The 122290-nt window shown below is 40.0% G+C and overlaps 2 protein-coding genes across 16 annotated transcripts; one reads left to right on the top strand and one right to left on the bottom strand.

Moving 5' to 3' along the window:
* The first annotated feature begins 1149 nt into the window (after positions 1-1149).
* On the top strand, positions 1150-12166 carry PRSS35 (serine protease 35). Of its 3 annotated transcripts, none has more exons than XM_068678070.1 (3): positions 1150-1308; positions 1785-2034; positions 6192-12166. In XM_068678070.1, exon 3 carries the CDS (start codon positions 6207-6209, stop codon positions 7446-7448), a length of 1242 nt encoding a protein of 413 aa, XP_068534171.1. In that variant the 5' UTR covers positions 1150-1308; positions 1785-2034; positions 6192-6206; the 3' UTR covers positions 7449-12166. The 3 variants fall into 3 exon arrangements, with proteins under 3 accessions (XP_068534171.1, XP_068534173.1, XP_068534172.1); XM_068678072.1 differs by having other exon boundaries at positions 1151-1308; positions 1855-2034; XM_068678071.1 differs by having other exon boundaries at positions 1154-1308; positions 1806-2034.
* Positions 12167-22798: 10632 nt separating this feature from the next.
* On the bottom strand, positions 22799-93855 carry SNAP91 (synaptosome associated protein 91). Of its 13 annotated transcripts, none has more exons than XM_068678056.1 (29): positions 93525-93855; positions 92150-92303; positions 72517-72659; positions 71406-71481; positions 69872-69974; positions 67721-67814; positions 66356-66467; positions 64788-64894; positions 63453-63494; positions 60060-60130; positions 58619-58646; positions 56777-56886; positions 55225-55325; positions 49838-50008; positions 44126-44233; positions 43333-43590; positions 43059-43136; positions 42880-42951; positions 42365-42448; positions 41350-41433; positions 35727-35864; positions 34294-34443; positions 32926-32956; positions 31551-31662; positions 30651-30674; positions 28472-28555; positions 28293-28397; positions 25326-25426; positions 22799-24258 (listed from the first exon to the last, which is right to left on the bottom strand). In XM_068678056.1, the coding sequence occupies exons 2-28, from the start codon at positions 92277-92279 to the stop codon at positions 25334-25336; spliced, it is 2709 nt and encodes a 902-aa protein (XP_068534157.1). In that variant the 5' UTR covers positions 92280-92303; positions 93525-93855; the 3' UTR covers positions 22799-24258; positions 25326-25333. The 13 variants fall into 13 exon arrangements, 12 of the variants coding, with proteins under 12 accessions (XP_068534157.1, XP_068534158.1, XP_068534156.1 ...); XM_068678057.1 differs by lacking the exon at positions 93525-93855 and adding an exon at positions 92779-93071 and having other exon boundaries at positions 92150-92298; XM_068678055.1 differs by lacking the exon at positions 93525-93855 and adding an exon at positions 92779-93070.
* Positions 93856-122290: the final 28435 nt, after the last annotated feature.

Raw genomic sequence — 122290 nt, 5'->3', positions numbered from 1 at the left:
TCTAGAAAAGCCTTTGGCCTGACCCAGTGTGAAAGTGATTATGTTCAAGAAATTGCTTGTAAAACATAACTACCTGGTAACATTTATTTCTATCTTCCCTTGTCAGCTAAACTGGGAACCCTTCAGCTCATTTTCTCAGGTACATAAATAATTAGTATTACACTTTTAAGTTGTACGCACAAGCAGCAACAAAAGCAGACCTGCAAGAAAATTAACATTTTGAAGAAATCAACTCAAAGATTTGAAATGAAACATTAGGCTGCAGTTCCTGGCCAATGCCTTGTTTCCAACCTACTTATACAATTAGTTCCACTAAATTTCAAAAGTTAAGTCTTTGAAAGGAAAGATATTCTTATGATTACGAAAACAAAATAGCACTCTGGAGATCTCAACTTGATCTCTAGCAATGCCACAAATTTCCTGCCGGTTTTGGCAAATCAAGAGGGCCATCGTCTAGCACGAGCTGATTTCAGCAGAACTCACTGAATTGACTCTGGTTAAGAATCTGGTTGACTCTTGCAAAAGTCTTTAATGAGTGAATTTTTTCGTGTGGTGCACCTGCACAGCACAGGAAGAACTGTGTTGTAGGGCAGGGGGCTGTGGGACACCAGCTGGGACTCCTGGTTCCTCCAGGGGGGCTGCAATGGTACAGGACCCACGGACCCCCAGCCAAAGGTCTCTGCCTTGGCAAGGATGAAGAAAAGGCACCAAAGCTCAGCTCCAGTGCTGGGTTTTCTGCCTGTCTACAACCAGACGTGCTCCGGGAGCCTGGGCAGGGGAAGACAGAGGCATTAGACGGAGTGGGAGGAAGAGAGGGGAGAAGAGGAGGGAGGTGCTGGGGGGGCTGGGGCCCTGATGAGCGGGGCTGCGGCTCCTGAGGAGCGGACCCAGCATGGCCCGGGCGGGGAAGGCGCTGCGGGACCCCGAGGGAAGGGCGGGGAGACCCAGCCCGGCCCCAGCCGGGATCACCCCGTCTCTCCGCGGCGCTGCGCCTCCCCGCCCCGTGCCTTCATCCCACCCCATCCCACCCGAGGGGATCTCCTCTCAGCCCTCCCCTTCTCTCCCTGCCGCGTCCTCCCTTGCTTTTTTTTTTTTTTTTTTTTCCCTTTTTCCATCCCCTCCCCCGCCCGGGAAGACCCGGCAGCTCCCCCCCGCCCCGTCCTCAGTAGCCGCGGGTGCTCGGCGGCGGCGGGTGCCGGGGCCGGGGGCGGCGGGGCAGGACAGGGCAGGGCAGGACAGGACAGGGCAGGGGGTCTCTCACAGCCTGGAGGTGGCCGCTTCCCCTCCCCTGGGCTCCATCGGAGCCAGGTACAGCCCGGGGGGAGGCTGCCCGCACCTGGCCGGGGCGGTAGCCGCCGGGGAGAGGGGCAGGAGGAGGGCTGGGGGTGGCCGCGTCCTTGCCACCGGGCAAAATTTGGGGGAGCTGAGGGGTGTCGGTGCCTGGGGCTTGTGCAGGATTTGGTGTAAAGCCCCTGCCGCGTTAGCCTGAGGGATGCAGTTTTGATAGGACTGAAAAGCGACACGTTGCTCTGACCCTCTCCCCCCCCCCCCCCCCCCTTTTTTTTTTCTTTTCTTTTTTAAACACGGGCGACTAGCCGGACAGACGAGAGGGGCACACTTATTCCCCTTTCAGGAGGTTTTGCCTCTGTACAGCTTCGGCTGTAGGCACGGAGGGAGCCTCTTCGCATTTCAAAACAACCTCTCCTTTAATTCTGATTCACCCCCGCAGTATTTGTGCTACCATTCCTGCTCTCTTTTTTGGAATTGACACTAATTTTATCCAGATTCGTCACCGCTGGGAGCAGATTTATCTCGGAATCGCAAGAGAGCTGTGCCAAGGTATTTAACTTTCAGGCTCGGGAGAGAGGGAACTCCTTTGGATCAGCCACAGCAAGGCAGAGCCTCCCGCGGTCACGCCTGAAAGCAGGACCAGAGGATGGCTAAGGAGCTTTAGCGACTGGGAGCCTTCCCCTCCAGATCCTCGGCTTCTCCCAGGAAAACACCGGACTTCCAAGCGCTTGATGCACACAAACGGTGAGCAGAAGCGGAGCGGGCGATGAAAAAGCAAAGACCCAACGACCTCCTTTTTTTTTTTTTTTTTTTTTTTCCCCCTCAATCTCTGTTTCTCTGCTGATGTCCCCCAAGGGCATCAGGCTCGGGCAGAGCAGCCGGGGACGGGGACCCAGGGCAAGTTCAGACCCGGCAGCCGCTCAGCTTGTCCCGGACCGCAGCGGGACGGGGCTGTGTGGTTGGGGATTTTCCCTCTTCGGCCCCCTCCCCAAACCTGGCAGGGGAAGAGGGCGCAGCCCCGGGCAGAGAGGAGCGGGGGCTGCCTGGTGGCGAGCCCCGGGGCTGGGAGAGGCTCCCGGAGAGGGCTGAGCAGGGTTGCAAAGAAAGTTGCAAAGCGCTCTTGCTCTGCCGCTTGGCACCGAAAGGAGCCGTGCCGGTCTGAGCCGTGCCGAGTCGAGCTGTCCCGTGCTGGTCTGAGCCCAGCCCAGCCGAGCTGTGCCCGTCCGAGAAGTACCGAGGCGTGCCGGTTTGAGCCCAGCCGAGCCGTGCTGTGCTGAGCCGGTCCGAGTCGTGCTAAGCCGTGCTGAGCCGAGCCGTGCTAAGCCGAGCCGTGCTGAGCCGTGCCGCTGTCCGGGCGCGCCACCCAGCGGCTGCCGACACTTGGGTGTCCGGGGGTTCTCCCTGCCCCCGTGGGGAAACAGAAATCATTTTTCGTTTTCTTTATTTTTTTTTCCCCATTTATTTTCTCTTATTTTGTTTCTTTTTTATTATTATTATTTAAATTTCCTTTCCTTTTTTTTTTTTTTTTTTTTTTGGTGTAATTTCAGGAACCCACAAGAGTTTTCAAAAAGCCTTGTAAAATTTGTTCTTCTTATGCCTACTGAAGCAGCTTAAATTTTGTAAGAGCCAGGAGTCGCTGTGTTTTTTTATTTTTTTTCTCTCCATAAGCGGGAGTGCAGGATGAAATCTGTGCACTGACATCCAGAGGAGTGAAGGGAGCAGTGGTGGATAGGGTTAGGGTGATGGCTTCTTGCAGGGAGTATGAGATTTGCAAAAATGTCCTCCCTTTTGCTTTGTCAGTGCAGAGCTGTCAATTCCAGCTTTCAGACCATTTAAAGAACAAGGCCAAAAGCAGTTAAGGAGCTGGGTAGTATTTCAGCTTATCATATTTTGTGGTCTGAGAACTGCATCTGAATTTATGCAAGTCTAATGTGAATTGTGCTGACTTTCCTACAAGCCCAGGCTGCTCTGAACAAACCAAGATAAAACACCATGAGGCAGTAGGACAAAACTTTTCTTCTGTTTGAGCTACATGGACAAATAAATTCAGCCTGGGGTAGCCTGAAGAGAAGCATAGTACAGGACTGCTTGTCTACAAACCTTCTGATCATTTGAAGTGCATTCTTCTGGAGTTATATAGGTCATACTGACAAGATATTTGAATGATATCCTGAAAAGGTAGAACACAGGTATGTTTCATAAGTGCAGAAAGGGTTAATGATAGAAACAGGACGTGAGAAGAGCTGAAAATGCCTTTACATGTATGCATGGCAGCTGGAATGAGGACAGAGTCCTTGCACTTATCCACTGGGCTTGGAAATCAGGGGGAAAGTATCAAAATTTTCACAGCACCAAGACACTCTCTTTCACTTTCTGGTTTTTATCTTCTTCTGTCTTTGAAGCAATTCATCCTGTCATAAAGGCAGAGCTGACTGAAGGCTTCTAATTACTGTAAGCCAACCCAAAATTTATATGGGAAAGGAGCAAAGAAAAAGAGAGGGCAGAGCCTGGGGTTTGGAGGAAGAGCAAAGACCAGCGTGGCAGAAAGTGAGAGTAAGATTTTGGGGATCTTTTTGTCCTCCCAGCTTATAGCCTTATTCCCTCTCCCCTTCTCTCACCATGCAGTCATGTCTTTGCAGCCATCTACACAATTCCATCCTTGCTACCTGGCAAGAGAAATCCCTGCGTTCCCCCCTGTGCCAACAGCCTGTGCTGGCCATAGCAACTGTTGTCTTTTCCTGTGTTTGATGTTGTCCTTGCTTAAGCAATAGAGTTCTGGTTAGTAAACAGACCTTGAGTGCCTGGCTGTAAATGACAATGCTGCCTACTGGGACCACTCTGCCCTGTAATGAAAATTACCATTTTCATCAAGCTCCTTGGCTTGGACTTCTTCCAGTTCTACTGAAGCATAGTTGCCCATTTAGTTCATTACAAAAAACAAGTAGCTCATTATAAATGATGGAAACCATGGTGTCCAAGACTGTCTTTATAAGTACTGAGCACTTGAGTATAGTGTTTCAAACAGGAGGCTCCGATGCATCTATTCAGGGTTGTGTGTTTTGTTTTGTTTTATTCTTTTTAAAGAGTGGCTGAAAGGAGGCACAGTACTTACCCATTTGCTTGTAGGATCTCTCTGTGCAAAGCAAATTTCGTTATGAATCCAGCTGGGAAGGCTTCAGCCATCTCAGTGGAATGACATCAACCGAGGCACTTCTAAGACTTTCTATATGAACTAGCAGTTAGTGAATTAACTTTCCTTAGTGCTCACAAAATTCAGCTACAGAAAACTATCAAACACCCAGACCCTGAAGAAGAGCTGATAACGGGAGGAGCATTTTAGGAAGAGAACCTAGAAAAGGCATTCTCAAGCCCGATGGAAGCAGCGAGTTTCTTCATACCTTGTATCTCTTCAACAGCTATGTTAGGACAAAGCATATTAAAGTCAGAATTTCCAAATTAATATCACATGATTTACCATCAAGTCATGTTAGCCTCTGACAGGCTCAACGTGAAGAAAAGGAGATGCGTTCTAATGCAAGTAGTTAAGCAGTGGAAACCTTCGATGGAGAACAATGTGGATACAAGATGTGCATTTTTGCAATACTAATAAACTAGACTGGTATGGCCAAGTGGTGTCTCCCTGCAAAATCTTGCTACTGGGATGACTGCTCTGCTTTCAAAATCCTCAAATATCTTTCAGTATGATTACATGCACCCCAGAGCTTAGGCCTGTGAGTCACTGTAGTTTCCAGATGTCTTACAAAAGTTCACACATCTTCTCCAAAACCTGAGTTAGCTACTTTAAAGCCAGGGTAATTATATATATGGTATTGTAAAATGTGTTTCAAGTATATCCAAGTAAGTAAACTCCAGGTCAAAGTCAGTGTTCCATGCAGGCTAAGGTGAAAAGCATCAAAAGCTACACCAACACAAACTGTCCCCTGAATTTGGCTTTAGAATCAACAAGCTGCATTTGAGCCATAGTGCATAGTTAGCTAAAAAGTGATAGCTGTTACCTCTCACAGGCAAGAACTATGTCTACATGGTGTAGATGCCTCAAAATTATAGTTGTTGGTCCATTGTTTGGCTTTTAAAGTGATGTTACCACTTCTTTTTCCATGTTACACACATGCTCCTCTGTTTTTTTCATGCTGTATCTTTAGCTAGCCTGTAACCAGGTTATTTCACTGTGTGGGGCTACTCATTCTAAACAAAGCTCAAGAAAATGCAAGAGGTTGTCTTTGCCCTGATTTATACTCCCATCACAATGTAAACCAGAAAGCTTAACCACATACATACCCTTGAATTGCTTGGCTTTTAAAGTTTAATCATAGGCTCTTTCTTTCTACACAGCTGAGGTTTCCATGTAATTGGAATAAAGGATATGAGAATGGAGTGCAGCTTTCCCGATGGCAGCGGTTAGTAGCTGGTTAATGCCACTGATAGCAGTGCTGCCAAAGGAGAAAAATGGTATTTTCAGTAATGTTTTGAGCTCAAAATCAAGAGTTCTGAGTTCGGTTTCTGGCTCTGCCACAGACTTCTAACAATTTCACATTCTTTCTGCATGTTTCCCAGCTACAGATGAGAATAATATGTTTTGTTTTGTTTTTGTCTTTCTGATTTAAAGTGTTAACTCTTTGTGTGGTGTGTCACCCTATCTAGGTGGGCCTATGTGACCATAATCTAGGTGGTCACATGTGACCATAAGACACAGACAGTAGATTTTCTGCAGACTTTGCGGGATCCTGCAGGAAAAAGGCATGCCATGAGTCAGCAGACTTCTCCCTCCTACTTGGCTGGGCTTTCCTCTGTGTATATATTGCATGATTGTGTTTTTAAGATACTGAGATAATTGCATGTATTTCAACTGCATATTTTCAAATCTCTCTGTCTTGTTTTAGAAAAAAATAGACAAAATGGAGCACATGTTACTGCTCTTCATATTTTTCTTGCCTACATTGGGTCTTGCTAATGGAACAGAAACTGAACAAGATTTTACTTGGCACTTAAAGAAGATTCCCCAAATTGTGAGTGAAAGAACTTTCTCCCTTGACAGCCCTAAATTCGAAGCAAAACCCAACTTAGAGCTGAACAGCGTATGTGGAATTGAGTGTCAAAGAAAATTGCCAGTGCCCAGCTTGTCTGACTTGAAGGACCTCTTATCCTATGAGACTGTTTTTGAGAATGGCACGCGGACCCTGACTGAAGTGAATGTCCTTGGACTAACACCTGGTTCAGCTGGAAACACAACTACACATAAGTCATTGAGGAAGAAAAGGCAGATATATGGAACAGACAGTAGGTTCAGCATCTACGACAAACGCTTTATGACCAACTTCCCCTTCAACACAGCTGTGAAGGTCTCCACTGGCTGTAGTGGCATTCTCATTTCCCCCAAGCACGTGCTAACAGCTGCCCACTGCCTGCATAACGGCAAGGATTATGTTAAAGGCAGCAAAAGACTGAGGGTGGGCCTGATGAAAACAAAGTCCAGAGGTGATGGCAGGAGACGCAAAGGAGCTAAGAGAAGTAGGAGAGAAGCTTCTGAGGCCCAAGAGGATCCTAAAGTTGACACAGGACTGAGGCGGCGATCCAAAGGTGGTGGGAGAAAGCAGAGGAGATCTGGGAGGAAGCAGGAGACCTCGGATGGCATGCCCTCCTTCCAGTGGACCAGAGTGAAGAGTACCCACATCCCAAAAGGCTGGTTTAAGGGTGTCTCTGGGGATATTGCCCTGGATTACGATTATGCTGTTCTTGAGCTCAAGCGTCCCCACAAAAGGAAATACATGGAACTAGGAATCAGCCCAACCATCAAAATGATGCCTGGGAGCATGATCCACTTCTCAGGTTTTGACAACGACCGATCTGGGCAGCTGGTCTACAGATTTTGTAGCATTTCTGATGAGTCCAACGATCTCTTTTATCAGTATTGTGATGCTGAGCCTGGCTCCACTGGATCTGGTATCTATCTCCGTCTTAAGGAGCCAAACAAAAAGAAGTGGAAACGCAAGATCATTGCTGTTTATTCGGGCCATCAGTGGGTGGATGTCAATGGGGAACAGCAGGATTATAATGTAGCAGTAAGAATTACTCCTCTTAAATATGCCCAGATTTGTTTCTGGATACATGGGAATGACGAGAATTGCACACAAGGCTGAAGAGAGCTGAAACTAACTTGCCTAGCACCCAAATTATAATAGAGTGAAAATCTTCTGCCAGCAGTTACCGAAAGAACATCACTCTACGTCAGGATGCTTTTGAACTCAAAGCTTGCAAGTAATGTTACGGTGACTTGAGTAATGCTGAATGGTTGGGGAGCGGGTAGAGTTGGCAAGCAAAATATTTTTAATTGTAATCAACCCTAGATCTGCACTTAAAAGCCCAAACTATATTTATATCCACAATTGTGATAAATTCAAATCGTTCATGTCAGAAAAAAAAATGACTACGCTTGTATGTCGTTTTTTTTCCCCAAGGGAAGGATAGAAGCTTCTCAAACTGGTATCCAACAATATATGTTTTTTCAATGGATTTTCTTTTCTCAGGGTTCAGTTCCAATTCTTCAAATTCAAGTTTTGTGTACATCACTTTACTGTCTGTGCAGAATGATCCAGAGTACTGCATGAGACCAAAAAATTATTCTGGCATTTTCTGAAGACCACAGCTCCATGCTGAAAAACAGCAATCTAGTTTGTGCTTGTTATTTTGGAAAGTTTCCTAATCTGGTTGCTGGAGGAACACTCCCATGGAAACCCCAAATTTTTGTAGCTGATGACTAGACCTAGAGGGCAAGTTTTCACTTCATTGCTCAGTAGAAACAACAAAGAGAAATTAAAGAACATAGAAGTTTCCATGTTTGGGAGAAGAAAAAACATCTGAGCATAACTTAATGCTTTTTTATACCTTCTTTGAGAAGCAATACAAGTCTTAACTATATGCATTTGTTTTCTAATTAGTATTTGGAAAACTGTAGCTTTAGCTTCTTTTCAAACATTTATCTTTCCCATTAGGCAAGGTCACTGACTTCAGAAGTGGCTGTTTGACAATCATTTGGAGCTTCACTTCAAAGCCACAGATGAGAGTTTTGTTGGGTGCTAACCATTTTTGCAGGTTCTTAAAATTAGTTTATAAGAATTCAACTGCATAGATAGGATACTCTGGGTATTAGACTGGGAGTTGGAAAGCAATATTTTGGCATGTCTATATGGTTTTACAAAGTTTTAATCATGTCATATTCAGGCTCCACGTCAACATGAGTCACAGGGTTAAACTAAAAAATTCTCCCAACCACATTATACCACCTCCTGAATGGTGGAAGAACTACCCTGTAGATGATAACAGGTATCTTACTCAGTAGCAGCAGTAGGTATCAAAAACTTTGGTTCAATATGATTGATGAACCACACAGTTAATGAAACAAGAGAGCTTGACTTTGACGTGTGAATTGCCTTTTTAAAAAATTGGATGCTGTTGATTGCCACACAAGTCTTAATCTTGTATTTTGTATCAAGATTTTGAAGCGCACAGGATTGTTATGGTGCTATGTTAATCTAATATAAAATAATATTTCAAATCACATCCATTCTATTTCAGATCACATCCATTGGGTTTCGTTACTTTTATAATTATTCACCATTGCAATACTTAATTTTTTGATGATTAGGTTTATACTGACCAAAATTAATTTTCTTCCTATGCAGAAAAAAAAAAAAAAAAAAAAAAGAACAAGATTTTAAAATATGATTTGTTTCTTGGTATATTTGAAATTTGCTCGTAACATTTTTCAATGAAATATGATCATTGTTAGTAACCCACTTTTTTGTAGATGATTGAAAACATAAACCTGACACTTTGAATGTGCAGGCAACTTTCTTTCATATATTATTACCAAAGGATCAAAATTGAACAGTTGTTTCCATACCATAACTCTAGCAATATTTCATTGATTGGAAGAGATCTCACTTTAAAAGAAATTATTTCTTTCAATTTTAGCCTTTCCAGGCAACATTTAACTTTTTTTTTTTTTAAAACTTGTATGATTGTTTGCAGAAAACTAATATTTTTTAAAGTTTAGAAATTAATGTCTAAGGTTTTAAAGTTAATTATATGTTTTGTTGTTGTTAACATCGCTATGAAGACTTACAGCTTCACTGACTAATTTTAAATCACCTCAGTCGAATATTTAATGTTCTTGCTCTATGCAGCAGGCCTACAATATTCCTTAGGTGGCTCTATAATGTGTTTCTTACGTGCCTTTTTCCATAGTTACTGAAACAAATAAGGTACCATATGGTTAATCAATATAAGTCAACATAGCTCCTTGGATTTTGTTACAGTTTTATCCACAATATCAATTCGGGTCCAAAACAGATCAAGATAAAGTAGCTTAGTAAATCCATTGTTTGGGGAGTCTTCTTTAGGTGTGCTCATTAGGAAAGGAAATACCATGATTTCTTTATTAGTTTGGGAATCAGGGACAAGGTAGGAATGAAAAATGTTGATGTCAGCTTTCAAATGGTCTTGTTCTAATAATCATCTGCCTTAAATACCTCAGCCACAACCTGAAATTCTCATACTAGGATGGTAACAAATGTTTATCCTCAGAGGATGTCCAGTGCCTTATTTTATGGTACTAAGAGATTGAAGAGGCTGGGCAGCACAACATAAGAATTAATCACAACTATATATATACATATTCAAGCCTCTGTGTCGGAGTGCACATGCAGAGACACATACCTTGGAAAGCACCCACTCTTTTGTCTGGGCCAGCACCTTCAGGCAAGTGGAAGACATGAGTGGCCAAAATGTTCATGCCTGTCATATCCTAATGCCAGACAACATTTCAATCTGCTGCTTAGACTAATAAAGAAGGAAATGCTTTCTGTAGGTGTTGTTACTGCTTACTACAGGAACTTCCTAAACAGTTCATAAATCAGGTATTTAAGTACTGGTGCGTGCAGCCCCAGGGGCCTGCATTAGGCTATTGGTACCAGCCGCTGCAAGTGGGACAAGAACTTTTGAGCTGTCAAAATCTCAGATTGCCTTCAAAGAACTGCAGTTGGTATCTTGTTATCTATGAGAAAACACAGGAGGGGGTGTTCCTAGTAAGGAGTATAGTGCACAGGCATCAGGGTTGGGTTCCCAGCATACAAGTGGACACATCCCTTGCAATGTTTCTGCAAATAATTTTCCCCTTTTTCAAGTACTGGAGTAGGCATTGTTTGTTTTCCTCAGTACTAATGCTTTTCCATAGGAGTTGAGCTTTTCCTTTAACCGCTTTTCTGGCATAGGGGGGGGAAAAAAAAAAAAAAAAAAAAAAAAAAAGCTCAGACAAATCCCTTTTCTGCTAAGGAGCTACTGGCAATTTGTAAGCTTTCCCCAGGCCAAGAATACGCCTCACATACAAACCATTAACACACCCAGACCAGCTTCTGCAAGACACTTGTGCATGTGTTTAGTTTTGGGCTCTGAGAAGTATAATGGAAGCCAAGCAGGTTCTCTGGGATGTGAAAAATTAAGTCTATGTTATCTTACAAAAGAAAGACACAATGTTAGATAACAAAATTTATTTCTGTTATGTGAGATATGTGGTACCCAATGCTTTCAAAATTGCTTAAAGCTTCTCCTTGACTCACTTCATAACTTACCCATACAAATTCTACAGATTTATGAGTCTGTATAGAGTATGAATCAACCCAGAATATGGCCAAGTAGGAAAATAATTCATCTAAAAGTGGAGGAAAGAAGCAGCTGGGGTCTTCCTCCTACTCTGCTGATAAGGAATCAGCTTGCTGCAAGCAGCAATTACTACAGAAAGAGACAGCAAAAGAAGTTGATGTTACAGAAGACCAGGAAGAAGGAGGTGGTGTATGAAGGATAAAGAAAGTGAAAAGTAAATGGCCGTGAGGTAGCAGAAGGACCTACTGTAAGAAAGAGTTGGCAGGTGGGAAAGGCACAACAGTATACGTTAGGATGTAAAAGTCATAAGTTCATGAACATCTCCTCTCACTGTTAAGCATGGGGCTGTTCTTCCCAGCTAAGAGCACCAAGGAAAGGGCTGTGAGAGGGAGGGTTCAGGTTCTGGCAGGGACCATTGACAGGCAGCTGTTGTGGACCCTGACCTACAGTCCTTGCCCAAAGTCGCAGGGATTTTGCTTGTGCTCGGTACGTCAGGGTCCTTGGGAAGCAACAGAGACAAAAGGGTCAGCGGCGCAAACCTCCTGGCACACCGCGTCACTGAGAGGGTGGTAAGTGACGCCAATTTCTTCCATGTGAACATTTCCAAACCTGACAATTTGGTGGGATTTCTGCCAAGGCTGTTCCCTGTTGGAAAAAGGAAAAAAAAAATCCCAAACTTGAAGTGTTTAAGCATTGGTTTTACATTTTGCATGTATCTACAAAGCCTAGCCAATATTTTTTTAAATACCTTTAATATGTTTGGTAGCTTTGTAGAAATGTAGTCAATTCTTTCTAGTTTTAAAGCACAGCATATTGCAGATACTTCCATCTATAATCTACTGGACTAAGGAATAAAATGAAAAAAAATATATATATTATTAGATTGAAAGCTTAAAATTGCACAATAACCTCAAAGGATTTGGAAGCACATTTGAGTCCCTGGTTTTCATTTTTATTTGCACCAGCCTTTTGCTCCAAGTGTGAGGTAGTATTTAGGTTAAAAACCTTAAGAGGTAGCTTTTATGATTCTTTAATGTTCTTAGTTTTTTAAAGAGTGACAGCAAACTTCAAAAAAAATGTGTTTTTATATTTTAAGCTGCACAAAATTACAGCTCATTTGGGAAAATAAATGCAAACCTTCACTATATTAAGATGTTATACAATGCACATGCTATGTCAATAAATATTTTCTATTGTTTTTCTTTTCCTCTTTCATGATGTAGTTTGTTAGCTATGTTGTTATTGCACAAACTCAATTCTGCAAATGCCTTTAGCTGCTTGTCATTGAATCATATGGGACATGGTCTTACAAGATGCTGATGTCTCTTTAAATTTATTATCAGGAAAATTTCCCTGTCTAATCCTTTCTTCAGGATAGCTATTCTGTGAGCAAATTTGATGAGTAAGAAAATTGGTTCAAGAAGGAAATGACTCATAGACTGTGCCACAACTTATTAATTCTGAAATAAGTAATTAGCTGTGTTTCTGCTGTTAGCAACTGTTGTGCTTTCTACCTTGGAGAGCTGTTGAACCAGGCCACATCAGAAATGTGTAAAATATTACAGTGTTGTTTCTCAGCATTCTCTTATCTCTGTTCCCTTGAAATTGGTGGCGGTTTGACCACTGGCAGTAAAGTGAGAGATTTTTGGCAAGGATGAGAGCTGCTGGAAATATTAAATGGAAAGTTTAGAAATGATTACCGCAGTGATTACCAGCGTGTCCAATACAAGCAATGTTTAACAGGGGTCTGGTGAGGGCTCCCAAATGAGCTCCAGTGGTCCTTGCATGGGGACCATGTGGGAATAACCAGGACTGAGATGTTCCTCACCTGCACCAAAAGTCCTTCTGGGGCTGGGAGCGGTGTCTCAGTCCTTCTGTTTCTGCGTCTGCCAATGAAGAATGTCTTGGTGCCTGAGAAATATTCCTCTGTCCCTCCTCAGGGACAGACCCAGGGCTGAAATCCGTGAGCTCTGCAGGCCACTCCCAAGTCCCTGACCGGGGTTAGTTGCTCCTATGGGAGGCACATTTCAGGACACGCTGTGGGTCACACATTTCCACAATGCCACCGTGGCAGCCTATCCAGTATCAGCTCATTCTGAAAATGTTCCAGCATGGCTCAGTTCCTTGTGCTAGCATTTTTATGTCCTGCTTCCAGTACCCAGCATCTTTAACAAATACTCAAAAGGACTTGAGCAAATACTAGCAGCCACTGCAATCTCAAGCCCACCAGATAAATTTTGTCTTATATGGGTTATGAACAGTACTCCCGATGAGCCGCCCATCCCTCTCACTTGGAATAACACAACCTTGAGCCTTGACAATGGCTGTTGTTAAGAAAGAGGATCAGATATACTGGAAAACCTACACATGCATTTGATAAACATTGTGCCTCTTGGCAATTATATGCTCACCATATTTATTGGGGTTGCTATGGCTTTACGTTTCCACGTGAAAGAGCTGGAAAACATTGGATTAAACCAAGTCGGGCGGTTTTTCAGACAAATTACTCAGCTGCCCTTTGGCTACAATTGCAGCACTCTCCTGCTCCTCCCCTCCCATGTAATTTCCAGTTTTGTGGATTAAATTCTGGTTTCAGCTTTGCTTAATCAGAGATGAAAGCAGCTGCGAGGCAGCAGGGCAGCGAAGGACCTTTTCAGGATGCATGTTGAAGCCGGGTGGGCTCCAAACATAAAAGAGGACAAGAGCACGATCAACAGCAAAAACCCACAGTGCCTTGTGGAATGGAAAACAAAACAGGATTTCTATTTTTCTTACAGTAAAGGGAAAACCCCATTTTTTTTCCATTCCTTTGCCTTCTCTTCAATGATTAACTCATCAGCTAACCAGTGCTGATGCTCCTACAGGAGCAAAAAAAGCTGCTCTGGGGTGGAGGTGCAGGATGCCAGCAAGGGCTTCCCCACCCTAACAAAGGAAAAAAGAGGATGCAGGGTTATTGCAAAGGGGATTTCCAAGTAATATGAAGGAAAAAAATATATATATGAAAAGTCATCTCTAAGATACAAACCCTATTTTTGTTTAGGTAAAATATACCATACATACAGAGAAGTTTGACCTGCTGCATATTATATGTATTTACATTTTATAGAGCATTACATGCTAAGGATTTATGATCTGTGAACATGGTTATTCCTTAAAAAGAAAAAAAAAAAAAGAAGAAAAGAAAAAAAAGTGAAAAGAAGTGAATACTCAAAAGAAAAAGTAGTTTTGTTAGTGTCCAGTTTGGATATGGTACTTCATTGCTTGGAAATTTACCTGGTGCACCAGTGATATGTGATCAACTAATGTGGCTGGTATGACCGAAGGGCTTGTGTCCTTCACTTATTGCTTATTGACTTTTTCCTTAATGGCTGGGATTAAATAAAACCTGGCCTCAGTACATTAACCAATTTGAGCTTAGTGCTCAAAAAAAGCCATTTTAAACTCCTCCTCAGCTGGAAGGAACCTCAGAGACTGCGTTAGCCCAGAGCAGCTGCCATCCTGTGTGTGTGTGGACCTTTGCATCCTTCACATTTAACAACCCCAGCTTTGCCCCAGCCCATTCTCTACCCATGTGTCATTCAGCTAACAAAGCATCTTTTCTCTGCTTGTGTACATCTGAAAAAGTAGTATATCTTACACGTAGTCAGCTCCTGAATTTGTCAATGAGCTTTTTCATCTTGATCCTATGCCCTGGAATAGGTTTTCGTGCCTTTGACTCTTATCACCCTTAACTATGGCAATGATTTTTATAGCCAGGCCAAGTCCAGCTCCAGCAATGTACGGCTGTGGTGCTGCTGCTCCCCAGGTGGTTCGCTGTGAAACACGTGCCTCAGTCCTGCAGGTGGCAAACTCCAGTGATTCCCTGTTCACCGCTGGGCTCTGCTTCCCTTATTTCCCTACCAGCTTTACACTGGGTGTGCATAGAGCTGAGGGATGTTCTGGGGAAGGCAACTCCTGCTCTGCTGCAGAGACCTTGGAGGATGTGCAGCTTGGGCAGGCCTGGACCTCGTCCTTCCAGTGTCCCCATCATGGTTGTACGGGCTCAGATGTTTCAATTTGTGGGGTGCGGGCACCCCGAGCTGAAGCATCTCACGAAGCAAGGCAAGGGCCAGACTCTAGCAGCCATCATGGGGCTTAATCTCCTACACACATCCTCTTCCCTAGGGTCCCCAGGGAAGCTTTATCTAATTTCCCTGATTTAACAGACTGCAAAAATGATGATAATTGGATGCTATTAATCAGATTACCCTAACCAGACTGCAGACAGCTCGCATGGCCTCAGGACGTGAACGGGGCTAACAGTGGGGCCAGGCTGATCCTGGTGGGGTGCCCAGTGCTGGTGCTGGGCTCCACATCTGGCTAGCACCCACACATCTGCCCAGCACGATGCCAGATGGGCACAGACCTCTCTGGATATCCAGCAGTGGTGAGGTTTCTCTCAGCCCTTATTTAAGCCTGCTGCTGAAATAAACAAGCCAGCCAGACGTGTCCCCTTGCAGCTCTGCAGCCTGACAGGGCTAATCCAGGCACTAAGCCTGGAAAGCCAGGCTGTAGGTGGTGTAGATGGGCCTTATCTGCTGTGTTTCTCTAAGTATCATTTGCAAAACAGGCAATTGCAGCTCTATAGGTGGGATAAAGCTTTCCTGCTCCAGGAGGAAGTACAGTGAAGATTGCCAATCTTTTTTACCCCCTCCATACTCACACAAAGTAAATTTAAAACATTGTAAATACTGAAAAGGACTTAGGAAAGCCACCCAGAGTTCTCCCAGCTGATCCCAAATATTCTCCCCAGTCCCTTTTCATGCACTGCCCCCAGGTTTCCCAGCCAGTTCCTCAGCTCCACTCAGCTGATCCCTGGCAGCAGCACTGGATGCGGGCACCAAAAAAGCTGCCCAGAGGCAGCAGGGCCAAGCAGAGCACATCCAAGTCTACAGGGGGAAGCCGTAAAGTTTGTAAAACTGGAGGAGATATGGCTGGAAGGGAAAAACTTCCAGAGGCACAGCTCTCCCTCCTTGCTTCACTGTATCCTTAAAACAACACTTCTCCTCAAATCATCCCATATTTGTTAAAGTGCACGGGGGAAAACCAACACGTCTCCTCGAACCATCCCATATTTTATTGTGCACGGTGATGCTTGGGCTGCAAGCACAGATCCTTTGGCAAGCCCATGTGGCCCCGTGTGCTTCTCCTCAGCCACCTCAGGCACAGCCCGGGGCACAGAACCAAAATGACACACTTTGGGGTCAGAGGGGCTGCAAGCACACACCTCCCTTTTGTAGGCTGTATTGAAGCTTGCTTTATTTGGCAAATGCCAAACTTCAAGGTGAGTATTTTTATATACCTATAAAAGATACATTTCTAGATCTAGAAGCCTGCCCCCTAATTTTAAAGCAAACTGTAAATTTTTGGGCCTGTCCAGCAACACCACCATGGAACCAAGTATATCCAAGTAGAAACATGATAAAGCTACAGCTTAGAGACACCAGCCTGGTAGAAGCCAAGGTGATCTCTGAAGCACATAATTGCCAACATAAGGGCACAATATACAGCCATTCTGAAAAAGATGACCTGATTATTTTTTTTTCCTACTGTGTTTTAACTAAGCCCACAGAAATTCCAAGCAATTAGGGGTGTTGTCTTTATGTCAGTGGGATGCAAACATCATGATGCCCTCTCAGCAGAGGGCGTTTTGGGCAGCCCCCTAGTCACAGACTGAGGGACCAGCTGGCAGCGCTGCGTGCCCTGGGGGAAACCAAAATCAGCAGTGGTGGAGATGATGCGTAGTCTCTCTGCTCCTAGTGACAGGGTCTTTCCACAGATATCTAAACAACATCCAGCTGACGTGGCCATTAAACCCACAAGACTTTCCATGAGAGCAGGGTAGTTCAGACCCTTGTATACTATAATATATAGTACATCAGTGAACACATTATATTTAGGGATATGTACACTACGTACATTGTAGCGTGATTGCAGATGTGGTACTTGGTATCTGAAGAGGAGATGAGACTTCTTGGTGCCTGAGCACCAAGTAAATAGGAACCTGGCAGCTGGGACAAGCCTTCACTCAGCACTGTGTCCTGCTCAGGGTGCTGCACTTCACAGGAGGTGAGGATCAGTGGAAGAGAGTGCAGAGAATAAAAAGACTGATCAGCTCTCTAGAAATTTTGACTGACAAGGAAATATTTAAGGAAGAAAGCATAAAAGAGAAGAACGACCACGCTAACTGTCTTCAAAATACCATCATCTTTGCTGCTGAAAAGGCAAAGGAAAGGCAGCATCCCCACAGGTGAAGGAAATAATAGCTCAAACTGTAGCAATGAAGCACCAGGTAATGCAGGAGCAGCAGCATGCTCAGGGTGCTGGCAGTGATGCCCTTGAGTGGTGTTTGGAGAGGCTGTGGCATCATGATGGATGGAGGTTCTTTACAAAATCTGCTGGAAATTATACAGTTTGGGCTTTAGGGCAGGGGACTAGAGTAGGTGGCCCTTTATTTTCTGAGATTTCTCTCTTACAATCCTGCCCAACAGTCTTAAATGGAAACCTCACATTCTCTGAATGCATCGCCTTTGCAGAGGAGCTGCATTAGTCTTGTCAGTCTTGTTTATCTGTAGCAGAGAGCCAAGTTTTAAGTGAAACAGCATGCACAGCTATACACAGTGCTTATATTTGCAATAAAATGCTTTGACCAAGAGTAAACATTATTGTATTTCATGAAATGGTCTGTTGCAGGACAGCAGAGACTGAATCAGATTAGGTCTTCAGTTTGGCTATGGAAGAATGTTTTCATTTTAGTCACATTTCTCCTCCATCTCTGACACATCTATTGAAAAACTGGGCTTGTCAGCTCAAGTTTCCAGCCATGGCATCACTGCCAGGAGCCAAGAACTCTATAAGAAAGTTCTGCATGACCAGATCTTCAAGACAGCAACTTGTTATCCATTGATACCATTTTTGCAATGAGAGCACTGCATCTAGCTACAGAACAGCATTTCAGTCACACTGCTGCAAAGGGCTGCAGGAAGAAATATAAAGTGAACAGTGATGCTGGCAGCACAGGATCCAGGCAGCAAGGCCATGTCACCAGCTGCCAGCAAATTTTATGTATACACATATATTGATATATACATATGTTTAAAATATATGTTTAAAATCAGACCAGCTCATGTCCTGTGAAGTGCAGGGCTGAGCAGGACCAGGTCTGTTTGTTCATCTCTGAGCAGCAGGTTCAAAGGCAAACAGATGCTAGATATTTTAATGGTGGGGTGGAGGCAAGCTGGAAACCAGTGAGTTTAGTATGCCCATGAAAACCTGTTCTTCCAAGTACGGAAAGAAGGGTGTGCTTTATGTCCACAAGCCCAACGGTGAGACCACAGAAATAGAACAGGCACAGCTCTTAAAATGATATTCTCCTATAAAAATGTAAATAGGAAAACCTCAAAGCATCTGAAGCCATGTGAACAGCAGAAGCTGGTTTGTCAAGGTTCAAAAGACATCAGTTGGTTCGAAGATACTCAAATATCTGAATCAGTATTTGTGTAGGGTAACAATTCCATTTATACAGTATGGTCTCAATATTACAAATATCTCCCCATTTTTGACCAAGATGTAACAGCTTTGCTTATCTATTTGACTTGGTCTTTCCACCTGTCAAAAGTGATCGATTCTGCTCCTTGCTTTTTCAAAATAAAGCCAAACTTCAGGGTTTTCAAACTGTTAAGTCAGCTGGAAGCAGTGTGTTCCTGTAAGGAAAAATATCTAAAAACCCTCTAGGACAGATTGATTGGGTACAATTATAGATGTGTTATAGATACACGAAGAATTCATTTTTTCTGCTCTTGGATCTAAATGGCGTTTCACAAAACCCACTTTATTTATGTACAGACATACACAGTATGAATTACTGCTGCTTTTAAAGTCTGGTGCCTGTTTGCACCTGTGCCTTGTGCTTGTACACAAAAGTGTTTGATGAGATCCAGCCCCCAAGCTGCACACCTGCAGCAATTCTCCTTCCCCAGCTTATGAAGCTGACGGCAGCAAGATGGGGTCACTACGTCCTCTTACCACTCAATCACCTGCTCCCTCCCTCAAACAAAGACCTGAGAACATGCCAAGAACATGGGTAAAAGTACAGGCAAGGACGATGAGGAGCAATGTGAAGTTCTCAGGAAGGCAGAGAAGGCTTCCTCCTTCTTACCTGCCTCCATTTAGCCCTGAAAGACTGACAGTTTTCCATCCCATCAGAGATTGTGGTTCCTTGGATCTTTGCATCTAGAAAGGCAGTTTACAGTAGAGGGAGCCCTTCATGTAGCTTCCACGCACCTGCTGTTGCTTAGAGGTATGAAATTTCTGCTTCCATCAGAGTGAGCTAGTGCTCTGGCAAGACCTTTGAAATAGATGGCTACTTCAGGCATTTATGACGTTGAGGTAAATTGACAGTCTCTTACATCATACTAAACTAGGAGACAGCTGTATTTCAGAAATATGGAGCAAACTTCATCACGTTCAACCCTGAACACTTGGATGTACGTGCTTTACTCCACTCCAGCAGGGTAGATATTCATCATCCCCTTCTTAGGGTCCCCTACACACCTAGAGAAGAAGTGTGCTCTCCTTAGTCCTCAATGTGGATGTCCCCCCCTTCCCCTACACAGATATTTCTTCACTTTTTTCAGTTCCTTTTTACTACTACCTTTGGTAACTTCTTACATCTATAACTGCATTAACAGATACCTTGTGCAAAAGAGCAAACACCAGGCTTTTCCTTCCCATGTGGTTTGCAGAGTTTAATTAAGGGGAAGCAAAAAGCAGTTGAAGCTTTAGTAGCAGCGATGTAGAACAGAGAAAAATGCAGTGCTACCTGCTTTAAAATATGTATAGCCCACTCTCCTTCTGTAATCTCTTCTCTAAAATTCTTGTTTAGTTCTTTCATTACCACTCAGTGTCTGCCACTTCCCACATTGCTCACAGTACTAGCAATACACAACATGTAGGAAAAAGGGTTTTTCTTTTAATAAAGTTTCTGATATATTATATGTTCTGGAACAGATGGATCAGTAAATTGGTGCATCATCTTTGTGTCGCTGCCACTGTTTCTATCATAGGAAGTTTCAGTTGGCTTTTCTGAGCATTAAGAGTTTGTAGGTCTGCACTGCTGTTATTCTTCAGGGAAAAAAAGACTCTAACAAGTCAGGTCTCATTTTAGTCTGAGGGACTGGAAAGGAGGAGCAGGAACAAATAGCCATAGCAGAAAAAGAAAACAATGTCAGCTATGGCTAGTGGCCATTTCATGCCGCAAATGCTGTCATTCACCAATAATACTCCATATTACTAAAGCAATTTGTTTTTCCTTCCAGCTACCTTTTTATTGCTTTAGACCTCCCTGATATACCTTTTTAAGGCAAGTTGCTAACTTGCAGTTGTCTTACTAAGTTTGAGGAAGAGAAGTTTAGGCGGCAGCATGATTTTGCAACTAGCCTGAAATAAGAAGGTGCTCCCCAGGATATTATAAGACAAGAATTTAGTTATATACTTCCAAGTTTTCATCTGTGGTCATGGTGGAACACTAGATTCATTCCAGGAGAAGTCTTCAAATCAAGTTACAGTACACTGAAAGACACAGCTAAAAAAATATATAAATAAATCACAAATAAAGCTAATCAAAATGAATGATGAATGGGGAGACAGTGTGAGACACTGCTAACCCCAAGCATTCAAAAAATGAGTCAGCTCTGAAGAAATACAAAGTTTTTGTGTTGTTGTTCAGACCTCTACAGTAAGCCGAGTTCATGGTCTCCAGGTATTCACCAGCCCCTAAAGCACTCATGCTTAAAGAGGAACTGTACATTTCTCTAATGACTAGAGGTGCCAGCTTCAAAGGAAACCACCACACAGCAAGAGCTTGGGTAAAGGATACATCAGCTTTTTTGAAACCTCTTCTCCCCTCATGAAAAGCAGAGAGGAAGGGGATGGTTGCTGCCGCCTACAGATGGGAGCCATCCTGTGCTACTGTACATCCTGCATTGAGACGCAGCTAGTTGCAGTAGGACACAGACACATTCATGCTTGGGTGATGCAACTCAGGTGATAACAAGAACATTACGAGGAGTGACTGAGGGAGCTGGGCTTGTTCAGCCTGGAGAAAAGGAGGCTCAGGGTTGACCTTATCGCTCTCTACAGGTACCTTAAAGGAGGCTGTAGTGAGGTGAGGGTTGGTCTATTCACCCACGTGTCTGGTGACAGGACGAGGGGGAATGGGCTAAAGTTGCGCCAGGGGAGGTTTAGGTTGGATGTTAGGAAGAACTTCTTTACCGAAAGGGTTGTTAGGCACTGGAACAGGCTGCCCAGGGAAGTGGTGGAGTCACCAACCCTGGAGCTCTTTAAAAGATGTTTAGATGTTGATGTTTAGATGTATGGTTTAGTGGAGGACTTGTTAGGTCAGAGGTTGGACTTGATGATCTTGAGGTCTCTTCCAACCTAGACAATTCTGTGATTCTGTGATTCTATGTCCTTATCTTCAGACCACGAGACAACCACTTCTTTTCCTGTGCAATGCAGATGCGATAACTTCTTTTTTATGGGCAGCACAAGAGTCACTTTTGTCTAGCCTTATGCAACATACTGAGGAAATTTGCTGGTTTTACTTCCCACAGTACAAAAAAGCATCTTGATCTTCCAAGTTTGCTTTCTGTCCATCCAGGCCATCACACTGAGGTTTTGCTCCTTGAAACCTGCAGCTGTGTCCTGGAGAAATCACTGAACTTGGTTATAGCAAACATTTATTGGCATCAAAGTGCACACAACTAGTTTGGCATCACCTTAATTAGAACAACACACCAATGAACTGGTCTGAAGACATCGTGTATGCAGTGCTTGGTTATGACTGTCCTCTGAAGAAAGTATGCTTGCTTTGAGAAAGGATGCACAATATGGTGGTCAGAGGTTCAGTGCTCCCTGCATTCAGGCAACGCAGAGCACGTAAGAAGGCTGAGCAAAGAAAACCGACTGGCCAGAACCTGAGAGCACCGTGAGTCTTTCTGGACGTACATTCACAGAACTTGTTTAGGTCTTACTGCTCAAATACTGAGAAAAGCCAGGGACCTGCAGAGCCTTACAGGCTCATAATCCAGACCGGTCTGAATCCACAGGGTATGTGCATAAAAACAACTTTTCAATAGCAAAATCTGACAGACTCTTAATACCAATGTTAGCAGCAAATAAGAGGGGAAAAAAAAAAAAAAAAGAAAAAAAAAGAAAAAAAAAAACTCTTAAGCAATGGCACTCCCTTACTGGTTGCTCAGCTTGGAAATTTATTTAAAACCCATTTCAAAATTCAGACCTTACCAGAGATGATCAGGTTGTTTCAGTATTTTGTTCTTTATAAATTGCTTTAAAGCAGCCTTCAGTACTGCTTCATCACTTCATCGTGGTACTAAAGCAAGAAGTCGCTTGTTAGGTGAATAGTATCAGAAAGACCTTAATATAGCTAAATTGTATGAAACATTTTCTCCTCTTTTCATCCTGCTGTAAGATGAACCTTAGCGCAAGCAATTCCTATGCCATCGCAGCTGTGCTAGCTCTCAATAAGCCATATAATGATACCTCCTGGGAAAGAAATCAGGACCAGTATTATAAGCTCTCACAGCCACAACTATTCCACTAATATTCTAATTTAAGGAGATGAACATCTAGTGAAACCTTCCTAAGTGTTAAAGATCAAACTAGAGAATTCACCTCTCCCTCTCATAAGGACCTTCTCAATACTTTTTTCCCCCTCAAAGTATATTATTATGATCAACATCTGAATAATCAGAAAAACGGCAACAAGGTATTTACTTTGATCAAGGTGTTTATTGCATCTCAGAGGGCACACATGCACTGGGGTTTTCTTTTTTTTTTTTCTTTTTTTTTTCTTTCTTTTCCATTTTTTTATTTTTTTTAAACTGAAATACAAAGAAAGAAGAGCCATTTTGAAATTAGCCTTTTATAGAACTTTCCCATTACGGTGTATGTTATCCCCACAGTAAATTCAGATACAACCACTTTTAATGGTACCATACATTGATTAAATAGTTAATTTGAAAGACTTCAGGTGAAGATCTTTCCAACCCAGTATGCTTTTACAGAGAACTGCCAAGCCACTTGTAACACTGATCAACAGTGACCTCATTTAAGAGTCAAGATCTTAAGCCAAGCCATCAGCAGAAACAGTATGAGAACAAATAAAAATTAAAGAAACACATTATGTACAGTAAAGGGCATGGATCTCTGGATCAGAATTAAATCTAATCACCAATAGTACAAAAGCTACTCACAGCGCAATTGGGGAAATGGAGAAAACACTAGCCTATGGCATACACAGGTAAGCACTAAATTAAGAGATGTACATAAGAACTAAACAGAGGTGAGTAACATCAATTGCAATGTTTTGACTACAGATATACCAAAGAGTGCTCTCAGATTCGAAATCCCTTAATGCCAACACAACTATGGCTGCTTTTTTTTTTTTTCAACTACATTGAGAGAAACTGACCCTTTACTTATTTTCAGTGCATTTAGCAAGAACTGAAAGATAAATATGCCAATTTAAAATGCAAAAACTTAAATAATTAAAATATATTTTAAAACCAAAATGGCAATAAATATGATATTTCTTTCAGATATGATCTTTCATTCTTGGAAAATCATTGAAAAAGTATTTGTTATGGAAGTTTACCTTTATATTACTTTAAATTATCTTAACATATACAGTGCCACAAAAATAAAACATTTTTTCACGACAATTGAGATTCCTGTGACTGGAAAAAAAATGTATTCCACACAATTTCATAAGTGTTTTCCTTACTATCTGGTATTATCACACTATATTTTGTAACAGATAAAGGAGAAATTGAATCTTAGGGAAATTTTAGGTGTCCTCAAAAAGTTATATACATTGAAACCTTCAAAAAACACAGACATCGCTCCAAATGGCTCACCAAACAACAGCTGCATAATCTGCCCCTGTGGGATAGGTTCAGAAAAGCACTAGAAGGCATCAGAAACATACATCCATTGTTTAAATTGTAAAACACAAATAACCCAAGTACACAAATTTAGAGAGAGTAGGGATAACAGCTAAGGTAGTACACATTCCTAATGTTCACTTTCACAGCTGTGCTACACGTTTCAGGAGTAAGAGAAAGTCTGAGTAAGCGCTGGGTTTGGTACTGGTGGCTCACTTCGAAACTCTGAGCATCGATTTGCAGACTCCAAACTCACATTTTTGTCATCCAGTCAGAAAAACTGCAGCTGTGAAAGCAAAGTGTTAGATGAAAACTGAAATAATGAATCAAATAAAGCATGCTCTAGAAAAATTAAGGCGAAAACACCAGATACACGCTTCATTGCACCTCAGAGAGGTTACCAGCTTTCAGTAAAGCAGTCCCATAGACATTTATGAATCAATCTACTATAAATTCAAGCTGAAAGCAGTGAATCCCAGCAATAAAAATGCATCTCCACTTCTGGAAGTCTCCACAAAGCCCCAGGTACACCTTCAGTGTTGGGATTTGGTGACATGGACAAAGTGGAACCAGGTGGTATTTGCTAAGATTAGCATGATCCCTTCTGCTGCTGCTAATTCAAGCATAGAAGAAGCCTAGAACAAGCCTTAAAATTAAGTTATGGGTAGAAAGAAAAGGGACTTATAAAGAAGGCCTCAAAGATATGTAATTATTGTCTCCTCCTCACATGGCAAATTATTCTAGGCTTATTTACAAAATGCTTACCTCACTTCAGCCAATTGAAAAATAAAATGCAGAAGTGTTCAGTCTGATCTGATGTTTCTTTCTAGCCCTATTTTTTTAATTTTGATCTCTCCACACCTATGATACAAAATTTGTTTCCACACACGTGAGACCTGATATAAGATCTATCACAATTTACCAAGAGCTCTCAAAAGCAATCTACAGCTCCTGTAACACCATGGAACAAGCCTCTCTGGCACAGTTTTGCCCCCTGTATTTGTATGCTATTATGATTCTATTTCTTTCAACATTAGTTTCACGAAAAAAAGCAAACCCTCAGATTGAGTGGAAGCAGGTCAAAATGGAAATCATAGACTGAAGATAACTTTTCTGGTCAGCAACTTTCAGAAAAGAAAAAAAAAAGAAAGGTAGTCAAAAGTCAAGCTTTCAGGCTAAAATTAAAAATACAGACATAATTCAGTTTTCTGCTTAAGCCACCACACTACCAGTGCGTGTTCCTGCCCATCTCTGAAGCTACAATTCTATCAGCCATGTTTAACCTACCAGACTAACCAACATCTGTGTGCCAGATATGTACTACAGTGTAACATGCAGGCAGTCACAGAATACCTTATCGTTTACAAGAAATCCTTGATGTTAAGATCCGCTAATGGGTCCTTTGTTGGAGGTTTCTTGGGACTCTGAGTAGCAGGAGTTGGGCTTGGAGAAAGCTAACAGATGCCAGACGGGAAGGCAGAAAAAAAACAAAGCAGACAAGGATACACAGTCATTAGGTAAGTATAGCTGGGTCTCGACACAAACACACTGCAAGCACATGAAGCTCTATGTTATTGCTAAATTCAGCGTGTTGCCATTTTTCCCAAGCATTGTTTAATCTCTGTCCTTACTACAGAGCTAACAATGCTTGGCTGATGTAATGCACAAGGCCAAAGACATTGCATATACTAGTCAGCACAGCTGTAAATCACTCTCAGCCTGTAAGAAAGAATGCTGTTAGGATTATCAACCCAGACAGAGGTTAAGCAATTGTTAGATATTAAACACCAAGGCCCAGAATAAGCTGAGTGTGTGCTGCAGAGTACATCTGAAAATCCCAGCAACTGGCATTTAAATACAACTTGTTCTACATTGGTAAATAGTTCTCTCATCCTGACTTACTCCCCACCACTGCCACCTTACCCAGGACACTAGGCACCTTGATTACCACCCTACTCTGAGAAAAAAATGTGTCTTCTATAATACTATTCTTGATATCTACGTGAACAGACAGTTCAAGGTGGCAGGAAATGACCAAGTACATGAAAGGCATAGCTGTAATACCTACAACTTCTCAATTAGAGCAGTTTCAAGTTCTTCCCATGTCTACAAAGAAAACCTGGAGATACTTAAACAGGAATGTGTTTCCTTACTTAAGGAGTGTAGTTTGCTACAGGATGATTGTTTGATTTAAGGTTTGGAAAAAAAAAAAAAAAAAAAAAAAAAAGGTTGAGTAGTTTTAAGTGTTAAAAATCATATTTTAGAGCCAGAGCATGAACTTCTACCTCCTACCTTATTTCAAAGATAAGATGGACTTCTGACTTGCCCAGAAGCAAAGTACTGCAAATAATTTGGTCCCTGCCTCCACTCTGGAAAGGGCCTTTCCTTTTCAGAGTTACGACAAACTGAACTCTACTTTGGAGAAATAGCCTGGAACAGCTATCATGGCTTATGTTGCATCACCTAGTGGCCATCCATCAGCCTAAAGCTTTGCATCAGAGTGAATACTGAGTGCTACATTTCCAATCTCATTAGCTTCCAGTTAGAGGGAATCCTCGGTTCAACAGGATGGATGTCATGTCTCCATTCACTCAACCTACTTCATCATTAATTACTCCATTATTTTTTGTTATATTAATGAAGGACCCTGGCAGCTGATAAGTCTGTGTTTCCTTGTTACTAGCCTATTGCATTTTGATAAGGGCAATCACACAGTTACTACAATCCGCTCTTGAAGATTACCATAAATTTATTTTTTTTTTTGATCCCTTTTTAAGCCTGCTAAGATTGTACTCTTTGGTGGCAGCATGGTAAATAGGCAGCTGCATGACGTGGAACAGGCTGCAGGACAGATGGTTTTCTAAGTGACAAACGTAATGTGAGAGTACTACAGCAGTTCTCTACCTTGTTTTGGGAGCTAGAGACCACTCTGCAGTCATTCACTATTTTTTACCTCCTTATTAATAATCATCTTCTCAGATTATGTTGTTCTGCTTTAAAGTATCAGTACATACAAATCTGCAGGATAATATCCAGAGGTAACTTCTACATATATTGATCAAGTGTAAAACAGGATAGGGGACAGAAGAAGAGGCAATGGGAACAATCTGAAACACCGGAGGTTCCTCCTAAGCATGAGGAAGCACTTATTTACTGTGCAGGTGATGGAGCACTGGCACAGATTGACCAGAGAGCTTGTGGAGTCTTTGTCCTTAGACAAAAAGTGGTCTACACATGGTCCTGAGAAGCCTGATTGAGAAGAGGAATTGGACAAGAAGACTTCCACAGGGTCCTTCAAGCTTCAGCTATTCTGTGATTCATGCAGAATTGCTGCTAAGCAAAGACCTTCTCATTAAATGAATAAGGAACTCCCTGCACACAACAAATACCAGAGAATTCTTATGCACAGAAATTTATGGTAAAGATTCTCCATCTGTCAAGCAATTTAGAGACCCAACACATAGTTTAATTACTATGCTAGTTCTCTAAGAACAGGTTTGCTTTGCATGTGTTTGTCCAAGTTTATGTCCCCTGTAGATCTAAATATGTGATAGTCACAGTGTCAGACTAGATAAAGTACATACTTTAAGTACATGAAAAATGAAGCATTGCCATGTATCCCCCACTTAAAAAAAAAAAAAAAAGTAACTGAAGTTCAAGACCTTTCTTTCACATTCTTCCACATTAGTCTAGGTTAGAGGAAAAATTCTACCCCAAATTATTTAAACTTGCACACTGCAGTGAAAAACTTGCTCTGAACTCTCCAATTTTATGTACACTATGGTAATTCATATTTTAATGCAGTCATTTTGCAGTGAAATAAACCCAGCATGCTACTAGCCTAAAACAGTTCAACTTGCATTTGCTAAGGAACAGCTTTCAAAGAACTTGAGACCTCAGCTTGCTCATAAGCAGGTCAGTTTTCTGTAGAATCCTCTTGGTAGGCTCGGAGGGAAGATGCAGAGCACACACCTCTAGTAAACGTTGTCAAGCTCTGTACAGAATACAATTGTCAAACAGCTCCACTTTCAAGTTTACTCAGCCTCCCACTCCCCCTCCCCCCCAAAGACATCTTGGATGTAGTTAGGTGCAGGAGACTTTCTGAACCTGTTCCATTGGTCTCATAAAAAGCAATAGAACAAAAAAAAAGAAAAGAAAAATCAAGGTAGTTCATGTGATCAATTGCAAGTCAGGCAGCTGACACTGCAAGAAATCCCATTTACAAACCTACAGCTAGAATTTGAGCTGAGATAATGTACACACAACTCCCTTCTAGCGATACGGATAACAGTTAAACATTCATCTAACACTAACACTCACCTGTACACCAGGGCCAGCGGCAGCTCCAAATGGTGGCCTCATCATAGGCTGCCCATACATAACTGGCTGCTGGGGCATCATGGGTACGCCTGCTCCTGCTGGGGGCTGTAAATTAAAGCAGTGTGAGTAGGTTTCTGGATAAAGAAGGGAGAGCCAGGTAACGAAAGAAAGAGACTCACCATCCCAAATGCTGCTCCTGGCTGTGCGACAGGTGGAGCACCTCCTGTGGGAGGAACACCACTTGCTGGAGGCACGGCTCCTGTCTAAAAATAAAAATAAATTAAAAAAAAAAAAAAAAACCACAGTTAAAAAAAAGAAGGCAAGAATGTCTGTAACACATAATACCTAATCTCAAAACCATGATGCTTCTGAAGAATGAGAGAATTGAATCAGTCCTTACACTGATGTTCAGTTTTCTTTGTCATAAGAAAGCCAATGTGACAGTCTCAATTCTCTTAATGAATGGAGTTCATTTTCTGAATGCAACTCAAAATAGACCCAAGAAAATTCATACTTTTCTCCTTCTTCTACACAAGGTAAAAAGCATTCCGATTTTGTAATTGATAGCCAACACAGCATTGCACTTGCTATAGCACTGATTTTAATATCACTTTAAGCTAGCAATGCCTAGCTTAAGCAGAGTGTAAAGTTAAATGAAGTAATTGCTATAGTTATTAGTTTCCAGTAAAAAAGAATAGTATTTTTATGCCGTGAGATTCATTTAGTTAAAAATTAAATTCGCACACTTAAACCAGAATCACAACTGTTACAAACTTTACAAAGGAAAGTTGAACTTGTTATGCAATGGATTTTCAAATAAAACATAAGCACAGAAAAGCAATATTTTACCAGGATTCAGGAAGAGAGAAATGTTAGTTTAGTAGTGGACATACAGCACAATTAAAACAGTACCTTTGTACTTGGCCACCTCAGTTACCTAGCAGAACCTATACATCATCCCTTTTGGTTCCCTTGCCTGTAATTTCCCATGCACAGTCTCCCTATGGCCTGGAAAGCAGGCAAGTCTCTCCTTTTTTGCAGAAGTATATTCAATATAAACAGTGCTTAAACTCTTGCTAAGAACTTTAAAGAAAGGCAGGAAACATTCAAAGAAGAGATTTAAAGATGGTGGTAGGATTTTTAGGAACCTCATTACTGCTACCATGCAGCCTTAGTAAGTATACTGGCACAATTTCCCAAGCTATTACAGAAGTCGTAATGCCATGACTGAGCCTCTAAATCCTGAATGCCTACCTTGAGTCAGTTATGTCCCACCATGCTTGCAGAGCTGTCAGCATGCTTACAGTTGACAGCACAGAAACGTCTCTGGATATATGCAAGAATTATTCACTACACAATCCACTTCTATAAAGGCTGCATTTATTGCCCTTCCCTGATCCTTGCTTCAAGACTAAAATATACCAATTTCTTAGGAAACATTAGACTAGTCAGGATAACCCATTCCAGATTTATTGAACAATAGTAATTGGCAAGAAAGGGTTGAATGCTTATGAACCTTTTTCCAGTTTTACTGGGAGCACTTCAATTATTGCACTATCAGTTCAGCTGTCCTCAAGCTAAGAACAAGATCTGGACATTTGGATATGGAAAGCAAGGAATAGAAAGACATGGGCTAATGACATCAAGTGAGCACCCTAAAGCCATCTGAGTCCAGCCAAAGAACAACATTTTAGTTCAGAATTCAGTCCATCACATGCCAAGACACAAACTGAACCTCCTTTTGCATCAAAGTGCTCAGGTCATTCAAGGGAATGGGCTTTTGTGAAATTCTGCTGATTTTAATCCAGAAGCTGAAAGGTCATAAGGAAGGGAAGAAGTGATCAAAATTCAAGTGTCACAAATTCAAGGTTCAACTATGATGTGAAGGAATAATTCATTTTGGTCTTAATATTTACGTTTTTCTGTGGTTTTCAAAAACACCTAGGTGCACAGATGTAGAAGAAATGCACGTAGCACGCAAATTTCACAAAATACTATCAAAACCAGCATTCCAGAAAGGATAGTTACCTATCAGATGGTAAAACTACTACCAGATGAGACTGATATTACAGGAGTTAGAAAGTTCAGATAGTATAGGTCACCAGATCGTTCACATCTAAGTATAGCACAGATAGTTTGAAGCCATTGTTTTTGAGATTACTGAGCGTGAACAGTTAAGCACCCACTAGTACCATTCATTGCCTGAAGACTGTCTGCTGAATGGACAATCCAAAAAGAGCCGTGTTAGATAGCTTCTAGATAGTTTTAAGCCAGCTGTAATAACTGCAGTGCTGGTGAGCTGCTGTTAGTATCTGTTTAGCAAGTATAAAAAGCGATCAAAAATTTTTTTTCACTTACACTGTACAGTATGGTCCAGCCTCTCTATTAAGAAAAAAAGTTAACATTACAACTAATACATTCAATGAAGTATCAACCTCAGGGAATTCTTGCACCTTCCATTAGGTAAAGGAACAAACTGGAACATGCTTAGAGTTACATTAACCTTTGAATGTGTCAGCAGGAACTGAGCCGGTCATGCTCGCCCTGACAGTCCTCTCCTTTCACCTCCACCCCACTTTTTTCCAACAGAGGCTGTTTTATGCCCTGCATAGCTTTGATGATGTATGACCTTTCTTCAGATAACCACTGTAGATCACTCAAGATAAGTTGCTCTTGAGCCAAGTTAGTGTCTTCGGGTATATTCTACAGGGGAATCTTAACCTTTCCAAAAGACTGATCTCACTGGGCTAAAGAAGCTACACCCTTCAACTACTCTAACAAAAAACATCTGGTTAGTCTGAATACCATGTAGTCTTTTGTTCTACTTCATTCAGGAAAGCTTGAATCAAGGAGAAGCTTGAGAAAAAAATTTCTCTCCTTCCAGTACTTCAGCTTTGCATAAATATCATTGTGCCTTGGACAGTCTACCTGGACCTGGTGCTGGTCAAGACCTATAAGGGTAACCACACACTGTTCTTAGAAATGTCCACAGACATTAAAAGTATATGTGAAGTCATATTTTGTTTGTTTGTTTGTTTGTTTTGGAAAACACACAAAAAAAGCAGTCTTTATTTACAGCCAGTTATCACTGGGTTCAAGTCAATCTGGTCTTAAAAACGTTTCTTGACACAACCATATAATTTATAACAAAGCAAACTCTTTAGCTGAAACAAACAGGAGTAGTGTCTGCACACACATTTGCATAGTCTTAAAATAGTGAGGTTTCATACTGGTGGTATTGATGGATTAAGCACCTACCAATGGACCACTTGGGACGCCGCCAGTTGACCATGTTGCAGGTGCTACCTTTGGTTGCCAGTTGGCTCCTCCTGTTAGCTTTTTCTCTCCAGCATTCCACTGAAGATCTCCCCTAGTAGAGAGGGAGAGAGACAGAGCTATTCTTTGCATACCCTCACAGTGAAAATGAAAATCAATTGCAGTGTACGTTAACTTTAAGCCTGCAGCTACATTAGTTTATGGTATATGCAGTTTAAGTTATTAACAGAAAGATACACTTTTAGTACGCAGTTTCAAGGATTGTTAGTGGTAGACACCACTACATTCTACACTGAAGTCAGTTACATGGTTATGGCCTTTGTGGTGAGAATTAAAGAGTTGTTTTACTTAGTATTGATTGAATGTAACATATTATTGCATATACCCTTGTAGGAAGTAGGAAGAGGGACTGCTACTGCCTATTCTACTGGGGCCAGGCAGTAGAGCTGCCTGATAGAAGTCTTTGAAAGGTCATTTCATTGCTGGAAATCTTGCTCAGACAGAAGAAGGAAGAAAGCATTCAGTTCTGAAAAAAGTTGATAGATACAAGAAAAACAAATCATTAACAGAATAAAAGGTCTGTTTCAAAACCGGGTTTTGCTAGAGGCTGCTTTATCCGGAATAAGCTACACTCTTTGAAGGAAGTAGACTGAGGGAAGCTAAGTATGGGGAATAAACTTTATGATGTGTTTACTTATTTCCCTCCTATCATCTCTGCAGAGGTGCAAGACATCTTGAAGTACACACATCATAAAATAGTCTTGGATACAGAGGAAGACTCAGCACAGAAGTAAGCAATTGGTTAGCTTAAGACAATCAAAAACAGTGTAATGTTTTCAATATTTCTTCTTGCAAAAAGAAGCTTTTCACTGCATGGAATCAACTTCTTTTCTATTTTACAAATATTCCAATGCCTACACGATAAGCACATCCAGCGTCTGTAAAAAGATAACAAAACTATTACATATTAGCCTAAATAATGAGGAGAGCTATTCAATTTATTATCTGGACAATTCATTTGGAAATCAGCTACCCAATATGAAGACAGTGATTTATATATACATATATATTTTTAGAAACTCAGGTTAAAGCCAGCAAGTTTAAAAGCTATGTCAAGAACAATTAACATTAATTATTCATGGAATCTGTACAGAACAGAATACACTTCCCAGAATTTTTATGAAGTGCTCATTTTTGGTTAAGGGAGCTGGGAGGGGAGTACTGGCATGTGACCGATTCATTGATCCTAATAAAATGGAAATCAATGTAAGACTACAAAACAGACTTGAACATCTTTTTTTTTTTTTTTTTAATATATATAAATATATATATATATTTAATTAAATGTTGAACTTACTTTTTTGAAGTGGTACCAGAAATTCCAAGATCTGAAAATTATAAGAAAAAAAGAAAAAAGGAAAGTCACATGTCTAATAAATTAAAGTGCATTAAAGTAATAGCTCACGTTTCATTGCACATGGGCTTATACAGAATAATGGCGTTCTGGCTATCTCCATTTAGACAGCACTAGCACAGCATAAGACACAGCTACAGGACAATCTTTTGAGGAACCCTATGGGTGTCTTATACTTGAAGAAGCCATTTTTGCTCTATAAGCAAACCAAAGTGACAATATATTTAGGTCTACAAAATGTTATTTAAGAGCACTATTTACCATGAATGGTAGCATTAGTTTCTGTTCTTCATGTTATACGCTGAACTATTAAATTATTTTACTCATACAGATAAAACTCAGTGTTATTTGGAAGCTCTACAGTTTTATCAGTTTTATCATGCACGTGCACTCCAAGTGGTTTCCTTAATTACTCTCTGAAAGAAGTTTTAGGGTAAGTTTTTAAAAAACTCTCTTCTCACATGATCGGTATGAGTCCTGCAAAAAGTCAAATTGCTAAGTGCAATTATTTACTCCCCCAAACCAGGATATACCAAATGATGTGCAGATTTTTCAAGTGATTAAAATTCCTGCTGACTTCTGAACACAGTTATTTTTCTCCACACCAAGAAAAATAGTATGCATCTTCAGATCAGTTATATCTTTGCTGTGTTTACATATAGGAACAGAATATTCTTTTTACACAGTATTGCTACTACAACTTCAGTACTATTGTACCTTAGCCTAGGTGGGTCTGTTAGGTTTGTACAGGTGCTGGTGCTACTGATCTCTAGTTATAAAGGCTATCTCTATTATAGGAAAGAACCTGTTGTTGTTTAGCATTTCAAGAACATTTTTTGGGAAGTTCGCTGTCTGAGAGACCATCTGTTCTTGGCTATTCTCACTTCACCCCACTGCTACTCCTGTTCTCACTAAGCAACAAGTCAGCTATTGCCTTCATGAACTTTTCTGACTAAATTCCATAGTGCTACCAGATGCTTTGGACAGTTTTCACCACTCCAGCTGTTATTACTTGGGGGCCCACCCATCAAGAGTCTGATGTGCCCGTTAGTGTCCCAGGATGCTCACATGTTACCAATCATACTTAGTAAATAGATCCTACTATTTGGCTCAGATTCTGGAGACAATGAGGGACGAGCTATGACCCCAGCTACCCAAATCAGGCCCTACTTCTGCCTATAGTTGCCCTGATCTTCCTAGGGAAATAAAAGGGCACTGGTAGAAGAAAGATAAAATGGGCAGCTGTTTGGATCTACAAACAAAAACTATCATTGTATGCCACATCACTTAAAACAGAAATGTGTCACTTACTGCCTACTAAGTTTGCAAGAGATGAATCAAGATCACTTCCGAGTCCTTTGCTTGCTGCTGAAGGAGTGACTGTTGCTGTAGCTGCAGGAGCTATAGACTGACCAGAAGGAACCATAGTTGGCATAAGAAGATCACCTAAGCCATCAAACACTGGAAGGGAAAGGAGAGTTGTTAAAGAATAGCAGCTCTGGTAAGAAAAACACTACCAGCCACTTTGATGTTGGTCCAACAAATATAGTACAGACAACAATGTCACAAGTCTTACCAAAACATAGTTTGACATTAGAAGTAATGCCAACAAGGGCATGCATGTCATTTTACTATACACTGAATGTACAGTAACCCTGAAAGAGCTATACCAATGAAAACTAATATGACAGGACATGCCTGAAAGCACTTTAATTGGAGAGCTGAATCTACAAAGATACAGCACTGCTTCCACATAACACTATTTTTCTTACAGACATCCTTAGAGAGATGTCAGATGCACACACATTTGTCAGGAGATATTCATTTAAAGGCTTTTAAAATGAACATCTTGCCACAAACACCAGTCAGATTTATGGCAAAGGCAGTCTTATACCTTGACATTTTATGGCAACAGGATTAAAACAGTCTCAGGATATTACTATTCACTTGCAAGCAGCGGGGAGTTAGGAAAGCCTACTAACATCTCATAAGATCAGAAGGAATGAGAACCATCCACACTGACAGAGCTAGTCTCCTTAGTCCATCCATCTATCTCTGAAACTCATTTTTTAGATCTCTTGAAGTCAAACAGCCTGGTACATCTCATGCCAGCATTATCTTCTGATCTGTATTTGAGGTACATGCTAATGTTAAGTCAACAGAAAGGGGTAGCATGTGCACTGGCAAGCAACCAAATAACCAACCACGCAGCAGTACTACTTAGACCTTTTTCTTGTAAAGTTGCAGAACTCACCAATTTTAAGTTTGTAGCAAGGACCCAGCATGGAAAGTACAGAATGGAAGAGATACAAACAAAATGATAGCAGTGATGAAGGTTTAAGCTTATAGTCAGGCAAAGAACATGACCTTGGTCTCAGTTTTGTGTAACTTCAGGTGCCATGCAAGCTTAAGAACAGTTTCAGCAGCAACAGCAAGATGACTTGGCTATATAATTGATTTACAGAAAAGTATTGTCCTTGAGTAATTCCTGATTTGTGCCATGAAGCGCATGCAAGGATGATGTTCAGACTAGTTCGGTTTGTACTGTCATGGTAGAATAAAAGATGGGTACAGAGAGCTCTTGGGCACACACTTGTCTAAACACAACCTTGAGTTCTTCCAGCAGAGAAGGAAGAGGGAAATTGTTTTTATTGTTTGCATTCAGAACCTAAACATGGTGTCATCAACTCATCTAACACACAAAACACATTAGGAAATTAATAGGAAGAAAACCTTCAGCTCACCTGATGCATCAAATGAACTGCCAGTCGTTGGAGCTGTTGTTCCAAAAGCTGCATCAAAGTTAGGCTGTAGTAAGCTTGTTTGAGCTGGAGTGACCGGGGATGGTGATGGAGAAGGAGCAATAAAAGACCCTCCAAAGCCTTGAAAAAGTTACATAAGAGAGATGTGGACATTAGAATCAGTCTTGATGGGCTGTGTTTAACAAAAGCTCAACCTGTAGAAGGCAGAATTATAAAAGCAGTGCTTACTAGACCATTGCGAACAGCTCGACTACACAAGCATCCTTTGTATGCCAGATATGATCCAAGAAATTTATGCTTTTTTCAGGAGTTACCAGTAAAAATTTTAATGTCCATTGTTTAGGTATCTGCAGAGGCAGACAGAGTACACAGTTCTTCTAGTACTATACGCTACAGTTTTAGTTAAGTAAACTCTCAGGTAGAAAGCAACAAAAAAGAATTAGTTCAGAAAGGAAAGAGAAAGAGGAGTAGCCTGAGAAGAACATGATCACAGTTTAATGGACACAACTACTTTGGAATCCCAGTTCAGAAGGCAGTGTTTTAATCATCCAGTTTAGCCTCTCACTATCTTAAAACATACTGGTCTGCCTGAAGATGTCTTCACACTGCCATCTATCACTCCCTCCTCCTCCCAAAGCAGGATCAACAGTATCCACAAAATAAATAAATCCTAATCATGCAGATTCTCCAGCCTTTAGCAATTTATTCCCTTGCTTTACTATTCTTAAATTCCCTCCCTTGTCCACTATAAAATTTGATCTCCCTTGAAATTTAAGCTTATTTGTATTATCTACAGACTCTAGAAACTGTTTAAATATGCAAAGACTGTCAAAAAAAAAAAATCAAACAAAAACAAAACAAAAAAGCAAACAAAACAAAACAAACCAAACAAAAACAAAAAAAAAAAAACAGACATATGACACCTCCTCAATTCTCTTTACTCTACCAGCCAGTCCTCTTTCTTATTCAATCTTTTATTGACTGATTCCTGACACCTCCATACTCCTTCAGTCTCTCAGCCTTGCTTTTTCCCAGCTGCCCTGCTGCCCTCGCATTAGGTGGATCAGTTCTGAGCTCACCACTCCAACTGAAACTATGATAATACATGAAGAAGACCACTGCACATTCTACAGTCTGTAATTTTCCCTCTATATCAGAGTAGGAAGCATATTATTTTCCCACAGCTGAACATAAGATGGTGACATGCCAGTGCTCTACCACTGCCTGTAGCTTCTTTTCAGGGACATTCCTGCCTTTGCAGTCTACTGTCATTTCCTCAGTTAATCATCATCGCCCCAAACCAGAAGCTTGCATGTTTACCCATCTGAAAATCCTTCTTCAGATCATTTTCTCTAATATGCAGAGACCATTTTAAGTTCTCATCTGACAAATACAGCTTTTTTCATGTGTGAGGAATCTCATAAATTAAGGATGCTATTCCAACAATCCTATTGTTGAAATTAAATACCATAAAGACATCAGTTTAGAAGGGATTATCTAATTACATTTATCTTCCAATGCTGCTTTGACTTTTTACTTAAATAGTTAGTATCACTCACTTAAGCAGTCAGCTAATTCCTTTCTTCCTCATCTTTCTTCAACTTACATTTAGTGGTAACCAAACACCAGTTCAGTGGGGAAGAAAGCACTGAAGACTTTCTAACCCCTTGTTAGTTTTTATCCAAAACCTCTTTCCATGATCACAGGGTCTATTAACTACAGCATATTATGCAGACATCTCACAAGCTGTGACAATAGTACATTTCCCATCTATGAAATCAAGCACCTCACAGACATTTAGCTACAAGATAGGTTAGCACTCAATGTAGAGGATTTATGCTCAAATTGTGAATATCAATTATATCAAATGTCACTGTGATACCTTAAATCATCTCCCCCCAAATTGTGGTTTCTCAGAGATTGAAAACTAAACACCAAACATTTAACAAATGTAGAAAGGACAGGAAAAAAAAGTTTATATATGCACCTGATGAACCATCCCTACTTACAGGCAGATTCATATTTTAGAAGAGAAAGGAATTAATAGCTAATCCTGTTCAAAATAAAATCCTCAGCAGGGAAACGAGTGCTGTGCCATCACTTGGTCCTGGCCATATTCCGGCAGCTTGCTGTACCATCAGAAGAAAGGCTTTAATTGTAGAGCTATGCTAACAACTACACTGGCCCTGGACACACCTGGGAAAGTTCAGCAAACCCAACTGTGCACTGCTGGCCCAGGAGAGCACAACCTGATTAGAAAGACCTCAAAGAACATCATCCTTCAGCTAAAGTTTGCCAGATTGCAGGCAGTGACACTTTGGTCATAACTTAAACTAGATGACTAGATGACTTAAACTAGTCCCTTTAGACTAGTCCCTAATCTATTGCATTGGATGGAGACAGGGAAGCAAGAGCAAGACACAGAGCAGCCTGTTTTCTGCAGCCTGAAGTAAAGAGCATTTCACATGCCTCCATGAGCTTCCCTGGGCTTATTAGGCCCACTTCAGCGTTCTGGCACCAAGAAAACCTTATTACCCAAATCCTACTCTGTGGCAAGCCACGTGTTCACAGCTGCTAAATCGGAATCTGGGCAGACATAGTGGATCAGAGAACTACCCTCAGCTCAGCTCTCCAGGGTCTGTGCATGAAGCAGATTTGCCTCTGGGTAATTTAGGTTGGAAGGGATATCTGGAGACCACCCAGTCCCAGTCCCTGGTAAAAGCAGGTCTCATCAAATCAGGTGGCTCAGGGAGGTTTTTGGAGCACTTTCACAAGATTCTTAAATTCTACCACCTCTGTGGGCAGCCTGTTCTAATATCTGACCATCCTGGTGATCCTGTGCTTGGTTAGACCCATTCCGCCTCCACAAGGAATTTGGCAGCAATGTAATGACATCATACATCACTTTCTAAGCAGAATTTTATAAGTGACTAAGCTTTTGCAAAGCCCTGCAAAGTGCCTGTTTCTCCAGCTACAGAACTGAGTCCTCCCCAGCTTCAGGTGAAATTTGCATGACAATTGGTCTTAGTTCCATAGCTTTTAGCCACTTGTACAATCTAACAGCAATATTGGGCACAGAAGACACAGATATGCTTCAACAGATTAAAATCTTAGTCATCTAGTGCTTGCACAAGACCCAGAGTGAGTCTGCAGAAACAGCAGCAGCTGTTGCTGAGCTGTACTGAGATACATTGTCTGGACATCCCCAGCTGTCTGATTTTGAACTTGTTTTTAATTATACAGTCACGTAAAATTTCTTAAAAAAACATGCCTTTAGACTACACACTGGGATGCATATGCATGCACCTTAATTGGATAGAAAGATCTAGAAGGGAAAAAGGCTAGACTATTGCATTTATTGGCACAGTTCTATTTTTGTTTGCTGAGAAGCTTAGAGTATGAAGAAAAAAAAAATCTATCACCTTTTCTAAGTAAGCCAAGTATCTAGGCACTTACCTGACAACAGAACACTTAAGACAATGATGCATGGTGAGTATACTTGTAATACCGTGCATATAAACACTTAGTACAACGAAACATTCGTAAACCATGAAGGACAAACCTTCTACCACTACATGAAACCTAGACAATCTTAAATATAAAACTGGATTGCACTGCAGGCTATACATCTGCCATTATCTAGGGTGAACAAATGCTTAGCAATATGCTGTGATGTTTACATACCCTCTGTATCTGCCAAACAGAGATTCACATATAACTTGGAGTATTTTGAATTTACGTAAACAACAAAAAAATATATTCACCCAAACAGCTTCAGGTCTGCTTGAGCATTCAGGCTTATGACATCCATTTTATAATTTAGGTTTTGATTTAATGTGACTCAGATTCAGAGAGCACATCGATGAAGCTTAAACCATCTGGAGCATAGTTCTTACTATAATTTAAGCTTAGTTATAGATAAGGACAGAAAATATTTTCTAACATTTGCATAAGCAGGATTAGCTTCTTCCTGACAACATCTTTGCACCCAGATCACAGATAATGCACACAACTAAGGGCAGCAGCTCTTCTTTTTGTAATCTTTTTTCCTTGTAAAATTACCGGTATGTTTCAGGACCTACTGGCTAAAGGATAATCTCCATCTTAAAGCCATCCACAGGCTGTTTAACTAATACAGAGAATAATGGAACCAGTATTAAAACCCAAGAAAGTCTTCTAACTTAAAATCCTGGAACTTCTGGTACTAAGATGTAACATGAATTTACACTGTGTAAGCCACCAAGTAGCCAGCTTGGCAGCACTGGAACAGGTTCAGCACACACACATTATTCTCTAGAACACTTCTACTTTCTTGATGCCTAGCTAGGAGATACCTACACATACAGCAGGTACTAGCAGTTTGTCACTGTCTAAGGTGGCTTCAGAATGTAAGCACCCATTTATAAGAACTCTGAGCACTTAACAGCAGATCACATACTCAGATATCTCATTTGTGTTACAGGTTTCTCACACAGTGGGGAATCTCTCATGAGCATGCAAACACAAAAATATACTCTATATCAGAAACCAAGCCCCATGTAAATCGACACGGGAAACCTTCAGACAGCAAATGACAACAGGGCCCATCGCGCCTAGAATGGTTAGCTGTTGCATAAAGGGCAAACTTCCATTCTGGCTCAGAAATGAAGACAGAAGTACAACATGCAGCTAGCAATCATATACATTTGCTAAGGGTAACCTCCTGACAAATTCACCTTTCAGAAACATGAGGAAAAATGACTCAAGACATCCTTCAAAATAGACGTTTTCTCAAATCCCAAGAAAAACATGCTGGGATCTTGCTTTCTGTAAACTTCAAACTAAGATGGGGAAGAGTCATGACTGTTTAGCACAATTACTATATCAACTAAAATACATGGTGTATCAGGAATTTTGGAGAATGGTAGAAACAATTCAGCTGAAGTGGCTTAAGCTGTAGGATGCAGACAAGAATTTCACAGTTATTCAATCTCCTAAACAGGCATGAGTCTGATGCCACATTCAGCACTAGCATGAGCCTTATCCTATGCACTGTAAGGAGAGGGTCTCCAACAATTCTAGGCTTTTGCACTCAAAAAGGCTGTCCTCCATCACCCCACTCTCTTTGGCTAAATCCATGACTGTTTCTAAATCATTCAATTTTCTAACCTTTATGTCAGTAAACCGTCTGAATTACACCAAGCGAGAAATAAAGATGGGTTAGAAGTGATAGATAAAGAGCATAGCCTCCAACACTGTTTAATCCAAGTACTGCTACAGTCAGTCAGTGAAATATTATGGAACCACTACTATTCAGTAAATGTTAAAGAAAAATAAAGCTTGTGTAGGAAGCAGAAAATGAAGAGTAGGGAAAGAACATAATCAAGGAAGCTAATCTGTACTTTGGTATAATGCCTTTGATTTGCCATTACAAATCAAAGTAATTTTAAGAAATCTAAAGTATTAAGAAATCTTATGAAAAACTATTTTATTTGAGTGCGAAAGCCCATTTACACCCAATGAACACAGAAGATTTCACAAAGACAGTTTCTTAGATTTTGCATGACAATAAAGTGTTTTGTTCTGTTTTTTAATGAAAAAAAAAAAAAAAAAAGTTCTTTATTACCAGCCAGTAGGTCTGCAGAAGCTGAGGAACTGGAAGTGGCCTGGGCTGCAGGCTGGGGCTCAGGAGTACTACTTCCAAAAGCATCTAAAAGAAATTCCAGAAGGTAAATAGTTCAAAATTAAATGCATAAATTTGTCACTTATTTTAAACAAGAGATGACATAGGACAACCATTTCATTCATCAAAAGAAGAAAATGAAAGTGCTTGACCATCTTTATTGCAGAGCAGTACCATGGATGCAAAGCTCAGGTGGAAAAAAGGAGATGCAACAAAGCAGTGCTTCAAAAATAGCTGTTTTTTCTATAGGGAAGAATAGCACTAAAGAGGATGAGATATTAGGTCAGAGAAGCTTGCAAGTCCTTTTATTTGGGCCTCTTCTCAGAAAACCCATAAAAACAGCATTCTAGGCTAGAGGGTTAACCTCTGATCTGACTCGTTCACCTCCAGAGTTTGGAGTAATTCCAGACAGAATTTACTGACTAACATTAAGTCTTTTCAGATGGATATTTCACTAATGTTTAGAAATTCAACACTTGTAAGTAACATTCATTTTCTACAGCACTTCTAAAGCTGGTTGTGCTCATCCTGATTTCCACCTTGTCAAACATAACAAAGATCCTGTAATTCGGCTCTCTGGTTTGAGACAAGTCACCCTTAAATCTTTAGCTGCTTTGAGAAACGGAACTGACAGAAAACAATGTGAAAGTGCAGAGCTGCAAAGAACAAGGAAGAAAAAACAAAACACATAACATACTTTCATCAGACCTCTGAGGAAAAGTGTCATACATGCATTGACTGCAGACAAACTGGCAAACTTAAGAACAACAAAATGGCAACAATGACAGCTCATTTGCAGTTCATTATTTTGCAATATGAAGAACTGGACATGTTATTCTTAGCTGTAATGCCAGACAGAAAAGCTGTAAGAAGGGAAAACTGCAGCTTTAGAAAAGCGCAAAGGTAATTGAGATGAAGTGATTCAACTCTGAAGTGGTGAGGAAAGAAAAATACCCACCACCAAATAGGTCAATCACACCTGAAGAATCCACCTTTGCTGGAGAGGCAGTGGGTAGAGGAGAGGGGGCTGCAAATGCATCCACTGCAGTAAGCATAGGAAATATAATATTTAGTATCAGCAAGGCAACAATGATAGCTAAATATTTCAAAGCCACGTGGGCTTTATCAGAGAGAATCATGGGATACATAAATTCAGGTAACGGTCTGCAGAACTGCAAAGTTTCTCACACAGCAACTGAACACTAGAGTACTTTAAAGAGTTGTTTATTACTAACTTTCTTATTCCTACAGCAGGATATACTCTCTCAACAGCCACATCACTTACTTGACATAAGTGTCAGCTACTTCATGATCCACATCTTTAACAAGTGCTAATCGTATGATGAAAGTGTCAACAAACCCACAACTTAGTTTTTCAGCTTAAAGATGTAAATTGACAATAAGTCTTATTTTTCACTCTTGAGGGGAAAACAATAAAATCAAAACCATAAGCCTGTGAAAACAAGCACTCACCAGATAAGAGATCAGCAGTGAGAGAACTCTCAGGCACAGGAGAAGCTCCATGCGGTGGAGATGAAAAAGCATCTTCCAGAAATGAAAGAAAAAACAAGGAGAAGTTAAGTATCATTCAATGAGTTTACACTATTACAAGGCATCAAAGCAGCAGGGTATTTGAAGATTTCTCTCTTTACCTGTACCAAAGAGATCTATGCTAGGAGTAGCATCTGGTTTAGGTGCTGCAGGTGCATCAGGGACAGACTCAAATAAATCTAAGACCAAGAACATAACACGTCTTTAACTCATTTTTGAAAGGCAGGACTGAAAGTGAACTTTCAAATTTTGCACAGCATCTTTGGAGTTAATAGGCTCTCTGTTTTGAAAGCCTAGCACATGCATGCACGCAACTATTTGTTAGTTCAATACTCCTGACAGATTAATCCACCAAAGAGTTAAAAACAATATTACCACCAAAGATATCTAGAGCAGGAGGAGCGGAGGTGGTGGCGGTAGCAGAGGTGGTGGCAGTAGTGGTAGTGGCAGTAGCTGTAGTAGCAGTAGCGGCAGCAGCAACAGCAGCAGCTGGAGAAGGAGTTGTTGCAGGAGCTGGAGTGGCTGCACTAGTTGTAGGGGTAACTACAGGAACAGCAGTCTCTGTTGGCTTCATAGCAAAGAGGTCCAGCTCGGGAGCAGCCTCTGCACTACCTTCGGATGGGGCAAAGGGGTCTTGTAAAAAGGAGAGGGGAAATATATGTGTATGCATACTTAGGATTAGTGAGGGAGGAAGTCAAAATCAAAGCAACTATCAGCTATGCACATACTGAAAATACACTCACGCACACAGATGAGGTTACTCTAACATCTAGCCTACTTATCCAAACACGTTACTTATGTTTTTCCAAAATAAAGACCATCTGAAAGGCTGAGCAGTCTAGTTACTAAAGGGCAGAACTTTCAAAGGCTGTTTGACAAGGCCAAAACAGAAAGATGATGAAAGTACATCTAGTTTAACAGGTTACTGCTCACAAAAGTCAGCACTGCCAGAATAATTTATTAGCGCTACTGAACAAGCACAAAGGTATTGGAACTCAGAAACAGGCCATTTTGGTAAGCATGCTCTTCAGTCTAAGTTTATTTTTTGACCAATTGCAAGCACTAAAAAAAATTTCAGAAAAACACACTGCCATGTAGTTTAAGGAAAACAAAACAAAACAAAACCAAGACAGCAAAGCAAGAGACCATCTAACGATATAAAACCCACCATTTCCTGAACATGCATCAAGAGCTGCTGCTACAGGGGTTGGGGTAGCTGGTGCTGCTGCCCCTTCTGTTGCTGCAGGGGCTTCCCCAGGAGAAGCTGCAAAGGCATCTTGGGTGCAGTTTTAGAACAGAAATTAAAAGGAAAAAGGATAAAGAGAAGAAAAATATAGTAAAAGAACCAAGTTAAATTGCACAGGTAGATCCCCTTATACAACATGAATGTTGTTACTCTGACAGCAAGGCAAGTCATGCAGCACATATGCTTTTCCTCCCCTAACCCCACACAAGCAGGTTCTAGACAGGGTTTGAAGAAGGAACTTCTCTGTTGCCTGAAGTACAGCAAGTGTAAAAGACATTATTCTCATTGTATAAGGGTTCAGAGCATCATGGTCATGGACTACACAAAATTAACTAACGAAGAAAGAGCAGAGGTATGGCAGTAAGTTAGTGTTAATAACAACACTGAAATTTCATGCTCAAAGCCCACAGTATGTGTGGTTAATCTGTACTGAAATTTACTTGCATAGTGCTCTGCACACTTCAGCGCTGTTATGAATAACAATCCAATTATATTGGAAGAGATCTGTGGCTAACATTTCTGGCTTTTAAGTCAAGTCAGTCATGCAACATCTGAAAAATTGAACTTACTTTTTTCTTAACAGTATTGCAATAGGATCTTTCTGAAGTCAGAAAGACTGATTCATAGGTTATATTTACTTGGCTTGCTTCTGACAGACCCAGAATTTCATCTTCACTACTGGCTAGCCATACTTAGTCTCTCCTTCTTTGAGGATCTAAGGCCAACCAGCCCAGTCAAGTCAGGGAAAACAACTACTTTGGGGTTTTGGAATTACTTGCTCAAGTTTTGTTTGACTTACTTTTTGTATGCCAGTTGCTAATCGGAATGCTTAAACTTCAAGCTCTGGACTTTTACAACATTATTCCTAGGTTTAAACCACCATCTGTAGCTCTTAGTTCCATGGAGTAGTCCTAATGGGCACTTCCATTTGGACTATCCTTGTAAGCAAGCACTTTCTTCACAAACAAGATGGTACAATTAAGATTAAATGGTTTAAGATGCTCATAAAGGCCGTTTTTCTACTGCTACAAAGTTAGCATGTTAAAAAAATCTGTTGGGGAATACTGCAATTGCAGTATCAAACTAGCATAGGAAAAAGCTTAACATGCTTTAACTGGAGTATCAATTTTAAAATGAAAACAAACATTTTAAAAACTAGTTTGCGCCAGTTAATCTAAAAAGCTCAAAAGAACATGCACTGGAACTTCAACAGAAGAGACCAAAGCCAACTATTCTTGTACAATAGAATTGAAATGAGTTAGTAGCAAAAAAAAAAAAAAAAAAAAAAAAAAAAAAAGAGGCCTGCTAATAAGCCATTTCAAATACAATTCTATTTTTCAGGTATCAGGGTTCAATAACAAAACTGGATGGCAGTTGTCCAAGTAAAAATAATAATTAGCCAAAAGTCACCTTGTTGTATGCATACCAGGCACTAGCACATACCCCATAGAAGAAAATCAACACAGAATTGGACTGAAGAGTTTTGAATTGTACAACTTCAGAATTTGATAGCAGTTGTGTGTTTGTTCTACCCTGGTAGCTTTCACATGGAACATCACCCTGGGTTCTTTCAAAAGAACATAATTCTAGCTACACATGCCTGTAGACCAACAACACAGAAGTCAGTAGACAGTACTTAATTATTTCCCAGCATGAGGGAACAGACTCAGTATTTTCTGTGAAGAGGGATTTCAGAATGCACAGAGGTAGTAACAACTTCGATGGTGGGATGACTTCAGCCTCAGAACAACACCTGTTCCTGGCACAATGTAGACTAAAGTTCCATGTGCAATAGCCTCAACAATTCAGATACACATGAATTGCTCCCAGCTCACAGACAGAAAGGAACAGATAACCTGATACAGGCTTTACTATCTATCGCTAGTTCTTAATAGGGTTACAGTATTATTTTATTTATCATTGCACTGGGGTTAAATGGTAGGTGGTGAAAACAACAGAAGCTCATAATGGAATTTGAAAGAAAAATTGCATATTAGGAACTTCAAATATTAGTTACACTGAGAAGTTCAGGGGACTTCTGAGTGTAGAGACAGATCACAGAATGACACAATCACAGAATGGCAGAGGTGGGAAGGGACCTCTGAAGATCATCTACTCCAATGCCCCTGCTGAGCAGGATCTCCTAGAGCACGTTGCACAGGATGGCATTCAGGCAGGGTTTGGGTATCTCCAGAGAGGGAGACTCCACAACCTCTCTGGGCAGCCTGTCCCAGTGCCCTGTCACCCTCACAGCAAAGAAGTGCCTTCACAAATCCAGATGGAAACTCCTGTGCTTCAGTTGGGGCCCATTGACTCTCGTCTTGTCCCTGGACACAACTAAAAGAGACTGGCTCCATCCTCTCAACACCCTCCCCTCAGATATTTATACACATTGCTGAGGTCTCCCCTCAGTCTTCTCTTTTCCAGGCTAAACAGGCCCTGCTCTCTCAGCCCGTCCTCATACAACAGGTGCTCTAGTCTTCTCATCAATGTCATAGCCCTCCTCTGGACTTGCTCCAGTAGCTCCGTGTCCTTCTGGTACTGGGGAGCCCAGAACTAGACACAATGCTCCAGGTGTGGCCTCAGCAGGGCTGAGCAGAGGGGCAGGATCACCTCTCTTGGCCTGCTGGCAACACTCTTCTGAATGTAGCCCAGAATACCATTGGCCTTCTTAGTCACAAGTGCACATTGCTGGCTCATGGACCCAGACTCCCAGGTCCCTCTCTGCAGAGCTGTTCTCCAGCAGGTCAGCCCCAGCCTGTACTGGTGCTTGGGGTTATTTCTCCCTAGGTGCAGGACCCTGCACTTGCTCTTGTTGAACTTGATGAGGTTCCTCTTGGCCCATCCCTCCAGCCAGTCAAGGTCCCTCTGAATGGCAGCACAACCTGAATAGGTGGTACTACAAAGCACAGTGCAAACAAAGGTTTTAGATATGTGCCTCCCAAAATGTGCTGCAGAGTTAATGTTTATTGAGACCTTTATAGCCTTTTGGAAAATTCTGCTGTACCTGCACAGATGTCTTCTGTAAAAGTCTGGCACCACATGCAGAGATAGATACAACACATCATGATGCATATAACATATCACAGAGATGGATGAAGCACATCAACAGTGTCCAAAAATACTGTGTCTGAATTCCACTATTGAAATACAGGGCATATCAAGACATTTCTTTTATCTTTAGACTTCTCCTTCTCAGGAATGATTCCACTTGCACTTTGAAAACTGCCTGTAGACCAGGAATTCTTCACATTGGACATGTTAACTGAAAGCTTGCCCATTGTTCAGACTGACTTTTGTAAAAAGCTATGCTGAATTAATCCTGCATTTCTCATCTACTTTCCAAGTCTATGTTAGGTGAAGATGTAATGTCGAACTGCTGTTTTTCCTAAAGTCAAAGTCCAGCCACAGGTAGCATACAGGCTACCTACCAGCTAAAGCATCAGTGATAACATGCAAGAGAAAAACAGTCAACATTAATTCCTGCAGTCTTTTCTTTTGATACTTCCAGCTTATTTGCTGCTTTTTTTTTTTTTTCTGTAGCTTTCAGTTTCTTTTTCCTCCCTTGTCGCTCCTTGCAGACTCTACATTCTTTCACCTGAGATCACTGTTCTTGATCCTTCCTGTACTGCACCTCACCACCAAGTGTAAAGCAACTAAACTAACTGAAACTAACTAACTAAAACTGTCAAGCCACAAAAAGTTAAAATCACCTGGCGACTACATCTCCAGCTTCTATCAGACCTTGAAAGTCAAATACCTGTTTATCAAGGTTAAGAATGAATGTCCCAAGACAGCAAAAGCGTCTGTCCAAGAAGTGCCACTTCTTGTGATTAGTAGTCTTAAAGTAACAAGGAATGTTAGTATTGGGCATTACTTACAGCACAGGAACCTTCAGGGATGAAAAACAAACAAACAAAGAACATGAGTAGAGAAATGGAAGCTCAATATGGACTCCATGATTTTAAAAGGTTCAGTCCTGTGAGTGTCTTGAAGGTACTGCATAAGAATCTTCACTGCTGAGCATACTCAAATCTTCCTTTCAAAGATTTAGAAGTTTCTAGAGGTTTCCAAATCCAGAAATTTGATGCTATTGTGAATAATAAAAACTTTATTTTTTCCTGTAGTGTTCCAGGAAAGAGTCAGTGTTCATTTAATTATAATTCTAATCCAGTTGCAAGTTTACACTGATTTCTAGCTATTTAACTACAGATTATTTATTTTTAAGGTCATATAAATCTATTCTAAATTAACAATACAATTTGAAAGTGGAGTACCTAAGACTGGCTTACCCCCCACAGTCTACAGAACAGAAGTACGCACCACACACTATGCATCTGAGTGGGTGCTCATGAGTACAAGCCTTGATTTCTGTGAGTAACCAATGCCAGATTCTCTCTTGTTCTTAGCAGTGTCCTGAACTGCTGCCTAGGTTAAAATTACTTCTGAACTGCCTGATTCTGTGGCATTGGATTCTTTTCCATCCTTTTAAAACAAGGTATTCAGTAACAGCTCTACTCCTTCCTCACAGCTTCTCAGCAATTTTACTGGATGTATCCTGAAGGTATCTGTTGATGCTAAACCTAAACAAAACTTTTAACTACGAACTACCAGTCTTTAGGAAATACCTTTGTTGTAAGACAGTTTGTATATGAGACCGCTCTGGCACTCCTGTCACTGGAAGCAATAGGTAAACACACCCACACAGAGAACATACAGTAAATTTCTGGAATGAAGTTCTGATACCAAGTAAGTTATTGCTAATTCTTACATACACTGTCCCATGGGAAGTACACTTCACAGGAAGAGACAAGTAGAAAAATACATGGTTACTGGGTGATCTTAAATATGTTAGTAGTTTGTAATTTGGAAGATTTTTCCATCAACCTGGGCTGGTACCATGTTGAAAAGAAACAGTAATTTTTGACTTGCCATTGAGAAAACTCCTGCTCCATTAGACAAGAAAGCTGAGAATGTATGGGGGAGTGGGATGATCCTTATTCTTACTTGAGTTTAGCAGCTATCATTAGAGACTAAAAGAGCATATCAAAAACAAAGGAAAATGTTTCCTATACATTAGTCTTATAGTTGGTATTTAGTACAAGTTCATTACCACTTCAATTTACTGTTATGCTGTGCAAACTAAAAACACAGATTCAAGAGTACTGAAATAGAGTAATTTCATCTGCTTCAGTATTATATTTACAGGAAAAATCCTAATGAAATAAGAGCTCAAGCATGATATGTAATAAAGATGCAGGAAGCTGCCACATCCACCTTCTGCAATGCAATAGCTATTTTTCCAGAAATCATAGTTACTGAATAATGTGGAAAAAATACCTGTTTAACCCTGCACAGACCTGCAAGCTAATGTTCTTAGCTGTTCACCATAAGATACCTTAGTCTGAAGTGTATACATTTTTCCATTTCCAGACAGTTGGGCATATGCAAAGGACTCTATTAGCTAATATCACAGCAAACCAAAATGTAGTTTACATTTCCTGTTCCATCTAGTAGCCAACATGCATGCATCTCTGGTAGAGTTAAATCAGAGGCCTTGTTTCAAATAGCTGAACTCATCTTGGTTCATCTACCTCATGAGTTGGTGCAGAGTACAAGAGCAACCAAACTAACCTCCAAAGAGATCCACTTCAGCAGTGGCAGCAGTAATAGTTGTAGTTGTAGCAGCAGCAGCTGAAGTAGTTGTAGTATCAGTAGTTGCAGCAGTAGTTGCACTAGGCTCTGGGGCAAATGGATCTGAAATCTGTGGCTCAGAGGTAACACCGGAAAGTGCAGCCAGATTATCTATATGCAACCACATAATGAAGATCAAACAGGAAAAGTAAGGGGAAGAGGGAGAGAGACCACAAACACTCAACTGCAAAAAAATAATTCAGAGCTCCAAATAAGGAGTCTTAACATTCAGAAGTCTTAGAAATAAAAAATACTACTCACCCTCTCCCAAGAGGTCTAGCGATTGTCCATTAAAATGACAGCAGTATAAAGAAACAGACCAATTAGTAGAACTGCCAGACTGAAGATGTTCATTAGCCATAAGTTTATTCTCTAAGTGATATGTCTAGTTTAAACAGTTTCACAAATGCACTTGATTTTCTAACATTCAAAGTTTTTCAAAATTATTGTTACATGACAAAGTTCTTTCTGTTTAGTATCTCTGTCCATATCAGTACTGGTGCATAAATTCCATGTATTTGATAAATTCATATCTAATTACCAAGTTATTCACATACAAGTAGCATTTTTCACTGTTTCATTACAGCTGATTTTCTGTATTTTACCCTGCAACAGAGTGGACCAAGTAGTAACCTATAAGAGCTGACAGGAAGGTCTCTTACCTTTCACTATGCCAGGGCAGAGCAAAAACCCCATTCTTTAGAGCGCTCAGTTCAATACAAGTTCTCCCCTTCTCCTCTCCTCAAACTTGTGTTTGGCTTAGCAGTGCAAGAGTAGCACCAGAAGTTGACAGGCTTCTTTAAAGTTTATAAGTAGCTAACATCCCAGAAGAGCAATGACAATTTTAAATGCAAGCCCACTGGCCTAACTAAACACAGATTCAAGATTCTCACCAAATAAAAGTTTATTTGGGAACAGCAAGGCCCAGTGAACCCCAGTGCTCATATAAGTATAATAAACCATCAGAAGTAATCAAATTCAATAGAAATCAGTAAACAAACAAACAAACAAAACTATTACGCTATTAGCAAAATAAACTTAGATACCAGAGAACCTCAAGACAATTCTGTTTAGTTGTAAGTATTTGCTAGATCAGAGTAATCAGGTAGCGGTCAAAGTCAATGCTACAGTTATTAGAAATAAAATCTGGCTTTTTGTTTTGCCAAGATTAGCTGTTTTGACCCACATATCAGCCCTCAAACCCTTCACAAACCTGGCACCAAGACCATTGCATTTGGACAGGTAACAGTTGGTAAATACAGTCTCAAGTTACTTCAGGAAACAAATCATTGTATCCCTACTGCTCAAAAGTATATTCCAAAAGGCAGACTGGTTGAGGTTCTTATACTTGACTGACTTGTGGGAAAAATAAAAAAAAAGTCATGGTATAGAAGAGCAGCTACTCTGAGGTTTTTTCCTACATTTGTGATGGAAGAAGCATATTATGCACAAACAACCACCCTTGTTAACACTTGTTATGAGGACTATGAGTTACTGACAGCATAATCAGGCTAGCTGTGTCCCAACTTCGGTTCCTTAATCAACTTTACAGAAGCCAATGAGCATCTTTGTTAATAGACTTTTCTATAATTTAAAATCCTCTAAGACCAGTCAGATGATTGAGCCCAAAGGCAAGCAGAGGAAGTTTTGCCTATAAAACAAAACCAAAACCAGAACACACACACATAAAAACAACCAAGAAAACCCTACATGCTGTAAAAATGTGAGAAAACTTGGCAGTTTTACTAATTTTACTAGTTTTACTTTTACTAATTTACTAAAATTTTACTAATTTTAACTAGTTTTACTAACCACTAGATCAAAATTGCTCCTAGATTCACTGTACATCTAACAGGGTCATGGGTTCATCTGATCCATACTGAACAGCCAGCAAACAGTCTAGATGTTTATGTAGGAAGCAAAATGCTTTGAGCAAGCAGAGGTTAATCTTCGTAAGTTTGTCTTTATTTTACAGTACTTGTTAAAAAGGGACCAAGAAACCACATGCATGCATTTTAGTAACTGGTTCTTTGAGAAAGCTATATTTGAGACTCACTTCACAAGGTAAGCTACATCAAAATACCATTCTAAAAGAGTGCAACAGTATATTAAAAATGCAGCAGCACTCTGGTATCTCATTACTGCACACCAGGTGGACGCCTCACAGCTAGACTTGAAATAAACAGCTCTTGGCAAACTTCTACCTTTCAATAGCTTACTCTTCAACAGATTTTTGTTACCCAATTATGTTATAGATCTTAATGAAGTGAAATTACAATTATCCAGCACAACAACATGTAGTTACTCTTAATATGGGAAGAACTAAAACCTATGTTTTATTGTGTAGTTAATATTAAAGTAAGAATACTGCTGTCAAATCCATGTTCTAAGATAAACTGCAAGGTAGTTCAAAGTAGTTCAAGTCTATTTGCTTTTATATCTGAGAGACATCTTGCAAGGGTACAAAAAGTACAGCAGGTTGAATTCTGTAATACCACAGCCTAACCTGCCTGCCAGATGCTTACCTTGCAGTATGCTGCAAGCAGCTTATTACCCTACCTTGATCTTCTACTGTTACCACGGAAGTGTAGGTTTCACAAGTTGCAGCTTATTTGCTAGACAACTTGTGTTGTACTCAGAAATATACAGGGTATACAACAGAATATACAGCGTACTGTATATATTAGTAAATATGAACCTACACTGAGACTAAGATTGAGAAAGAAGGATTGTTTGTTAGGGACAACCTGAATTCCTGAGGCTTATGTGACATTCAAAGTGCCAGTTTGATGCTGCCTCTTGAAATTTTTGGTATTTATATCCTCCTAGCTATTCTGAACTACAGCGATTTTTCTAGCTTCCTCCTCTTACTACTACTGTCTCACAAGTTCCCACATTAACTTTCTGTGTGTGAACAGTTTTGCGGATGAGGAAGAAGCTAAGGTACCAAGGAACCTACTGGTACACTTCCTCACAAATATCCTGCGTGGAAGTGAACATGAGGTTGCCTAGTCCAGCGTCCTGCTCAGAGGAAGAACCAACCAACCAACTCTGAAACTGAAATGTGTTGCTGTTACCCCTCATTATAATCAATTATCATTGCTAAGAAAACTCTGGCTCCACTTTGCAAGTTCCCTTCAAGTAGTTGTAGGCCACTGCCATAAATATTCTTTAACCGCCTCTTTGCTGGACCACAGAGACCCAGCTCCCTCAGCCTCTCTTCTCTGTGACAAGAAAAAATTCTTTGCTTTACATCTCTGGATAGCCCCCTACCAAGATTCTCCACAGCTTTTCAAGAGTCTCCCTTGACTGCAAGAGCTCAGAACTGGACACAGTATTCCAGATGTGGCTTCACTTGCACTAATTAGAAGGTTCTGTAATACTTATGAGAGTGTACAATTTTTAATAAATGAATAAATAAAACCTCTTAGGCTCAAAGGTTTCCTCATTATGAAATAAAACATGAATGGACGTTTTTGTATTTTCACAACAAATCAATTCCAAATCTCAATTTATTCTTGTCTGACACGGTCTTTGGCAATTATTTAGAAAGTTTCTTGTTGCTGTTGTTGTTTTTTTGTTTGTTTGTTTTTAAGTAAGCTTCCAGTGTGGTAACAGGTCATCCATAACTGGACTCCTGCCATCAGCAAAGCAGACAGATTTGAAGCTTACTAAGTAACCAAAATGCTGAAAGATAAGTCTGAAGTATACTTGATGAGGTTAGTAATAATCCTGGCCAAAGGAAAAAAATTTGCTGTAGTTTTCTTTTGTGCAATAAGACAACTAGACATACTACTGAGCAATTTTTAAAAGTTTTCAGTAGTTCAAAAGAATACACATACAACACCTCTTCTAAATATATCTACTCTCCAAAGTCTAGGTGTTTTGTCCAGAAACACAAAACAGATTGTCAGCTGTCAATTGTAATGTGAATCAATATTTTAAAATGTTAATGGATACTTATTCTGCATGAATGAGCAACTGCTTGGAAGTGAAAAAAAAAAACAAAAAAAACGTTAGCCAAGAAACCTGAGTTCTTCTGAAATGACTCAGAAAAGCTTGTGTTCCTGTACCTGGGGATGTCAGAGAAGGACAACAGTGGTAACTACCAGCTGCTAAGGCATAACTACAGAGAAAATAAGTAGGATGCTACCAAAAATCATGGAATAATTAGTCCCAGACCTCCTAGGAGAGGTGACCCTGTGGTCTTGTTTTCTGTATAAGTTTACATTTCAGTTAATAAAACTGACACTTCTGAGAAAAAAAAAAAATCTACAGATTAAATATGAATATGCAAAGCATGGTCTACATGACAACCATCACTACACTTTCATAATGAGGTTGCTGAGAGACAATGTCATTTTTAATGAGCTAAAGATGAGAACAGAAACAGGGTATGCAGAAGTCACTAGTACCCAGCATTAGCATTCATAATGGAATCAGCATGACTCAGTGTAGCATTCCTACCGTAAGAAGGCTAATGAGTTCATTAAGCTGCCACACAAGAGAAGATCTAAAACAGCACCACAGTGGGTTTACAACTATACTACTTAAATCATCATTTATTGGCCTGATTCCTTGTCCTCATAGGAGAGAAGTGAACATTGCCTACATTTATTGTGGTCCTCTTCACCGCATCAGCTGGTAATGTTGTCTGGAACAGACACAGTTCTGTGTGCGCTGCACCACAGAGTTTAGATTCCAGAAAACTGATTCCAATTTGAAGACAGTTAGCCCTCTATTTCTATTTTCATTTTATAGCTCCAAACAGAAAATGAAGTTTTTCAATTGTTAAGGGATGTCTATATTGAGCTATGTCAGAGGTAACTGCACTTGCAGCAGAATCATTTACCACTGTTGGCATGCACATTTGCATGTTAGACACATTTTTGCTTTAAAAGATATTTTTGGTTCTTCCCCTACTGGTCTGTGGGCTTTGCTTTATGAATGGAACAGCTGATGTCTGCCCACACCTTGCCAATAGACACGTGAACAGTTCTAATTCTACTTCCCCAACTATTTTAAAGTGTCTACCCTACCTGTTCACCTTCAGCCATTCCCTTCCTGCTCACGTTTAGCTACATAATCCTGCCCTCCCCCCAGCTTTGCAGTCAGGTCTTCATAAGCAGCTTATACTATTATGCATATCCCTAGAAAAAGGAGTAGTCCTGTTCTGCAAAGGAATGCCTGCCTGTCAGGTCAGCAGAACCCAGAGAGTGAGCTGGGAACATCCTGTGCTAGTACAGAAAGGGATAGGTTTCAGTTCAGCCAGCCAAGCAAGAAAAGGGAGATAGCAAAAAGAGTTGCTGATAGCCAGTTTTCTCTACCTCCCCATGAAGTTGCTCCAGCAGGGGCTGCTGGAGCCGCTTGCCCAGCAGCGGCAAAATCTGGCTGAAGATCCAGGAGATCACTGGATGGTTTGGAAGAGCTGCCAAGAAAGGAAGAGATATTAAATATTGGCATAATTTTTCTATTACAATCAAGTTTAAAAAAAAAAAAATCATGACTAGATTTTAGGAATCTTAGAATTCAGGAATTAGATTGTATAAAGCCATTCTTAGATTGGATGACCAACAGAACCATTAAGATATATATATATATTTCACTGCATCAGAGCAGTGGTCATGAGCATGTGCACTACAATAACTGCCAAAGAACACATTACATCTTCAGATAGGATCGTAAGTTATTTACATTACTTGATAATGACATTCTAACTGATTTATTAGATACCACTAAACTGTGACGATCCTAGAAAAGAAGCACATCATCAGAAAGCCATGCTCACAAAATTCCAGGTGTTTCCTAAGTACGGACATTTTAGGTTGGATATTATGAAAAAATTCTTCTCAGAAAGAGTGGTTAGATATTGGAATAGGTTGCCCAGGGAAGCAGTGGAGTCACCATCGCTGGAGGTGTTTAAGGAAAGGATAGATGTAGTATTTAGGGACATGGTTTAGTGGGCAACATTGGTGGTAGGTGAACAGCTGGACTAGATGATCTTAGAGGGCTTTTCCAACCATAATGATTCTATAATTCTATTATTCTACAGGGGAAGTAACTGCTGCAATAGAAAATAACTCCATTCTACTTCGATACATCACCGTGATGTGTCAGAAAACAAGAAACCTGCATTTCCAGACAATAAATAAACATTAGGTAGAATGAATTTGGTAAGACTTTAGTGGCTTAAGCCAGCTGGATATTTCCTTAGGAAACAAGGTCTTTTTAGTTAGAACATTTAAATAATAAACTGTAGAAACTTTCTTCAATGAAGCGTTTCAACTTGACATTTAAATCAAGTTAGTCACATCTTCATACTTTTGGTTCAGGCTTACAACTTTTATATGTTTAGAGTTCTTTCTTTTCTGCTCATTACAATGAACAGTAGTGGTTTGTTCTGACTTGAACAAACTTGAAAGTATAGGTCAGAATTTCTCTTTGACCAAACTTGAATGTTGATTTCTGATTTCAGCCTCTCAAAATTCATTTCATTTTTATGTGTTTTATTAACTAATTTGAACAGAAAGAAAAAGAAATCTTAATTCAGCAATTTTAGAAACAGTACTGAAGGTCAAAGACTCCTTTGAATTTGTATATTACTTCAGTTTATTTGATTACAATTTTATGTTGTTATATTAAGAATTATACAACATCACTACTATACTGAAAGCAAATAAAAGTAGACACAAACTCAGCATGATTTTTTTTTTATTTGGCTTTTGTTTGTTTGAGTTCATTTGTGACCTAGACTGCCGGAATTATCTGCTACATTCAATATTGTAAAGTAAGTGAAATCTTGCAGGCAAGTCTCCTGTTACAAGTGTGACTTTGGCACCTACATCAAGTACAGTAACTCAAATATCCTTTTCAACTTACCTGACTGGAGCAGCTGTAGATGAAGTTGCAAAAAGATCAACTGGAGGAGATGTATCGATACTTTTTGCTGGAGTAGAATTGGGAGATGTAACAGTTGTAGCTGGAGAAGACTGGAGAAATATTTTAAACACACATTCAATATACCAGCATTTTTCTACAAACAACTTATTCACAGATTCACATACTTAAAAAGCCCAATTTACACATTAGGTCCTTTCATTGTGAGTTGTTCTTCCTTTCAAGAGAATTTAAGGAAGACTGGGCTATTTTTTCAGAGGGCTAGCAATTCACAAAACCTGAATATTTTATTTCCTCACTAGAAGTCACGAGTATGTTGTATGGTCATGGGATACATGCCTAAACCAACATAAAACAGCCCTTCCTGTTCCTCTCTACCTAACCACACACAGGTCTCTGGTGTTTGTGATACCCATCTCTTCCCAGTGTAAATCTTTTCTTGTTCCAAGGGGAGCAAAGCAAGACCTCCCCAGAATGGTGGCTGAGATGAGGAACTGCAAGGAGACTCCTCCTTGAGATGCCTGGCTCAAGAGGAAATGCCTACTGCAGGTGCTCTGAGTGCATGCAGGGACACCAGCAGCAAGCTTCACGTTAGCTTTAGTCTCTTGGGTTTTGTACTTGCTCAGTGTCTACATAACTAACTCAGACTCATGCTCTGGGGTTGCATGACCTGCCTTTTCAAATCCCAACCAGGACAACTAACAGTGCATATGTATCAAAAGATTCTCAGTAAGTTCCAAGACAATTGTGTGCTCCTCAGCAATTGTATGCTGCCCCATCCCTGGAAGTGTTCAAGGCCAGGCTGGATGAGGCTTTGAGCAACCTGGTCTAGTGGGAGATGTTCCTACCCATGGCAGGGAGGCTGGAACAGGATGAGCTCTAAGGTCCCTTCCAACCCAAACTATTCTGTGATTCTATGATTCTAGACTCTCCTCAAGACTTTACTAAGGTCTGAGACTAGATTGGTCCAAATTCTTGACATAAATGGGTGAGAAGGGCTTCACCTAAAGTTGTAAGAACACTTCCTGAGTCATTATGTAGTTCTTGCTAACTGCTACAGTGTTAGGAAAAAAAAAAAAAAAGCATTTTTAAAAACAACTTTTGGGGTTTTCGGGAAGAAATGTTAGAGCTTTCTGTAGAATCAAGTATTGAACAGTCTCCCTCAGATTCAGAAGTTTTCATTCAGTTCTTCCTGTACAACACTTGTTACTGACCATACAGCTATGGTGTGATAATGCTTCAGGTGCAGCAGGAACCAGTATTACTAACATCATAAAGCTCATTAGTTTATCTGACACTCTAACCAAGCTGTTTTCACCGGCAACTCTTGCTTTGGATTAAGGTGAGCAGTCTCACTAATGAAGGTCAATTCTGACACTAGGTACATCAGATTAAAGTTTAAAACTATATTCATGTTTAGGAAGAAAAAAAGTCAGCATTTTCAAATAAAAAGCTGAAAATTGAGTGAAGAATCTGGAGAAGAAAGAATACATAGCAACTCTCTCACCAACAGGAAGATTAAAAAAGATATTGAGACAAAGATATGAGTGTCTTATGCTTTCTCAAAGCATGACCATGAATTCCCAGCAAAGCTGCTTAGCATCCTGCATTGGTAGCAGTATGGCACTTCAGATCAGCAAAGTGTTTTTATAAAGCTTTATTTACAAGGCCATTTAAAAATGCAACTTTGTTGTTCAGGTAAGGTCTAGGTGGCACAGTCTAAAAAACAAATCAGAAGATGGAAACTTAATTCTTTATGTCTTTACGTTCTAAAGCATATCACCTGAACAAGAATTAACTAGTACAGCACCTGGCAGTATTTACCTTGCTCAGAGGAGAAGGAGCCCCAGATCTACAAGAAGAAAAGGGAGTTTTGGGATAAGTACATTTCTGTAAACTATGTTTCTGGTCACCACAGCACATGCCAAAAGACCAAAAATAAAACATAACAACTGTCTTGATCTCTACAACTGCACACCCTCCCCTTTTTCAAACTTCTATGTGTCGCTTTAGAGAAGTAATGCAAATTGTTACTTCAAAGCATAAATTAATCTTTTTAGCTAATTAGTATCACAGAATTATTCTGCCTTTTAAATAAGCTCTACGGAATGGAGGAAAGGCAAAGATGCATGCAAATGTCTTGCTTTAGGGCATACAGAAGCCAGCAGGAAATAATTATTGGGGCAAAACACAGCCGTATTATAAAATCCTACAAGGGTAGCAAAGTAAGACCAATACAAAAGCAGTTATCTAATACTAGTCTTCTGAGAACATATAAACCAATTTCCTACCAGTCTACCATTCTTTTAAAGAAAGTCAGGATCACTTTAAAATAATATTTTAAAGTAGGGAAAAAATTAGTTGTGAAGTCCCAAGCTGAAGATTCTCCCACATGCAAGACAAATCACACCAATGTTAATCTATGCAGCCTTAATCGTAAGTTAGAACACGTCAGTGCATTTGTTTACTTTCATTATTATGGGGTATGAAAATACTGCTACTTATTTTTAAAGCTGCTTTGATCTAAGAGATGAAAAATTACAATGACACTGATAATGAAAAGAGGAGTTGAAGTTAAAACTTGAACTAGACTGAACTAGCATCCATCCTCTTAGGTTAAATCAATCAAATAAGTCCTAGGAGCTGTAGAACTGATTAGAAGATCTGGAATTAAGATAGAAACGACTACAAGTAACTTAGTAGCTATGTACAAAAGCAAGCAACAGTTTAGGTACAATTTAAAGAAGATATCTGTTTCTAACAGTTCAAGACATCTTAAAAAACAAACAAACATACCAAACAGAACCATAACCACATCTGCATGCAAGTGATATGTAAACATATATACTTACCCTTCACTAAATTGCAAGGGAAGCAACAGCAAAAGAGAAAACATAATTTTAGCTTAATCCTTCCTAGAGTTAGCCATGACAAGTATCTAGTAAGAAGATGCAAAGCCATTAGAAAACAAAACATTTTTGACAATAAAAGCCTTAGCAGTGGGGAAAAATAGTTCCTTCCAGGACTGCTCCATAGTTAATTTTACTTTGTTAGGAAAGTGTCCACTTGTTCAGTGTCTCTCCCACACCCCAGTAAGATAAATAGTTGCTATTAAGATAATTTTGCAAGGGAAAGTAAAAGCATAGTCACCACAGCTTTTTTTCCAACTAAGTGACTAAAGGAGACTGGGGGAGGCAAACCTAAATATCATCTAGTCTCAATTTTTTAGTTTTGCCTTGCTACATTTCTCAAAATATATACCTACTTGTTGCCAGGTTTTTTTCCTTCCAGGGAGTTTAGGTGTTGCTCAAGGGTCTCCATAAGACTGCTAGGAGCCTTGAAAGCAAAGAAAAAGATAAACTTCTAAACACGTTACATTGACGTAACAGTACTAAAAACCTAGCACAAAAGTCCCTTAGGTCCACCATGTGCACACGCATGCTGTTACCTTATTTGCAACACTGAAAATAGTGGATTTCCATGCTAGAAGTATTCAAGCAAAGAGAGCTTTTGAAAGATGTGTTCAAATTCACAAAGAGAAAACATTTACCTCTACTAAACAGAGCCTGAAACTTACATCCAGGATGTGCTCATCATGCTTTGAGTCAGTTTTAGACATTGACAACAGCACAGGCATCCACAGAGTCAATTTTAATAGTAACAGGTTCTTTTTAGTTCTACTTTTAGCCAGATCTACAACATGTAATTTATGACCACAGGGTTGCGTAATATTTGCATATCTAATCAGAACTAACTAAAAGTCTGTTCCAATGCCCATGAAAGCAGTTACCTTTGATTCAAGACTCTCAAAAATCACAATTCCAACTTTTAGCTAAGTCTTCTCAAAACTATGCAGAAGTTACCAAGCTCAACAGGTAATGAAAATTTCAGAAAGATTACCATTTTAGATATTGACAAACATAAGCTTTTTCAAGCCTTTCTAATATTAGGTTTAATTTTAAGCAACCTTTTGTTGGCAATACCCCCAGGCATGCATTTGCTGTTACAATGGGAGTTAAGAAAAGTAGTCAAATGCAAACGACAGTGTACTTAGCTACTTCAGTATAAAAATAATGTCAGATAAGTAGAATCCTACAAGATCAACAAGCAAGGAGGAAACCCTTGAAAGATACAGTAGTATGTAATAGTAAGGTATTTCATCAGGGTTACCGTTTCATCATTGGTACAGTCTTTAAAAGGGGATTTCTCTTTATCAGTGTCTTTCAGATCAACCAGAATTCCTGACAGCAATACCTATGGTATTTTTCATAAATATTGTCTTTAATTTCACTATATATGAATGCATCAAAAAAAGTTAGTTTGCCATGCTTGAAAACAGACTTTCCGCTGCCCATATTTACATTACCCTAAAACCAGTTTTCTGGCTTGAGGATGCTTAGTACCTGCTAGTAGTAACACAGTTATGTGTACTTATAGCATCTGCATATTAATTTTAACATTAAACTGAGCAGTAAGGTAAAGTTTTCTGCATGTGTTAAGTGCTCAAAAAAATCCTTAACTGATGGCTTGAATTTAAATATGTCCCATGTACATACACAAAGCAGAAACATATTAACCGTTACTGCTATTTCAGAACCATGTTTATTCATTTTTAAATAGCATAACCACAAGAAAGATTTTGGCTAAAAACAAATGACTTTGTTCATCTTTTTCTTGCTGCTGAAGAATACTTAGCAACAAGCGTCTCCTTCACTGAAGAACAGATTCAGACTTCCATGTATTCAAAAAGGCTATAGCATAAGAAACAAGTTGTGTCTAGGTAAGCATGTAAACGGAAAGCTATGTTTCAAATAAATAAATAAATAAATAAATAATCCCACAATTATTTCCTCTAATGAACTGCAGCTCTACACAATTTAATTATCCTTCAAATACATTATTCACAGGTTTCTGAAAACGCAACAAGAAAACACGAAACTCATCTGGGAAGCAGAATTCACAGAAGCAGCTTTAGAAAATTTCTAACCAGATGCAACACTTTGGAAATTAAATATCATCTGGTATCCAATTTGTGACTCTGAACATTGCTTAATTTCTTCTAGATACTGCTTCTGTTAGATTAATCTATTGCTCTGCATCATGGGGGATATGGGTTCTCCACTTGCTATCTGGGGGAAGACTGATATGCTTTAAGATTTGCTAATAACTGTAAATGAGCCAATCTCCCTAGCTGCCAAGATGCTTTCTCAGCTTCCAAAACCTTGCAGCCAAACCAGAAAGTTCAAAGACGACAGCTATCAACTTCTATTTCAGTACTGTGACTGCTTGCTTGGATTTAAATAGATGCACACACATCAAATGTCAACACAGACAGCTTCTTGTGGAATAATACTGACTATTGCTTGTATTAGGAATTTAGGTATATCATTGATATTTTAGCTTTGTTACCTGAAATTATTATTACATATGTTAGATGTTGAAATTCATCTTTATTTATTTCTCACTGAAATACACTGCCTAGATCTTGTTCATAATCTCTAGAGAATGTTGCGGATTAGCTTCAGCAAGTAAGTCCCAAACAGCAGCCTGTGGAAGAACAGTTATGCTGGACTATTTGAGATTTAGGTTTGCTATCAGATATCACATGTAGCAGTTGAGTTAAGGTTTGACTAGATGATCTTAGAGGTCTTTTCCAACAGAACCCATTAAGTACCAAGTTGGCTGAATGTCCTACTTCAGTTACTTCAGAACAGAGTAGGGTATTCCATACACTACTACAATTCTGTTTCCTCAGCCGAAAACTGTGAGCAGAATTTATGGATTTCAGATGCTACAGGGCTATAAACATTAACAGTCTCCATCTTCATATCATGTCTGAGTTTCAGACTTATTATCTGGCTCTTCTAACCAAGAGAACCAACACTCTGATGCTGATTTATACCAGGTTTTCAAGAGGCTTTACAAAACTTCATAGTCATAGGTTATTATCACTTAAGATTTACAACTGCTAAACTGCTTTGGGTTGCTCTTCTGTTCCTATTTTATTGGCATGGAAACTACCACAAGTCCAAAGTTTTCTGTATGAATCCTCTCCTCCAAGTAAATATCCTTTTCACATTAAACACAGAGCCAGGCACTCAAGCCTGTTTGCAAAGTATATTGTAAAAGTGCCAGCACAATAGGTTTTAAGCAATAGCAGCACTGGTGAATTTCAATGTTCAAGTTTTATTACATACAGACACAATTCAGCAATCAAATCATGACTTCTGCATTTAAACTTAGAGTTTAATGTACCTAGACCAACACAGTAGTGCTATCACTGCTCTGAATTTCATCTCTGGTCCAAGATAGTGTCAGGATGAGATTATGAAGCAAGTCACAACACAATCTCTATGCTGTCTGTTGTCAAAGACTAAATTGCTCTACAGACAGTGAGAGTCTGTTCTTTAGCAAGGAAAAAGCAGCACAGTTCACCCTCCAGCTGCAGGTTGGAAGCCATCATGAAAGACATTAATCTAGTTATATTGGTATTCATAAAGAGCTTCTGGCAGTTCTTGTCTTATTTACAAATTGGGAGGGCTTTAAAATATTTTGTGGTGTGAATTTCTACAAACATTTAGACTCCTGGTATACTTATTAATTGCTAAACATTTATTACACAGATCCAAAAAGACTACAAGAGAGGCTTGAGGCTTACCTGTGTAAGATCAGGGATATCACCTTTGTCAATTCCAACTTGCTGTGGATTTTTAAGAAAGGAGGTAAAATGTAAGCATATTGTTCCATGGCAGCAGGCATTAATTTTGACTACAACAGTGGCACACTCATCAACCTACAATGTGTTTTGTCTTTAAAAAAAGACTACAAATCTAGCATGTGCAGATGCCCACTTCTTTCCAGTAGCTATTCCATTACCTTCAGCAACTTGCAGCAGTCTCTTTCTTCCGCCCTGGTAAAGTTCATACCCCCTACTGCAAATCAGGTAGGGCTTTCCAGACATGTATCCTTGTCTCACAGGGCAGCATCAATGAACTGCCAAACATGTATTACTCAAAAGATACTTGACTATCCTAACAAAGTTTTCTTCTGAAATTCATCCAATGAGAAGGTCCTAGAAGACACTGCTTACAAAATGTTAATGCTGTTTTTCTACCCTTCTCTCCTAGTGTTTCAAAGCAAGATGAGGTGTCAGTCTGCAATCTTTTGTTAGTCATCCTGTTGTTTAAATATGGCTCTTCAAAGTGCCTGTTGGTTTAGCTTTTGCAAAAGAGCAAGTTTCACTGCAGCTACTAATACTGAAGTACAGGCAATGTAATCCCTGTCATGTAAAGCTGACCTACAGGTGCTTGAAGTACTTCTCAAAGATCTGAAGTCTTCATGCCACCACTCTCCCCACAGTGACATCAGACATTACATGACACTCAGCAGTCTAGCAGGCTCCTTCATAAATAGTTAAACTAGCAAAGAAACAAATATTTTATTCAACTCATTACTGCTGCCCTTTACAATGAAGCATGAAACAAGGAAAGTGTGCATCTTGTGCCAAGGAGCCAACTACCACAAATGAGAACCCAGCAAAAGAGTTAACTAACCATGTAATATTTGTATTATCCACAGAAGAGAATGATAACTAGAATGAAAATCAGGAACTTTTCACTTTGCAGTAACTTATAGTTGTCTGCAAAGGCTTAACAAGGAGACATAAATTTTTTATTCTTATTCTTATGTTCAACCCTGCCCTAGAAACACAGATTATGCACTTCCATGAAATACTGCTGTGGTTGCAGTCATGTCATCCATTACATTACCAGGAAAGTTGAGGCTGGCTGCACAGTAGAGACATATGGAAAGCCTACACAGGGCTTACTAGTTCAAGAAGAGCTGAATAAGCAGATCCAATAATTTCTATACTGCCTCACATTTATGTACAGTGAGTCAGTTGCTTAACAAGTACAATTAATATTTTATATTGATGCTAAAATATTCACGAAATACTAAAGTGCCAGACTCCAGAAGACTGGAAGTCACTTACCTCTGCAACTTTAAGAAACTCTGATACTCTGGTCATTCGAGTAAGAAATCGTTTGTAGATTTCAAGAGCATCTTTACATTGTCCCTTTTTCATTTCAAAAAATTTCTCTAGAGAAATAATTTGGCAAATTTCAGTTAAGGTATCTTACATTAGGTCTGTATTCATCAGCAACTCTAGTTTTCAGGAAAACCATATTTCAAGAATATTGCACTCCATTAACATTTCTCTACCTGGACACCGATCTAGTGGCGTTCCTAGTCCTTAGTAGAACTCAGAAGTTGGACCTGCTGGGAAGCCTAAGAATTATATAGACTGGAAAACTGCACCTCAAGCAGCCACAACATTGTGTGAGATGTAAACCCGGTTTTTAAAGACAAATAATGAACATAAAAAGTAGCTACCAACCTTAAAATTAAAAGTGTTTAAAGATACTTAAACATATATTAACATATTTCCCCTCCCAAGCTGTCTTCATTCTACCATAGAACAGTACATTTTCCCACTTAAGTAATTCCTTTAAGTTGGTTAGTGTCTGTTAACAAGCACAACTGCCACATATTTCAACCTGAACTCACACTTCAAGTAGCAGTAGACACTGAAATCTCAATTCAATCGTTATGCCCAACACATTTGTATCTGCTCCATCAGCTTTCCATGCCTATAGTTTCAATCAAAATACCTGGGACTTACTTTTATGAAGTATCATTATGAAATAACATTACAACAAGGATACAAGACCAGCATTTGAGCTTCATCTGTTTCCTTTTTCAGTCTTTGCAACTTCTCATTTTCCTCCTTTTCTAGTTTCAGCCAGACTTTTAGGACAGTCATGATGGCCAAGTAATCTGAGTTTCTATCTTTATAGACCAGCTGAAGTGCTCAAAGGTTTTAGTAGTTGAACCTTATTTTCTACAAGGTCAGTTCTATTTTCTGTAGTATAAGGCAGCTCCTGGTTTGGGGATTCATAACAAAGCCACCTGCGGAGATTGCTTAAGGTGTGTTATGTTATTGATCACACCTAGTTTTCTGAGCTTCAGAACATGCTTGCAGCCTTGCACAAACATTGCAGGTTGGCTGTAAGGAAGTTTCTGGGATAAGACCCAGCTTTGGCCATCAGAATCTTATTCAGGAACATATTACTTCATATAAGGCATATAGCATATTTACATAGCATATTTAACAGAAAGATGAATCTGGACATTTTTAAGGAAATCAAACAGCAAAAGCTGCTTTGCTAAACTTGTTGGACATATTACGCAGGTTCACACAGCACTGTATGTTTCTTTAAGCATAGTGCTTAGTGATCAGTATCTTTAAACCATAAAATTTTAAGAACATATGGAAATCCAGCCTCAGATGAACACTAATGTATGAGGTTAAGGCTTAAAGTCGTCTCACTTCTCACTTCAGAATAGAACAGTCAAAAACAATGTATTGTCTATACGAAAGTTACACATACACACACCACAAAGAAGAAAAAAAAAAAAAAAAGGAAAAAAGTGAAGCAGATTTAAAACTCCTTTTTCACTTGCTCATGGTACGTAAAATATAGACACTGGTTTACTTACCTAATAAGTTAATAACCCCATCATTGTAGCAAGCAAAAAGTTTGATAAGATCTTTAAACAGAAGCATGAATGCAGCATTTATGACACCATTTGTCAGTTCATTTGGATGAACCTACAAATAAAATACCAATTAGTTACAACAAATTTATCGAATGCAATCAGCAGTTTTACTTTATACCAGCTATCTGGTGCTGTTATTGATGGAATCAAGTACCGAATACAAATTTTCACACACACACACACAATAAACAAAGTCTTTTTCTGTTTCAGTTAGGAGATGACAGTTTGCTTTTTTATTTCCAACTACTCCAGAACAAACCACTACAGCAGAAGAATATCCCCAACAACAGTAAATGTCTTAGTCTTGACTTCTTCACAAACAGGTGGAAGGCAAGGACACTTAACAAAGCTTTAATAAAGCTGGACAAAAGGAGTGAGTTCATAGCATTGTTTAAAAAAAGCCTCAGTGGTCTAGTAGGTAATACTGTTAGGTTAATGAAGTGAAGACTCTTCCAGTTCTCAGGTTAACTTGGGCAGAAAATTGCTTGTTTATTAAAAGATCTCTTTTGTTAAAAAGCAGGAAAAGTAGAGGGGAAAAAAAAGGCTTCCAAGACAATTATCACAATTCCTAAGTCATTTAAGTAACAAAAACACATTAGTCAAACCATGTGCTACTAAGGCTTTCCTCTGAAAGCTGTAGTGGGCCTTGTCTTCCACCTAGGAATGAGTCCTTCCACCCATCAAGAACAGAAAAAATTCAAGATTGATTCTTCAAAGATGTCTTTGCAATATTACTCTGTACTTCCAACTGATCCAAATGATTTTTATCCTTAAAGCAGATAAATAATACCACCAACATTAATAACATTGTAGATAAATTGAAGACACATTGCTATGAATAGACTAGATTAAAGTTTAGTCAATTCACATAGAGCTGAAAACGAGGTGAAAGTTTTAAGGAAGCAAAACAATACTTGAGGAGTTTAAAGAGCCTCCCCTTAAAAAGAAGCTGGTTACCAAAAGACAGAAAAAAAAAAAAAAAGATTCTTTAATCTCATCTTGTTCCACTTTTTCCTCTCACTGATGGAAAACATGCATCACTCCATGCTCTGAGTCAACCTTCCTCAACAGCCCTCATTTCCCATTCTGTTACCCTACAAGAAAATCCACATTTGCACATTTCATACATATAGAAAAGTTCCATCTTTTACTGCACTGTACCTCAGTGAGACACCAAAAAGTGAACTTTTTTCCAAATAATGGGAAGATCTGTAAAGTATTACCTATAACGTGAAATACGTTATTTACAGTGCAGCATTTTAAATCACTGCTTAGTGTTAATGCTGGGTTAGCTTCAATACATACATCAAATTCAAGTAGTGCATCAATTTGTTCCTGTAGTATTGGCATACTCTTCAGTAGCTTTTCAGGAGCCATTGTCCTCATTACCCCATCAGCTCTGCAAGAGGGAATACAGATCAGAAGCCATGGCATTCTTTCTCTCTCTCCCTCCAAACTGATTTACTATCTAAATTTAAGCTTAACCCATTTCAAATAGTTGGAGCACTGCCTGATTCTCCTGCCTCCCTCAATATCACAAGAGCTGGCATGGAAAGCACTTCATCCAGCCACCACCCCTGACAGCAGGTGAAGAAGAGTTTTTATGTCAGTGATGAATGTGAGAGATTGATCTTTTTGTGGAAAGAAGACACAGAGTTTGAATAACTTGACAAGAAATATTATTGCAGAAGGGCTTAAAGTCTTTGTACATTAATTTTGTTATGAACAACTAATGACAACTCATTGCTGAGAGTGTTTTTTAATGACATGTCTATGGTCACTGAAGACAAAAAAAATAAATAAAAGACAACTCTATAGATAGTGGGTGGTTTCCTTTTTTTTCCATAAAGTGCCACAATATATGCATGTCAATAACTTAAATCAGGGCAGCCTTTGCTAAGAGCTTCTTACCATAGGACACTTTCCTCTCTGTTCTTGGGTACTAATTAATTCCATTATTTCTTCATAATGCTATCACTGACTTTGAACTGCCTTAACAGTCCTGACCTTTATTCCAATGGGATCATCTAGTAGTTATGGACATGTAGCATTTCTTATTTGCAGCCCACAGTAGTTTTCATGCATAACCATTTTTCTCTCTGAATATCACAAACCCACTCAACAGCCATTGACCCATTCTGGCCACTGACAGGTATGGTATCTCCTATTCAGGTAGGCATACCACCGTTTACACTTATTTTATGCTATACTCTTAGGCACTTTATTTTGGGAACCAGAAATAATGTGTACAGAAGGGCTTTGCAGCAACACATAACAAGGCAGAAATCGAAGGAAGCCCAGCAACCCAAACTTACATTTATGTAACTTGAAGTGTTTGAAGGCACCATGTGACAAAGGGAACTTAAGATGTAGGACAACTGTGCTCTGCTGGATCAAAGCCTTTCTGGAATATCAATCCATCTAGCTACTAACTTTATGTCAAAAACTTATAAGTGATTCATATTCCAGACGGATTCAAAGGATTACTCTGATTCCTGTTACTGGAATAGCATCCAGCTACACTACAAAGCTGTTACAGTAGGCCCTACACTGTCTAGCAGTTTGAGATAGCCGGAGATGAAAACCTAGAATTGATGTCTGTGTTAGCAGAATCCAAAGCAGAATACAAAGGTGCAGAATACACCAAAACTGCCAGAACAATCTCATATGTAACTCATCATCAGAAAGGACAACTTTAGCATGCAGTCACTATATAGCAACTATACCTTCAGTGGGTGTTAAGCTACTTACAGTATAGTTAATGCTTCAACAGATAATCAGTTGAAGTCAGAATAGTTATACTATTGTTATAGTACAGTCGATACTACAGTATAGTTAATGCTTCAAGAGATAATCTAGTGATATGGAAGACCCAGTTAAGAGACCAAAAAATGTTCTGAGAAATACCAAGATGCTATAATGAGCACAGTTAAAATTTATTTTTTGTTTTAAACACAACCCTTGTGGCAAACAAAAACACAAGTTTACAGCTTTGTTCTGTTCAGTTTATAACTGTTTGCTAAGTTGCCTCCTAAGAACTTCAGGTGTTCACTTGATTTTCCCTCATAATTTGACATATTTCTAATGGAAAGTGTCTGGAGTAATGAAACATCCTAAATATAGATTAAGAGCATTTCCTTCCACAAATTCTAAAACACAGCTTCCTTGCAGCACAATTCATTAAGAGTCAGATTTAATACCTAGAACTAAAAGCTCCCAGTTCTTCAAGGTACCTTAAATTAGTCTTCAATATTTGGCTTAGTACCCACAGTCTTTCTTCTTCATCTTGTGTAATTTTAACCAATTATAAATACCTAAGAAATCCAACTGTTTTGGTGTTTCATTGTGGCTAATAAAAGAATTGTCATTAAGAAAATAAAATTAAGAATAATGCCATAAATAGTTTTTTTAAGGGTCTGGCAACGCAATCAGTCTACATCTCTAAACTTTGCTTACCCTTTCTTCACTCTTGCAAAATCAAATGCCATTTGTCTGTAGGAAAATGCTTTTTCATTCAAGTATCTGCTATATCGCCTTATAAAGGTGGACATGTCATAACCTAAAAAAAAAACACATACATGTTTTACATTTAATTCGTATGCTTGTTTGGAGGTTCTTTAGTAAACAGTAACATACAGTCAGCATACCCTACAATGTACAACTCCACATACAGAACTGGCATCAGAAGACATCTTACTGCCTCTGAAAAAAATATGGTAGTGCAGCATTGAATCAATCTACTACTGCTCTTTACTACCAACCGTTGTATCCAATGCACCAATTGCAGGATTCCTGTGGAAACCTACTACTGGCTCCTACAGAGTTACGTGGTAACATGGATTGATGGTGAAATTAGTTACCCCTCTCTGTAAACATGAAAAATGCCAATTTAACAGAAAGATTATACTTAACTGGTATATGGCTTCTATGATTGATTTCAAATTACAACTGCCATTTTCCTACATACATCAGTCCCGCAAGTTCTTACATGGACCCTCAAAATTCCCCCAACTAGATTTACTAGAAGAAAGAAATTATGTCAGCATTCACAGATATTGGTGAAGTTGTTACACCAGAGATATTCAAGGCACATGATATTGGGCAAGCAGCCTCGAACTTCAATAGTCTTTAAGTCTATAAAATTTCTGAACAGTTAGAATTACACTCTGTTTTTTTTTTTTTCATTCATTGCTTCTTCTTCTAAGTTACTGAAATGTATGCAGAATGCAACTGATTATCTTCTTTGTTATGGGTCCTTTTTTGCTACCTTCCTTAAAATCCACGTCCCTCAACTTAGTCATCAACTGTATTTTTACTTAATATCTCTCTATGCTAAGCATCTCTGCCAACTCAGGCTTATTACTACCATCTTCTGATGATTCATTGTCTATGACACTGATCTGTTATCTACAAAACTAATGTAAGTTTAGGGAGATCAGCAAAGTACACAAAAGCATGCATGGAACGGAATTCGCATTTGCCAAATACCAGTATTGTTGAACATGCAAATCATGTTTTGCTTGGAGAAACGGAGGTTTAATATTATGGGGGATTTCTTCCTGCCCTATGCAACTATTTCTAAAAGACACTTAAGTCTTTTTGGTTTCACATGCCTCCAACAAGAGATGAAGTAACATGGCATTACTTTATTTTGCCCACTATTGTAGCATTGTACAAATATCCACCAACACCTGCTGCATTACAAATTTTCTCTCTTTTCTAGTAGAGCTGCCATAAAACAAGCTTTTCCTCCTTCAAATCAAGGAACAAGAAGATTTCACTAATACACCTTTCATTTTGCAGGAACTGAGAAACATTGTTGTGAAAGTATCCAGGAGTTCCCATTTCACTTGAGATCCTGTATTAAGTAGTTATAAAAATGTGCTACTGAATCATTTTTATATTATTAACTTCTTATGAATGGAGAAGCAAATTAACAATAGTATCTTATTTAGGATCTTACTAAGGTAATAGGCACGAGTAGGCTTACCATGAGATCCACTTTTGTCCAGAAAATTGCTGAGGTTGAACAATGTGTTTCTAGATGCCAGATACTGAATGAATCTCTGCAACACAAAGTTATTTCTTATCACAGGCTATATCTGAAGATTTTGTACCTCCTAGCAAGAAGACTACTTGTCTAGCTCCAGTACACACACATGAAAACCCAGATTTTTTTCACAGCCTACTATACTTTCCTCAAAACCTTTTTCATCCATTCAGCTTAATTATGTTTAGCCTAAATCTCTTCTAAATATCTTAATGCATACATAAAAACAAATTCCGTACAAAATATTGATCAGAAGGAAGGAGCAGTAAGAACAGCTAATTCTCAGAGAGATTTGAGAAAGCATAAGATTTATTTGCTTGCAAAGCAGCATATCCAGGCGAGTCCCAGACTTATTGATCCACCAGGCTTAGGCCCTCAGCTTGGCAGAAACTGATTTTAATAACTAGTAGGCCCCACATTGAATACCAGGACTAACAGACTGAAATGATCATGGAAAACAAATCAGAGTGTTGGCACAAAGTTGGAACATAAAAACAGGATGGGAGGAAAAAGCTTACACTGCAGCATCAGAGAAGTTCATTGCAACAAATATTTTATATATTGCTAGGGAGGAAATGTTTTACGGTCATACTAAAGCACTGTGGTGGTATCATCAAACAACGATTTTGACTCTCTAGCTTAATGTCTTCAAAGCCACAAAAGGCCATTAATATCATAACCAGTCACCATGCACATTCAATGCACAGAGTGAGATGGGCCATCAAGGATGCTAAAACTCTCAGAGCTTCTCTTTAGATTTTGTTCATCACTGACAGAAGTCTCAGGTACTCTTTAATCCTGCATCACCCTTTCTTCAGATAGTCCACAAATTCTGTGACCATATTGAAGGAGGCTGCTGCTTGCTCTTACAGTATATGTAATATAAAAAAAGATACAGATAATCAGCGGCTGCTAAAAGTAAGTTTGGAAGTTTGTTTCTCATAAATAACAATTCTTGCTCTTTTTTTTTTTTTTTTTTTTTTTTCTCTCAGGTCCTTACTGGTTCAGAGAGATGCCTTTGCACTACAAACATTTTCAGCTTTATGCTTACCTCATTGCCATGAACCATTAGATGGTGTGTGGTAACTAAGGCTTTGAATACAACCACCCAGCTACTATTTGTTGCTCGCTCAAAAAGCGTATCAGCCATCTGAGGAATATTCACATTTGTTTCATTAGTTGCTTGGATCAAGTCTGCAGGAGAGACAAAAGGAAGGTTTTAGGTGCTACAAATATGACAAAAAAGTTTGCAGCATGCCCAGCATCTCAGCCTATAAGGCTACACGTCATAGTTGTGATGAATAGCAAGTTCAGCACTTAAGCTCTACATTTAAAATATATATTATATACATCTTTGAGGTTATAGCAGTACATGCTGACAAAAACACCGATCTCTCCTATCCAAAAATACTAGCTTTCCAATAATTCTTTCCTGAGCTATGCCCTAACCCTTCTCCATCTTCAGCCCCGATGACTGTAGAGTACGCGATGCCATGTGACTACTGCTTGCAGGTTTTCAAGTTAATTGTGACAGTTCGTTGTCTCTGGATTAGATTAATAAGTATTATCAAATTCTTCACTTACAGACAGTAGAGCAAGCTCACTAAACCCAGACACATTAGGAAAAAGATGTATCACCAGAAACTGAAACTCTAGCCATCTCAGAGGTTAGAGTTTCATCAACGTGCTACAGCACACCTCCTAGGGTCTTTACAGAACTAGAGAGCAGAAGAGTGCATTCAGGCGTGCATTAATACCTCTTCAACTTTAGGAAAGGATGGAAAGATAGACATTAGCTTCTACCGAAGCATGAATCCTGAAATTAAGATAAATACTTTATCAATAGTAGTAGAGCCACTAGCATCTCTATCCCACCTCTACTGAAAGGACCTTTAATTTACTACACCTATTACATACAGATACTTGCTAGGTATCTGGCAATGACTTCCTACAAACTATTACCTAGATTTTGTGATGAAGTTGGAAACTGCATACCACAACTGCATGACTAAAACCTCTGTGATACCATACACAGCCCTGACTTCATGCAACACAAACAGCACAAAACAAAGACCTAATTGTAGAGCTGAAACTTAACCTTTGAAGACCTAAGTAAAAGAAGTTAAAAATTAAAAAGTTCAACTCCTAGACTAATCTGTATCTCTGTTACTAATGAAAATGGTCATCTTTTGCTTTTCCTGAGTAACCATTGTTAATAATCTCCCACATATTTCCCCCTCCCCTGCCCCTGACTAGAAATGTTCATTTCACTATTCAAGTAATTCAGTAACAACAGATACTCTAAAGGTAGGCGTGCTATTCTGCGACTGATCCTTGTACACCTAAACTATGTGCACTTGATGCAAACACTATAGTAGTTCAGTTCACCAGGTCAGCAGGGTTTCCACTTGCTTTCCCTCCCGAGCACAACCTTATATAACAGAGGACATTAATGCTGCTAAGAGCAGAACGCCAAGGTTCAGGCTGCTGTGAAAGTACCAAAACTGCTTCTGCAGGGCAACAAAAGTCCAGAGGACACTTCAGCCAAAACAGACTGAGTTGCGTCAGCTATTGAGAACCATCTTTTGTGATCCAATACCAACTCTGCAGTACTAGAAACATTCAGAAGTTTAGTAATTCTTCTTGAAGCTTTGGCAAATGATTTTTTTTTTAATTTCTGTTAAACAGACTCCTTTAGATAGTAGAAAGTTATAGCTCAGTCAGAAGCCTAGGAAAACCATAGTACTTGTGTTTAAAATTGTCTTTTTGAATGGGCATAAAAGTTGCAAGTTGTCTTCAGTTTCCTGTCAGTGGAGTGACCTGTTCAGAGCTACAGAGAAACCAAGTTTAATTTTTAAGTGTTTCCTTTTTTTTTTTTTGATTTTTTTTTTTTTGATGTTTTGTTTGTTTGGAACACCTTCTGAAATGCGCTGTTAACTTCTGTAGTCTCAGCATTACTACCCTTGAAAGAAGCAGTTCTGCAGACTAAGTATTGCAGTAGTAAAGTCATACTATTGAATGACAGCAATTCAAGCTCACAGAGCTCTAACAATTCTCCTTGATCTTGCTGTAAAAACAGGCAAATCTTTTATTTTGCAATGCTGATTAATGAATTATAGAAGATTTCCATCAGTAAATGCCTTGATATAAGCCAAAAGCAGCTTGCTAGCTCTTTACCACAATCAGAGGTTTTGCTTCAGAAAATAGCTTTTGCCCTTAGTGTAAGGGAAAAATGCATCAAATTTGCAAGCTCTCAGTCTTAAGTTGCAGTACATAGCTCACTACAGAAAAGAGGTGGTATAAGTTGTATATTCTGTCTGTGGGTGTTAGATAATGAAACCTAAGAGGAGTCCACCCACAGCAATGCTGGCATGGCAGGCTGGAAAGCACGATTCATATACACTGCTGCAGCACTGCTTATAAAAGCACTCAGTCATTTCTGATCCACTCTGAATCGCTGGAGGGTACGGCATCTGAGTCTGCAGCTCAAAATGTTTTAGGACATGAGTAATTATAGTATGCTGAGGAGGGAGGTATGATTAAATTTAAGTGTACTACTTTCAGTGAGCAAACGAAAAAAGAAATAAACCACACATGAAGATTTTACTTGTCATCTAAAGTGTGTGTGGGGGGGAATAAATAAATGAGTAAGTTAGCTAGTTAATTCTGTTCAGTCACCATGCAGAGTTAAGGAATTCAAGTTTCCGAGTTTTCTTTCTACAACACTGCAAAGCTTCTCTTAATTAGCAATTGTCAGTATCTGGAGCTACTGACAAGCATAGCTAAACTTACTGAATTCTGAGCAGAGTTTGTATGGTGGCTAAATGGAATTTTAAGATAAGGGTCAGCAAAATTTACTTGTTTTCAATGTGACAATGAAGAATAGATATGAGGAAAAAGGAAAATAAAAAAATCTAGAAACTACATTTTCACCAGATATGCTTATTCAGACATTTACTGTCAGCACACAATCTTAGTTTTCAAAAGCGGAAATGAATTCAGAGTCTTCTAAGCAAGTCACAGGTGGCCTTGTTAATATGAAAGAGGTAATACTAAAAATTAGTGGATGAAGGACAGCCCATTGGCAGCCCTATTAAACAGTCTCACAAAGTTGATTCTGGTTGGGATACACAGGAATAGGATGAACTACAATTAAAGGAAACTTCCTCATGAACTTTCTAATACCACAAATATCCATATCAAGAACACTGACAGCTAATAACTAAACCCAGAAACTGAGTTTGGATACAAGTTACAGACAGAGTAAGAGTCTGGGAATTCTACAGCAATAGCAGCAAGTGCTTCCAGTGCTACTTTCAAACAAGTGTAGTTGTTGGAAAGTGAAGACCTATACCCTTCCCTTGAATTAATTTGTTTACTGCAGGAATATGTTTTGCAAAATTTTTGGTACAAAGTGCCAAATCGTGGCACATGACTTCTGCTTCTTCTTTTCACATCTTGCTATTTTGAACACTCAGTCTAAAGATCCTTGTTTAAATTATATGTATAATTTAGATTTTCAGATGAAAAACTGATGTGTAACAGAAAGAAAAAAAAAAAAAAAAAGGATGTCAATTCTTTGACATTAACTTAAATCTAAACACCAGCCTTTAAACTCCTTGACCAGCCAACTTTTTAACCCAGTCTTGAGATATCTGCAATTTAATCAGGGAAGAGAAGCAAGGCTAGAGTATGATCAACACCTTCATTAATAACACGACAAGTCTTCCAACTTGAGGAAGATAGGGAGAGTTCACTGACAAAGATGGAAGTTAAGACAAGTTAGCTCTTCATGACCTGTGAATGATGTGACTAATTCTGGTGTTTGTCTGGGAGGAAAAAAAAAAAAAAAGAGAGAGAGAGAGAATAACAAAAAGACTCACTGTATTCAGAATTTCAGACTTCAATCTCATTAAAGACAGCTTCCTGATTTTAATGCCTTTGTTTTGTTTTGTTGTTGTTTTTGGAATGACAGAGAATCTAAAACACCTTAAAAAACCTTCCTCATTCCTTTACATTTTCAAATTGCATTCCTAATCTCCAATTTTAATTTTATTTATTTTTTCTTTTTAACTTTCAATAATAGACAGACTTGGGATTTCCCAGTTCTAAGTAAATTATTCAGAATTTACATTCCAGTATATAGTGAAACAGAAGTGTAGCACAAGAACACTGTTCAGGGGGATGTTGGTGCCAGGATAGCAAGAGCTACCAATTCCAGGTTGAATGAACATGCAAGCTGCCTCTACATCTGAGCTGTGTCGCACATTCAGTTCCTAAATTTTGTTGAATCTCTCTGACAGTAACCCTACCCCTCTCCCCTTCAACCTTTCTTACCATTCCATTGAACACTACAATAGTTTTCCCAAGTGATTTTTTTTTTCCTTATAAGAATTTCAACACATTGAGTATACAGAAAAGGAAATGAAGGATTGCTCAAAATTGGGGCTAGTCAAGAATGGAAAGAAGTGGCTTAAAGAAAGAGTTTAAAACCCTCAACAAAAACGCTAAGTGGCCAAGTACCTGTAGAAGTACTCCCTTGCAAGACATTAAACTGTATCAGGAAGTTACTACACTGTTGTGTTAGCCAATGCAAGAGCTGAGCTTACAGGTCTGCAGAAGGCTGGCCACAAAACAGCACCAAAAGCAGAACAAATATATTGGCTTCTGTTTCTCCAGAAACTGCTCATGAGAACTTGAAATGATTTTAATATTGTTAGCTCCAACTATCGAGCAATCCCAAAAATGAGAGACAGAAAGTTATCTCTGGGCATAGAGTTTAGCATCTACTACTCTTTTCAGCCCCAGCTTGCCCTGTCTCCAAACATACATCATAATATGGCCCTATGAAGAACTGCAAATCATGCTATTTCCTCCTTCCTCTCCAGAAGTATGCCTCAAGAGTTAAGTGCATCTCACCTTCAGCCCAGCACGCCTACCCATTATTGAAGTCCATCAGCTTCCAGAGATTGTCTACACTCTTTCATGCCTATGCCAACTCTATAAACCTCAATCTTCCACAAAGGATGTGTTCTCCAGATATTATAAAGACTTTCCCTGTAATGCAGCTATAGTTCATATGACTACAGATATCTCAGGAGGCTACTACCTCCTCTCTCCAGCCTTACCTCACAGACCTCCTTTCCTAGCATGCTAACAGCCAAATTCATCCTTTGCCAAGATAACTGTTATCCAAATTCTTTCTCTCTGCCTCCTCATAGGCATACTCATACTACTCATAGTATTAAGAGTTTAGCACAGGAGAAACAGTTTTGTCTTCCCTATTTATCATATGAAGAGTCTGCAGAGAGACAGAGTAGATGACAGAGCACCAGAAAACTTCCTTCAGAGCTTCCTCCAATTATTTCTCAAATTAAGAGTTTAATTAGCCTTAGAATCATCTTCTTATCCTACTATTCATTTTCAAATACAGAAGAGCATCACTTTCTATATCACAAAAACTTGATTTTGAAAACAAGGCTGAAAAATCTACTGCCCATATACATTGCTACATCTTATTCCAAGGCACTTTCATACAGTCTCTACCTTTCCTTCCCCATCACACCAAGGCTGTAAGTTATATGGGAAAAATCCACCCTAACTCATTAACAGCATTAAATCAGCTACATTGGATTTTTGTCCCTTTCAATTCTCGATGATATACATAGGGCTTTTCCTCCTGAGAGGTTCAGGTGCAATTCTCTTGAAAAGCGGAATTAAAAGCCAAATGTCAGGTAATTTTCTACCAGATCTGAAAGGGTGTAACCCTAAGTTGCTTAGCTACCTTAAGTACTAAAAATGGGGAAAAGGTGTGATAAAACTCTGTTAAAAATTCTTGCAATAATCAACCTAATGTTCCATGAATTACAAATACTTCCTGTTTAAAAGAAAAATTTCCCGAACTTATAGCAGCACTGACAGCAGAAGAATGTTTCACCTTTAATGTTTATATTTGAATTCCCTCCTTGAAATTAGTGCAACTGAAAGATGACATTCTGACCAGACCACACTGCAACAGCTTTGTCAAGTAACTTCACAGTGGGAATAGCCTTAATGATTAAGAATGGAATCTTTTCCCCTGTCCAAAGAGGTAAGAAGTTTACTCTTGAACCTCCAGTGTACCGAATTCACTTACTTTGAATACCAAAGAATTTGTCTCAGGCAAGAATGCGGATTCAGCAAAGAAAGGGAAAGAGGAGAAATCTCTGCTTTTATGTTCCCTTCCTGCCTTCCAGAATTTCCATCTCAGTGCTTCCCTTCACACAAATCCTGTCCACAACTATTTCAACAGACACATGTCTTTAGTAGAAAAATACAAGTAACGAGCAATTTTCCTTGCGCCAACAAGAAATACCAAGTTATTCTGGAGCTGAAAGTACCACTGCTCTGTTTTACTGATTTACTACAAATAGCAGCTGAGCAACATAATGCCTTTGGATTTCTTGGACATCTCTTGGACATGTCTTGGACAACTCTCAACAGCTTAAGATATACAAAAATGCCGCTTGTATTTGGTCGACACCAAGTGATAAGGTTAGTTCATAAAAGCAATTGCTTTGGAGAAATGCCATTCCCCATCTTATCTTAATACAGCATCTTAGAGGAGGAAAAAAAATGAACCAAAACAAACAAACAAACAAAAAACACTACTACTATTAGAAGTAGAAAGCCTTGTGTTAACCATTTTTTGCTAAGTTACTTTTTTGCATAAAAAAAATAACTTTTGTCTGTCATGGCAAGTCTCATACCTCATTCTACAAGCCAGCTCCTTCATCAGTTCAAGCCTAGAAGCCTTAATCAAAACACACATTCATTTACCACAGTCACAATCACAACACACATTCACAACCACAGCCCCATTGGTCTCTGTACTGCCCTATACAAAATCCTCGGTCTTGTTGCATACACAAAAACAAGTTTAATGGGGATATATTTTTGCAAGATTATTTCTTAGAAGTATAGAAGCTAATAAGGCCCAGTACAGGTACTGCTGTAACTGAATACCAAAATTCCAGCTGTGAATAGCCTTCCATGAGGGTGAACAACACCTAACATTACCTGTTGGCTATATCAATTCGTAACTCTTATTATTTGTCTGTTTACTGAACTATCAATAACCACCAGCTGCAGCTTTTATCCAGAACAGCACAGCTACACTGGAAAAGGAAGGATTCTGTGTTTGCCACAGCGGTATGGGGTCATTTACTGTAATCTCTGCCCTAGAGCATTTTCTAATTAGCCTTTACATGTTGTGCCGATCGTATACTCCAACCATATCTGGCAGGAAAGTGGTAATCAATGGAGGCATGGTGCACAAGCTATTTGAGTTACCATGCTGCCATCATTTTTATTCTGAGAAGAATAAACTCTGTTTGGTGCTTTCCACCCCCAAGAAGATCTACTTTCCTGAGAAAAACTTTTCCTTTTAATAAACGTCCAGAAGCAAAATTTTCACTAGCCTATCAACCCTGCCCAGAACAGCAGTTCGTAATTCACTGCAAGTCTGAATTAGACTGAAAATATATTGGAAGCAGCCTGATGTTTTAGCTCCTTTACTTAGCTGTTACACACTGAATATACTGAAAAAAATGAGGGTGGGGATGAGAATGTGCAAGCAACTTCAGTGGTATGTTAATTAGCTACTGCCTGCCTGATAGAAAGAGGTCAGCTGAGTAGGCAGCCCCAGTGGCTGACAGATCTAACTTCCAATAGACAAATAGGGTGCCACACTTTTGCAGCTGCTTCAGCAGGATTCTTTCAAGAGTCCAGATATTTTGTCAGTGGACGTCACATGATATAACTTTCAGTATAGACAGCCTGAAAAATAACCCAAAATGACCAGTGTGCCTGTGCTCCATTGAGCTGGCAAGAACCACATTCTGAGAATGGGCTGAAATTCTTAATTGTGAATGAAATGTGCACAGCTATGTAGACAGTCCCACTGAAAAAAATGTATACATCTACACGAAAAGAATACCAAGTGTAATGCAAACTTGTCCATGTAGTCTGTACAACAGTATGACTTTATATTCTCCTTGAGGTGTATTGAAGCATAGTCACATTAGCAAATACTTTATAACATGGATGCAAACATTTCGATCCATTTTGTCCCTTATCTGTAAGGCAACTAATAAACAGACAGTAAGAGTTCCTAAAAGCAGAAGGCTGCCTCAGATGTGAATGCTGCACCTTAAAACAGGTTTTACAAAGCTGACTGACATCCTTCAGGGTTAGAAGGAGCACCCTCTCTGTGCTAAAGGAACAAATGCAACAGGATGAAACTAAACACGCAATTCCTTGATGATCAATTTCTTACACTACACGAGTTAAACAAGAATGCTCGCCTTCTGCCAGACAGACAGGGGAATTTAAGTCTCAGAAATGTTGAGAAACAAACTAGCAGCAGACTGTACACTTCAACATGAACCTGCAGCCTTTCACATACTGCAGATCTCTCAGTGTTGAAAAAAAAAATCTGCTAATAAACTCAATGAAATATCCACCTGAGAGCTGGAAGATGCAGTTAGGATTACTAACATTCAAAAGAAACTGACAATAGTAAGTTGCTATCTAACAGCTCAAAGCCACCACTGCATCTGGAAGATGCATTTGCGACTGGCAGTGGAAATCTCATATCAAGCTACTGACGAGTGGGGAAGGTGGAACCTGTCAGGCAGGCTTAAATCCAGTCAGCAAAGCTTCGTGCAGAGTCACATCTCTAGACTGGAATACCAAGAAGTGTCAATTATACTCCTAAGCACACGACAGAGGTGAGTTTTGAAAGGTAACTTTTCATAATACTGCCTAAACATTTTCCAGCCTCAGGGTAAACAGGAGGAAGTTCTTTAAGATCACCTACTGTAAACATTGTAACTTTTGCCTGTTAGTACTCTTGCCATTCACAAATAGCAGAACAATTCAACATTTGAATAAAGCTTAGCAAAGCCAGAAAGATTCAACGTGGCTTAGAATGAAGAAACACGTCAGAAAGTCATAGGCAAGGCTCACATATGAAAATAGTTTTCTGTTTTAGGAGCCAGAAACTAGGCATCACTCATGATAAATTGTACATGTTTTCAAAATACTGGCACACTAGATATGCTGACTTCCTCTGGCTTGCTGCCCCTTAGCAGAATGTACATTCTCCTATAAATGGGTTTAAATGAAGCTATAAAAGTTGGATTAAGAGCTATAGGCACAATTACTGTACTTTGGATTCCAGAATCATGCAGTAAGCTCCAAACCCAAGCCTCCATTTGAAAAGGTTGGGTTTTAAAACTCCAGGGTTGCTAAAGAACCGATGCAATGATTTGTTAAAGCTTGTGTCTATATTCAACCTCTATATAATGAGAAACAGCAGCCTTCAGAGTCAGGAAACAGGCCAGCTGGCTTCCCCCTTTCATATAAGTCCTACACTCTCCAAAATGAGAAGTGAAAGGAAGAATCCCTTTAAAAACAGTTTGAACTCCCATTTAAGTGTATCTATGTGAGCTCTTTAATTATGTGTAAAGATGCATGCTCTAGCTAGTGAAGTCCTGCACTATGGCAAGATCACTGCCTCATTTTGAGGACCTCCCCAGAAACTTGTTGACTTGCATAAATTTTAAGGGTGTGGGCGACAAGTCAGTATGTTTTATTCATGCTTTGAGCAGTCGTGTCTTCCTCTCGTTTCTGTGGAGTACCATTTTAGAACATTCTGTAAACTATCAGATAGACTTAAGTGATGTAAAGAAGCTATGCCAGAGCCACAAGAGCCTGCCAGTCTCTGCAGGCTAACAGCTGACCATCTGCTATGGAAGCATCCGCTGCCATTGTGTCATCCACGCTTGTGCCAAGCCAAGATTCAGTTTGAAGTGATCAAGTACACTGTCAGTTGTCGTGCCGTGGTCTTATCCCACCTCTTTAGCAAAGTTTAAGGCACTTTCTTGAAAGGGCATGCTCTTTGGTCCTTTAAGTAGATGATAGAACAATCTTAGCTCAAATGGACACCAACCTCTGAATCTAGCCTTACCCTTGTTTCACATCTCAACCATAACATAGTATCCTAAACACCTATAGGGAGGTGGGGGGAACAAAAAAAAAAAAAAAAAAAAAAAGCTAAAAACAAAACCAACCAACCAACCACCCAAACAAAAAAACATTGCTTTCTTTTTCACCCTTTTCTTAAGAAAGTAAAGAGAAAGTAAAACCACCTTGGCAAAGTACACAGCTCAACTGTCTGTGACCCAGCTACAGCATCAGGAGTTCCTGCCAACTTGCTTTCTACCTATGGTAATTTTGCATATTGGCTTATGACCAAAGAAAAGGTTGACTGTCACGAATCAGACTGAAGCTGCAGACGCATCCTGTCAGCAACTTGCAGTTCTCAGTACACATTAGGAGCAGGGCGTACTTTCCTGGTGGCCTTCAAGCATGGCCACGCCTGTGTACTCACACTATCCCCTCTGCAAATATCATAGACCTTTGATTTTTATCAATAGCTAGAAAAAAAAAAAAAGAAAAAACAAAAGAGAGACTCCAGCAACCCAACGGACATACTGTCTCAGCACAAACGGCCAGAGTACAGATTACACAAATATACAACATTAGTATGACATCAGGGCTCTTCAGCATCCAATTCCTTTCATTAAACTAAGTTGAGATACAGATACAATCTAAAACAAAGCATGAAATCACATTACTCTGGACAGGGAGGAGAAGCAAGGCTTGGTTAGTCTGGGAGTCAGTGGTAATATTGATGCCATTTGCTATATACAATGCCTAGGAATAAATTGCAAACCTCAGAGGCATCGTGAATTTTCCAGCAGTATAGAAAACACTCTAGTATTCAGTTCTAGTATTCCATGTATGTTCATGGTGATATGGCCAAGTCTTCCAAGGCTGATGTCCCATACCATTTGTGGCACTAGTCCAGGCTGCTGGTATACTCCCTCTCTAGTGGAATAGAACTGTCAACTGTTTCAACAAATGTTTCACAACCTGAAGAGATGATTTTTTATGAGCACAAGGAGTTTACTGACTACTAGCTGTGAACCCAACCTTGCAAAACTTACTTCAAATTGTTTTCCAGAGAGAAGTAAATATGATCAAAATAGCAAAATTAGAAGTATTAAAAACAATTTTAAGGGTCTAGCATGTGGTTTGCAAGGCTCCAGAAAAAGCAGACAACCATACTCTGCAAAGTGACAAGCTAGCCTCTGCCAAGTATTCTGATTGCCTTCCAGCAATTGCCAACATCTGTTTTATTCAAGCCATCGAGCTCTCATCCAAGCAAAATTTTGGCCAATAGGGAAGCTAACCAACCATGCTGAGTCGGATGGAGTGGGATACTCTAGCATCAACTCACCAATGAAGCTTCACACTGCAAACCTACTGGTACTGCTGACTCAGGGGAACACAGATACTGCTGCAAACCCTGCGCTAACAATCAGTGCCTGCAAAGCTCCTAGCAAGGCTTCTTATATCATATCATTTAGTTTGAGTTCAGGGTTCAGACTAGTGCTAGATTACCCATTCTTTTAGCATGCTGGAAGTCCCATGCTGAGATTTCTACCCCAATTTCCCAGATTGCTTTATTCCTTGCTGTTCAGTTTTCAAGATATTTGAAACCCATCTCTCCAAACCAGACAGAATATTATTCCTAATCTGTATTGTATGCATTGAAGTATGGCAAATCAAGTTTCCTCAGATACTCATTGGTGCAATTGATTTTACACCTTTGGTATTTTCCCTATGCACATAACAGAATTTGTCCTTTTCCAACCTAGCCAACATTCTGATCTGTGCCTTGAAAATAAGCTCCAAAAAGGAACAGCACATACGAAGTTAATGACACTGTTTGGAACAATTGACTCATCTTCAGACTATAGTAAGACTAAGGGAAAGGATATAATGCCTTCCCTCCATTCCCGAAAAGATTGGAGCCAGCTTGTTCAGCAACACCATATGTCTGCAGCTGACTGCAGGAGGGCTTTCCTTTTTTTTTTTTTTTTTTCTTTCTCCCCCTCAGGGATAGGGGGTGTACGTGGCACAGTTTTGGTAGTGGGGGTGCTGTAGGGGCAGCCTGTGTGAGCACTGAGTGGTCACTTTCACAGGCTATGTGCGGGGGATATCTGCTCTAACACCAGAGTGCCTTCTGTTCCACCTCTGACCTTGGTGTTCCCTCTGTTTTTTCTCACTTTTTTTCTCACCTCTTCTTTAGTGCCTGGGCAGTAGTGTCTGACTTTTCTTAAATATGTTTTCCCAGAAGTGCCACCAGCTCAGCTGTGTTCTAAGATAGCGTATTGGGTTGATGTGCCAGGGTTTTGGTAGCACGGGGGCTGCAAGGGTGGTCTCTGTGAGCAGAGCCCAGCAGCTGCCCCATGTCAGATCAGAGCCAGCTCCAGCCAGCTCCAAAAGGGACCTGCTGCTGGCCAGAGCCAAGCCAGGGAACAATGCTCTGTGGGCCTCTGGGAGAGAAGATTGAAGGAAGGAAAAAAAAAAAAACTTCTGTGTGACAGCATCTGGGAGAGAGGAGTGAGAAAACTACTGCACGGGGACCCGTGCTGGAGCAGTTTGCCCCTGATGGATGGACCCCATGGTATGGAGCTGTGTAGGAGCAGTTCTTGAAGAGCTGCTGCCTGTGGGCAGGCCCCACAGGCTCAGTTCAGGAAGGACAGCATCCCATGGGAGGGACCCCATGGGGAGCAGGGGCAGAGAGGGACCATGAGGACTGTTACGAAGCATCAGGGACTGGCCGCACCCCCATTCCCCATTCACCTGCACTGCTCAGGTGGAAGCAGTGGAAGAGGGTGGATGGGGGGGGAAAGTGTTTTTAGTTTCACTGGTCTAGTCCACTACTGATAGGCAATAAATTGTATTAATTTTCTACACTGAGTTTTTTTTACCCATGACAATTGTTGAGTGATCTCCCTGTCCTTATCTTAGTACTTGAGCCCTTTCCATTGTATTTTCTCATCCTTTCCCTTTGAGGAGGGGGATTGAGAGTGCTGTTGTGGTGTAGCTCAGCTGCCCAGCAGGATAAAACCACCACACAGGTCTGTAGTGGAGCTGGCTGTGTCTGGACCAGAGTAGCCTCTTCTGACAGCAGCCACCCTGCAGCCCCCTGCTGCCAACACTTTGCCATGGACATCCAGTGCTGGGGGAAACATAAGAACGGTAGGGAGAGTGTCAGCAGCTTCAAGTATTATGAAAACACACAGAAAAATGCCAGATGCGGGTGTGCCTCTGCTGTATTACTATTACTTCAGAAGAGGAGACCAGTGGGGCAACAATTCTCTTATTGGTTACAATTTCCTCTCAATTCAAAGACTGTTCCCAGTAGAGCAGCTTCTCGGATCACAAGTGGGCCTCAAGGTAGCAGAGGACTCCAAGGGGCTGGGGGGAAGTATCACCCACTGCTGCCGTTTTCTCCATGCAGCAAAAAGCACTGAAGATTAATAGCATCCAAAATGCAGCGTTATCCTGGCTGCTGTCTGCTTTTAAGCGCTTCAGAGGATCTTTCAAGAAACAGAGACATAGGTGGATGGACCAACCGGTCCAACAGAGTACTTCCTTGGAGACTACACAGAAGTCCTCACTAGTTGGACAGGCCCAGGTAAGGTGCATACAGAAGACAGAAGGTTTAATAGCCAGGTCAGGAAGTCAGATGCACAGATCAAATCAAACCACAGGAAAAAAGAATACAGATTTTTTAAAATTATTTTTTTTAAAGACATTCAATCACTGCTGCCCAGGATCTAGCAGAGTAAATACTACTACGCTGTGATGAGACATATTCAACTACTAAATAGAAGTGATGAAAACTAGGGACTAGTCACTGTATTATCACTCTGGTCTTTCAGGAGAAGAAAAAAAAAATCACACTTTTTTTTTTTTCCATTTGTGCAGAACTAGAAAATGCAAGACTGCATTTATGTAAAAGAAAAGTAGCCACATGTCATACTGACCCTTTCATGAACAAAGGACTGCAAAGAAAGCAGAAAAGGCATGGTTACTGCATTATCAAGGTCTACTAACAGAAGTCATTACAGCAGAAATGCCTTATTTGTCCCCAGACTGGTCATTTACAACCTTGGCAAAGCACTTTTAACTGAAAGATTTTGATGGCTGTTGAAAACAGACTATGAATATGTCTTCAGCTGAGGGAAGGAGAGTAGGACTTAACAATCTAGCTTTATCAAGTTACACTGTTTAGATAAAAGAAAGTTTAATATTACACTATTTACCCACTCTTCTGTTTCCTATCCTCTGTTTCCTTAAGCGTTATACCATAAAAAGACAGAACAGTTTTGATGTGCAAGATCAAGGAATCCCACCCAAGTTTCAACCTCTGAATCCTAAAATCTGTCATCAGCATGACATCAGGGCTTCCACCCAGCTTCAAACATATTTTTAAAAAAGTATTACTTGGCCAAGTCTTAGTTTGATTAAAAGGGCAGCCTTCTGACGGTGATGCCTTAAAAACAGTATTTAAGTGGGACAAGGATGGGAACTAAGAGCTAATGTCACAGAAATATTCAAGATCAACTACTCTAAAAAACCTCCATGTTAGCTCTCCTTACCCATGACAGATATTTGTATTCCTACTTAGGGATCTACCCATCTCCAAATGATGTAAGTCTTCAATACTGTTTTGAGAAAGGAAATGAGAGAGGTCCACAGAAACAGAGCAGTATGCAACATGGAGAGTGATGACAACTCCTTTCAGGAAAAAAAAAAAAAAAAAAAAGTGCTAATCCATTACCCATTACTGAATGGATTACTTAAGTAAATAACTGCTTGCTTGGAATTTTTCTTTCCCAGTGTGAAAAAAAGAGAGATTCACTAGGATGTCAAGAAAGAATTCCCAATGCAGAGTGCAACCCAGCTGTGACAACAAAAACAAGACACTGTACTACAACTGATCTTCAATGATAATTTTCCAAAGCCTCTCTCTCATATATGGAGTCTATGACAAATTATTTTTGTATATCTCTATGTATTTTAGTAGTTTCATTAGCAAAATGTGGAGGATCAAATACAGTTTGTATAGAGATTCATTTTTATTATTTTTTTTTAAGATAATCCACAGCCATCAAGACAAAGCATCAACCATACTGCAGAGCATTGCAGTACTTGAATGTCTGCACTACTCCCTTCAGAAAAGGGCCACAAGAGCCAACAGACCTGGAATGCTCTCCAAATCACCACAATAGCAAACAACTTCTGAAAGACACACTCAAGTAAATGTTAACAGGCACCTTTGCTGAGTGACTGAAGATAGCTCTGCTGGCTTCCACCTTTCCCAAAAGCCAGCCAGCAATATGTAATTTTGTAATCACACACAGTAATGAGACAGAGGTTTCTAAGACTAACCTGTGGGAGTTTATATTTACTGAGCACAGGAAGAAAGCTTAACTCTTTGCTTCTGAACAATCAGCATTTCTGTTTCAATGCTGTAGACCACAATAATTTAAATTCCTTAAGGTCATCCACACAGTTTGAAGGATAAAGGCAAAACACTGCAAGGACAAGTACCTGTATCAGGAAAATACTGACGGCAGCCCTGCATTTCAGTTGCCAGTGTGAATTAAACTATAAATCTCTTTTTAGAGCCTTTGTCAGCCACAGACAAGTATGCTAAATCAGACTTGAGATGGAAATAGATAGAATCATAAAGTCATAGAATCATTTAGGTTGGAGAAGACCTCCAAGATCATCTGGTCCAACCTTCAATACATTACTGCTCCTGCAATATACACCCAGGTCAACTCCATAGCCACTGAAAATTCAGTCCTGGCCTTCATCTGCTTTGTTTTCACATTTCATAAAAGTCTCCTGGCTTTTGATCAGGCCTCTGGAAGGGCCTTCTACCTTACAAGAATTACTTTAAGGAAGTAAGGAGGCATTACATGGTCTTTTTAGACTACACACTCCAGAACTTCCTCCTGCTGCAAAACAATTCATTTGAAAAAACATAGTCAAGGAAAATCCCAGCCATTTTGATCCTTCTCAGAATCAGGAACTTGTTACAACCAACTACACATGCAACAGCCTCACTGGTTTCCACTTCACTTCCCTAAAAGAAAAATCACTGGTCTGTTTCTGAGCTAAAACCCTTATAAAAGGAGCTCTGTTCAGATTTACTTATTTTTTTCTGCTCTATCATGTGTTTTAACATTTTAAAGTTAAGTTACGTCCTTTCTCTGAAAGCTTCTCCCTGTTGATAGCATCAGAGCCACTACATTCAAGTCCAGAAGCTAGCTTTTGCTTGCTGCAGACAATCAAACTCTCACTAAAGCATTAACACATCTTTCAGAGCAATTCTGAGAAGGAAACTTCTGTGTCAGGCTCTAGGCTTGCCCTCCCAGCTGAATTACCAGAGCTCATATATCTTTAACACAGCCCATATATACCTCACCCACCCATTCCACAATGGCTCTTTTCACTGCTTCCAGAAAAATCAAGTTGCTAATCCCCATTTCACCATGTAAACACTTCCCTTGCTTGCTGTATCTCATTGTAATTTATTACACACAACACGATTAGCTGAGGGAGATGAATCAATATCATTGTGCTAACTTTAAGACCTCTGTTGGAATAAAGAAACTGCGGCAGGGGTGATAACCGTTTGGTAAGTCCACAAGGATCAGAGCTGTGTTGTGCTAATTGCAGCACCTTGCCCCAGACCTTCGCAGCATCCTAGATTTATGCTCTTCTTCTCCCCACAGAGACTTGGGAATTTATTCAATGCTACCTAGCACTACTTCCAGCACTTGCTGAAAATTAACTACTATGAGAGTTGGAATTCAAGAAAGTGGTAAATCTTAGTAATGAATATTAGTGACCTAACCATACTTCAGTACTTCTGCATTACATAACAAGTCTGTGCAGCATCCAGAGTCCATGCCAAAGGACAGCAGCATCCATATTAAAGCCTGGACTTGTAAGCTGCACATGTACGAAAAGTCACACAAAGGCAAACGCTCAGCAGCTCAGCTTTTGTTCATAGAAGACACTTCATTCTCTTCTCTTCTCGACACACATGCACTCACGCTCAAATCGTGCTGTTTACTTGTCAGAGCAAGTTGCCTCTATTTAAGTTCTACTCACACACACACAAAAACACCTTGTCATCTGCCACCTTTCTAAAAATCTACAGAACTAATACATTCTGTAGAAAAGTTACGAGGACAGACATCATGTCCCACCCTCATAGGATTATCTAATTCGTGTTAAATAGTTGATCTTTCCATTTAATTTACAAAGCCCAGCTGCTAAGCAGGACACCAGAAGATGGTGGCCTGGTGTCATGTCACACAACCTAAGACGCCAAATAAAATTACAGAGATCCCTAAGGGCACGGTACCGCCACGCTGACAGTAGAATCGTAGCTTTTAATAAAGCACAAGGTGACTGGAGCGCAGCTATCTTCTCTAGTATCTAAAGTCTTAGTCACTGCAATCCTTCACACCTCAACTCAAAACTTATCTTAAGGCACTGGCAAGTCTTACCTTGCATTCCCTTCTCCACATTTTCATACGCTACTTAACCAACTGGAAATGCAGCCAGCCACGTGACTCGGAGCCTGACCTCCATCGAGCAGTACCTCCTGCATGCGCTGAGGTATTGCTCTTTCAGAGGATGAACTTTTAATTTATGCTCTCATTACAATGTAAGGCCCATTTTCACACTTCTTCACAAGATATACATCAGAGTTCAAGGAACTGCTTAACAATTCACAATTCTGAGGAGATGCCTCAGGTCCCAGAGCCTGAGAATATTTTCTCTTCTAAAAATGGACTTGATTCTTCATTTATAGCCCACAGTTTTGAATGTGTATATCTCCCACTGACAAAATTCTGTCTTTAACGATACCGGATAGTTAAATGCTCAACTCTTGCATACAGCTTGGAAAACAGACGATAACACAGACAAGGATGTATCTTCCCAGGAAATGATCCTTTCTCTTCCTCCCATGCATCTTACATGTAGGTGGGTATGAAATTGCATAGAATATGACAGGCTTCAATCTCCCCCAGTCTCATTTTCTGAAGTAGTCATATTAGCACCAATATCCAAGCACAATCCCTTTCCAGACCCTAATATGGCACTTGTAAACTATTTCTGCCTCACTTTAATCCTGCCCATTCCAGATAGTACTTTTATTTTTAGGTGTGTAAAATATGTGTATATATTAATATTACACAGACATGGCATTGCTTTAATTACAAGAAATAAGCTTCTTTAAAAAAAACTAAAGCTTCTAGTAACAGATACAGTGGGACTGTCCATACACAGCCTACAGATTGAGAAGTGTCGACAGCTACCAAACATCAACAGAGGAGATATCAATAACCAAGAAGTTTATATTCAGTGGCTTATCTACACTAGTTAATATACAAAAAAAAGTGAGACTATATGATATTAAGACAGCTGATCTATTTTAACAACAGTTTATGCTCAAATCAGTCCTCAGTCAGTGCTGCTTACATCAGCATCTCATCGCCATATATAAAGAGTACATCAGCCTGAAGGCTGACATGTGGGATGCCACTTAAGGGGTTAGCTCTGAAGCCATTAGCACCAAGATCTGGAGTTATTTTCCAGAAGTAATACTACTTCCTTTGAAGAAACACAGCATCATCAGAATTGTATTTACATGCACCTGCACCAGCATTACTTTGTAATGGACAGCAGCCAAGAGTCTTCATGGTAAAAAAAAAAAAAGCCCTGCTTATCTTTACTTGAAAGCATTTCTTACCATGTGTCCCTAGCATTTCAAAAAAAAAAAAGAAAAGAAAAAACACTTAGTTTTAGGCAACATTAAAACCTGCTGTTTCTATATTGAGTCCAAAGCAAGAGAGAGTTACTACTGGTAAACAAAGCCAATTAACACCATGCAATTAAGTACTTTCACCATCCTAACTCCTTGGTGTCTCCAAGAAGGGGCTGACAGTGAGTGGGTTGCAAAGAAAGAGAATTGTCAAGACAAAGCATTACTAGCTCATCGCTTTATAAGAAACATTTTGACTTCAACCTTGTCTCATGCATTAACTAGCTCATGCAAGTCCGGAATAGATTAAAAGTCTGTGAGACAAAGCCACCAGCCATCTTCAATAAGAGATGGTAGAAACCATGAAGACTGACCATGAAGTTGCTCTCAGATATTTGGGACCTCAACAACAGCCCCTAAACTCACCAGAGGCTGTTCCAACCCACAGCACAGTGCTATAGGACTCCCTGACCATTCCAACATGCCACCACCTAACGGAGATGGCCTCGCTCTTGTCAGTGCTTGGCCAGCTCCTGGCACAGCATCGCTGTCCCTGCCCAGCACCATCCATCGCTGGGGAGGCTGAGGGAGGCAGTGACAAGCGTGTGCCCATTTTGCCATGGGTCTGATCCCCTCCGCTCCCTGAAGGGGCTCAGTGCTGGGAGGCACGCTTTGCGCTGCCTTCCTGGCTAAAAGGTCAAGAGGGAAAAAAAAAAAAAAAAAATGGCTGAAAGAGCGGTATTATGCAATGTGAGGAGAAATGCAATAACAACTCATCCTCTCCTGGAGATTTCTCGTAACCCTTTCGATCCGCGAGCTGGATTACAGCAAGCACGGCAGCCAAAAGGCTCGCAGCCCCGTTACGGAGCCCCGCAGGCAGCCTCCTCAGCCCGGGGCCTCCGCTGCGGCTAGGCAGAGGGATGCTTACAGTCCAGGTGCTTCTTCTTGGGCCCCATCACTTCATGCGTGGTGGCTTTGCAGACGGCTCTGGCTACGGCTGATCCCGTAACGCTGTACTGAGCAGCTGCGATGCGATCCGTCAGCGTCTGACCCGACATCTTCGGTTCTCGCTGCTGCCTGCTCTGCAGAGGCGGAAAACACGGGAGGGGAAGGGGCTAGGCCGGCTGTAGGGCCGGGGGGCGGCGGGGGGCCCGCGGCCGCACAAAGCTCCCTCGGCATCCCTCCCACCCCACCACCCCCCGGCCCCGCCGCCCCGTTGTGTAAGCCTTTCTGGGGCAAAAAAAAATAATACATAAAATAAATGGTATTTTAGACACCGCAGGGAGAGGAGGGAGGGGGGGGGATAACGATAAGCCCGAGATGGAGCGCAAACAGCGATGAGACAGGGAGAGAGGGGGGGAGGAAATCGACCCCCCCCCCCTCCTCCTCCTCCTCCTCCTCCTCCTCCTCCTCCATCACCTGCCCGCAGCCTCCCGGGCGGGGGCTCGGCACGGCTCGGCACGCCATGTTCCGCCCCCCCGGCCCCGTTTCCCCCCCTCCCTCCAAAGCCAAAGGTGTGGGTCTCCATACAGCATCCCGGCGGGCTCCAGCACCGACCTGTCCGTGTGTCCGTGCGTCCTTCCCTCCCTTCCTCCAGCCGCCGCTCCCGGCCCGGCCCCGAGAGCCCCCCCGGCGCGGCGCGGTGCGGAGCGCTGCGGGGCGGTGCGGGGCGGGCTGCCCGCTGCCCCCTCCCGCCGCCACCGGGGATGCGCTGGGCGTCCACGCCCGGCAGCCGCCGCCGCCGCCGCCGCTGCTGCTTTTGCTGCTGCTGCTGCTGCTATTTCCAGCCTAATCCTCCCCGCAGCCTAATCCCCGCGTACTGCCGCAGCAGCGCCGCCCCCGAGCCCGGTGCAGGGGGCGGAACGGAGCCCGGCGGTGGCCCGGCGCAGTCAGGTGACAGCCCGGTGGCAGCCCGGTGGCAGTCCGGTGGCAGCCCGGCGTGCCCCCCGCCCATCTTAAAGGGGAGCCCCGGGGACGGGGGAAGGGGTAAAGGGAGGTCTGGGGGGCCCTAAAGGCGGTGGGGTGAGGGTAGAGGGTGGGGGGGGATGCGGTGAGACCCGGGGTGTCTTCTAGAGCTGGCCCGGTGAGAATCATCCCTCGTGAAAATTAAAAAAAAAAAAAACAACAATAATAATAATAAAAAAATAAAATAATAAAAAATAGAAATAGTAATAATAATAGAAATAGAAATAAATAATAATTAAAAAATATAAAGATAAAAATAAAAACAAAACGAAAAACAAAAAGAAACACAAACACAAAAAAAAAATAAGAAAAAAATAAAAATGACGAATGCAAAGCACCTTGCACAAATGGGGAAGTCCGGCGGAGCCGCTGTTGCTGCCTCTGTCTGCGGTACGGTGCTGTGGATAAGTCTGGAAAGGATTCGCCGAGGTTTTCCCCAAACTGCACGCGAACTGGGTGTTAATGATTTGATCGAAGCTGTCCTAAAGATGCCCCCTGAAGGGTTTGCTGTTTGATACCCCAAAGATCCCGGCCCCAACGCCGTGCCACGCTAGGCAGGGGACGAAGGGCGCATCGCCCCCAGCAGCAGCAGCCCGGGGCTTGTGCCGTGTCATTGAAGCCTGCCAGTGATCTGCCGAGCCTTCGGAAATGTGGCGTACATATATTAACATAAATCGTCTGAACTTAGTTTGGGAGTGAAGTGATTTAGGTGGGTGGGGCCTGAGTGGAATGGTGCTGGTAGCAATTACTTCAAGCTGCTGTTAGAACAAATCCAAGACGACGACGTGCGTGTTATTAATCAGCCGAAAAACGCGGTATGTACACTCGGTGCAAAGATCTGTGCATGGGAAGTGATAACCGAGTCGTGTGGCATGCAAAGACACACTGCACCATTTTCATTTATCACACCAGGAACACAATACTGCCTAGGGACTGTGCTCTGTGACGGTATGAAACAGCAGCTTTTTTACTACTCCTTTTTTTTTTTTTTTTTTTTTTTTTTTAACATAACAACCCAGAGATTTTAAAGTCATAGGTAGCCTGAAAGCTTGGGATTCCTGTTATAGCAATGCTCAGAAGTTCAGGTTCCTTTTTCTATGGAAAATCTCTTCCTAAATAACTGTTCAAATGGTGCCTGTGTCCACTGAGGAAAAATGTTTGTATTCTCAGGCTTTCAATATTTACTAAATCTCCTTCATTTTTGCAGAGCAGATACAAACATTTGGATTTCCAGATTCAAATGCTTTCTCATATGCAGTGTTTGAATATGGACAGGGATTTCATTTGGAAAAACACATAATGTGTATGTTACTGACTGCTGACCTGAAGCATTAGGTGTCCGAAAATTTTGAATATTCTCATATTTGAGAATTTGAGCCTTGAGTCTCATATTCCAGCAGTGAGAATGGCTATAACCACAACGTCCATGTTTGTCTGCCAGCTCTATTCATCATCTTTAGCATTATGATAGCATACTATTACCATACAGACAAATTTTAGTAACGTTTCATTTACCCTAGAAGTGTTAATTTCCATTCATAGAAATTCAGCATTAGTGGAGTGCTATGGGGGAGCTAGAAGCGTGTATTTGTGCAGGCATACACATAGTTTTCCCTGTGTACTTCACAGTCAGTTATTTATGTTGTAGTGCCAATTGATACCAGAAGAAAGAAACAGCTGGGAGCTACGGATACTTCATGATCCACTACTGGCATTAAGAATGACTCTGAACTCTTCTTGGTAGCACTGACAAGAGTGTAAATGTCTTGACTTTAAAAAAGATGTAAGGTTTCTTTTCAACTTTTAAACTACAGAAGAAAAAAAAATGTTTCAGAGTTTGCTGATTTCTCTCAGCAGAAATTTAGAATAGCTTCACTTGCTGCAAGTAAAGTAGTTTTCAACTTTGCAGTAGAGAAAGTATTTAGTTAGTGATATGACTTTCTATTAAGGTACGTATTCTGAACCAAGCTTAATGTGAAAGCCTGGACACTTTCTGAATCTGTCCTTATTGTCACGAGCAGTGTCAGTCACTGAGAGTCTCAGCTGTACCACCAAAACCCATGATTGTTTATATTCAGCTCATTTTATATTTTTGCATTGAAAAAAAAAAATTTAAGTAAAAGAGAAGTTGGACATTTTGTACTATTACCATAAAATTTATGTATTGCAAATTGAGTTTAAAAGAAAGGACTGAAAAGATCCTCCAAAATTCTTGTTATAAATTGGCATATTGCTAAGTCATGAGCTGGAGTACACAAAAGGAAAACATTGCAGGATTTGTTAAATGCAGAAGCATTTTTGCATTTGTTAAATACAGAAGCATTTTTAAGATGTTAAATTAGTTAAATCTCCCATTACTTGTACATTCAGCATCAAATAACGTGTGCCACGAATACAAAAAACTATGAAAGCGTGTCATGTTTACATCTGCATCATGTTTGGTCAGTATAGTTCTACATGAGGCTCCTCTGTTCCTCTTGTTACAGTCAGCAGATGGACTTCCAGTGACCACTCCATACAAAGATTTTCTTGAGTAAAGCTGAGAACTCTTGACCCTGAGAGGTTTGAGAGGTATTTCAAACAAATCTCATCCTCATCTAGCAGGTTGCCTGAACTTCTTGAGCATGATGATTTTTCTAAAAAGCTAAGATGCTTTAAAAGGATGAGACAAGTAGAGCACATCAATAGTTTTAAAATTCAGAGTAAAGTGGTATGACCTACTACATGACCTCCTGGAGCTATACTGCTTTTGGATTTTAACACACACACATACACAACACACACACACCAAAAACACATTTGTGATAAAAAGCATAGGAAATAGGAACCATCCTGTATAAGGTGAGACCATGGCGGGAGCTGCCCAGGCCTACGTAGATCTGGGTTTGGGGTTGCCATTTGACCAGGTAGCTCTACATCGGGTGCTGAGAAGTCCCCTGGTGAGCTGGTTCTATGAACCCCAAGTCAGAGCCCAGCTGATGGGATGCACAAGGAGGTCTAGCTAAGGGCTATATAGGCAGCTGGGAGGGCTTCTTACTGTTAAGAATAACCCAGAGTTGTGTTTTATTTCTTAACTCTTTGTAACTGTGCTTTCAACTTCATAATGAAGACCCTACAGGAGAAGATATACGGATGACTACAAAGCTAAAAATCCTTTTTGAGACAAATGCTCAAAAATTATTCTTAACAGATTTGGAAATAACTAGAAAGAGTTGGTCTGTGTTAATCTCACCTTCAGGCACCTACATGGAGAGAAGGCATGTCTAGAGGCTGATTCATCGCACCCGGCAGCTGGATTATGAACCAGAGATGCCAATGTCTTTGATGATGCATGTAGGACTCTCTATTTCATGCATTTTGAGTTATTTCCTTAAATATTGTGTTCATTTTGGGACCCTCACTACAAGAAAGATATTGAGCTGCTTGAGCATGTGCAGGGGAGAGCAACAGAGCTCATGAAGGGACTGGAAAACAAGAGTTATGAGGAGGAGCTGAGGGAACTGGGGCTATTTAGTCTGGAGAAGAGGAGGCTGAGGGGAGACCTTATTACTTTCTACCACTGCCTGGAAGGAGGCTGCTATGAGAAGGGTCTCCGTCTCTTTTCTCAGGTGATAAGTGATAGGCCACACAAGGAAACATCCTCAAGTTGCACCACAGGAGATTTAGATTGGGCATCAGGAAGAATTTCTTCACAAAGTGGGTGGTCAAGTGCTGTAATGGGCTGCCTGGGGCAGTGGTGGTGGAGTCCCCATCCCTAGAGGTATATAAGAGACATGTGGATGTGGCAGTAGAGGACACGGTTAAGTGATGGGGATCAGTAGGTCAGGCTGGTGGTTGATGGTCTTGAAGTTCTTTTCCAACCTAGACAGTTCTATGACTATTTCTGCATCAGATTTTGCTTACCACCTGATCTCCTGTTTCCTGTTTTTTACTCTTGGGTCTTCCAGTTCTCCATCTAGCTCTGCTGCCCCTTCCTCTTGCCTTTGCAGCCAGGCAGAGGTTCAGGCTCCATCTTACCAATGCCCATGCCAGTGGCATGCCCAGCGCTGTTGCTTCGCTGCTGCTTTTATGGCCAGTGGTACAAAACAAGCGCTCCTGGAGAGGCTGACTGTAACCATAGTGACAGTAGCGGACCTGAAAAATCTGTGTAGCTGTGGTAAGGGGGAGAAAAGGACTTTTCAAAGGAAGTACATCCTCCTGACTTTGTGCCAGGTAGATGGAGCCAGGTATATAGCAGTGTTCTCCCTCTTACCTGCAGAAGAAGTTGCAAACCACGAGTACCAATAGATGCCAAAACCATGAAATGCCCAGGAGTTTCTGTGCTCTGCTGCTCAATATAACCTCATCTCTTGGTCTTGTGCAGCTTCTGTCCATGACAATTCACTCAGCCTTTGTATTTCCTCTCATTAGGGCAGCTGTCACAGTAGTAACTGATAGCTGTGGCAATAAGCACCAATGAGAAATTAAAGCAGGTTGTCAGTTTTCCAGTCTGAATGACGGGCCAAGAAGTATGCAGCTTGGATACGTTCATATGTCCAGAGCAGACTGTTCATTAAATTTGAATCATTTCTCCTATGCATGAATTTCAGACTTATCCAGTATGCTGGTTCCCACAAGGACAACCTTAAAATCTGTCTAATATTAGAGGTCACAATTGACTGATGCATTAGTGGACATGGCCACCCACATCACAAGGACAGCTTCTGCTGCTGAAGTTGTTTTTGGATCAGGCCTGGCAATAACACAAAGGTTAATAGATGAGAAATAGGAGAGACCAGAAATGGGACAGAAGTCCAGTCATCATGAAACTCAGTGCCCATGAAACTCCTCACTATTTATTGTTTCCCTCATTTCATCTCACATTCTCTGTCGCTTCTCCAACATAAAAGTCTGGAGTTAAGGAGTCATATTGCACTTCCATGCAACAGATTCAAACCAGGCTTAAATAAACATACACACACACACACACACACACATACATATATAACCTTTTCCCTTATACTAAACATTTATCTTATTCTACAGATTTATTTAAACAAGTCTGTGTACCAAAAATTACCTGGCTTGCTGCTTCATTAGGTGGTGTGTATTCTAATATATTCAATAGAAATTGCAGCTTTGCATTGACATTAGACAGATGTGAGAATTAGTTTAAGGAAGTCCACAGGTCAGCTTGAATACAAATATTTAATATTCCATTGAAGCTGCTGATAGTGGGAAGGGGAACATCTGTCAGATAATTTAGGTAAGTCATGCTAGGTTTCACAGATATTAGCATGAGATGGATTTGCAGTAGTATACAGAAACAGATAATTTCCTACTAATTGACTTTTAAAATTTATTACTCATTGACTAATTGACAGCTCTGTCTCTGAACACAAAGTAACTCTGAAGAAATTGATCAAAGCCGCATCATTTCCTCCAAGAGGGAAGGATGCTACCTGAGCTCAAATTCAAATTTCATTTGTCTATATGCCGTATTTAACAAGAATTTGTGATCTTTGGAACAGAGAACAGACTTGTTACCTACCTTTGCTTTGTAAGCAGTAGGTTTTCCTGTTCAAGCAAAAATAGTTCGTCTCCTTTGGTAAAGGTACATTATTTTGTTATTCATACTAACAAAGTGTCATCACTTTTCTGCCAGTGGGGAATTGCTCTTGTATGAATATTTGTAATAATTGTACATTAATGCAACTGCAGATGAATTCTGGCTAGGGCCATTGTGTATAGCACTAGGCTTGATTGACTGTCACTTGTCTGGCTTCTGCCTGCCCCACTAGTGCAAGGTCTGAGCTGCTGTAGCTTGTGCTGTGAGTAAGTGGCACAAGTGGCTGAAGCCATGGCTGAGAAGGAACAAAGGTAGCATCCAGGCACACAGTACCCTTTTTCTCTTTGACCGTTTTCCTTTTCTCTATCTCTTCTTCCTATTTTCATCCTTTCTCACAGACACCATCAAAGCCAGTGTTGCCCCAAATAATGAGATAAATCCCCAAGGGATTTACATGAGCAAAGCTGCAGTGTATGATTCCTCTGGATCAAATTAGCAAAGACTTGCAAAGGAGAAAGATTTTCTATACTCTTAGAAAAAAAGAAGAGCCTGTCAAGAGAAGGCAATTTCATTTCTTTGCTGTGCTAAATCAGTAAAGCATAGCTGAGGTCCTGAAAGCTAAGCCTGGTCTCTCGCTGACTATCAGGCTCTTGACAGCAAATGGAGGTGGCAAACTGTCCATATCTTCAAAAGGGGGAATGCTGCTAAACAATAACTATAATGCCCTAATTGTTTTCCTGTAAATTGCATGTATTTGCAGCATTTTTTTATTTTGTGTGCTGTCAGTGTGTGTAGCAGCTGAATGACAGAGGGTAGTAGGCATAAAAACTATTTAGAAAGTGAGCTTTCAGACAAGAGCGACACACCAACTGCTGTAGAGGCAACAGTGAGCTCTGCCAGGTGACATGCACTGCTTATCAAACTTTTATGCATTGTAGAAGTGGGCTTTAAACCAAATAAGAACTTGATGTGTGATAGAAAGAAACTGATCTACAAGTAGGAAATTAACGGGGTTCATTATAATGCATTTTCCTCATAGTCAGTGGATGTTTAATAACACCTAAACCTCTGGACTAAGCTTTTGACCATGTGCACCCCATCTGCTGCTGCTCTGTGTTCAGACATACACAGCTGTAAGTACTACGACAGCAAAGTATTGTCAGCCTGCTAAGAAATTTCTGAAGTTATAATTTCAGTGACACATTTGTTCAGTAGAAGTTGAATAGATGTCAGACTCATGTCAAATAAAAGTACAGTTTTCAGCCCAAAGGGTAGAGGAAGTTTTAAGAAAAAAAAAAAAAAAGCACATGTATTTAAGCAGGAAGGAAATTATAATCTGTATAATTTGTAATACTTTTTGACCAAATCCCACCTCTGTTAACTCAAAAAATAATAATAATAATAAAAAGCCAAATTAGGCAATTAGATACTTGAATGAATGCTAAAACTTACATATGCAGATATGTATGTAATAGTAAATTTTTCATACATTTTTAGCTATACTTAATCTTTTAATAGTTCTGGTGTATATGGTTTTCAATGCACATTATAATTTTGCTAAGGCCTCTGAGCATAAAGCTCAGCCTAGTTCTTCAGCTATGCTTCTGAACCGTTAATGTGACTTTCCAAACCTGAGGTTGCTCTTTAACCTTATCAGTCCACCCACAGGAAGACACTTTTGATTATACTGGCTTCCAGGGGCAACCTAAGGACTGTTCTGGTGGTGGAATGTGATCAGTCAACTCCTTCATGACTTGATACATTCCACTTTAACTGGTCTTGCATGATGGTGACTGCCACAACCATACAAAAGATTAAGCCCTTCTGATTTTGGATTGCATGGTAAACTGGGATCATTACCAACACTTTAATACAGTCAAGTGCATATATCTGGAAGCAAATCCTATGAGATTACTTGCTGGAATGCTTTTACTCTGAAAAAGGATTAGGGGTCATAGCAGGCAAACAACATATCTGAACTTCCAGTGTGATGCTGTGTGGATAGACCTGATCAGACTTACATCTTTATAATCAAATACCAACAACAGGACTGGGGAGTGATTTTCATCTCTTTGTATGACATGGATGACACTGGTACTACAAAAATAGTAGGCATAAATAAGGCATAAATCCCAATTTCCATGTCCTCTTCTAAAAGTTTTGTTAAAAGGGCTCTTGCTCTCCTCTTCAGCTGACGCCTCATGATAGACATATGGACCAGGGCCACAGGCTGCTTTCCATAAAGGGAAAGAATTTCTATATTCCTCCAAATTGGATAAATCAATTGCTAAAAGAGAAAGCAGAGAAGGACAAATCATTTTATTGTCAGGAGCATCTGAAAAAGGTAGGCTTTTATTTAATGTTTGTTGTTGTTCTTTTCTGCCCAGCTGTAGATATGGCAGTACTATCAACACACTTGTGGATAACGCTATAGACTCTTCTTTGTGGGCTCTTGGACCCTTGAGCTCATTTATTGTCATGAACTGACTGCTCCTTTGCCAAGCACACCCTATTCTGCCTTTAGAGGAAGATTTTGTTTTCCCCACCCTCCCATACTGTGAAGCACTGGTGTGCGGAGCACACACGGCATCTCATGTTTCAGACCCAAGGAGGGATATTATCACTTTTCTTCATCAGTACACCCTTTCACATAGGATGGTTGGTTAAAGCTGCCTCTGAGCCAAAAGAGAGGTTTTCCATCAGCTTTCAGAGTGGCAGGATTGTACTCAGCCTTGTTCGCAGTCTCCAGCCCTGTAATGCACAATGACTAATATCAGCCTCACCATGCAGTCTTTTAATGACCACTTACTTGGAAAAACTTTATATTCCTGTGCAGAAGGAAAAAAAGACCGGTCTTATCTACACACACACCATGTCGGTGAGTGTTGGCATGGGCATTGCCCAGTGGAGCCCCGAAGCTGACTGCTGCTCTTCATCCAGCACCTCCATCCAGTGCACATAATGGGGCCATGCTCGCTTGCCTGTGGAGCATTTCCCATTTCTCTTCTTGTGTCCTTTGGATGTAGGGTGATTTTCTTGTTTCATCAAAACTGCTTGTGCTTGAACAGAAATCCAGAACACCAGTCCTCTACTTCTTAAAAATCAAGACTACAAAAGCAGTCATGGATTTGGCACTGAGTAGACAGATTAGTTTATGTTATTCGTAAGACAATAGTAGGAGTGGTTCCTTGCAGGCTACTCTGTTAGGCTATCGTGAGAAGGCATAATTTCCACAGCAGGAAATAATTAAGTTAGTAAACTAAAATATTACTTAAAGAAAACATATCAAAGTTAATTTCTCTTTGAATTTAGTCCATTTGGGAAAGCACAATGTTGACAGCTGAAAATATACAAAAATATACAGAATATAATAGAGGGTGTTTAAACATCATCCTTAACTAAGCCAAACCGTGTTTAGACTGCTGCTTTAGGAGGAAAACCATTACCTGTTAATTACTTTGTGTTCAGAAAAAGAGCCAAACATTTCCTGAAGCCATGTTGAGTTCAGCCTATGAGAAGAAAGAGGCCAACATTACTGAGATTTTTAAACATTGCTTAGTTATTTGGTGAGGCAGACTATTTTCTAGAAGTGCCAAATGCCAACTCTCTCCTGGAAAGTGGTAGTACTCTAAGTATTTTGCAGTTCTGGGAAGTGCAGGTTTTTTGTTTTGTTATTGGTTTTATAAAATGTATTAAAGTTATTGACCCTGTATCAGATTGGAAATGACATATGTGAGAGCTAATATTGATCAAAATTTGGGGTGAAGCAGGGAATTCAGGGCTAGAAATTGAAAATATGATGCTATTAAGAATGAACACTTAAATATGTAGCATGTGTGTTTTGATCAATAAATGCTGGTTCCAATAAGTAGAATAGCAAAATGATCTCTAGGAGGGAAGTGGCTTAATAATCAGATACTCCCAGAGTGAGGTCTCATAAAAGAAATCACAGCAGGGCCAGCAAGAGTTGGCTAAAAATTATTACAAATACTTATGCTTGAAAGAGAGGAACAGCCTCTAGAAGCAAATACAGATCAAACCCAAGATGTAGACAGAGAATGCCTAAACGACCATGTTAACTGGTCAATTATCTGTATGTCTGGGTGCATAATTAAGTGCCTATATGGAAGACTGAAAAAACAACTGATCCAGATCCAGCATGTCTCATTTCCACGTGTTACTAATAGAAAAATCATGGCCATTATTGAATAGTATTGATTGTTGACATTTTTGCTTCGCAATGTAGTTTGCTTTCTCCTTTATTTCCATGCCGTCCTCCATTCAAAGAACTCCAGGTACTTCACAAATGCTAATTCACCCTCCCGAATGCACTGTGTGGAAGGTAAGTATTATTAGCCCCAGGGACTGCCTTCTCTTTATGTCGAGGAAGTGCTTACCACATTGCTGGCACTGTTAGAGACCTCACAGAATAAGTTGTTTATGGTGCCTGGCTTACCCAAGGAGCAAAAGTAATAAAGGGTTATCTCTATTCAGTGTGAAATAATTCTGCTAGTAAACCTCTAGGCAGTTAGTTTAAAAACAGGCAGGATAATGCAGATCAGTGGGGGAAAAAAAAAAAAGAAAAAAAAAAAAAGATGTCATAGAGAGAATATGTATGTAATACTATACTCCACTTATATTTTTGTGTGCAAACAGTATTAATAGCCACAAGGCCACCTGTGTGTGGCTTTCAGCTGTGTAAATAGCAACTAATAAGTCTTACTGCTGTACTTGAACAGTGGAGAATGTGGAAGTTTATCCTGCATCTTTCTTGGCTTCACAGTGTCAGGCTTGGCAGATCAGGACAGAACACTCAGTATTTGTGGGTGTTTCATCTGGATGAATAGGACTGCTATAGAGGGAGTCTAACAGGCTGCATAATGCTAACAACCTTATATTTATATGTCTTTTAAATAATTAATGATATGCATTTATGTCTTTCTAATAAAAATTCATAGGAATAAACAGCCTTTTCAGTATAACATGCAGGATTAGACATTGGTTTTTAGTTACACTTAATTTCACTGGGATTATAAAACTATCTGATAAATTCTTATCAAAAAGACAGAACGTAATAAGTGTACTTATTGTTTCCAAGTGACAATATTATTCAATGTCTCGACATAGTTAGTAAAGGACATTTCTGATTTATTTTATTTATTTATTTATTTAGGAATTTGTGGAGCACAGCACACAAAAGGAAAGGCAACAGAACATGCTGGTGGGTGCATACGGTATATACTACCTGTTTGTTTGCTGTAACCAAAGGAATATGTATCTGGAGTAAGTGCATTGAGCTTGTTTCCACTAGCAAGGGAGACCAACACTGTACCTCTGCAGTAACAATGTACTTTAATACTCTTGATTAATGGTGGTTTTAATGGTGTCACTAATGATAGTGTGGCCAAGCCTGACTAACTTAGTCTCCTGGACTTTCTTTTCTACTAGGAAAAAACAGTGCTTCTCAGTAAGGAATCATACATCATTCTCTTATACCTCGAATATATGTATTTTTTTGTACATTACCAGTAGTATCATCATGATTTTATTATTATTTATTTTTATTTATTATTATTATGGTTTTTGTTTGTTTGTTTGTTTGCTTTTAGTTTTTGATAGGGATGAACTGTTCTTTCTCTTTCTTGGAGAGTTCACTGCATCCATCATGAAAGTTTGATATCCAGAATGCTTGGTAGTCATTCTGATCTCCAATAATGACTTTGGAATTGATGTAATGAAGTGGAATAACTCATTTAGATTTCATCTTGTCAACATCATTATTAATTTAGAACACCCATATTTGAAGATTAAAAGTATCTGTTTACGATCTATGTTGGCAAACAAAGAACTAAGCAGAATAGTGGGGCTGGATTTCCAGTCTGTAGCCACCCTTTCATGCTGCTCCTGTCACATCAAGGATCTGGAAGCCTAACAAGATCATCCCACAAGTATTTCTAGTGGCATAAAAATAATACAGGGATGGCACACTGCCTTTTGCCAGCCCTCGGGTGGGAATGATGTCTGATGTCAACCATGAATAGCAGTGATGGAAGCACTGCAGCCCCTCATCATGGTTTTTCTAATATATATCAGGCACCAAAGGTAATTTAGTGGTCATTGCAATGCACCAAAGAGACCATAGCTCAGTTGTATTTATGAAGTTAGGCCTAAATTATGTGGTAAGCCTTTATTTAAAATTTCAGAACAGTTTGTAGAGTTAATTCGAACTATTAGAGACAACCATAGCATTTGAACTGCTTGGATGATGATATAAGACAACACAGGAATGCCCCTGTGTGCTCTGATCTTTAGTGTATTTGTTCTTTACTGCATTCAGACATGCCTGAAATGTTATAAAACTGCTTAAAAAAAAAAAAAAAAAAAAAAAAAAAGTGAAAAACAGAACCAGAACTCTTCAAGTTTGCTTTTCTACTGTGCACTGGCAGGAAAAGATTGTGGGGTAATGGCTATTTATCCAAATAAATCAGACACAGGGAGCCTCGTCTGTGCATCCCTTGCATGCTTAAAATTCTCTGCAGTAGTTACCCAGGAGGGATAATGTCTGATTACCTAGTTTTATGGTTCAGCCATGTTTTGGCCCAGTATTCCTGCAGAAAAATTTCATAGAGATGCTTTATGAAAGCATGGAAAGTAAGAAGAGGGTGTATAAATATATAGAACATAAAATGTTAAAGTTTGGCAGATTTTCTGTGTGTATTCAATGCAAGTTTAAAACAAGACCCTTGGTCCTATGGACTTGATTTACAATCAAAGATCTGAATGACAATAGGTGCAAGACCTAGCGTGGAACTCTGTTAGAATGATGATTCATCTGAGACAAGGTTGGGTTAAGGAAGGCAGAAATCTTCGTGAGAATCTAGCATATTCTCTTTATGATGCCAAATCCCATATAAATGCAGGAATGCAAGGAACCCAGATACAAAAATGTTTTTATTACAGTTATGTCATTCACTTTGCTGCAGAGTTTAACAAAACTTTCAGAAATTTCTCTCTTTTCAGATCTGGAAGTAAGGATTAGTTACAACCTTTGCTATCAAACCTGACACTTAAAATCATGGAACAATAAAAATTCTCTCTGAAACTCCCTGAGCCATCTTTAAGTTTTGCATTAAAGTTTTCTGATTTGGAGCAAGTGGATGAGGTAGATCCCTTACATTGTTAAGCACTTTTTGTTCATAAACTTGATTTTGGCTCATGTTCAATCCACAGCATCAAGGAACTTCTAATATTTTAGGGCAAAATTAAATATCTGAGATAGCATATAACAGTTCAAGTGCATACGCTTTTTTTTTTTTTTTTTTTTGAGCAAGGATAGCTAAGCATTTCTTCTCCATATAATAACCATAGCAAATAAAGAATTAGTTAATATTTTTGGGTGACTCAGGTCATTAGATTACTGTTCTCCCCAAAGAACAATACTAAATTATGAAAAGAGAAAATCAAGCAGGGTGTTCATTAAACAAAATAAAATTTGCACTGAACTTCCTTCAAGCACCCACTCATGGGACAAATAAAAATGTCTACTTAACATTTAGTGATCTAAAAAAGCCAAGTTGAGTCATATTCAACTTGAAATTAGTTGAGGATACTTTGGGGATAGTTTCTTGAGAGGAGGTTGCCTAAACCGTGAAGACTTTCATATTGCTTTTCACAGTACCTAACTTGTGATATGTCTTAAAAAGAGTAAAGAATATGAAATGTTCTTAGAAAATAATAACTGGGAAAAATGGGTAAAAAATGAAAAAAAGTGAGACACTTGTAAATGGGGAACATAAGATCATTGCAGAAACATTACTCTCCAGTCATCAAAAGGGTGGTGTCCTTGTCTTTGTCTGTTTCTATATTCTATAAATGTCTTCAAAGTTTACAGCTCTATAAAAGTGATTCATTTGTTGAAATGTGGACATCTATCTGAGCTATTTATCTGCTTTTTAGTCAGGAAATGGCACTTCTGGCGTGCAATCCATCTTATCATAACGTAGATGTCTTCACAAAGATCAGATGAATACTACTCATTTCCCCCCCTTGACAATAAAGGAAAGCTGGGTAACCAGCTCACACACAAATATCCATGGTGTGGACATCTAAAGTGACCTAAGATGACTCTCAGTCCTGGTTAACCAGCGTAATTAAATCCCTGTGGACTTTACTTCCCCGTTAACACCATTATTATCCCTGAATGAATGAAGTGCAGCAGAGAGGATGGGATGGGACCTGTGCAGCTCTTTGGGGCACTTGACAAGTATTAGCTCTGGAAAGATCATGACACAGGGGGAACACTTCTAATGTCTTTGTGTGCTTCCACCAGGGATTTCAAGAGTGTACCCAGTTCCTTATAGCTCACAAGTTCAGAGGCCTATGAAATGCAAGATGAGCACCTGGTCTTCAACAGTAATAAAGGCTTCAGGCTGTGTCAGAGGTCATGGAACATGACAACTGCTGAGCTGCTGAAAATACTTCAGAATATCTTCTTTTCAGTCCCCTTTAAAAGGAAAATAGATTTTAGGGATGGGGGAGGAATTATAGCTCTCCACAAATTTTGAGTAAATGGACTTTGAATATTCATCCTTGGAAGTGAGTGGGAGAGACAAGGAAAGAGAAGTGAAGGAAATTCCCTCTGTTTTGCAGAGGCAGATGGAGGAGAAACAGGACATCTGTTCCTGCAGTAGGCTGCAATAATGGCCACTTCCCTGGAATAGACTGTCAGGAAGGTTTCTGACCTATTTGTGCCACGTCCTTTTATCTCCTGCTATTTACATGACCCAGTAATAGCAGAGCAGAGAAAGCTGCTGTGATTTCGTCCGCTGCCTACATACCTGCTTCTGAGACCCCCCTCTCCCACTGCTCAGGCGTCTCACCCCACCCTGTCCATAGGATACATAGCTACATAGGATCAGCAGAAGAATTTTACCTTAATAATACCATCCCATTCCCTCAAGAAGTAGACTTCAAAGTTATATACTTCACTAGAAATGCAACACAAAGGTCTTCACCTGGTGTAAATCAGCAGGATGCTATTAAGAGTTATTTTATCCTAGGAGAAGCAGCTGTCTGTGATTTTTTTTTTTTTTTTTATATATATATATTTTTAATGAAGCCGCTGTCCTAGTTCAGTGACCCTTAGACCCCCTGGTAGCTCTGGTGCCTTTTAGCTAGCAGAAGAAAATTTAGTGATGGACTGTGTGTGTGCATGTGTACAAAATCCCCATTGCAGGTTGTTGTGCAGATTTGCACCAATCTAGTCACCACATCTCATGGGCAGTATATAGGAGCTGTATGGGAAGTATATGAAGATGTACTGCATAGCAGCCCTCAGTGCTTTTACTGTGCTCATACAAACTTGGAGAAAAAATCCTTCTTTGAAGAATAGAATTGAATTGGCTGATACGTAAGCACCAGGAAGATGCAGGTAGTGGTGTGTATCTCCAGTGAAGTCCATCACTGTGTAGGGAGACCCACTAATTACAGGACTACAAAGGAAACAAGTTATTCTTTGATGTGAGTAAATGTTTTAGAACTTGAACCTAACAGAATACCCCAAATGTCCTTAGATTTCCTTTTCCCAGTTTTTGAACTTGCATAAAAGTAGAAGACATAGATCATCACAAAATACACTGCACAGATATTCTTGCAACAAATAGCTAAAGCATAATCTTTCAGAGCTGAAGACAGTCTTCATTTCATTTAATGTTTCTCTCTACAATTCAATACCTTCTATGACTTGAAGATGTATTTGATTTTTGAGTGATACGGATATAGCTATATTTTTTCCTTTAATTTATAAAAGCAATGTTTTCACTTCTGGGAAGAAAAGTTTGTTAAATATCATTCTACCTTCTGAAAAATCTTTTTTTTTTTTTCCCTACTGACAGGTGACTGACAGAGTACATATTTCATTCCAGATTACTGTGTCCTGTTTCTGCAAGAAAATAAACTGGTGTTTGATCAACAGCTAGCCAACATTCTTGATGTGGGTTTTAAAGTCACACTTCGATTTTATACTAATTCTACTATCAAAAAAAAACATTATGAAGCAATTCCTGAATGCAAACCCTGAACTCAGCCCAATTTGTGAACATGTGGGAGATACTAATCTTTTTTTTTTTTTTTTTTTTTTAATTAAAAATCCATAAGGACAAGAAACAAGTTAAACATGAGATTGATTATATATGTTCTTTTCTGGCTCAGTTTTGATGGTGATGCTCTGTGCATTCCAAGCAATGCTGGTTTAACACGATTTACATAGTTGTTCTTACAGATTTTTGCTTGTAAGATCCAACTCATTCTGTCATTGGTAGAATCAAATACCGAAAATATAGATCAGTGCAGTTGTTGAGATAAGGGCATATATATTTAAAGTCATTAAAATAAACTATAATTTAATTCAGCAGGCTAACAGACAGTAAAGGCCTGTTTGCCTTACTTATGCAAGTTACTACATTGCAATGAGATTAGTCACCTAACATAAGTAGGAGTTGGTTCTGTAATAAATCTGCAAACACACACAAAAATTTCAGTTAATACCAAAATACCATTTTTAGCTTGCTCTAATTGTGCTTCTTTATCATTACAGGAGTCTCCTAATAGTGACAGTTTTAACCTTGTCTCTCTTGCTGTTTGAGAAGAAACCAGAATGCCTTTTTTCAGAGCTTACTATTCTCATCAGTTTTACTTGAAGCTAGACTAAAATAATAATAATAAAATTGAGGAGAGCTGGTTAAAGAAAGCATTGCATCGAATCTGGATGGCTCCCAGCAATCTTAATTGAACTGAGGGAAAGTTTCCAAATACACCTTCTGTGTTGGCTGGCTGCCTTCAAAGTTCTCTAAAGCTAGGGGAAAAAAAAAGAAAAGAAAAGAAGTTCTTCCTCTCCAAATTAAAACATACTGTAAAACAAACAAACAAAAAAACTACTAAAATCTGTTGTATGAAGTTAGATCAGAAATAATACAAACCAGCTTACTTCACTACAAGCTGGCGTCATAATTAAACTGTGTTATGTGTCTGCTTTGGTGTTGGACTAGATAGCAATGTTCTAGTTGTTGTTGCATAATTTTTCATAGGGTTAAAACAGATTTTCTAAAGCATAAAATCTTGTTCTTGTCTGTAAAATCAGTAAAGGTATTGGAACAATTTCCTAGTGATGTGGAAGTCAGTCTGCAAGATCTGGCCCCAAGCTAGAAGCGACGCCGTGGATACCTGGAAGCAATTTAAGAGAGACAGCTGGTGGCATCAGAAGGATCGGCTGGAGCTTGTATTATTTTATCATCCAGAGAGAAGATCAAATGGAAATGTGACACTCTGTTGAGCCACATTGTCACTTCAAAATATTACCCCGCGGCCTGCTGTGGCCACAGCTCTGCTCTGCCTGGCTTCCCAGCACCAGCTCGAGGGAGATGCCATAAGTAATGGCTATGAGTAAAACAGTGCCCATTTTGGAATTGCCAGCTGCTGTCAGCTCTGTCAGTGGGATGGGGTTTTTGCATCCCTAAACTACTGGGGAATTCCCCCTGGTGACATGGAGGGCCTGTGGGAGAGGCAAAATGAAGGAAATGGTGGCAGAGCCCCACAGAGGACAAGTTTCAGGCAGCACAGCAGTGGTGTGTGCCACCGTGCTCACCACCTCTGGGCACCTCTGCCAGCCCAGCCCTGCTGGTGGCACTTTGCCAAGTGATTTTTCATAGTAAATGAGCCTGAGAAGAGGAAGGCAGCACAAACAGTACGTATTTAAACCAAAGGGGCATTATTCATTATTATCTATACCTGATGTTTCAATCTGTTTGTAGCAGCAGGCTGATTACCTCCCATATACATAATTCAGTCTTTTTTTCCATATAAATGACAAGTTCATGAGAACTGCTATTTGCCGTTGGGTGTACAAGTCAGCTGAAAAAATAGTATACATAGGACTTGGTATGCAGAGACCAGCAGTAAAAGAATGTCAATGCTTTAAAAGAGCTATTCAACCTCTTAAAAGTGAGAAAGTTCCAGAATTAGGAGAGACATGCGTGCAGCTCAGCTGTGATTGCAGTGAGCAATGCCATACCTAATGACACAGTCACATCTTTTTTCCAGTGCACTCTTGCCTCACTTCATCTGGAGGATGGGCAGTCATCACTCAGCAGCAAGCTAATCAAATATTCCAAGTTCAGTGGGCTCAAGCCTTACTTACACGTTATTAGCACAATTATTCAAATTCTCTATTGAATTATTAATCTCCTCATGGGATTTACTATGATGATCTCTTTGCAATATTATCACTGTTTACCCACATTGATTAATTTATCCCTACAGTTATTTTTTGAGGTTATTATTCCCTCAATTTATGCATGGGGAGCTGAGACAGGGAGACCTGAAGAGCAGATGTTAAACCCAGAATTATCAAGTATTGCCTAAATACCAGAGCCCAATTTTAGAAGCTTAGAGCCTGATGTGTGTGTGGTTCGCTTTTCTTTTTCACATGTTCAAATTACAGCTAGTAATTTTAAGTGCAGCTGTTCATGCTCAGTCCTATTCTAAATTGAGACCCAGATGTCTCCCATTGGGCCATAAGAAAATGAAAAATGACAGAGGCAGAGATAGACTCAGTCTCTCCAGGGCAGCATTCAGTTGCCGGCAGTCCCCTGCCTCAATCAGTGCACACTGTGTAACTTGTGGAGTAAAGCAGGAGTCACACTGACAACAGCTCTCCTGGCTACATGACGCTGAAACGCACTTTAATTACATGACTGCATATGACTTTTTCCACAGTTATTTCCAGCTCATCAGTGCACAGAAAGTATGATCTTCATAAAAATAGCATAATACATGTAAACTTTCATTCTAGCATTTCCCAACAATTGAGAGCCTGGCTTTGCAGTCTCTTCTACTTTATGCTGCCCAAGCCTACTCTATTATGTCAGTGCACTAAGACCTTGGGGGCACCTCTATGCACAATATTGAAATTATTTCTTCTTAAAATGTATAATCTTCCTTTTTTTTTTTTTTTTTTTTTTTTTTTTTTTTTTTTTTCAGAGTTATGCTCTGGATAGGAACAGTCTTCTGGTGAAAACCCAAGGCAAGGAAGTAAGAAATTTAGTTCCAGAATCAGTTCTGCTGTAGACTTCCTTAGTGACCTTGGGCACTCCCTATCCTTTCTGTCGTTCCTTTTCATCATCTCAAGTTTGGGACTAGTACAAGGTCTGCTTCAGGGCACTTCTGTGAATTTCAACTCATTAAGCTTGGTAGAGCATCAGATTCTCAGGTGGAATGTGATATGGAAGTATGAAGCATTATGCAATAGCATGTTGCATTAGAAGTGTGAAACAAAGTGATGTTATGAGATACAAATTACGGTATAATTTTATTAAGAGATAAGTCTTTATAAATTCTTTGCCTGTTATACTACTTATCTTTATTATTATCATTATTTCTCCTTAACCTGGCCATGACAATGAAGTAGCAAAGCTCTGATGGCTAATGTCCAGCATCACTTCCTGGCTTCAGAATTGTGTTTATCCAGAATACTGAGAAACTTGCTTTTGACTGGGATGACTCTGAGTCAAAATAACATTTTGCTATACTTTTATGTATTTAACATCCTGCTTCTTGCAAATTCTTTACCTTTTCCATTTCATTCTATAGCCTTAGCTTCATCAGTCCCATAGGAGCTTTGCATACAGGATCATGACCCCATATATCCAGTTTTTCTGTGGAACTGTAACTTGTTGATAAATATAGCTATGTGATTGCCACCCTTTTAAGGACATTTGACTGGTTGGCTGGCTGGGTTTTGTAAGGGCATTTGGCTGGCTTTCTGAGTATGTTTAAGCAGCATGGAATACCAATAAAGAATATTTAAACAGGAATGAGAACAAGATAAATGGAGCATTTCAGAATTGTTGTCCTCAGGGATTGCTATCAAATGTGAGTGTTTCTAATGAAATCTAATGAGGTTCTACATGGGATGCATGGCTGCAGGATATGCAATACTCCCTTGCATCTGCAACTAACCTGTGCCACCCCTGGTCTGCAGAGGACAAGGACTGACCATATGGTAAATAATGATTGGGTTGTCATACACAGTGACCTGAAATATTTGGTTAACTGCACCAAAATGTATTTTAATACAGCCATAGTCATATACATCTGAGAATAAAATATTCAAACTCCCTCTAAACAAGGGAGATGTGTTCAGGAATGGAAGAAAAGACCACAGCAGACAAGAATCTAAACATGAGAAGTCAACACCACATGTGGTATGCTCGGATGGGGTTGTAACAAGTGTGGGAAGAGAATGCTGTAGGTGGAGCTGGTGAGATGAATATTTAAATACAACCCAGAGTCCTTTGTAAACACTTTTGCATGATATTGGAGAATTAAAATAAAATAAAATAAAATAAAATAAAATAAAATAAAATAAAATAAAATAAAATAAAATAAAATAAAATAAAATAAAATGCAGCAAAAGACACAGAAACAAAATATTTTCTAGCAAAGGGTCAAAAATTGTCATAATTATTTGGAGTAGTTGAAGAGTTTTTAAAAGAGATTTAATTACAGTGAATCAGCATCTTCCTGAACAAACAGGATATGTAGGATAAGTCTTTTAATGTGAAAAGGAAAACTATAACAGAAAATCAGTGTCTGGAATTTCAAACTGGGCAAGCTTAATAGGATAAAATGTAGGATTTTTTAGGGGGATCATAACAGATCATGGGAACATATCACCACCAAGGACAGTGGTGGATTTTCTGTCCCTTTGGATTCACAGCTTGGATGCCATCTGGAGGATAGGCAGTAGTCCAACACAACATCAATATCAACAATATACAGGACTATCTAATGATCCCTTTTGGCCTGATACTCAGGGAACTGAAGTTCAGGGGAGTTATGCCATTGACTTCAATAAAGACAGGATTTCATCTTCTGTTCCCAAGGCTTTAATAATGAAAAAGGTATTAATTACCTCTGCTCAAATGAATGGAGGCAGAGTGATGTGCAATACTGTGGAGTAAAGCTGCCAAGAGGAAGCAGAAATGAAGTAAATTGAAAACATTTTTCTTTTTAGTATGAGTATTTTCTGCATTTCAGCTGCATAGTGAATTGCAGCTGAAGCACATCTGTGTGGTCAGTTCTAATAATAGACCACTTCTGGGATGTAACCCTGGGTACAGCATGAACCAGGGCTGTATCACAGGCTTTGCAAAGCAGCAGATGAGAGGGGAGATCCTAGTGATCCAGATTTCACTGAAGGAATGGATGCAATTTTGGTAATTGAAGACAAAGTTGTCAGAGATGGGGCAAATTGAAGGTCATCTGCATTCTCAGTGAAGGGAAGCAGGATTAACAGCAGTGGATAATTCTGGGTTTCGGAGATGACTGTATCTCTGTCAATGAGCCAAGTGAAAAGATAGATTCTTCTGCTTCAGCGGGGTTGTCTATTGCTTCAACTTCAGAAACTGGCTTATTTGAAAAGCTGCAGTTAAATGCCTTGCCAGAAGTGAAGCTGCTGGCTATGTGCTAGTTTCTTTTAATAAAGACACGTTCAAATGTACAAATCTGCAAATGTTTTTCCTTTCTATCTCTGCAGTATACCCGGTACACAAAAGGCTGATCAGCTATTTAACCTCTTTCATGTTTAAGAAGAGTTTGAACGTTTGCTGACATTCTGGGTTTAAAGGTCAAGTACAGCAAATCCTCTAATAAGACTACAGTTATTGAAAGCATGCTTTTAATTTTCCTGTTTTCATTTAGATTTGCATTTTGAGGCATCTTATCATGAAATGCAAGCAGTCCAGCTAAGGTACAAACATGATGCAATAGAGTATCATAAGTGAACCTGCACCCACAGGCAAAACCACAAATGTACAATTGATTGGAAAGTCCATGAAGTAAAGTATCCTCCAAAGGGATTTTAACATTAAATATTTAAAATATCTTTGATAGAAAATAAGTACAATAAAGCCATTAGAAGAGCAAAAAAATAATGATCGGTTTTATATTTCAGCTCTTTGAAAATATAGTTCCTTATGTGAGCATGGAGAGAGAAAAAAAATCATGAATGAGTGGGTTCCAGATTAGTCAATCCTTCCTGGCACATGCCATTCTTGTTCAGAAAATCCTTTAAATTCCAAAGTGAATTTTTAACAACTGATTCTGGAACAGAGCTTATGAATGCCCCTCTGTCTTAACCATCTAAACACAGAACTTGGTCCCATTGGTCTTTCTAAGGAGACAGGAGACATTAGGAGATGGTCCATGGCATCTAAGTTTGTCTTCTCTTCAGGGATGACCTATGCAGGAGTCTAATTCAGCTGAGCAGAGAAAGAGTTTAGGAAGACTAGACAGACAGCCATGAAAACCCTTCCTTCCTCTTCGTATAGTTCTCTTGTGTGAAAAAGGCAAAAATGGGGGTAGACTACATTAAAAGCAATACTGTGAAAGTCCTAAGGACATTACATCATTGTACAACCTACTGAGTCTCCACTAGAGCTACAGATCCCACACTGGATACCCTTGTTCAAAAACAAATTATAAACTCTTTTTGACTGTTTCTGCCATAATTTATGATCTAAAGGATTCACCTGGTCTCAATGTCTCTTCATCTCCTGTCCTGGGTCTGGCTGGGATGTTAACTTTCCCTGCAGCATCCCATACAGTGCTGTGCTCTGCACTTGTAGCTGGAACAGCAGTGTTATCACACCAGTGTTGTGTCTGCTGCTGAGCAGTGCTGGCACAGCATCGGGCCTCTCTCTAACCCTCCTAGGGGGTGGGCAAAAAGTGAGAAGAGAAACATCACCAGGGCAGCTGACCTAAACCAACCATTCCATACCGTATGATGACACACTCAGCAAAAAAAGGTGGAAACAGGAAGAAAAGGGGAGGGATGGGCTCTCGTTGTGAAAACATTGGTCCTCCTCCCGAACACTGGCTACGTGCGTTGAGGTCCTGCTTCAAGGACGTGGTCAAGCATCACTCATTTGTGGGAAGTAGAGAGTAATTTCTTTCCTCTGCACTTCCACATAGCCTTTTGTTTGTTTGTTTGTTTGTTTTTCTCCCTTTTTTTCCTTTCCCCCTCCCTTTTCCCCTTTCCCTTTTTTTTCCCTTTAGTTAAATTGTTTAGTTCATAATAATCTTTCTTGAATTATTATTATTATTTCCCTTTAACTAAATTATCCTTATCTCAACCTGTGAGTTGTTCTTTGCTTTACTTCTTCCCCTCCTTATCTAAGAAGGGGGAGTGAAAGAGAGGTTGTGGTGTTTAGCTGCCTAGCATGGTAAAACCACTACATCTCCTTATTCAAAAACAAAGAAGATTTTCCATCCCATTGAAATAAATGTACTTGTCAGCACTAACTATTAGAACCCTGTCATCTGGAGAAGACTAAAACCATCCTTTCAGAGTGTGAGTTGATGAGGTTGACTGTGATGTTTATTACCGTTAAAGTAATTGCAATTATAAAGTTTAAAACATTATTTCTTTGACTATCTACTGATCAGCTTGATTTTCCAAAGCCAGATGTTTCTTCAACATTTTTATACACCATTCCTAAGGCAAAGACAATGCCAGTTCCCCCATACCAACACAGTCATATGCACTGCTGAAGTTCATTGCTCTTTTTTTTCTTCTTTTTTTTTTCCCTGTTTTTTTTTTTTTTTTCTTTTTGTCAGGCAGGAGGAAAATAATAGCATGTCAGAAAGATCTCAGTCCAGCCTTCTCCCTCCAGCTTAAATTGGAAAATAAGAGGATACTTGAGTATAAGTTCTCTTCAAAAATTGCTATGACTATTAGAATAATAGGGGATAGTTTTACTATTACTGACAAAATTCAGACACTCTTGACAGTGCCATATGCAAGCCTATTTCCTGTACTTTCAATATTAGAAAAGACATCAAAACTCTGTATAAGTACTGCTGTAATGTTTCATTTACTCACCTTGAGAAGAAAAGGTCAAAGTGCTACAATATTTCTGTCATTTGACAGCTTAATCACACTAAACCCTTTCTTCCACTGATCTTTTTGCTCCCACTTTTAGTATATACACAGTTGGTTTTATTTCCTGTTCATTATTCTTTAAAATTTTGTATGCCAAGGTTACTCGTCTGTCCTCCCCCTCCCCCCCCTTTTTTTTCTCCCCAGCACCATATATCCCTTTCTGTTACATATATCTCTCAAACAGCTTAGATAATTAGCATTATTCCATTACATTTGGTTCCTACAGATGCTGGAATTCTTGGTGGTAATATCTCTTGAATTATTGGTAGCCATATCTCTTCCTAGTTATTATTATTTTCTAAAATAATATAAGAAAGCAATTTATGTCCAACTGGTGAAGTAAACATCACAAATAGAGAGTGTCTTTCAACTTCTGTGCCTTCAAAATCCTGATTAATAAAATTATATCTCTTATATAGCCTATAGTAACATTATTATCAATGTAAGGCAGTTGATCCTAGTCAAATGTACCTCCCATCCCCTTTTTCTGGCTCACAGAGACACACATGTACGCACAACTTCATCACTCAAGTATTGCACAGGAAATCTGTCTGAAGTTGTCAGGAGATGCACTGCATGAGTAAACATAAGATGGCTGGAACTAGAGGTATGGATATGTGGGCAATTTAATAGTCACTTGGCTATTAAAGTATCCACTTATCTTTCTTCTCTTAAACTTAAACCCCACATCCTAAACTGACTAATTGGTACTGCAGCCACTAATTATGCCAGTAGAAATTATTGGTGCAATATTATGAGTAATTGGAGGAAATTCTGAGGTCTGTTTTATACAGAGACCACGCCAGATGGTCTCATGTTGTCAGTAGTTCTGAAAAGACAACAGTACAGTCAGTGGGATTCAATTCCAGGTCAGCGCACCTGAATTTAAGTGTCTACCATTGCCCATGTGCTGGTTTCTAGAGCTTTTTGAACATTTCTTGGATGTCACGGTGGGCCACCAGCTCCTGTTGCAGAAGGGACTGGGTCTCCTGCAGGTCCTGAGGTGGATAAGTCAGATACAAGAGGTAATCGTGGATGGCACAAGGTGCCTGCAGATGGGCACTGCATCCCACTCCTGCTCTCTCTCAGTGGCATGGGAGTTTGGATGCTTGGCCCGTGTATAGGCCTAGGCATAGAGACACCTAAGTGCAGGTGTTTGCATCCTTCCCCACAGGTTGTCTCAAAGATACTCATTTCAAGAGGCCGTTTATGCTTACCCAGAACTGGTCCTCGTGCTCTAAGTTTCTCCAGCGATACTTCGGGAGGCCTCAAAGCCACCCATAAACCCAGAGACAAACAGTGGGACTGAGCTGAAAGGGAGGAGAAAGGAGACACAGATTCTGTGTGGGGATGGGAAGGCCTTACAGGCAACAATGGCTACATTTGCCTGCCCCTGCTGGTGCCACCAGCTGCCTTCTCCACCAGAGCCACTTCTGGGATGGGTTCAGTAGGCAGCAGCGCTGAGATCACCTGGAAACACAGACATGCTGGACAAGGCCGAGGATAAACACCACTGCCAGGGCCTCTGCTTAGCCACTTGATAGTTTTGAAGTCTGAAAGACAGCCTTGTGAAGGCAGGGGCATGGGCAGAGCGCATCCCTCTGAACCAACAGGATGATTTCTGGCAGTGGCACTGACTGGTGCCAGTCCTTGAGGATTCAAGGAAGGTAGAAATGGGAATGACATAGCAACTGATGTCTGTAATTAAAACATCATTCATGTAGAAAAACAAATGGTGTATTTTCACCCTTCGCAACGTTTCCTTTTCTTCAGTAAAGTTTTCTGTTTTCATACCTCAAATGAATATACTGTGCTTTGGCTACAAAGACCAATCTGAAAAACATTTAGTAAATTCAGAAAATACTAGTAGCCTCTAAGACCTTGTTAGCTGTACAACAGCTACCAAAAAAGTGATGGATGATTATCTGCATATATTTTTATATTATATTTACTCCTATATTGTATATCAGTGTAGTTGCTGATCTCATTAAAACAGATCTGTATGCTTGCCTTCCTCAAATGATCCCAGGATATGTGAATGAGTTTCAGTATCTGGCCGTAGATGGCACCAAACAACCACGAGCAGAGCTTCTTGCTGCTGCAGCAGCCCGGCTGAGGCTGCTGGCTTGCTGCTGAGCCTAGGGGTAGCTCCAGCAGACAAGTCATGCCATGGGGGGCTAGCAAGGCCACAAACCCTTCTGAGACAAGATTCTGCATATCTCCCCCCAAAATCAGGTAGCCTTTCTGAGATTCACAACTATTTTTTTCTTAATTCACTCCAAATCAATTGTTAAGTGGGCAGAAGTGAGGGGATGGGATCTCTTGAGAAGGGGCGATGGGTCTGGCAGTGGTGTAGGCAGTAGTTCTGGAGGCTTCTGCCATTGTTTGTGATCAGCATAACAGGGAGGCTAGAAAACAGGCGACATGGACCCTGCATTGAGATATCAGGGCCCTTCTCACTTCATGGCCTCACATTTCACACTATTACCTGTTGTCTTGTCTAGCACTTCTCAGGGCACCCTTCTTCAGATCCTTAGCTCACCTGCAAGCACAGTTCTGTTATTCTCTCATCCCTCTTTTTCCTTTCCTCCCCCTCAAGGTATGGCTACCCTGAAACTCCCTTCACTGTACCTGCCTTGTACAGTTTAGCTAACACTTGTTCCTTCTGGAGGGCTTATTAAATGCTTTGCAGAAGTCCAGTCAGGCCTCTCTCCTTTCTGAAACAGGTCATTTATTTTGAAAACAGGAAAAGGCGACTAAGATGAAATAGCAACCTGCTGTACCAACACTGTAGGTTCATTTCTGGTTCTTAGAGATGGGAATTTATCCCCAGTCATACCTTCTGTGTTTTGATTAAGGTCTACAACTCCTTGCAAACTTAAATTCACATATTGAAGTGAAGTTTCACATATCCTCAGTTAAAAACAAAGGTTGGAAAGTTTGCACATTGGCCATAATATGAGAGGGCATTTCTTTAATGTGAGGGTGACAGAGCACTGGGACACACTGCCCAGAGAGATTGTGGAATCTCCTTCTCTGGAGATATCCAAACCCCGCCTGCACAACGTGCTCTAGGTGATCCTGTTCGGCAGGGGGGTTGGACCAGGTGATATTCTGAGGTCCCTTTCCACCTTGGCCATTCTGTGACTCAGTGATTCTGCTTTCATAATCCCTGTCTCTGATGTGCAGTATTTCATCTGAGAGGACTGCTTTACTTTCATTACATTTCTATTTCATTTTACTTGATGAATATTGACTGAGTGAATTATTGTTTCTTGGACTAAGAAAGGGAAAGTACTACATGGATATGGGAACAGGATGGGCAAATTTATTTTACAAACAGAAACTCAGATCCTTAAGACCCTGTTCATCACAGATCTTTCATTAAACATGGACTGTAAGCTCCAGAAATAAAAGATTGTTTTGTGTATTCTGTAGCACACTTTAGCTATGAAATCAATAGTAATTCTACTGGGCTTTATCCTCAGGTTGAACACAAATTGCAGAACTAGAACATAAAAATGGCTCAATCAGCTCAACCTAATAATTCAATAGGATCTTCATCATATGAAAAAGTAGATGTACAGGGGAAATGTAAATGATTATTTATTTACACCTGCAGCTTCAAGGAATCTGCCTCCTTGTTCTGGTTCATGTTCTGCTTATATTCAGCTCATCTCAACACTGCAGTAAAATGCACTTTGAGAAGTTTTGTCTAGTTAAATAAATCAGGGTTAATATCTCTTGTTGGTTACACATTTCCTATCCTTGACATCAGTTTCCTTTGACCAGATGGTGGTAGTGGCAAAGCTGATGTAGTCTCAAGCCTTCTGACTAACACTAGTATCCATTTAAGCAGGTTAGTAAATTATATGTTAAGATAGATAAACTGATATTCAAGGTCAGATGTCACAGCCTCTTCTCTCACTTTGCACAAAGTAAGTTGTTCTGGGTATTCTTCTAGTGTATTTGCTACTGGTCATACATGGCTACTGCAAAATGTCCAAATACCAGCAGTATTCCATGCTCACAAGATTTCTGTAATTCATATTAATATATTTCCTTCCTTAAAGTACATTTCTCCATTACAGACCAACAGAGAGAAATGTTATTTGCCAGCTAACTACAGGAAAACAGAAAGGAGAGCTGGGATAAGTGGACTGGCCACTACACTTACACAAATCTCCTGGAATTAAACAGACATTTGCATTCCTTCTTTCTGATTGTTTCATAATATAACAGCAATTTTATTTTACAGCTCATTCTGAACTTCATCTGTCCTTCCATTTGTTTAAGCCATTCAGTCTTCTGTTTGTTTGGTTTTGGTTTGCTTTTCTGCATTACCAATGACCCCCTCTGAATTAATTCCATACAAACATGGCAGAATATTTTCATCTTCCATTTGGAATTTATTTTCTATCATCACCTTTACAGAAGTTAAACCCAAAGCAGAGCAACAGATAAATTATTCTGCCTTCCTGCAGATCCCAGGACACCAAATATCAAACTAATGATTTTTAGGCAACATGAATGTTACCAGTTTTCCTAAACTTATCACCTCTGGGGGTAGGCTCATATGACCACAGGCATAGGCAGGTAGGAAGTTCCCAAGATCCCCAGAATGTCTGAGCATGTGGAAAATGAAAAGTGTTGCCCATGGGGTACTAGAGGGATTTGGAGCATGTGCTGTTGGTGGTGTGAAGGGTGTTATTTTTTTCCTGACCTTGAAGCCTTGAAGCATGAGATTTGATTATAATCATTGTCCCGTTGCAGAGCTGCATAATTTATAAGCATCAAGAGCACAACAGCAAGTTTCCTTTTCAGTATAGGAGCCCCCCAGTGGATGTGTGGGGTGTGCTCCTGATTTCAAACATGCATGCACACGCAGGCACATGCACGTTGAGTTTTCTCTGCTGTACCCCCAGGTGGGATAGAGATAGATAACTCATATAAAAGCACATGAACAGCCTCTGTTACTTTCCTGGGTAAAGTGTTTAATCATCCTGTTCTCTTTCTGTAAGATTAATTTTATCTAAGCTCAGTTCATAATTCCTGGACCACATTTTGCTCCTATTTACAAAGATGAAACCACCCCAGTGGTTAAACAGCTTCTCCATGGGAGGTTATCAAGCCACCTTCCAGCTTCCTCTGCCTATAGGATTTTTCCTAACCTCTGGATGATTTCTGGGTCTCTTCTTAAGGGCTGTGCAGTGCAGGAGCTCTCTCAGACATAGTGCTGGTGGGGCAGGTTTGCTTCTACACTCTCAAGACACCTCCACCCCAGGGTGCATGACAATCAGTTCTCTTGTTTGCAGCTGCTGAAGTGGTCAAGCACTGTGATTTCTCTCCTCCCCCTTGCTTCCCTTTTCCACTTCCTTCTCCTTGGATTTGTTCACTTCCAGCATACTGGAAATGTACAGAAATAGACTTTTTTTCTTCTTCTTCAGTGACTGGATCTTCCATTTGTAAATGTTAGAACAAATCCTTTGTTTGTCACATATATATATTCCCCTTGTTTTAATATTACAAATTAATACATTGATATATTTCAATGTGAT

The sequence above is a fragment of the Anas acuta genome, chromosome 3 (genome assembly GCF_963932015.1).
Source record: "Anas acuta chromosome 3, bAnaAcu1.1, whole genome shotgun sequence".
Lineage (NCBI taxonomy): Eukaryota > Metazoa > Chordata > Aves > Anseriformes > Anatidae > Anas > Anas acuta.
Note: the sequence above shows the minus strand (reverse complement) of the source record. Positions and strands in the feature narration are given on the sequence as shown.

Bases quoted from the DNA above. Each gene is read 5' to 3' on its own strand.
- PRSS35 (XM_068678070.1), top strand. From the start codon at position 6,207: ATGGAGCACATGTTACTGCTCTTCATATTTTTCTTGCCTACATTGGGT.
- SNAP91 (XM_068678056.1), bottom strand. From the start codon at position 92,279: ATGTCGGGTCAGACGCTGACGGATCGCATCGCAGCTGCTCAGTACAGC. The intron at 56,887-58,618 runs GTAAATACTGCC...ATATTTCTCCAG, and splicing joins CTCCTTCTCCTCTGAGCAAG to TCTTCTCCAGCTACAACTGT. The intron at 44,234-49,837 runs GTTAGTTTGGTT...ACTGCACCCAAG, and splicing joins TGAAGTGGATCTCTTTGGAG to ATGCCTTTGCAGCTTCTCCT.